Source organism: Talpa europaea (assembly GCF_964194135.1).
Source record: "Talpa europaea genome assembly, chromosome: 15".
NCBI classification, from domain to species: Eukaryota; Metazoa; Chordata; class Mammalia; order Eulipotyphla; family Talpidae; genus Talpa; species Talpa europaea.
Genome location: NC_140083.1, coordinates 10,853,717 through 10,980,603, shown reverse-complemented (window position 1 = coordinate 10,980,603; position 126,887 = coordinate 10,853,717). Strand labels below are relative to the sequence as shown.

General features: G+C 39.1%; 3 protein-coding genes across 4 annotated transcripts; 2 read left to right on the top strand and 1 right to left on the bottom strand.

The window, feature by feature from the left end:
- Window positions 1–38,033: 38,033 nt before the first annotated feature.
- On the top strand, window positions 38,034–43,266 carry NOPCHAP1 (NOP protein chaperone 1; the record flags this gene model as incomplete). The annotated part of the gene is made up of 4 exons (XM_084254913.1): window positions 38,034–38,148; window positions 39,628–39,714; window positions 41,079–41,215; window positions 43,039–43,266. 4 exons carry the CDS (start codon window positions 38,034–38,036, stop codon window positions 43,264–43,266), a joined length of 567 nt encoding a protein of 188 aa, XP_084111039.1.
- Window positions 43,267–51,181: 7,915 nt separating this feature from the next.
- ALDH1L2 (aldehyde dehydrogenase 1 family member L2) lies at window positions 51,182–81,921 on the bottom strand (the record flags this gene model as incomplete). The annotated part of the gene is made up of 23 exons (XM_084255562.1): window positions 51,182–51,237; window positions 53,311–53,510; window positions 57,980–58,085; window positions 59,832–59,997; window positions 61,362–61,460; window positions 62,341–62,440; window positions 63,563–63,656; window positions 64,099–64,186; window positions 64,517–64,622; window positions 64,701–64,771; window positions 65,672–65,822; window positions 67,283–67,410; window positions 67,982–68,101; window positions 70,047–70,194; window positions 70,976–71,067; window positions 71,619–71,744; window positions 72,768–72,902; window positions 74,506–74,595; window positions 74,811–74,912; window positions 76,551–76,716; window positions 77,471–77,705; window positions 79,077–79,221; window positions 81,874–81,921. The coding sequence occupies 23 exons, from the start codon at window positions 81,919–81,921 to the stop codon at window positions 51,182–51,184; spliced, it is 2,772 nt and encodes a 923-aa protein (XP_084111688.1).
- Window positions 81,922–86,880: 4,959 nt separating this feature from the next.
- WASHC4 (WASH complex subunit 4) lies at window positions 86,881–120,270 on the top strand (the record flags this gene model as incomplete). Of its 2 annotated transcripts, none has more annotated exons than XM_084255644.1 (33): window positions 86,881–86,941; window positions 89,511–89,650; window positions 91,065–91,118; window positions 91,213–91,278; window positions 92,036–92,081; window positions 92,520–92,587; window positions 94,527–94,609; window positions 96,181–96,223; window positions 96,556–96,659; window positions 97,152–97,272; window positions 97,676–97,799; window positions 97,901–98,028; window positions 98,857–99,017; window positions 99,893–100,019; window positions 100,762–100,887; window positions 101,505–101,612; window positions 102,045–102,191; window positions 102,308–102,387; window positions 103,528–103,633; window positions 104,207–104,323; window positions 105,391–105,559; window positions 105,819–105,973; window positions 107,754–107,828; window positions 108,060–108,164; window positions 109,820–109,954; window positions 111,614–111,722; window positions 114,283–114,349; window positions 115,233–115,319; window positions 115,507–115,654; window positions 117,767–117,863; window positions 118,736–118,932; window positions 119,229–119,328; window positions 120,203–120,270. In XM_084255644.1, the coding sequence occupies 33 exons, from the start codon at window positions 86,881–86,883 to the stop codon at window positions 120,268–120,270; spliced, it is 3,522 nt and encodes a 1,173-aa protein (XP_084111770.1). The 2 variants fall into 2 exon arrangements, with proteins under 2 accessions (XP_084111770.1, XP_084111769.1); XM_084255643.1 differs by having other exon boundaries at window positions 99,893–100,022.
- Between the last annotated feature and the right edge of the window lie 6,617 nt (window positions 120,271–126,887).

Sequence of the window (126,887 nt, the reverse complement as noted above, 5' to 3'; positions counted from 1 at the left end):
TAAGGTACTGATACTACAACTGTGTGAGTTTAACAAGCAGCTTTGTGCCATACAGCTGCTTTATACACAGAAACACACTTTTTTATGCTCTCTTGGTTAAAAGTCTTATCTTTGCGTACTTTATATGATTATACCTATGAAAAGTCTTTGACTGTCCCTGAAGCTCTAGAGTGGAGAAATTGATTAAATAAGTTTTATTTCTATGACTATAGAGAGATCTCAGGATCATATTGCTACCACCCTTCACATATAATAGACAATAAAAGGTAAGTGTGTAAAGCATTATATTGAAAGCATATTAAATAACAAGCCAAGTTAGTTTATTTACAATTTAATATAACAAACATTTTATTCAAGTATGAAGAGACAATGATTGTATTTTTTTTAACTTTTTTTTTTTTAAAGATTTACTTATTTTTATATAAGAACCGGAGTACAGGCCAGATGTGCGGAAGGATGAGAGGATTCACCAGAGACAGAGTGGGGAACAGAACAAGCAGACTGAAGAAATACACTGCTGAGAGGAGCAGCGGGCAAGAAAAGAGAGGTCTGCTTTGCCATGTGGGATTCTCGCCAGCCAGGATTGAACCCGCGCTGCAGAGACTGCAGACAGCTTCACAGTGCGGCGCTCAACCGCCTGCACCACCAGGGAGACCCAGATAGTATTACTTTAAAAAACAACCAGTAAACATCCTGAGTGCTGTTCAGGGCATTAATTTCACATATAAAATTAGGTTGGCATGATATTCATAGTTCTAAAATACAAAAAAAAAATCATAATTAATTTAGGAATATAATCCCTCTGTTAAAGAAGAAATAACTAAAATGAGAAGGGATACAAATATTCACATTCACCTAATCTACTTTGCAAGCCAACTAAAAGAAAGTTGGTTATGCACTTATCAATTAATGACCTTCTAAAATGTGCTGTGACCTGCAGTCCCAGCCCTTAAGTGGCTGGCCAAGGGCCAGACATCTCTGAAGACTTTGAACTAAGAGATACAGATACATAACAGCAGCTAATACAAAAGGGATGGGCACTGAAGCTGCAAGGTCACACACCACCTGTCCAGGTAGAGAGTATGATCACTTCGATGCAGAGGCTTTTGAACCGTCAGTCACAATGGGGCTAAAGTTTGACAGGTTCTCAGAAAAACCTAGATCTATCTTACCCTTTCAAGTGCATTCAGGATCAAGAATCTGGCCCTGATTTGACAAAGGGTAGAAGGCCCCTGCATCTAGTGGGACTGCCTGCCCACCAAACAAGACCAAGAACTGTTGCTGCTGTACTGTTGCTTTTAATGAAAACTTTTCTATTCTCCAGGTTTTGTTTTTGATGCCTGAAAATATCCATATCCTCTCCTTGGACAGGAAGATCAATAGTAATGAGCGCCAAGGGGAAAAAGAAAAAGGGTTACGCAGGGGGCAAGCAGGTGCCGGGGGCTGGCCCATTTATTTCATCATTTGATCACTTTCCCTTCTTTCCTCTTACGATTATGATTTAAAATATATAGCTTCTAAAATCCCACACCTACTGACTCAGAATGTCTACGTTTGAGACACATGAATCTCATTTTTTTTTTAAAGATTTATTTATTATTTATTTATACAAGCACTGGGTATAGTCAGAAGCGCGGGAGGTGAGAGAATTCACCAGAGCCAGAGCGGGGAATAGAACAGGCAGACCGACGAAATACACTGCTAAGGGGAGCAGCTGGCAGCAGGAGAGGTCTGCGCGCCATGTGGGACCCTCCCTGGCAGCCGGGGATCGAACCAGTGCTGCAGAGGCTGCGGGCAGCTTCACAGCCCAGCACTCAACCACTGCGCCACTGGGGAGGCCCAAATCTCATTTTTTTGAAGCTCTCCAGTAAGTACTATATAGACTTATTATGGGTTTGCACTAAAAATCGAACGAGTAGGTGAAGTGCTAGTTACCATTTTGCCACTTGCAGGCTGATCCATAGATAAAGTCCATGTTGAAAGAAAATCAAGTGAATAGAAGCAATGGCCAGAGTGAAGCAGAGGAGAAACCAACTAGGAAGAGAGAGACGCCCAGAATAGCTCCCAGAGAACCTTCAACGTAATGAGAGACTCAGCCTTACACCAGGAATTTATAAAATTACCTGCAGTCTTATTATGTGAGTCAGACTTAGTGGATTACCTCTTTCGACCTAGTCCTCTCTTCTTAAAGAGCGAGCATTTCACCACCTTAGAGGTCTTAAATCAAACAAAATACAAAACAAACTTCCAGGGATTGAGCTATAAGACAAGTCCATTCCACTGAAGGGCCCACAATGGATATAAGCAGTGTCTTCTTCCTTTTGAAGCAGAATTATCAGGGTAATCAAGATGGAAAGGCAGGGAAATGTAGATTAAAAAAGAAAGAAAAATGACAGTATCCATATCACCATTTAGTCACCTAAAATTTAGGGGGAGAAGACAGTAGAGGAATTTCCCAAGACAAGTCATCTGAGAATATTTACAGGCCGTGGTTAAGCACGCAGTCCACACAGAGTTGGCCAGCAGGACACAGAAGCAAAGGTACACCAAGCTCATAATTTCACTCCTAGTATTCTTATGTCATACAAACTATTCAGAAGGTTGGATGGATAGACAAATACTCAGCCAGGGCCAATGCACACAGAGACTGTGCAGAGCCTTTGTGTAAATTTACAGAGGGTCTCCTATAAAAGGGAAGCCTCGAGGAGGAGTCTTGGCTGGATTTCAGACCCCTCAGTCAGGCACCTGCACTCACTGCAGCATCTGCAGCAGCTTACTCAGCAGACGGGGCCTCTGGGTGAAAGAGTAAACCGTGATTAAAGAGAAAACCACATCAACGGTGGACAGGCACTTTTGTTGTCATTTGCTCAGCATTTTCCCCCAATTTTTTAGCTCACGGTGTTTCCACTTCCTGCGTGAAACTGTCCTTTATTCCATGAGCTTCTGGTAAGTCTATCAATCCCAGGACCCTACCAGGCAGACCACATAATGACATTTAGCTCAGCAAGAGCTGAGTCCTTCCATGGAATTTCATATACTTGTAGGCTCACTATTTCCTGAGGGCCTGCTAGGTGCAGAGGTGACACAAGGAACAACCTAGGTGCAGTTCCTGCTTCTAATGGATTTCACCTTGTAGTGGGGAGAAGAAACAATCTTCAGACGGGCGAATAGGTAGATGAGATCATTTATGATAAAGACTATGAAAGAACCAGTTGATTTAACAGTGAATGACTTGCAGGGGTACTTTTTTTTATGGGGAGAATTTATTTATTTTTATTTTATAATTATATATATATATATATTTTTTTTACATCATTCTTCCTTTTTGTACAATGTATGCTTTCTCCTTTCAGGTGTAGTCCCCATAAAATCCCCACCACCAATTCGCTCATGCGCTATCACTATAGTCCTTTGTGTTCTTCCCTCCTGTTTTGATCCCTCTTTCTCCCCCTCCCCTGCAGAATGTCTGATTTATAGTTGCCTGTTAATTTTTGTTTTTAATTTCTTCTTATTTTTTTTCCTGATCAGTATGGGGAGAATTTAAATGATACTTTAATTTCATGAACATTGTGTAACATTACCAAGACAGAATTAATATATTCTATCTAGCTGCCTAGAATTTCAGAAATTTCTAGCAATTAGTATTCATTCCCATATTCAAGATACCAGAGATGGAGAAAGGGTAGACAAGACAGCAGAGTTAGAAAAACAGGATTGCCTGATTTCAGAATCTAGTTGATCTAAGAAACGAAACAGTTCATAAATCTGCTGTTCCGTCCCTCACTGGAAAATCCAGCATCTTAGATAAAAATTTACATTTGGATTATATTATTATAACTGGGTCAGTAATCATCATTGTGGAAACCATAGTTGACAACCCACAAAAGAATCAAATTTTACTGATAATTGTTACTTATAGTTTTGATTCTTTTGATCTTTGTATCTACTTGTTTGACAATTTTGGTCCCCAAATTATACTTTTGGAATACATGGTCACCCTTGAAATATCAAAGACAAGTTGTCCAGCCCACTGCTACTCTATCATTGAAGTTCTGTTTGTTCTTCCAGATTGTAGCCTGTCTATTCTAACAAATCTATTTCAAGTCCCAGTGAAATAACTGACCAGCCTCAGCGCAATCCTGATGGTCCTTCATGAGGCTAACAGTGCCCATGGAGATCTTACTGACAGAAGTGAGGACCTTGCAGGGCTACTTCAGAGAGGAAGGTGTCTGGAGAGTTTTCTCACTTCCCTTTGGAATGACGTGATTCTAAAGCTGTCACTGTATCTTCCTCCACAAAAAGCTTTCTCTGTCACCATCGCTACGAGCTGGAGCAAAGGTCATCTACACCAGTAGATGAATGGAAGAGGATCTACAGAATCAGAGCTAGGAGATCCTGACAACATAAAATTAGAACTTCTATCTCATTTATTTAAAGCTCACTCCAACCCTGTTTTTCCCAAATAATGTGGGCCAATAATCCTCACTGCTTGAGCTAGTGTGAGTGGTGTTTCTGTCCTAACAGCTGTTTATTTTTAATAATGCAATTTGGAAGTGATAAGAATTATTTTGCTACAGGTACAAACCATGGACAATGTATCACTGCCATCTGAGGAAAGTGTGTTCATTTTTATTTCATCCAGTTAGTGTCTGAGCATCAGTTATTCTAGTGCCTGCTCATTGCCAAGGTCCATTATCTCCTGTAGAGAGTTCCTTAAATGTTCTTACTTTGAAGACATCACTGAGAAACTCTTCTTATTGAATAAAGGATTACAATCAAAAAAGCTTTGAGGCTGATATTAAATGCACAATGTACATATGCCACCAAATAAAAATCAGTTGCTCTATATTTTGATTCATCCATGAATGAGTAAAAACTAGTAAAAAAATTTTAAATAAGCAAGTAGAATTGAGAAAAGTTTCCCCTGGCTTTACAGCACTTATGTGAAAGAATGCCAGTGGCCATAATTAGGGATCAGTCTGTATCACAGTAAGTGATAGTAATCTAGTACCAACATAGCTAGGAAGAAACAGTGTCTTTAAAACTTTAGTAGTGTGGCTTAAGTTTAAGGGACCAGGAAAAAGACTAATTATAATAAAGTAAAAATCAAAATAAACAAGCAACTATAAACCAGAGACACACTGAGGGGGGAGAGGGAAGTAGGATCAAAACAAGGGGGGTGGGAATTGTATGGGGACTATAACCAAGATGAAAATGCACACATTGTGCAAAATGAAAAATGATGTAAAAAATATATAAAATAAAAAAATTAAACATTTAAAAAAGTAAATAAATTCTGAATTCTCTTTGTGACTTACCAAGCAGCAAATCCTTAGAAAAAAGAATTCATTCATGATCACCATTTACACAAAACAGAAGTATCAAAAAACATATACAGTGAGTAGACCAGTTACAGTCGTGGCTTGAGAACATTTCCTTCCAAATTGCTGTATTAAAAAAAAGTTATTCAGCAATACTGTTCATGTAATGTCAGTAGAAATGTCAGTCATGATGTATAAAAACTTAGAATGATCTGACTGTATCAAATTTTACTTAGTTCCAAAGACTTGAGGTGCTCGGGCAGCCCACATGGGAAAAGCTCAACTCCAGCGTCTTAGACCCGAGTTCCTTAGATCCCAGTTGATGGCTCAGCAGCACTGGCATCACCAAGGAGTTTGCTGCAAATGCAGGAACTCATATCCCACCATTAAGCCAATTTACTGAACTCGAAACCTATGCTTTTAGTAGTGTGCCCAGGGGCCTCCCTGGTGGCACAAGGGGTTGTCAGCACTACGGATGGAGCAATCCGCAGCCACTGCAGCACAAGTTGATCCCCGGCCAGGGAGCAACCCACATGGCACAGCAGACCTCTCCTGCCTCGCCCGCTGCTCCCCTCAGCAGTGTGTTTCAGTCAATCCACCTGTTCTGCTCCCAACTCTGTCTCTGGTGAATCCTCTCACCCCCCACACCTCTGGCCTGTACCCCAGTACTTGTACGCATAAATAAATAAATCTTTAAAAAAAATCTTTTCCTAAAAAAAGAAGTGGACATTTTAACACCAAAGAGGTAGAAAGCACAAAATCCCAGACAGAAAGATAGTCTTTCCATGTTCCCTATGAAAGCTTCGCCCGCCCGGGTGGATAAATCAGGGAGGGAGAAGGGGTCAATTGTACAGTGAGGGACAGAATGGACTTTTTGTGGGGAATTTAGCGTAGTTTATACACATGTTGACTAAAAATGATGAACACCTGAAACCTATAGAAGGTTATAAGGCAATGGTACTTCAGTTTAAAAAAAATCTATATATAAAAAAAGCATTGTGAGGACAGCACTGGTCCACAGACTTGTGTTAGGAAACCACCAACTTGAAGGCACTAAATACCAGACAACCCTTATGAAGGCAACTTCAGCTACAGAAATAAAAAGGATTAATGCTAAAATTGCTTATTTTTAAAAGTTAAGAAAGGGAGATTATTGGGCCTCCCTTGGTGGCGCAGGCGGTTGAGTGCAGCGCTATAGAGCTGTCCGCAGCCTCCGCAGTGCCGGTTCGATCCCAGCCAGCCGGTGAGGGTCCCACACGGCGCGACAGACCTCTCCTGTCTCGCCCACTGCTCCCCTCAGCAGTGTATTTCATCAGTCTGCCTGTTCTGTTCCGCACTCTGTCTCTGGTGAATTCTCTTACCCTCCCACACATCTGGCCTGTACCCTGGTTCTTGTATCAATAAATAAATAAATCTTTTAAAAATAAATAAAAGTACAGAAAAGCATCTCCTATTTAAAAAAAAAAAAAAAAGAAAAAGGTTATTGTATGTGTGTTCATTTCCTACCTCAATATTTCTCAGAGAAACCCGGCCCAATGGGCTGGAAGAGGCATTTTGTTTCACTGCAAAGGTTAAACAATAACATTTGGAAAATCCCCCAGAGCTGTGATTTAGCAGGCTAGATCGTGGGAGTCTAATTCTCTGTTATGTTTCCAGAACAATGAAAATATTTTGTTGTAATCAATTACTGGTAATTATATCATATTGAGTCAAAAAACTCAAAATGTGTTGATCAGGTTGGTTTTTTATAAACACACATAAAACCCCAGTACTGTCACACACACACTAACTTCTAAGTCACATGAAGATGATTATATATTTTTACTTTTGTCACTCTGCACGTATGCCTTTTGCTCCTTTCATTTTCTCTTTGAGTATATGTCTTCTGAATTTCTGTTTGTTATCAGAATGTAGATAGTTTCCCAACAGAAAGAACGTGGTCAGATAAATTGGCTTTCAGAGAGGTCAGGCCAAGCAAAACTCTCTCTTAGCTGATCTACAAATTATTTCCTTGTTTTCCAAAGAATTTTAAATTTGTTACATTCCTTTGAACAATGCCCATGAAAAACAAACGTGTTTAATTGTATAATGGCTCATAGAGCACTACATCTAGTCCATGGGCTTTTTGCAAATGCAAACAGCAGGTTGACTTCATAGTTGATCAATTTTCTTTGGCCATTTTCATTCCCAACCTGCATAAACATAAATCCTTACCAATTTTGTTCAATGATTAAGTTCTTCTAAGGGAGCAAAAATACTTTTAAATGTTTTGGTAGCCCCTTCGGTGTCTGTTGCATTATCTGAACTCATTTTTTTCCCATTGTTTCCTGAAGAATTTACCATTAAATCCCCTTTCTCAGCATATATCCCCAACAGCTTTTAAATAGCCATTGCTTTGGTTTTCTCATCTTCTCTCCGACCCCCACTTTCTGCCTTTCTGCCATGACCTCATTGCAAAACCCAGCTCCCGTGAAAACTCATTCATTAGAACCCAGAGACAACCTAGTTCCATTTGTAGGGATCACAGACCTTGACTCCTGAGTCACTGAGCATCTGAGCTAGCCCTACAGTTATCACTAACATCCTTTCTTACTGGCAACCCTTTGTTTCCATTATTCTCATCCACAGAACTCCCCGCATTGCTTATTTTCAGTTCCTAATTGTTTCACAATGACAACACCTTCTAAAAGAGTATCAAGACCAGCTAAATTATATCTTATTCTTCTCTAAACTTCTGTTATTCCAATTTTATGTCCTTTATTCAGCTTTTACACTTCCATACTTTCTACCATATTGTTCCTAACACCCACAAAGTATCATTCAGAAGGTCACAATAAAAGTATATCACCGAAAACAAATCAACCTAAATTAATGAAGGCTGAAAGAGCAGTCGAAATTAAAGGCTCAACAGACAGCTAGCAGTTTTGCTATCACTGTTTTTAAAAAAGAATTTTTTTTTAATGTGAAAGGTATCTGTTTGGCTTGGAGAGTCAGTTCTCACATGGCAGATGACATCTTCTTGTGACATCATCATTTGACCATCAAAAGTTAAAACCAAGGGCCTCCCCAGTGGCGCAGCAGTAGAGCACTGGGTTGCGAAGCTGCCCACAGCCTCTGCAGCGCCTGTTCGATCCCTGGCTACCGGGTGAGGGTCCCACATGACACGCAGACCTCTCCTGCCGCCCGCTGCTCCCCTCAGCAGTGTACTTCGGTCCTTCTGCCTGCTCTGCTCCCCACTCTGGCTCTGGTGAATTCTCTCACCCTCCCGTGCTTCTGACTGTACCCAGTGCTTGTATAAATAAATAAATAAATCTTTAAAAAAAAAAGTGATAATCAATATGGATATATAAATGAAATCTCCAGAATTCCAAATGTGCTATTGCTGCTTGGCAGTGGTCTATATAATAGTTCATGGTGTCCAGGTAAGAAGGAAAAATAAAGTATGATCTCTTCTGCTCATTTCCTGTAAACTAACGAAGAAGAAAGGAAGCATCTGTTGGTGACAATTCTAAAGAATGAAGGTGAACCCAATTAGTAACTATTTTATAGACATATATATAACTGGACCAGGCAATAGCTCAGTTATGTAATTTACATACCTTATCCTATCATTTTTATCATTGTTCAGTTCATTTAAAATTACTTGGAAAAAACAGTAATAAAAAATTAAAATTACTTGGAAACTGAAATATAAGAAATGCTACCTCATAATTACCATCTTCCCTGGCTGAAAAGTTCAACTCTAAAGTTGAAAGTATCTTTTTTTAAAGTATGAAAGCATCTTTTTTTAAACTGAAATACACAGAATTAGCTCCTAAAAAAAAATCTTGACATCTTTGGCTTAAACTGAAAACTTACTACTTCATTTGAATCCAAGTACTCATATAGGTTTCATTTAGATAATAGGTGGCAATGTCAAACTTGCTTGACAGCTTAGGAAAAATGGAAGACAAGTTGAAATGACAATTACTGCCATTTCAGCAATGTTGAATTGCTATAAAATTATGGTCCTGCTAGTTTCTGCACAAACAAAAAACCTGAGAAGTCATGGACTTTATTGAGCTGTTGATATCCAAGAGCTCGCTGGTGCCACAGAACTCTCGCTGCCCTCTAAGAGTATCCAGTGACAGAAAACACTGACATCATAAAATGTTTCAATCTTTAAGTTTCTATATAAAAGACAGCCAAGAATTTGCTCAAGCCCAGAGAAATAATCAAAGTCCACTAAGTCATCTGTGTCATAAGTTCTCAAATTTCTCAGAGAAAATCAGACTTCGAGCAAATGATTTTCAGAATCACAATCCTCAAGCCCCATCAAAAAATTAATAAATAATTTTTTACAAGAATGTTTTACTTGGAAGAAGGATAAATCAAAAACAAGCCAATGAATCAACTAAAACACAGTCCACAGTTGAGCCATTTCCACTTATTGAGAAAATGCTGACAGGATAAATATGGTGTGTGTCCAAAGAACTAAGTGTGTTCATAAACAAAGTACACTTTATTCTGGCCAATACCATGAGTGAGATTATATCTATCCCCTAGCAAACCAATCAACTGAAAAGTGAAAAAGAAAATTCAGTCCCTTTACTAGATAGTCTGACTAAATTGATAGCAACACATAAATAATTTTTATAACACACAAAGAAAACAATTTACCAGAAATATCAGTTTGTGCTACTGTTTGAAGTAACTCAATGAATAGCTGGACAACAAATAAACTGAATCAGACAACTCGTTTTGACGTTGAAAAACCGCTTTTGAACAACTAAAACGTATATTTCCCTACTTTACCTTAAATATTTCTTAGAGGTATTTTTATTCAAATAAAACTATGAATACTTAAAGGCTCTCTCCTGCAATTGATGTGTAAAATTGATTCATTTCCTGTAGCTATCACCTTCTCATCAATCCCCCCATGTAAAATCACATGAAACTTTAGAAATTATAGCTTGACAACTTGTATTTTTACTTTTCTTGAATAAAGGTTAAACCACCTTTTTTTTTACTTCCACAGTGAGGAAACTTAGTTACATCAAAATTCAAATCTATGATCAATTTATTCACTTTAATGTTATATTCCTAGTTTTATTTTCTCTGATACTGGTTTGGCAATCTTCTTTTTTAAAAATAATATTTCTTGAAGCCATTGTTTTTTATAAACTGATTCAAAACCTATCTGTAAAAATTAGTGTACATAAGAAAAAAAATATATATTTCCTTTCCAGTTTTCTCAGGCACTTATAAATTTGAAATACCTAAAATTAGAGTCTAGGTAATGAGTGCATTTCAAATGAGCAGAAATTACTATTCAAAACTCATACCAAACTATACTTCAATAGACTTACTCTTATATTTGTAAACTAAATTTAATTTTGAAAATGCAAACCCACTTCTGAAACTGACTTTAAAAATACACCTTGCTCTTTGAATAATTAAACTGAATTTTGAAAATAAAGTTACCAGAATTTTAAGGTGCATAAAAAAATAGTAATGTGTCAAAACACTGCAAAAAAATCTATTTAAGAAAAAGGAAAGGAAGAAAGCAAGCTAATGTGTTAAAGCTTAAAAGAAAAATAAAACTTTTAGGTGAAAGGAGAAAATGTTTTGCCACGTGGAAGGTTATCACTTAACCTCTGTATTTTAAGACCAAGCATATTTTATAATTTTCATGATTAGCTCATTTCAAAGATTACTCACTGCTCCCGGGCCCTCCTCTTCCCCCTGTCCTGCAGGAGAAACAGCACACTCCTCGGGACGGGACGGGCAGGCCACACTAAACCCCATTCCCTCCCATTAGGTGAAGGAAGAGCAGAGTCTCATCCTAAAGTCCTCCTCTGGCCGGTCCCTGGAGGGAAGAAGCCAGACCTTCAACCTTCAACCTTCACCCAAACTGTACGCAGAGTGCTCCCTGCAGACAGCACCATGAAGTCAGTTCTCAGACTCACTGAGAGCTGGAGATAATAAGGCAGATTAGGTAAGTTACAGGTACATGGTGTTTTGTTGCTCAACTTCTCTTGGCATCCAATTGAAATGATGACCTAAGTCTTTCAGTATCTTTACTGACTGCAATCAAGCTTCTCTCTTCTGCCCTTGGTCAGGGCTGCACACTTTTTTTATTCTAATACCAGTTTTAAAAAAAGCAGCAGCAGCCCGAGGGTTCTAAGCCCAACTACAAGTTCAAGCCACAGTGCCTCTCAAAGCCACCTCAAAACCAACTTAGTTGCCATGGACAGATCTTTGCTTATAAAAGATTTAAAAAATGTGTTGACAGTCATTCTTTCCCAGCTTATTTTCAATTGTGCTTCTAGAATGGACTTTGGTGGTAGATTACAGGTGATTTGGTGGGAGCACTAAGGGATCCTAATGTTACCTTGATTAAAAAAAATAAATTGTGCTTCTAATGTCCATTGGCAATGAGTTCTCTTCTTTTTCTCTTTTACAAAAAAGCAATGTAAATTTCAATGCAAAAAAAAAAAAGGCTACACAAAAGTTGTTCATTTTAGAAATCCCTTTCTAAAATGAGATAATCACCAATAACACTTATATATCTCAAAAAAATAGGCTCATCTTGAACATGCTAATTTGAATTCTGCTTTTTGTATTTTGTAAAAATATCATAAAATTTTCCTAATCAATATTATTCTACAAAGATTTTTTAATGACTACTTGTGGTTTCCTCTTTCTGAAACCCCAAAAGATTTAAAATTTCTCTTCTTTCCTGCTTCTTTCTCTCCACACGGCATTCCTCAATAAGAACAACACAATGAAAAGACAACAGCCTTCAATGAACACATCCTAAACACTTTCAGACAGCTAACATTCTACTACAACCATCTCTCATTACCGTAATTTCATTTATATCTTCTCCTTATTGATGATTGTAAATAAATAACTGAATCTACACCACCAAGCTCCAAGCAGGGCCAGGTTAGAGCCAAGTGGATGGTCTGCCTCTCACCAGTCTGTCTCAAGTGATTGAAAATGATAATAATTACAAACGAAATAAGAGTTACGAAAAGCATGATTTCTTCCCAGGATGAAATCATAAGTTTTCTTTAAAAGTTGTGAAACATGAAATTATTTAAAATTTTTTCTCTTTTGGTGTCCCCTTGTTAGTGCTCAACCACATGGTTAAATCGCCTACAAAGCACTGTTCCCTGGGGTTGAAAAAGTTCTCTTAAGGAGAAACAGCAGCTTCCATTCAGGCTACAAAATCTATACACACTCAAAATCCCACACATGAGTTTACAGATTTCAGTCAAGTACATTCTGAAAAGGAAAGTATTTACCACCTGTTCAGAGTTGTATTATTCATATGAAATCACTGACAAATGCTTTATGCTACATTTGAATTCATACAAAGCTTACCAAGATATTTATTATGCTGTCATTAGATGAATAAACCAATAACATGACTTCCAATGAATAATTTAATGGGGGTATTTAAGTGACTTATTCAACAAATCTTCACACTTCAATTAAGAATTTTCTACCAAAAAAATTAAATGTCAAGAAGCATCAACATACTAATGATATTGATGGTGGGTAAGAGCTTGGGATCCAGTAAACTGCTTTGGCTTCAATTCTGATTTTCAATAGCTGTGGGATCGCTACACCCCAGGAGAAAAAATATCTCCTTCATTTGGGTTATTATGAGGATGAATAACTTACTGCATATGAAGTATTCAGAATAGTGTATTGCACCTTCAGTAAAAGTTGCTATTATCACTATTCATCATTATTTATATTTATATAAAAGGCTCAAAGCCCAATTTTCCACCTCCTTCTTTCCTTACTAAGAAATCACTACACCATACAATCACAGAACTGTCATACATTGTTGCATTAAATCCCTGACATATAATTTTCAGATAAACTATGTTGTTACAGTTTTCTCTAAAAAAAAAAAACTGAAGTTTAATATTTACATTTTACACAATGAACCCACCCTTCTTTAATTAAACTACTAGCGTACTGTAAAGTATTATATATAACTAAAAGACATATGCGTATATATATTATATAGAGAGCAACACACACACACACACCCCAGATCTATATATACTGAACAAAACAGGTCTTCAGGAAACCACAGTGTTGTGAAAAGAAAATGAAAGCTGGAATAGGAAGTAGCTCTACTACTGTTATTAAATATAAACATATCATGCATTTTTTAATTTTAAAAAGATGTCTAACATTTTTACAAGTTACAAATAAAACAGACTACCTTAAACTGAATTGCAAGATTCATTCTAGACTAGAAAACTAAGTCTACTCAGCCAGAACATTAGAAAGATGGAATCCATCACAAGTTTGCCTGGAGTTATTTTGAAACTTAATATAGAAATGCTGGAATATGAGTTTCTGACTTTTGTTTTTAGAGAATTAAAATGGTATTAAAAAATTCTTTATTGTTTATTATCTTTAAAAAAAAACAGAGAAAGAGGCAGATATAATGAAGAAAACAGCAGGCCAGGCTTTGGATTTCGGAGCTCCTTCATGACCATAGATATAATAACCTGCTTTAAGTCCTAAGGTAATACACTAGATAATGATGAAAAAAAGATTTATTTCTTCATTATATGTTCCTTTGGCCCTATTACTTTGCTATATTGTTTATTCTTACTGTACCAGAAATGTGAATAGTTTATCAAAAAGCCACTCTCTGACTGAAAAATCATCTCTCTAAAAAACAAGAGCCTGGTCCATAAATCCTCCAAAATACTTTAAAACTTAAATCCCAAAGGCGAGGAGAACAATCATCCATTCTATAGAACGTCAGCACCACTTACAGCAAAAAGAATAAAGTTCGGTTATATGTACCTATCTCAAATAATATTTTTTTAAAAAAACCTAGGCATTTGATAAGTTTATATACTATAGATTAGGGAACTTAAGTCTCAGAGGGGTTAAGTAATATGCCCCAAGTCATAAAATCAGTAGGAAAAAGATGGGATTTGAATTCATGACTTTCTGACTAACTGGATGAGGAAGAGACTCAGTGCAGGATTCTCAGAGTTAAGCTCCTTCTAGGCTCCTGTAAAGTGGTCCTGTGGGCGGAGGGCTACTGAGGCAAGACCCTCCCAACCCCACTCATGCCCAATACTGGAGTTCAGTAAACTGGATGCGGGTTATTCTGGACCACAGCTAATTGCTCAAGAATGAAAACAAACAAGTCTCATCCTTAACACCCAGGTGAACTCTCTGATTTCTTCCACCCATTAACAAATGAACAAACATTTACTGAAAGCCCAGAAACGTCACTGTATCATAACCTGTCCATACAAGGTGGTACAGAAGGAAGAGAACACTTACCTACCCCCCAAATGCTCTTACTTTACATATTGCACTTATTTACATGAAGGTCATCCTTTATTATTTGCTTTTGATACAAAATTCTGCATATTCCCTACTCGGTACTGTAGGTGTTACTTGGTACTGTAAATGTAGGTGTTCACTAAATACAAAGCAAGAATGAATGAAATGATGAGGTGCTGAGCCTTAAAAATCAGGTAAGGTTTAGACAAATGGAAAGGAAAAGGTGGGTGGGAGTGCATTCTAGCAAGGGGGCTGTTGCCAGATAGAAACAGCTGGGGGACGAATAGACATGCCTGAGTAGGAGGTTCTTGTGACAAACAGCAAAATGATAAGCTGGGGAGTCTGGGGATCCTGACTAGGGGGCTTGGAACTTCATAATTTTTTTTTAAAGATTTATTTATTGGGGCATCCCTGGTGGCGCACGCGGTTGAGCGCCGCACTGTGAAGCTGTCCGCAGCCTCTGCAGCGCAGGTTCCATCCCGGCCAGCCAGTGAGAATCACATATGGTGCAGCAGACCTCTCCTGTCTCGCCCGCTGCTCCCCTCAGCAGTGTATTTCGTCAGTCTGCCTGTTCTGCTCCCTGCTCTGTCTCTAGTGAATTCTCTCACCCTCCTGCACATCTGGCCTGTACCCCGGTTCTTGTATAATCTTTATAATCTTTTTTAATAATAATAAATAATAAAATTATTTATTATTTATAAAAATTATTATAAAAAATAATATTTTTTTATAACACACTTTAAAAATTTCTTTGGGGAAAAGCAACTTTTTTGTTTGTTTTGCCTAAACGGTTGGATTGCTTTTTATTTAATTTTATATATTTTTTACATCATTTTTTCATTTTTGCACAGTGTATGCATTTTCACCTTGGTTATAATCCCATACAATTCCCCCCCCTCCTTATTTTGACCCTAATCCCTCCTCCTCTCCCCCTGCCCCCCGGTGTGTCTCTGATTTACAGTTGCTTGTTGATTTTGATTTTTACTTTATTACAATTAGTCTTTTTCCTGGTCCCTTATTTAGGTTTTCTAAATTCCTGCTATGAGTGTGACCATCCGGTATTTTTCTTTTTCTTTCTGGTTTATTTCGCTGAGCATGATCCCTTCCAGCTCCATCCATGTTGCTGCAAATGGCATGAGTTTATCTTTTTTGATTGCTGAGTAATATTCCATGGTGTATATGTACCACATCTTCTTGATCCAGTCATCTATTTTTGAGCATTAGGGTTGTTTCCAAAGCTTAGCTATTGTAAATAGTGCTGCTATAAACATAGGGGTGCAGGTGCCCTTTGGAATTAATGTTTCTGTGTCCTTTGGGTAAATACCTAGGAGTGGAATTGCTGGATCCTATGGAAGCTCCATCTTTAGCAGGTTGAGGAATCTCCACACAGCTTTCCATGGTGGTTGGACCAGTTTGCACTCCCACCGGCAGTGCAGGAGAGTTCCTTTTTCTCCACATCCTCGCCATCATTTGTTGTAGCTAGTTTTTTTAATAGGTGCCATTCTCACTGGTGTAAGATGGTATCTCATTGTAGTTTTGATTTGCATTTCCCTGATGACAAGTGATGTTGAACATTTATTTCATATGCCTGTTGGCCATTTGCATTTCCTCTTTTGAGAAGTTCCTTGTTAGCTCTTCTGCCCATTTTTTGACTGGATTATTTACTTTGTTTTTGTCGAGTCTCTTCAGCTCTTTGTAGATTTTTGTGATCAGTTCCTTATCATTATTGTGGTGTGCAAAATTTTTTTCCTAGTCAGTGGGGTGTCTAAGATTTATTTATTTATACAAGAATTGGGGTTCAGGTCAGAGGCATGGGAAGGTAAGAGAATTCACTAGAGACAGAGCAGGGAGCAGAACAGGTGGACAGACCAACAACACTATTGAGGGGAGCAACGGGCGAGGCAGGTGAGGTCTGCCTTACCATGTGGGTTTCTCCTTGGCTGGCCGGGAACCAGGGAGGCCCCTGGACTTCATTTTTTAATGAAGCCAATTGTTTTAAATATTTTTTTTTTAATGCAGAGGAATTCTTTTTTCTTTTTTTGCAGAGGAATTCTTGATTTAAATTAAGCTCTAAGTGAAATTCCAATATATAAAACAGGCAGAAGCAAAGCCTTAGAGGTTGAACCACCTGGTTTGCAGACACTTGGTCCCCACCTTACCTAAGGAGTACGCCTTGAAGGCCCTCCTCAGAGCACTGTCTAAAAGCCAGGTATATCATTTGAACTTTCACTTACTGAGCACTGTTTTTTTTTTTTTTTAATTTAAAAAGTAATAATTAAGAAACCACTGCAGTGAGAAAGCCTTTTTCATGGTTAGATATCTTGAAGTGGACTGCCATATTTTAATGCATCATTTCTCTATAGCAGGGCATTTTCTCCACTAAATTACATTGCAATGAAAAGAAACACCTTTGTGCACAATACTTCCCCATATTTAGAGTTATTTCCTTAGGATAAATTTATACACGTTAACAGTTTCGATTTAAGTTCTTCAATTCACTGCTTAAAATAAGACTCTGTAGAATACAGAAATATAAAACTCAGTGAGTATTTTTGAAAGCAAAGTTTGAGTCTAACCTGCATGTTTAAAATATATAAAATCTAATTTACAAAACTAATTAGCAAAGTTTCCACACCTCAAAAATATATTAAAGAGAAACTGGAATCAGAAAGTGAAATCTCTCTACCTTTCATGAATTTATCATAACTTCTCTTGCCTCTTATCAACACCATTTAGTGAAAGAATTTTCCTTCCCAGCTGCACTGAACAATATAATTCTGTGAAGTCATGGTACTGTGACAGGACAATCATTCTCTGACAACAAGCTGACATCACTAAATTCTCATTTCTAAGTTCTCTAGGTATATGGATATTCTATTTTTACTTCTTCTAAGACCAAAATCTATCTTATGTAGCCTCTCCGTTACGCTCATACGATTGATCCTAAATAGTCGCATTTATTCCTTGTCCCCAGACATCGTTCTAAAACTCAGAGAATGCCCAACTGTCTGAACAAAATACAAATGACCCCAGGGCAGCCTCCACCTAGGTGTTGTTTTCAAATCAGAACATTTGTTCTTTACCATATCTCTACTACTGTTGCGATATGACCGTGAGTAGTGTCTGTTAAAATAGTTAAGTCAATGAATGTGGTTCTATCCCAGTCATGATCCAACAGAGAATAAAGAATTTCTAGCAAAACCGTTTTCCCCGAAAAGCAAGTATTTCTAGAAATATCAAGGGCATTTCTACAACTATATGACAGTCTAATATTAAGGATATGAAGAATCTACCAACAAAGATTTGCTAGTTTTACTGGGCACCAAGAACTGTATGAAATGTCAGAGCTCTAGTGTGAAAAAGACAGAAGCAAGCTTGCTCTCTCGGGTCTTTCAGCCTTGGTGCAAATCCAGGGAAAGAAGGAATCTTTTTTAAACATTTTTTTAAAGATTTATTTATTTATGCATATAAGAGCTGGGGTGCAGGTCAGAGACGGGGGTGGGTGGGTGAGAGGATTCACCAGAGACAGAGTGGGGAGCAGAATAGGAAGATTGACTGAAATACACTGCTGAAGGGAGCAGCGGGCGAGGCTGGAGAGGTCTGCTGCGCCGTATGGGTCACCTTCCTGGCTGGGGATTGAACTCGTGCTGCAGTGGCTGCGGATAGCATCATAGTGCTGAGCCTCAACCCCTTGCGCCACCAGGGAGGCCCAGAAAGAAGGAATCTTTATGAAGGGGAAGTTTCTGTACCAAAATGGGTGGCAAGAGTCTTTAGAAATCACAGATTGGAACCAATTTGGAAATACCTGTAACACTGAGACAGGAAATTTGAAGTTTCTATTTGTGAAAGATCAGGTACCCCAAGGCATCTTTAGAAGCTGTGGATCTAAGAAGGCCCTGATGAAACTTTTTAATGGCTTTTCACTTCTCTAAGACAAATTCAAAGTCTTTCACAAGGCTGAGTAAATCCTGCATAATCATCCCTATCTACGCCAGACCTTGACAGTGAGCATAAGGGAATTTTTCAGTTTCCTCTGTTGTAGGGATTTTCTAACTTTATACAACATAATGTGACCAGTATATGTGACACACTCTTATTTTCTATTTTTTTCTTTTTGAAAACATGCAGGTCACAATCCACTAATTGATGTTTACAGTCTACTGTTAGGTTTGAAAAACACCACTTCAGTCTCTGTCTCCTTCTCTCTCCTCACCCCGCCACCCCCTTAGTCTGGCCACATCTCTCTTGCCTTAGGCACTCTTGCTTATCCTCACCCTCCCCTCTGCCCTGGCCATTTCCTATTCTACTTTATGATCTTAGCTCTGAAACATCACTTCTCTGACCCCCTTAGATAAGCGCCCCTTCCTCTGTGGTCCCCAGGTACTCTGTGCTTTCTAACATTCATTATGCTCTATTGTTAGCTGGACCGTCTTCTAAACCGTCAACTCCACCAGAGCAGGATTCATTTTTGTTCACTGGTGAATCCCAAGAGCCACGCCAGGGCCTATAGTATGTCAGACAAGTAGACTTGAACAATCTGTACATTTAACCACACAATGAAATGATCATCCACTTTAAAAACCCTGAGGTTTAGCTATTCCCCAGGAAAACATGTCCTCAGGTCCAATCTTATAAATGGTAATTAAAGTCTGGAGGCTAGTCTAGAAAACACTATTATTACTCACAACACACTTAACTGGCAAGAAGGTGGCTGCTTATTTCCCTCTCTGCAATGACAACAGAACTTTCACACTAAGTAGGAAGGAGAAAATAGGAGAGAAAGGACAATTTCCTTTCCCTCCACCCTCTCACTAAGTAATTCCTCCAGGAAAGTGACTTATCTAAAGGTGAAGATAGGAAGAAAGGTCAGTGTTTCAGACTTAGCTGGCAAGCCACGCCCCTGAGCTCTCACCTGTTCTGATGTGCAAGGCTGCAAGGAGAGAAAGCTTTCCTTTCTGTGGTAACTACTATCTAGGGGGTAAACTCCAGGAGTCAGGGGTTCTCCTCTGCAGGGAAGCCTCGCAGTGCTTTGTTGCTGCATCTGGGTAGGTATGTGAAGAAGGACAAAGTGCGGATATTATCTAATTCTTCAATCCAGCTTTACCAGAAATGAAAATTAAACTGGAATTTTAATCCTTATTTGGCTTCTTGAATCCGATCTCAATTTGAGCAGAATGTGAAGAGAGAATGGGGCTAATTAACACAATGAAAAGTCTTCCAGTTACTAACAATAATAATCGCAGTCTGATTTCTGGGTTCCAGAAGAGCAGGCAGGGGGAGCAAGCAGGGGCAAAAGGGAAGAGGAACGGTGAGAGAAAGTTTCTCATACTTTTCCTATTTAGAATTTTTCTTGGGTGAATTAATAAGTAGAATCTGTCCTCATACCCTACAGCCTTCCCTTCCAAATTGTTTCTCATTCTTGTTCTTCTTTCCTTATCATTCAGACCCTCACACTATCCAAGGATCTCTGTGTTGAACACCCATGCTTTCAGAAATAAAGCTTTGCCTAAACCTCCATATGTTCCATGATCCCATCTTACTTACCTCTCCCGTCCCTCCCCGAGTCGAAAAGCCCATTCATTCCTCAGCACAGCTGATGGGGGAGGCGATCCGATTAAATCTTTCCATATCAGCACAGAATAGCTGACTGACAGTTCTAGCCCTTGAATTTGAGTCCTACCTGAGATTTTACATATACTTAAAAATATGTGTGTATGTGTCTATAAATATGTATAGATGTGTCGGACCTATAGCATATCCTCATATCCTACAGACTTCCCTGCCTACATAGCCTATATATATATATATATATACACATATACACACATACATATACACACAAATATACATATACATATTTAAGCTACATATGAAGTATGTAGTCAAGAGACATGCATGTATGTAGTCATGAAGTCAAGAGACATAGAAAAGTCTAATAATGTTTCCATTATTTATATTTTTTAGTGGTGGAGGAGCAGAATTAGATAGATCTTCACACACTTTTAATTATCCACTACTTCTTGCTGGCCCCCTGCCCCCCTGCTGTGAGCTATAGGTGCCAGCTCCCTGCTGAGAGCTACAGTTACAAGTTCCCTGCTGAGTCCTATAACTGCCAGCTCCCTGCAAGGCCCTAGATTTGTCAGCTACCTTTTGGGTTTTTTAGGTGCTGGCTTCAATGGAACCTCATACATATGGAGCCCTCCTGTTCTCTAACTATGGGTAGCCTTCTGAGCCTAAAATGTGCAGCCTTCTTGCTGCGACCTATAAGTACCAACGTTCTGCTGGGTTCTGTAGGGCATGCCCTCAGGGCACTATAATCACAGACTGTCTGCTGAGCACTGTAATAGCACAGTCTCTGCTGGGCCCTAAAGTTGCTGTCACCCTGCTGAGAGCTATAGGTGTTGGCTACCTGCTGGGCTCTATAGGTGCCGCCTACCTGCCGAGAGCTACAGTTAGAAGCTCCATGCTGAGCCCCATAATTGCCAGCTCCGTGGTAGACCACAATTGTGCTATCTTCTGGGTTTTTTAGGTGCTGGCTTCAGCTGAACCCGATACTTACTGGCTCCCTCTTTGTTCTCTAATATGGACTACCTACTGAGCCTAAAATGTGCAGGCTTCTTGCTGGCCCTATAGGTTCCCACGCTCTGCTGGGTTCTATAGGTTTCGACATTCTGCTGGGCACTGTAAGTGCACGGTCTCTGCTGAGCCCTAAATGTGTAGTCTCCCTGCTAGGCACAATAGGTTGCCGGCTCCCTGCTGGGTCTATAGGTGCCAGGCCCCTGCTGTGAGCTATAGGTGCTGGCTCCCTAATGGGCCTTATAGGTGCCAGCTTCCTGCTCGGTCTATAAGTGTCAGCTCCCTGCTGGTCCCATAGGTGCTGACTCCCTGCTGTGTCTATAATAAGTTGTACTCTGTCTAAGGGATGGAGAAGACCAACTGGAAAGCATCTGTAGGTACTGATTTGTACCTTTATGGAGTAAGGTTGATAGGTTATATTTTCAATATGTTTGATAATCATTCCATTAGCTAAAACAAAATAAAAGCATATTCTCAAGTTGTGTAATTTTCAAGATTTTTGCTATGAAGGCCTGAGGCTAACACTGAGTCTATACGCACTCAGAAATTTACCATGAAATAAGGATAGCAGCATGCAGTCAGCTAGCTCTAAGTGGCTCTTAATTTCAGAACCATCAAAAATAAGAATATATTGTATATATTGTAATTAAGACTACACAAACTTAGAGAAATAACATCTCCCACTTTGCCAGAGAAGTCAAATAGATGAAATTATACTTGAGTAATTTGCTTTCACCTTTTTTTTAAATCAATTTGTTTAGCTAGCCTCCAAAATAAATAATTTGTAATTGCAGTGATAACTGGAGCTTTTCAAAACAAGCACCAAATATATGAAAATCCAATTTCTTGATTCTATTCATGAAAACACCTTTTGTGGCTTTTCTCGTGATAACCAGAAAAGGGAATGTAGGAAAAAGATAGGTAGGGTCCACAGAACAACGTAAAAGTCACATATTCAATTTTCCCCAAGTAGAAGTATTATATTGCCTGGTATCACAGTGATTGATGTTTTTAGTCAGTGCTATCCCCCAAACCTAGAATATGTTTTCTATAATCAAATAATAGAATTCAACAATAAAAAACCACCCAATTAAAATATGGGTAAAGTATATGTATGGTCATTTCTCCAAAGAAGACATACAAATAGCCAAAAAGGGGAGAAAAAAAAAACAAACCATGAAACGATAACTCAACATGATAATTAGATAAAAGCATGTCAATACCACTTCCACTTACTAGGATGGCTTTAATAGACACTTAGCCAACAGTCAATAACAAGTGTCAATGAAGATCATGAGAATGTGAAACCTACATACACCGAGGTGGAAATGTAAAATGGTGCAGTTACTTCGAAAAGTTTAATAGCTCCTCAAATATTTAAACACAAGAGAAATGAAAACAAAGGCCCACATAAAAACTTGTACATAGATGTTCACAGCCGTTCACAGATTCATAATAGCCAATGGTCCGCCCATATAAAGGAATATTAGTAAGTCATCAAAAAGAAATCAAATACTGACAACATGCTACAGCACGCCTGAATCTTGAAAACATTAAGTCATGTTAAAGAAGTTAGGCATAAAAAGCCACAAACTATATGATTCCATTACATGAAATTTCCAGAACAGGCAAACCCAGAGAGACAGAAAGACAAGCCGTTGCCTGAGGTCAGGATAAGGGGGCAATGCGAGCCAGAACCCTGCTAGAGGGCAGAGGGTTTCATTTCATGGAGTGATGAGCAAGTCCTGGCTAGTGGTGCCAGCTGCCAAACTTTGAGAAAATACTGAAAGCCACGCTTGCAAAGGCTGGATTTTAGGGTGTCTGAAATATAACAAAACTGTTCCTTTGCAGAGATGACATCTCCAGGTAAGACGTGACAGATCCATATGCAAACACGCACTTCCACACAGACAGACGTCATCCCTATCATACACTCGCCTATGGACTCCCCTGGGGTCACTCAACGCTTGAGGGTTTTAATACAGCTACCCCCCACATACAGAAAGGCAGCACACGGTGACCCCGAGCCACGGCCGAGCCCGGAAGGGCTGTCTGTGGGGTGCGCCCGAGCCCGCCTCGCCAGACCCCCACCCCAGCTCCCCGCCTCCCACCCCTGGGGCGCCCCCCGCGTCCGGGCCAGGGGGGCCAGAGGGGCCAGGGGGGCTAGGGGGGCCAAGGGGCCAGGGGGACCAGGGGGGCGCCCGGGGCCCGCGGCCGCGCCCGGAAGTCCGCCTGCCTCGCGCCCCAGGCGGGCCGGGCTCGGGCGCTGCCCGCGGGCCGGGGCGGGCACGGCGGCCCGGGCGGGCCCCGGCGCACGGCGCCCCCGGCCCGGCCGCGCCCTCCCTCGGGTCCCCGCGATGCTGCGCGCCCGGCCGCGGCCGCGTCACCTGCCAGGATCACCTGCGCGGCGCGGCGCGCGCTCATCCCCCTGGAACGCCCGGGCCGGGCGCGGAGCCGCGTTCACCTGGCGCCCGGGGGCCGCGGCTCCGTCCTGCCCCGCGCCTCGTCGCGCCGTCGCGGCCCCGCGCTGACAGCCCCGAGCGGCGCCCGCGGTCCCGCCGCTCCCGCCGCCCCGCCCCGGCCCGGCCCGCCCGGCCCGGCCCACCCCGCCCCGCGCAGGCGCACCGCGCGCGCCCGCGGGCAGCCAGAGCTGCTGATGTGGCCGCGGGGGCGGCGACCTGGAGCGCGAGCGCCGCCCCTCCCGGACCCTCGGCGGCCGCAGGCCCGCGTCGCCGGGAGAGGGGGGCTTCCCGGGGGGCCTACCCGGGGGAGAAGAGCCGCGGCCTCCCTGACAGCCCCCGCCAGCCCCGGCGACCCGCGCGCATCCCCTTCTCCCGCTGCGTCTGGGTCCGAACCCCCAAATCTATGAGTCATGATTTCTGTTCCCAGACCAGGGGCCTCCTCCTGGCTGGGTGCTTGTTGCCTTCTGCAGGCTGGGATTAGAACCAAGCCCTGTGTAACTCCGTGCCGGCTTGGCGCAGAGCGCGCCCAGGGAACTGTGTGGGAAGGGCGTGGATCGCCACAGGGAGGGGGTTCAGGGCAGCTTCTGGCACCCTCCCAGGGGGAGGGGGGTGTGGCAGGAGAATGCATGGGCGCTGTGGTGCTGTCTGGGATGCCAGGCTTTGCAAATTTGCCCACACTTGTTCTTTCTTACACCTTGGTAGAAACGAGCCGAAATCCCCAGTCTACAGCTGTTATAGGGCAGCCCCGATATTGAACGGGTTCCTGGCTGTGGGTCCTCACCCGCGCGCTTACAAGGGACTTATGAATACTCCACTGCAAGCACACACAAAAGGTTCATAAAAGGTTTATTTACAAGGGAAAAGGAAATAAGGAAAATGTACAACTCAGGAAGAAAATAGGGAAACAAAGTCTTTAATGCGTCCTACCCGATCCGCCGACCTGGAAACCCAAAGACACTCTCAGAGCTGGCCGGAGAGCCAAAATGAGGGACCCCCTCCAAAGCCCACGTGTCTGGCTTTATACCAACCTGGCTGCTTAACCCCACCCTCAGGTCCCAGCCACCTTCCCTTTGGTGGTGATGGGATTTGGAGTTCCCAGAGTCTTTGGCTTTGGCCTGGGGTGGGGGTGGAGTCCACAAAGCCTGTATGGAATTAGCTTTAGGACATCCTTTTCCCCCTAACACAACCAGTAACTCACTTATGGAACAAACGCGCACCCTTTATATATTCAGGTAATAGGCTATGTAGGGGGGCTCTTCCAGTGAAGAAAACAAAGGATTCAGTCCTCAGGCACTTACTTTGATAGAGAGACAAACTACCATTTTTAATATAATAAAGTAAAAATCAAAATCGACAAGCAACTATAAACCAGAGACACACTACAGGGCAGGAGGAGGGAGTAGGATCAAAACAAGGGGGTTGGGAATTGTATGGGGACTATAACCAAGAAAATGCATACATTGTGCAAAAATGAAAAATGACGTAAAAATATATATAAAATAAAAAAATGAAAAAAAAAGTACATGGTTGGAACACACTTTTCTTCAAAGATTCCACCAACTCCAAGTCACACCAGCGGCTTTTCAGGTGCTAAAGGACACCAAAGCAGGCCTTCCTGGTGTCAAAAGGGGGTAAGCACCGCATTATGAAGCAATCCACAGCCTCTGCAGCACAAGTCAATCCCCAGTTGGCCAGAGAGAAACCCACATGGCAGGCAGACCTCTCCTGTTGGCCGCTGCTCCCCTCAGCAGTGTGTTTCATTGGTCTGCCTGTTCTGTTCCCTGCTCTGTCTCTGGTGAATCCTCTCACCCTCTTGCGCTTCTGACTGTATCCAGTGCTTGTATAAATAAATAAATAAATAAATAAATAAATAAATCTTTTTTTAAAAAAAAAGTGTAATATGGAAAAGCAGAGTGTTTTAAGTGTATTTCCAAGTGGTTTTTGTTCTTAGTGTTTTTTTTTTTTTTAAGATTTATTTATTTATTTATACAAGCACTGGGTACAGTCAGAAGCGCGGGAGGGTGAGAGAATTCACCAGAGCCAGAGCGGGGAGCAGAGCAGGCAGAAGGACCGAAGCACACTGCTGAGGGGAGCAGCGGGCGGCAGGAGAGGTCTGCGCGCCATGTGGGACCCTCCTTTGGTGGCCGGGGAGCAGCCGGGGATCGAACCGGCACTGCAGAGGCTGCGGGCAGCTTCGCAACCCAGCGCTCAACCGCTGCGCCACCTGGGAGGCCCCTGTTCTTAGTGTTTTTAATTACATATCTCTGAAAGATAATTAGCTGCTCTTGAAAGTTTGCTAGAAGTTCGTCCAGCACAATGTTCTTCCTCTGCGTCATGTACTCTTTTAAGGTGTTTTTAACAACTATGTGTAGGAAAGATAATCCTATCCCAGTTTTGAAAATACTATCACTTTTTTTTCCCCCCTGAGAGCGCTGATGATTTCTACTGCCCTAAATTTCATTAGTTGGCACTTGGTGGCATCCTTCCTCCTCTCAATGGTCTTCATTCTCTCTATACTCAATATTGCATATTCTTAGGAGCTATTTTAAGCCTCAAGTTGGAATCCAAATTTAAATTCAATTTCAAACCTGAATATATGCCCCAAGGTGCAATGGGTAGAGAGGTGCCCCCTTTTGAGAAGTCAGGTCCTCCTGTGTGCAAAGCAACAGCGATCGTGTTACAACTTCACCTTCTCGAAACTTAAAATGTGATGCAAGTTGCGTTCAACTGAGGATATGTGTTAATCACTGTTGGAACGATCGCTGGAAAGAAGGCTGGGTGTTCTGAGAATGTGTAACAAAGGGACCTGTCTGCTGTAGAAGGTACAAAAGATCTCTTTGAGAAAGTGACATTTAATCTTAGCCTTGAAGAATAGAGATATAGGCCGGGTCACAAAGGGAAAGGGGTGGGGTGGGGCGAGCACCCTGGGAACCTGAGAAAGTGCAGTTGGAAAGCCCTTGTGTGAAAAGGGACTCCAGCTCTTAAGGTCTTGGGAAAAGCCACAGTGAGGTGGGCGGTTCTGCAGCAGAGGTGGCCAGCAGCCTTGAAGGTCACACTGAGGATGGGGACTTCACCCCAAAGTCAAAAGGAAGCTACTGAAGAGCTGTGGATGGTCCAGCTGGACATGACCAGACTGTTGTGTCTGCTGTGTGGAGATCGAATGTGACAGAAACAACAGAGGATGTGTGGAGACCAGTGTGCAGGCGGGGAAGGTGGGAGACGGAGGAAGTAGATCACGGTGAGACCTGTAAGGGCTCGTTCTTTCCTTGTGGGAAGTCAAGAAAATGACTCTGAGGTTTGAGCTTGAACATACCCCATTCCCTGAGAAGGGGGATCTGATCAAGGGGAACTGACGGGGAAGATTTAGCTAGAATTTAGCATCTTTATGAGATGTTTAAGTGAAGATGCTGTACATGGGGAAAAGAAGCCTGGAACTCAAAGAAGAGATTTGGACGAAAGAAAGAATAAATCAAAACTAAAACTTGAAAAGTGCAAGGAATATGACTTCTTTGTAAGAATTAACCTCTAAACATGAAAGAAAATGAGCAGAGCAAAGGGATCTTAATGCTTGTTATGTGCAAGACACTGTGCAGAGATTTTTTTTTTTTACCTAATCCTTATACTCTAGAGGAAATGGTATTATAATCCCATTTTTTTATTTATATAAACTAAAGGTTAGTTTATTTAAATAAACTAAAGGTTAAATTTAAGTAATTTTGCTATTACTTAAGTTTGCTATTAAATAAGACCAATTAATCAGAATCTCTGTGGGTCATCCTGGTGAACACTGAGGTTTAAGAACCACAGTGTGGACCACTTAAGTAGTTAGTGCCACAAACCATAAAACATTGGTAAAGAAGAATGATTTGGAGGACACATAGCCTGTGCGGCAAATACTTGTGGATAATGCCCCAATTTTGTTCCCCCTCAACTCCCCATTATCAGTGCCCTTCTTGGGAATCTCTAGACCACTCATTTGTTCATTCACTTGACAAGTAGTTATAGTGGTCCTACTGTGTGCCAGATAATAATATTCATCCGTTTATATTTGTTGAGCATTTTATAACTGCCATGCTTTCTCTGTTCTGTGTTCTGAGAATATAGGTGTGAACAAAATAAACTGATGCCTACCTTGAAGAATTTATGTTCAAGTGGGGAAATACAATAAATAAATAACAAGCAAATTGACATTCATGTGTGTATGTACATAAATAGATGTATATCCCATAAGGTGACACCTGCAATAAAGACCAATAAAACAAGGCATAGCAAGTTTGGGGATAGGGTGTGTGGATAGAAGGACTGTAAGGAGAAAGGGAGACTGTTTTCTAGAAGGTGACCCAGGGAAGGTTTCCTGATTTGAGGAGGAAGGAGTGGGGGGCTTGCTATGCTATCTGGGGGAAGTGCGGCAAACAAAAAGGTCCTGAGGCAGAAGTTTGTTGTATGCAGGAGACAGCAAGTTGCCCTATGTGGCTGGAATAATGCAATCTAGTGGACAGAGGAAGTATTTGCAATCAGAGAAAAGCTGGAAGCAGATCCTACATCTTGGAGGCCAATGATGGGGCCTCTAACTTGGTGTCTCTCTATGAGTGAGACAGGATTTAGGCAGATTAACCCACTCTGACTTCAGTTTCCATGGAAATGCCTGCCCCCAGCTGAGAGGGGCATAATGGATGCAGGAGGACCTGTGCCTCACTGGCTTCTAGAATCCATGAGAGGGGCATGGGGTTGCAGACCAGGGTGTGTATGGAGACAGTGCTGAGAAGCGGCTGGACTCTGAATACAATTGTTGGAGAGTAGAGCTGACACACAAGATTTGCTAAAGAATTGAATGAGGGTTGTGAGAGAGAGACAGAGAGAGAAATGTTAAGGATGCCTCCAAAGTATTTTTGGCTTAAGCAATTTGAAGAAGGGCGTTGCCATTGGCTGAGATGGGAAAGATGTTGAGAAGAAAGTCAGGAGACAGTTAGGACATGGCCCACAGACAGTTGCTATTCTAAGCCTGGTCTGGGTGAACTCCTCATTGGTTCAGTCCTCACAACAGCTCTCCAAGGTCAGCACAATGCACAGAAAAAGTCAGGACCTCTACTCTCCGCCTCACATTCCACAGCTGTCAAGTGGGTATAAGAATACTTCGGAGTGTAACGCTGCATTGTCCAGCAAACCAGACAGACGACTGAACACCACAGCGTCTGGAGCTATGGAAGGGAAAGTCTGAGTTTTACAAAGCACAGTCACCTTCCAAAGTTTGGGGGCAAAAGAGACTTGGGGGTCAGGGGAAACTTCTCAAGAGGAAGTTAATATTTAGGCTAAAATCTACAGGATCAATATGCTTATAATGCTAAGAGAAATTGTAAGAGGAGGCCTGGCAAAGGAAGAAGTGAGTAAACCAGATAAAGGGAATGCCTTACGCAAAAAAAAGCAAGGAGGAGGGCTGAGGAACTGGAAGAATTTTAGTAAGAAGTTTGTATTTCTTTTTTGGAGCACCTTGTTGGTTGGTTCCCATTGCATTCCCTTCCACAAACCTGTCTGTGGTATCTTTAGAATGTGTCTCTGAGAAAGCGGAAATCTACTGTCCTTATCAGGACTTTGTGCTTCCTCTACTGTGCCCACGTGTTCCTGCCTCTGCACCTGCACCCCAAATTTGCTGTTCTCCTGATCTAGGACACTCCAGTCCCCCATAAACCTTCCCAGGTTCATACCCACCAGGTGGTCTTAGAAGTCTCTCCTCTTTCCCCACCATAACCAGAGATATTTCACGTATTTCCCTTGAAATTACCACAGTGCAAAGGTTTCCTTATCATGCTCTGTCCCTAGCAGGTGGTCAGCAGCCTTTCTATCTGAGGCCAGCACATGTTGTAAGCCCTGAGTGGAAACTGAGTCATTCTCTGCTCAAAATGATTGACTGGATACATTTCAATTCTCCTTCTTTTACTCTTTGTGCTGCTGACACTGTTTGCACTTTGATATTCTGTTCTGGTTTAGTTGAAAATGTAGCTGTCTGTTGCATTGTTCTAGCTTCTTTAATTTGATCTTGTTGGATTTTTATTGGGAGACAAGCTTTCGGCAATACTGGGATTCCAGTATTGGCTAAGGTATTTTTCAGAGATATCTGCCTGTTGACTGTTTTTCTGCAGTGACACTGTGGTCTTGCTGACACCATATGGCTTAAGAAGCAGGCAAACCCAGTATTTACAGCCATTCCCATAAATGAATGCTTTCATATCCCTCCAAAGACTATATAAGACTATAACGCTATTCATAACAACTTGATTATAGTAATTCAAAACTGAAAATAATCCAAAAGTTCAACAATACAAAAATGGAAAACCTAATTTTGCTATGTTTATACAATAAAATACAGTTCAACAATAAAATGAAATAAATGGATCTATGAAACAAAATGGATGCATGTCATTGACTTTATGCTGAGAGAAAACGTCAGAAAAAAATAAATAAATGATCCCATGTGTATTAGTTTTCCACTGCTGCCCTAACAAATTACCACATATTTTAGTGACTTTAAACAAAAACATTCATCATCTCAGTTCTTTTATTTTTTTTTTTTTTAGTTTACATAACTCTATCATCCTCTTTATCATCATCTCAGTTCCGTAGGTGAGAAGTCCAATAGGAGTCTCACTGAAAAAAATGAAGGCATTAGCTGGGCTGCATTCACTCGGGATGCTCTATGGAGAGATTTTTTTCCCCCAGCTTTACAGGAAACCCACAGTCTTTGGCTTTTGATCCCTTCCTCTATCTTAAATAAAGCTGTGTGGCATGGCTGGCCCCTCTTCCTTTCTTCACATCTCCTTGACTCTGTTTTGCCTCCCTCTTTCACTTTTAAGGACCCTGAGTACTTGGGTCTACCCAGATAATCCAGGATAATCTCCCTATTTTAAAGTCAGTTAATTCACAAACTTCATTCCCATTTGCCCTATAATATTTTCATAGGTTGCAAGAGTCAGGACAAGGACTCCTGACCTTTGGGAGGGGGGAAAGGCTACTAACATGAAGTTCTAGGACAGACCAAATCTATCAATAGTAAAAACAATGAAGCCACTGATAACATGGCGGAATAGAGAGTTTGGGATTAACCTCTCTCAGAAAAACAATAAAGACTAATACAAGCTCTTGGCAACACTCAGACCCTTCCTGGTTGTATAGCACCAGGACCCCTCCAGGATGTTGAAGAACCGAAAAAGGGGAGGGAGATGCAAAGAAGGAGAGGTGATTACTGTTAATTGGGTGGAGGAGGGGAGATTGATTCCAGAAAGAAGACTTTCTGGAGTATCAGAAATATGTTGTAACTTGATAGACTTGTGTGTTAAATGTGTACACATATTTGTCAAAATGTATTAAAGTGTAGACTTATGATTTGTACAATTTACTGTATGTAAGTTTGACCTATAAAAAAAGGAAATTGTCAACAAATATTGACCTATTTGCTTTTCATGATGTTATGTGTGTGTACTTCTAAAACTAGTTTCTGAGTATTCTGAATAAATATACGGAGGATAATAGAAATGACTCTGGGAAGAAAAACAACTTGATTTATAGCATTTCCAATTGCTGTGGTATAAATACTCCTGTGGATGATTTCAAGCTACAACAAGCTCACAAAATTACAATTATTTCATAATCAGCCCTTGTGAGCTGGCTCAATCTGGCTCCAGCACACTGCTACAATTTTCTTATTGACATTTTAAAATAAAAATACATATAAAAATAAATACAGACATATGAGGCGATGAGGGTGTATTTTCTTTACCTTTGTAATGAAAAGGGAAAAAAACTGCAGGTTTTTTCAGTAGCAGTTAGCACACCTAGCATCCAGATTTTACTTTCTCCATATTCTCAACATAAAAAGGAGCAAGTGCTCCTTAGAGAAAAGGCTAATTCCAAGGCTGGGGCAAAGTGTAAAGTGAACCTAAAATAATTTGTTGGACTAGAAATTAAGGAAATCCTCAAAGAATGATGGGGGATACATAAAAAGGAGGGATTTGCAGATAAAAAGGGCTCCCACTGGGACGAAATTAGTATCAACATCAATTATGAGACTGATTGATTAAAATCCATTAAGTAGAATAAAAATCTGAGTCAAAACTGATAGTCATAAATGAACAAATAAATGGAAGAATATTCTTTCTCACAGTAGAATGACAACTAATACATAGAATATAAATGAAAGACTGAGTGTATCATCAATAGATACTAAAATTAAGTATGAAAGTTTAACAAGATAGCAATCAAAAAAGATAAACTCATGCAATTTGCAGCAACATGGATGGAGCTAGAAGGGATCATGCTCAGCGAAATAAGCCAGAAAGAAAAAGAAAAATGCCGGATGGTCTCACTCATAGCAGGAATTTAGAAAACCTAAATAAGGGACCAGGAAAAAGACTAATTGTAATAAAGTAAAAATCAAAATCAACAAGCAACTGTAAACCAGAGACACACTACAGAGTGGGGGGCAGCAGGCAGGGAAGGAGGGATTAGGGTCAAAATAAGGAGGGGGGTTATATGGGGACTATAACCAAGATGAAAATGCATACATTGTGCAAAAATGAAAAATGATGTAAAAAATATATAAAATTAAATTAAATTAAAAAAAGAAAGTTTAACAAGACAATATGTTTATATATCCCCCCACAAATACTTGTTAATTATAAAGAGATGGGTAATTTTTTTCAATTTTCTTTCTCTCTCTTTTTTTGAACTGAGTTAACTGCTTTACAACATTGTGCTTTAGAGGTAAAGGTTCTCCTACTTCAGGTGTTGTTCCCACACCACACTCACCATCCAAACACACTTAACCCTCCACCCACAGTTCTTTATTCTCCCTCCTCCTCTGCTAGCCTCAGTTCTATAGTCAGACTTGTAGGGTTTGTTATTGGTTTGGCTTTATCTGACTCTTTGTTTTGTTTCTCTATATTCCACATATAAGTGACACTATTCAGTATTTGTCTTTCTCCTCCTGGTTTGTTTTGCTTAGCAAAATCCTCTCCAGTGCCATCCATGTTGTCACAAATTGCTAGAGTTCATCTTTTTATAGCTGTGTAGTATTTCACTGTGTATATATACCACATGTCCTAGTTCACTCAAAAGAGGTGAACAATTTTCTAGTGCAGAAATATGGCACACCCCTTAGCCAAGTGATCAAAGGGAACATCACCAGCAAATGAGACAAGTCACCCAGCATGTGCCTCCAGACTCACTGACAAGGGCCTAATCCCCTTAGTAATTTGCTCTGTAATTATTAAAAAATATTGTGAGGTTTGGGGAAGAGAGGGAAGGGATAAAGAAAGATCCTGGAAACCTAACCGAGGAAAAGAATTATAAGGACATGAAAATAACTAAAATAGATTAAAATGAAAATTAAACTTTTGATCAGAAACCTATTTATCACATAAAATGAAATGGCCCCACACCATCTCTGTGCACATTTTTATCCTTTATTAAAATACTTTGTTTCTGACTCATTGATTTTGAGCAGGATTTAATACAGATCCTAGAGACTTTGGAGAAGAAATGATGCCTTGCACTATATACAAAATTCAGCCATTAGAAAAATATTTTTTAAATTCCTGTACTTGGGCAGAGAATTAAGGTAACTGCAGTTTACCAGGGCAATTTCAGGCTATTATAAGTAAAATCCAGCTTCATGCCCCCCCCCATCCCTACACCAAGTGACAAACTTACCTTGCTAGAAAATAAAAAGCATGTTTTTGATACAAGTGCTAGATTCTATCCATGGGATTAAAATAGACTAATTAAGAGCCTAACCAAAAAAAAAATATTTCAATATAATTACACATAATTTTCAGCATTAAATATACATGTCTCTAGAGATAAAATAGTTTTGATTTGCAAAATTGGGTAATTAAATTAAGTAGATAATTGTTCCTAAGGGCCTGGGCACCAGGTAATAGCAATTTGAAAAGTAACCAGCATAAATAATCAGTCTGATTAGTCTGCTAAAGATAAAAAATGAGTCTGAGAGAATAAAATTTATATTTTAGGAAAATCTCAAAATAATAAACCCCAGGTATTGCTGGTATCTCTAACTTCCCCCTTTTTCTGCTCTGCCTTCTGGGTGTGATGGACCTACCCACTCCCAATTACAGGGCGGACCACGATTGGCCTAAACCAAGTAGAATAATTCCATTCCCTTGAGTGGTGAACTTAACATAGTCTATTAATATAGTCCATTCTTAACCATGGCCTAGGTTCCTAATTTCACGTTTTAACTTTGGGATGACACTCTCATTTCTGTTTTCTTGAAAGTTTCATTGTAACATTCAATCAGCATCAATTCTCTCATGATGAGGGTTTGCCCATTGTAATAACTACACTACGCAGGCAAGTCAACCAAATTTCTTATATTTACATGCATTTTAAGTATCTTCAATTTTAAGACAGTTCACCTTTCCATATCACTTTCCCCTGCAAAATAATACAGAATCAAACAGATATTTATTCTACAGGATTTCCCACATTCTAGATTGGGCTGATTGCTTCTTTGAGCAGATTCTTCTATTCCACCATTCATCATATTTCTTGTAAAACACTTCTTGTAGAACTAGGGACTTGATTTAGAAAAGGTCTCTCTCTCTCTCTCTCTCTCTCTCTCTCTCTCTCGCTTGCTCGCTCTCTCTCTCTCTTCCTGGCAAGAAAATTTATTAGGTGTTGCCGTGTACTTCCTAATACATTACCTTAGGGACACAGAAAATCTGGTTGGTCACTTGTAGTGATAACAGAATGACTGGCAGTACCAGGTTTTTGCCAGGTTTAGCAGTCTCTTGGAATTGTTCCATATTCCTTTGTAAAGTTATTTTTATAGACCTAACAGTCTATTGCAGCATTATATAGACCTCAGGTGCACATGGTTACAAATCAACATCTTGATAGACTATATCAAGTTCACCGCTCAAAGTCCTATTCTATCCTTCACCATATAAAGTACTGCTTTTAGCTCCTTTACTGTCCTCCCACCTTCCCTTTTAGTAACCACTAAATTGGTTTTATAGTCTAAAGCTTTACTTTTGTTCTATTTAGTTCATTCATTTGTACCACAAATGCACCTCCCTATCGAAGGACATCTAGGCAATTTTAGTCTTTTACGCTCACAGATAGTGCCACCATGTATGTGTCATTTTGCATTTTCCTCCCAGAGCATGGCTAGGATTTTCTGGTTAGAAGGTGAATGTGTGTGTAATTTTATTAGATAATGACAATCCCTTCTACAGCAACTATCATTTTGCATTCCCACATTAGTGATGACATCAGAGTTTGGCAGCGCCTGGTTCTCTATAATTCAACAACAGGTTTGTTGTAATTCTTTATTATTGCTAGTCTGATACATGAGAATGGTTTCCCAGACTCATTTTTTTCACATTATTTAAAATACAAATGAGTTTGAGCATCTTTTTATATGTGTTAGCATCACTGCATTTCTGTTTGTGTGAATTGTCTGTTCATTTCTTCAAGGCATTTTTCTGTGGAGTTAACGGTCTTTTTCTTCTCCACTTTTTAGAAGCTTGTTGTGTTATTGGTATCAGCTCATTCCAGTGATGTAAGTTAAAAACCTTGCTTTCAGGTTTGTCATTTGCTTTTTTACATTTTGTAGGCTGATTTTTCTTATGTAAAAGCTCTGCAGTCAAATTTATGACCCTTTTTCTTACTGCTTCTAGATTTTGAATCATTGTTGAGGACTTTTTTCTATCCTAAGTTTTAACTAAAAAGAAAGTGAAGTTAGCTTTTAATACTCATTTATCAGTGCTGTCATTTCTCCCATAATTCTCTTGCTCTAAATTTTATATCTTGGTTATAATACAACGTTAAATTATTATGATGACAACCATTATAAGTTACTAGCTTCATTACATTCATCCTATTCATCTTTCTCATCTATCCCTCACGACAGCCCTACAAAGCTTTATTATTCTCATTTTACAGAGGGTGAAACAGGTCCAGAGAGCAATCTGCTAAAGTCACAGCACTGAGTGAGTGCACCTGTTCTGTCAGAAACAAGCTTAAAGAGTTGGCCCAAGGTTTCTGTTTCTGCTCTGAACCCGGCAGCACAGGGGTTCTGTGGGGAGACAGAGACTATTACAAAAATGAAGAGAAAAGGAAACAACCAACAGAGTAAAAAGGTCACCTAAGGAATGTGAGAATAATATGCATACAGATCATGTATCTGTTTAGAGGTGAATAGCCTAACTATATAAAAAACTCCTACAGGGCCTCCGTGGTGGTGCAAGGGGTTAAGCACCCAACTATGAAGCAATCTGCAGCCTCTGCAGCATGAGTTCGATCCCAGGTCAGGCAACAACCCACATGCCGTAGCAGACCTCTCTTGTCTTGCCTGCTGCTCCCCTCAGCAATGTATTTCAGTCCATCTGCCTGTTCTGTTCCCCACTTTGTCTCTAGTGAATCCTTTTACCCCCCGCACCTGGGGCCTGTACCCCAGCTCTTATATGCATAAATAAATAAATCTTTAAAAAAAATAAAAATAAAAACCTACAGCTCAATACCAACAAAGCAAATAATCCAATTAAAAAATGGGCAACTGATTTGAATAGACCTTTGTCCAAAGTAGACAGATCCATGACCAATAAACATATAAAAAAGATATCCAACATCACACACCATCAGAGAAATGCAAATCAACACTTCAGTGAGATATCAACTCCCACCCATTAGGAAAAGAGAAAAGAAAGGAGCACATCGTGGTGAGAAGGTAGAGACAATGGAGCTGATGGGGATGTAATATAGCGTAATCACTATGGAAACCAGAATGGAGGTTCCTCCAAAATTAAAAAATAGAATTACTATGTGATTCAGTAACCATACCTCTAGATATAAATCCAAAAGTATAGCAAAGAAATATTTGCAAACCCATATTTCTCGCAGTGTTATTCCTAGCTGAGAAGTGGCAGCAACCCAAATGTCCTGTGAGAGATGGCGAAGAAAATGTGGCAAATACATAAACTGGGATGGTATTCTGCTTTAGGAAACAAGGACATCCTGTCACATCCTATCCTGGATAAACTTTGAGGACATTCTGCTAAGGGAATAAGCCAGACAGAAAAAGTCTTTCTCTGCATACCTATACTTACTTGAAGTATCTCAAGTAGTCAAACGCTTAGAAACTGAAGCTGGGCAACTGCCCAGGACGGCAGGGAGAGGGAAATGGAGGCTTGTTCTATGGATATGGAATTTTAGTTTTGGGCAATGAATACAGTTCAGAGATCTATTGAATAACAATGTGAATATAGCTAATAATCCTAAACTGTACCTTAAAAATGGCCATGACATCTATTTGGGGCATTTAGGTTGTTTCCACAGCTTAGCTATTGTAAACAGTGCTGCTATAAGCATAGGGGTGCAGGTACCCTTTTGAATTAATGTTTCTGTGTTTTTTGGGTAAATACCTAGGAGTGGAATTGCTGGATCATATAGAAGCTCTATCTTTAGTAGGCTGAGGAATCTCCACACAGCTCTTCATAGTGGTTGGACCATTTTGCACTCCCACCAGTCCAAAAACAGATGACTGGATCAAGAAGATGTGGTATATATACACAATGGAATATGACTCAGCAATCAAAAAAGATAAACTCATGCCATTTGCAGCAACATGGATGGAGCTGGAAGGGATCATGCTCAGCGAAATAAGCCAGAAAGAAAAAGAAAAATACCGGATGGTCTCACTCATAGCAGGAATCTAGAAAACCTAAATAAGGGACCAGGAAAAAGACCAATTATAATAAAGTAAAAATCAACAAGCAACTATAAACCAGAGACACACTAAGGGAGGGTGGCAGGAGAAGAGGGATTAGGGTCATAATAAGGGGGTGGGAATTGTATGGGGAAAACAACCAAAATGAAAATGCATACATTACATTGTGCAAAAATGAAAAATGATGTAAGAACTGTATAAAATAATTATTTAAAAAAATGGCCATGACAGTAGATTCCATGTCAAGTGTTTTCTTTTTACCACGATTTAAAAAAAGTAAATTAAAAACAAAATAATAAAGAGCAGGGCTGCCCCACGATGCTCTCATGTTTTGGTTTCTTTAGCTGTCAAGCGCCCCCGGGCAGTTCTTTTTTCCCCTAATTACAGGACCTCAAGGGTCCAAACGCTCCGTCCCCCGAGAAGACGTGACCTTGAGTTTCCGCCAGGTGTCGCCCTCCCCCAGGCCCGCCTTCGCCCCGCCCCTATCCCCGCCCACCTCCGGTTTCCCTCCAATCGCGGTCCTAACCCCGCCCCCATCGTAGCCCCGCCCCCTGCCCTAGCCATTTCCGGCATCCGGGCCGGGTGGGCTGGCTGGGAAGCCGGGCGGGAAGCATGGAGGTGCAGGGAGAGCCCCCCGCCAGCCCCCGCTGCTCCGCGTCGCCCCGGAACTGCGCGGGAGTCCCCGTGTCCAAGGAGCTGCTGACTGCGGGCAGCGGCGGCGGCCGAGGTAAGGCGAGAAAGGCGGCAGCGTGGGGCGCACATGTGCGGCCACGGGCCCAGGCCGGGCAGCCCGAGGGGAGCCCCTTGGGCGGCCGCGAGGGGTTCGGGGATACGGGGCCGGCTCCCGGGCGTGGGTCTGTACTCCGCGGGCCAGTGTGGCCCCGCTCTGCGGAGCCCCGCAGCACGACCCCTCCCCTAAGGGCTGGGCGTTGGGGCCGCTTGTCTGCGCTGCTGGGGGAGCTGACCACTCTCGTGGCTGCACCCCGGGCTTCCCCAACTTGCACCCCAACATACCTCTCCTGCAGAGGGAGGCAGGCGCCCCGGGAACCCACACTGGATTTCAGACGCTGCAACAACTAAAAAGCATGGGTTGGAACCTCAGGGCCACTGAGTAATGCCCTGTGGGGCTTTGAGAGAGTTGCTTACAGTTTTTGACTTTTGGGAAATGGAGGTAGTAGCACCTGTCGAATTTTTGCGAGGAGAAGGGCTTGGGCATAGTCTCAGTATATGTTAGTTTGAAGAAAAGGTTCTGAGAGAATAAAGCATCCAAAGGAGTTATGATCATAAGAGTCAAAGCTCATGTAGGGCTTACTGTGCCTCACTCTCCCCCACCCCACCCCCAGTAAATTAACTAATTTGATACTCAGCAACCCTGTGAAGAAGGTTCTGTTATCCCCCTTTTCTAGATGAGGAAACAGTCCTGAGTAGTAACTTGCTGGGAATCATGTGGCTGGAAAATGGCAAAATGGGGACTTGAATCCAGTCACTCTGCCTCTAATTTACACTAATCCTGTACACTAATCCAGTTGTTCCATCTAAAGCTGTCAGCAAGGAATGTGTGTTGAGCTCTGCTTTGTGAATAGACAGGATTTGGGTGCCAGAGTGGGGAGATTTTGCAGGTGTTGGAAACAGGATGGCAAAGCCTTGTGCTTTGGAAAGATGGGTCCTGTTCCCTTCTTGAGCTCTGATAGGCTGGAGAGTTGTGTTGATTCCAAGAGCAATAAATGGTGAGGCTGGAAAGATGGAGTGGAGGGGGTAGGGGGATTTCCTCAGTTGGTTGTTATCTCTAAGTTGGGGAACTCACCAGGTAAGAGTGTTTTATAAATGAAGAGATTGCCCCAGGAGGGCAGGTAACTTGTCTGATACAATGGCAGCTGCAAACCGTTTCTGCCTTCACTAATCCATTGTACTTTCTGCTGCCCCCTCCACTCCGCCATTGTGCTTTTGCCCTTGATGGATTTCTGGTCAAAATGCAGCTTAATGTGCACTTATTACTTAGTATGGGTGACAGAGATGCAAGGACAGGCTCATGAAAGGGGAGATGGATGTATATGAAGAACTAAAATGTTGTAATGAAATGTGGGATGTCTCTTTCTCTAGAAATGTCTTGGGGAATGTGGAACAGTCAAGACTTGCGAGTACTCAGGGAAAATTTGCTGATAAGTTCCTATTTCTATTTGCGATGATAATTATGTGTATATTTCAGGTATATGGGACAGGTTGCTCATCAACTCCAAGCCAAATTCCAGAAAGACTTCTACTCTTCAAACAGTCCGCATAGAGAGGAGTCCCTGTAAGTATCCCCTCTCCTTCCCCTCTCTTTCAAGGTCTGTCTCGATGCTCCATTTTGCTTAATTAAGCAGTTATTTGATTTTCATGGTCAGCTATCAAACCACAAGGTCCAGAGAAACAAGTCTTACTTGGGATTTATATTTTGGAAATTTACACTGTAGCTTTATTTACAAGGTACTGTAGTGCACCAAGATAGGATTTCTTACATTGTTCCCTGATTTGAGAGGATGACTTTCCCAGAGAAACATTTTTGGAAATCAAAAACAGTTACTCATCTCCATGAGGATTTTTTTAGAGGTTATTGAGCCCAGGTTTAATAAACACGTATGGGAACCCAGCACCATACCATATCCCTTTAAATTGGACACAATACGTGATCTAACAAGGCCAGTTCTGTTCACTAGTTATTCTATAATATTGCTCTACTGCACACTCATGATGATGTTCCACACTCAGACATGGTTCACGTAGCATTGTTATAATACACAACATGTGTACAATTCAATCTCCGTGTTGAAGAGAAAGAATATAAAGATAAGACTAGTGAACACAGTGTAGATGATGCATGAGGTTTTCACACCTATAAACTAAGACATCTTGGGTATTCTGAGAGGGGAACTTAGTCACGGTGAGCAATACATGTATTAGAACAGCTAAAATTACCTCATGGTGGCTGGCCATTCAAATATAGGTGTTTGTGTGGAGTTAGGTGTTCTTTTAGGGGGGAGCGGGAGGGTGAGATACATACCTAGGTGTGGAATTAATTGCTAGGTCATCTGGAAAGTGTATTTTTTATAAAGAAATTGTCAACTTATTTTCCCAAGTTGGTATACCATATTGCATTCCACCAGCCAAGTACAAGAGTTTAGTCATCCATTGTGCGGTGGGCCCACCAATTCTGGGGCACCAGCAGGGGGTTGGAGAAGTCGACTCTATTCTGACACTGTCTATCTGGAGACAATGTCATGTTACACGAGTTCAGGGTTCAGTCCCCCAAGACCTCCTCCCTCTACATCAGACCCCAGCCAAAAGTCCCAGTTACCTGTGCTTCTCACCTCCCTGCTCCAGATGGAGGCTCCCTTGACCCCCTCCTCAGATTCCAGGTGCCTCTTGCAAGCCCAGGTTATTCAGTTACTCTTTGTTGCCCGTCTTCTAGGAGGTTCTGGTTCTATGAAAAAGGCAAAACAGTTATACTGATGTAAGAATTCAAGAAGATGGAAGATTTTTTAAAGGGAAGGAATTTGAAAGTTTTTAAATTATTACTATGAAATTCAGAGGGGTTTTATAGGAATTTCTGGATTTTAAAAGTTGAAGTTTGGCCAAATACTTACATAAATACCCATGAACTGCATTTTCTCTCCTTAGTGTTAGACCAAGTGCAGACTTTTCTCCCGCGGATGGCGCAGGCAAATGAGACACTAAGAAAAGAAATGGCAGCTGCGCCTCCTGGTCGTTTTGATATTGAAAATACTGATGGGTCCCCTGGAGAAGTCATACAAATGGTAACTATGCTTTGTTTTCGTGTCATGAAGTAAAATCACCAGGGTGCCTGGTCGCCTAGGAAAAAGAGCTTTACCGTTTTCTTTCCAAGTGTGATTTTCCTTCCTGGAAAGTCGGCGCATGATCCAGCACTGCACTGATACTTGCTCATTTTATGATCCAAGGTCTTAGAGGTCAGGAAGCTTACCTGGGTCCAGGTTAGGGGTTTAGTAGCACAGAGTCCTAAGAGGACTCTGTCAAATATTGCATGTGCTATCTGGAGGCATTCCTTTATTAAATGTCCTAACTAGATCTTTTTTCCCCCATCTGAGGCTCAAAACTGGTGATTATTATCTGATTCATTGATAATGCGAGAATAAATAATGCATTTATCAGAATGACTGGTTATGCAAGCCACGTGTGAAAACTGTCAATATGGATTCTTATTTCTACGCTGGAGTTTTCATCACAGTTCTCTTTCTTGCTCTTTCTCTCATCTAGCTGTCTCGATATCATCTATCCGCCTGCCTGTCTGATCTATCATCCATCTACCTTTATGTCCAAATGAATACATCCTTTCTTAGTTTTACTGAGGAATAATTGACCAAAATTGTAATATTTGAAGAGTAGAATGTGATGGGTTTTTTTTTTACCACAATGAAGCTAACAGTTACCATATTTTTTGGTGCTGAGATCACTTAAAATCTACTCTCTTAGCAAGTCTAAAGCATATAGTGTTCTTATCAATAGGCACCATGTTATCCATTAGATTCCTCAAAACTTAAAACTGACCAAATTGTCCCAATTTCACACAGCCCCTGTCTCCTGGCAACTTTCATTCTCCTCTCAGCTTGTCTGAGTCTGGCCTATTATGTCACTTAGCATGATGTGCTCCGGATTCTCCATGTCAAAGTGCCCGTTACATTTCTCATGAATTCCAGGTTCCTGAGGGGCTGGCGTGAGTCTGCTGCAGCCCCCTGCCTAGTGTCCTGCCTGCTCCCTTCAGTGCTTAGTTCTGGTTCCATCTCCTTGTTCCTCGCTCTTCCCTGCCGCTCCCTCTACAGAATGCCCTGCCCCAGGTTTCTCCGCGAGGACGCTCCACCTCTTCCCAGTCATCACACCAGGAAGCCCTCTTACCCCGTGGGCCACACCTGTTATCCACTTACCTGGCTTTATTTGTCTCTATTTGCATTACCTGCTTTATGCTTTATGTGTAATTGTTTATTCTGCAAAGAGCCAGAGGGTAAACATAGGAGGCCCTGCGGCTGCACGTCTGTCGTGACTAGTTTCTTCAGCATTGGTGTAATGGCAGCTTAGGCAACATATGCTCAAGGGACGGGTTTTATAAACTTTGTTTATGGCCACTGAAATTTGGATTTCACATACTTTTGCCATGAAAGGTTACTCTTTTTCTACCACTTAAAAATATAAAATGCATTCTTAGCTCATGAGGTAAACAAAAATAGACAGTGGGCTAGGTTTGGCCTGCCAGCCCAAAAATGCTAACCCCTACCCCCAGGTGGGAGTTCCACAAAGGTGAGCATTTTTTGAATCTCTGGTTCCTACTGTGGTGCCTGGCTCATGTTAATACTTGTTAAATCTGTTGAATGAGTGTTGAGCATATGAGGAGATATAGAATTAGGTTGTGGGAGGTTTCTTAGACTTGCAGTGAATGTAAATTATGGCGGCGAACTCTGGCAGCTAAAGAATCAAAGAGCCAGCTTGTATCAGAAACAATTCTTGTCCTTGGTGTGTCAACATTTATGCTAAATGTTGCCCCAGGTTGTTTTATGACGTTTTAGGACACTGCCCTGAAGTAAATTCCACCCCCTGGTGCTTTTTGTAGGACGTGGCCTTGTTCGAGATGAATCAGTCGGATTCAAAAGAAGAGGACAGTTCAGAAGAGGATTCACAAGACAGTTCAGAGGACAGTTCAGAATCTGAAGGTGAAGGTGACAGCGCCTCTTCAGAAGTCACCATCGAAAATATTAAGCTGCCTCATTCGGAAGGTGGAAAAGGCAAGATAGAAGTTTTGGACAGTCCTGCCAGTAAAAAAAAAGAAGTAGTGGAATAAATGACGTAAGAAGCAGGAGAGCACTACCTGCTCATCCCTGAAAAAGTGGCTCACTGGTTATTTCGCATCTCAGGTACCTGTGATGCCTTCTGCAACAGCATTTGTTTCTCAGAAGAGAAAAAGTTGGCTTTTCAGGCATTGGAAGAGGTGGCGTTTGGGGATCTTTGCAGAGTCAATGGTCTTCGATCTCAGGCTAAGGCGAGTGTTTTGCAACCTTAACTATGTGTATGATGATGAGTGCATTTGTCAGCATCTTCCCCCTTTAGTCTGCCCGAACTTCAGTAATAACAGATGTCTTTGAAAGTAGATGTGCAAATCACCTGTTCTTTTTTGTTTAAGATGATTCTATTGGATAAAATAGCCTAAGTTTTTTTTGGTTTTTTATTTTTTTAGGTTATTATGAAGTCAAATTTATTTGTCATCATCAAAATGGGTCCAATGAGGGCATTTTTTTTAAGAGAAATAAATTTTACAAAGACAAGGATTATTCACATTCAGCTGACTACAGGCATATCTTCTTTCATTAAAAAAAAAAAGCCTTTCCAGTTTGAGCTGTGGTTGAAACACTGTGGTTGACTCACCACTCCACATGTAGAATTTGCAGGTTTAATTATTCATGGGTTTTTTGGTTTTGTTTTCTTTTTATCATGAAACTTTTTTTTTTTTTTTTTGGTCCTAGCTACTAAAACAATGCTACATAGTTTTCAAACCTATCAAATGTAGAAAGCAGGAATGGCAACGGGAGAAAATCCAGGCGAGCATAGTACAAAGATGGCAACCACTGGGTTTCCCTTTCAACTAGCTCTTCCCCAATTGCGTGAAGAAATGAACAGATGTGGAAATGATCTTTCTCAGCTGGAAAGGGTACTCGACTGTATGTTGTAGCACCAAACACAAGTGTGATGAGGGATTGGTGTAAATATTTAATGATTACCTTCCACCAGATAATATAATATGCTGCATTGTGAGAAGAGTTGAATTTGTCCAGTTCACTTGTTAACGTGGTGCATGGTACACAGTAGGCACTGAATAATGTTAGTAACTGGGTTATCAGATATATGAGGGTATATAGGACATCTTAAGCCACAATGGACTACTCCAGGCAGGGGGATATGAAGGTAGAATGTCACAGAGAACACATATCCAAGTCAAAATAGACACACTAATTGGTAGAAGAGATTAGTCATTCTAGAAATACTACCTACTATGTAAAATTTTAATGTTTTTCTCCTGATATGACTATCTCATCTACTAAAACTATGCTTCCTGTACAGTTGAGGAAGTCAGTTAAATTCAGACCCTCTGGACATTCTTGTGACGTAAGGGAAAAAACCATAAAATTTAACATATGGTAAGGATGCTATTTTAAGTGTAAAATAGATCATGTATTTAATATACAATGTCAAGACTGGCTCACTATTTTAAGGCTAGATTCTAGCCTCAGTATGCTAAGATAAAGTATTAAAGATAGGAGAAAGGTACAGAAATAAAACTCTGAAAGTTCTATTGCTAAAATAAGAATATCAAAGTCTGAAATCATAAAGGAAAAGCGCAGAAAAATTCACCCTCATAAATATTAAAAATGACTGAGTGGCAAATTTAAAAGATAAGGGATGTATTAGAAAAAATATTTGCACAGTGAGAGTGATTAATATATAAAGGGCTCTTCCAAGTTAGTAAAACAAGGAAGAATGTCTCAGTAGTGAAAAAAGTCCTAGGAAATGAACAAATAATGTACAGAAGAAAAGTTCAGCCTCATCCATCTATCAAAATGCAGATAGTATACTTTATCCATCAAACATCGTATACTTTACCCATCAAACTGGCAGATGAACCAGAGCTAGTATATGCTGCGTCCTTTCTGTGTCAGCCACCGTTGTTAAGCGTTCTACGTGTGAGAGTTAATGTTCACACATACACAAGAATTCATTAAGTTGTACATTCAACATGTATGCATTGGCTGCATATTATATCTTAATTGTTTCGTTTGTAAGCAGTTTGCCCTACAGTCTATTTGGAAAATGAGTCACTATCGTGCTTTCTCTGCTTGATGCTGAGCTGTGACAATGGCTGCCATTTACAGAATGGTTTGTTCCTCCTCAGATTGATGAAATACTCTCTTCACACCTGCGGGGTACATCTTCCTGTGGCTCCAATCTTATTTCAGAGTTAAAAAAGTAAAAAAAATTAGTGGTGTTGTCTTTGAAGAAAATCCTTCATTCTGAATGAATCTCCCATCTGTTTCCATACTATTTTCATCGTGCGTCAAACATGGTATTTTAAAAGGGAAAAAAACTGCCTTGCAAAGTATTTTGTATTCTTGTATATCCACTGTGGTAGGAAAGACAAGAAAAGATGTGAGTCTTCTTTCATTTGTATTTTCCTCTGTGCCTAGGGTTAGTGCCTTTTACTAAACTGGAATGTACACTAAGTTCATGAAACCATTTTTCTCTTTAATAAAGTAATTTACCTTAAACATCTATGGTTTACAATCCTGAAGGGCAAAAGACAGGTTAAACATGGATGGTAGACTTTTCATGGAAAACCTTGGCCAGTGATTGGCTGGGAAGGGAGGAATGAGGAAAGTTGTTAGGAGACCTTTGGACAGGAAGGTACTTTCACTTTTGAAAGAGGCCTATGAAGAGATGGTTCCTTTCTTCTTTCAGAAGGAAGGACTTGAGGGTTCCTGGTGGCCTTGAGGATAAGTCTCGATGCTATCACCTCTGTGGCCTGAGTTCATCCCCGGCCAGGGAGGTGACCCACATGGCACAGCAGATCTCTCTCGCCTGCTCCTCCCATCAGCAGTGAATTTCAGTAGATCCACCTGTTTCGCTCCCCACTCTGTCTCTGGTGAATCCTCTCACCCCTTGCACCTCTGGCCTAAACCCCAGTTTAATGCAAAAAAAAAAAAGTCATATTTATAAAAAAAAGATGGAAGGACTTTAATATCTTATGACTAGAATTGATTCCTGGAACTCCACTGGAGGGCCTCAGTGGAGCCAGCTCTTGAGCATAAAGTCATTACACAAAGGATAGCAGGAAATCAACAGCATCAGTCAGTGAACCAAACATCCCTGCAGACTGAACTATTCCTGGACTTGTTTGGTGGTCTTTTTTTTTTTTTTAATGTGATATAATCTTGCCATGTAACATAAGTTTTAGGCATATAACATAACGATTCAATATTTGTACATATTATGAAAAGATCCATACGTCTGATTAACATCCACCATACACAGAAATTTGTTTTCCGTGATGAGAACTTCCAAGGTCTACTCCTTTAGCTCCTTACTGCTTTTCTTTCATTCAAGAAAATTAAGAGCTAGTCTGCCTACCCCCATTTACAGATGAGAAAGGCGGCCTGGAGATTCTACAACAAATCCCCTAAGGTCTCGCAATATGTAAGGGGTAGGGCCGTGTTTTAAGTTTAATCCAGTTTTGCCTCGGTGGGACTAGGAGGTATGGTGCCTGGATGCTGTCCTAGCCTAGCCACAACTCACTTTCCTCTGTGAAACGGGGACAAAGGTGTGTTGGTTATGAGTGAACACATAGCACATGCTTAGAACAGCAATCAGCAAATGTGAGGCCCAACTGTGCTCTAAGAAGAGTGCCCGGTGGTAGCAAAAATGTGGAGGAGACAGTAAGGTTATAGGTTGCTAGATCCTTCACTCAAAACTCCACTTCTGGGAATTTATTCTGGTAAGTATGGCTGTGCTCACACATTTCTGTAGAAGATTTATTGTGATGTTTAAAATAGCAAAAAAACTAAAAATGTCCAATAATAGAAACCAAGTTGAGTTAAAACCATGGAACATATGCAGATATATTGACCAGAAAGATGTTTACACATTGTTAGTTGACAAAAAAGTGACAAAGTTATAAACAGTATTATTGATTCTATTAAAAAAGTATAGAAAAAGTCTGAAACAATCTGAAATATATGGTTATTTGTATGGCCAGTTTCTGGTTGAGTCTTACCTTCCAATTTATGTGTTTTTACATAGTTACATATTTAATCATTCAAAAAATCCACATGAGTATTATTTGCGTAATAGTAATAGAATTCCAGCCCATCCATCATGTCTCATGTCTGACAACATTCCAGCCTTGGTTTCCTTTGGCCTTTATTTTCTCGGAGTGCAGGTATGTGGAAACCAACCTTGATTCCTCACTTTGGGTCCAGCCACCTTGACAAGACCTCTCACAGATGAGCATTCTGCTAAGTTTTTTCCTTGGATAAACTTCTTAGCCTGTGCTACTATTCACTACCTGGGACCCCACAGGCACTGGCAATGACTGTCTCCACTTGGCTAAGACCACTGTCTTCCCTGCTTGATCGCCTGTTCTACCACCGAATAGCTGTGAGGTCTGGGCAAGTTGCTTTTACTTGAAAGCAAATATATACCGAGCTCCTCCTGTGTGTTAGGCACTGATGCCATGGCACTGAACAGAGGAAGCACTTGTCTGCGAAGTTTACATTCTAATTGGGAGAGAGAGAAATCTATGCCAGGTTCTGGCCAGTGCCGTGAAAAGAACAGAGTGTAAGAGAATAAAGCATAGCAGGACAGATGAACAAATGAGGGACATAGGTGCGAGTCTAGAAACAGAAGTCAGGGAACCCGTCTCTCTTAGATATTTGAGGAGAGACCTGAAGCTGGGAGGCTGGATGTGGGGAGGAAGGAGGCAGAGGTGCGCCTCCCCAGTTTGCACTTGTTCTGATTATGGCTTCTCTTCTAATTCTGTGTTCATCGAGGTCAAACTGGCACCTCGAAGTCAGTCTTGAGATTTATACACAGAAATCAGCAAATGACGTAACTCAGTTGGTTTTACCCCCAGAGAGGAGAGAGCCGTTTGTTAAATACACACCCGCACACCACGGGGACGAGAGAGCGGTGAGTGTAAAGGCCCTGAGGTAGGCGCACTTTGGCCTGTCTGAGGAACATCAAGGAAGCCGGCATGGCTGGACAGAACGAGGCAAGTCAGCAGGAAGGAGATCATGGTGGCCGGAGCAAGATGGATAGAACCCTGTGGGCCGTGACAAGTACACGGGCTTTGTCCTAAGTGAAATGAGAGCCACACAGAGGTTCTGAGCAGAAGAGGGATGGTCCCCACCTGGCCTAGGCTTTGAACAGACCGACACAAGGAGGCATTACCAGCGTGGAGACCGGAAGAATTGAGTTAAGAGAGGGTGACGATGTGATAGTGGTGAAGGCAGTAAGAAGAGCACATTTATTCCTTCACTTCTGAGTTAAAATTATTCAATTTATTCACTTTTTCAGAAGTTGTAAAGATTAAAGATCGTATTTTCAAAGTGCTCGGCAGTGATGGCGGCAGAGCCCTCCATAACGGATAGTGTTAGTGCTGTGGACAGAATGCCAAAGCCGGGCTCGGGGCAGGGTGCTCTCATCTACTTAGGAAGGCGACTGTGTTCTTGACAAATGGGAGCATTGAGGACTCTAGGACCAGGCTGGGGGCAGAAGAGGCCAGGAAGCATGTTTAAGCGAAAAGGGGCCTGCATTAGTAAGGGCATGAGCAGAGGACTGGAAGGAACACAGAACCGCCTCAAGTGTCCACACTGCCCCAGTTTGGGGAACAATCAGCAGTTCTATTTCTTAGTAGAGTAAAATAATCAGTGAACTAAAGAAGGGAACAGCGATCATTTGGTCTGTGTGTTAATCACTTAGCAGGCTGTGACCCACTGGGTTTCCATTCACTGGTAATGTTATGAATTCCATGGGGCCTTTGATTCTGATTAGCAGCTATTAAGAACTTTAGAACTTGCTATGAATAAAAGGAGTTCTTAATCTGGGCTTTAGGAGGTCTGTGAATCTCTTGAAGATATTTGCAGAATTAGAGTGTGCACGTGGGCTTGGGGGCTAGAAATGGGAGGGGGGGAGTCCACAGCTTTTATGGATTCTCAGAGATTGGAGGCCCAAAGAAAGATTAAAAACATTAATACTGAAATTAGTATTTGAGGATAAAAGCAGCCTAGAATGGGCAGGTTTGCTTTGCTATTTTAGCTATCATTAAAATAGTTGGTAAAAAATAGTTTAAATTACATGAAATCAGACAAAGCACTGTACTTAAAAGTGATTCCTTTATAAAATGCCATTGTCATCTTATTCGAATATGAACTGCCAGTTTGGACCCAGAGAATACTCAATCCAAAATTTCAGAATGCCAAGCTCTGATGATAAATGAACTACAGTATAATTTAAAAATGCCTACGGGCAAAATTTGCTCTGTTGATCATGCCGGAACCATTCCTGCTATTTTTCCTTTGAGTGTTTTCTGCCTCAGATTTTGTGTTGTTGTTTATTGATTCCCTATATTCTTATATAATATTACCTTCTTTTAAGCTGCCAAGTTTCCACAGTAACAAGTACTCCCTAAGGGTTTCTTCAAAGGCAAAGAGCTAGGAATTTTTATGGAATTTTTTGTTTAAAAAGAGGATTAGTAGAAGTTAATTGTCTGACCAACTTCCAGAGTGTTCCATGATTCAGTAACTCACCACCTTATTTACCCACCTAATTACTTTTGTCTGACAATGGGCAATTTGTGAGTACCGCAGGGGTTGTGATAATTCCCATTTCTTGAGTATAGACTATGGTCTAAACACCTTAAGTACATTCTGTGTATAATCCATTGAATCCTCTAACCTTCTAACAAGACAGGGATTTTATCCCTACTCTATAGGTACAAAGGCTCACATATATTGGGTAACTAACTTGCCCTGGGTCCTGCCCAGTGAGTGGCAGAACCAATCAGTAGGCAAAAGAACGGAAAGCAAGATGTCCTATGGAGGGTGAGTGAGCCTCAGAGAGAAAAGCATGCTCTCCCTGAACCACTGTCATTTTGCATTCCAGGCATTTCCAGTGCTTGGGCCAGGCACTGTGTTGAGACAATGGATGAGAAAAAGCAGCACTGGAATTGATTAACTACTGAAAAGGGTTGTAGGGAAATTAATACTTGTAGTTAATTTACCTCAATTTATTGTTAAAATAGTTACTGAGAGAACAGTTCATTTCTGTTGAGTACCAGGAACAAAGCACAGTGTAAGTTGCTTTACTTATATTATTGCATTGAATCCTCATAAGAATGTGCCTGGGGAAGGCATTATTCTCCCTATCTTACAGGTAAGAAAGCAGAGGCTCAGAGGAGTTGCATAAGTTTTTCAAAGTCACACAGGAAGACGGTACAATAGGTCCCAAGACCAGCCTCAAAAGTTATTTCTTTTCTACTAAATCATACTGTAAAATTCACATTAGAAGCTATTTATTAGACTTCTAAATACTTAGGGTGAGAGAGCATGTCTTTAAATTTTGTGTACACCTAGGATATAACAGCACCTCCTACCTGGTAGGTAATCAAGAACCATTTATGGGTGGGCCACACATCACAGTGGGTTCAAAAATAGAATATCAAAGGCACAAAGATGTATCATACCTACAAATATGAAAAAAAAATGCCTCTTTCACATTCCTTAGACGGTTAACTATTGTTTAAGAGCAAAATTATAGAAAACCTTTTATACCTCATCTGTGCAGCTCAGAGGTTAAAACCTGTACAAATTATACAACAATTCCCAGTTCCCCCCAAGAGCACCTGTGCATTATAATTAAATGATAGGGATGTTTTCAAGATGAACAACCCTGACAGAGTCTTGGCAGAAAAAAAGCAGCTTGGTACTGTAGAACTATGGATGACATACATCAAAACCCCCTAACTGTTAATCATTTTAAAATCTAAACGGTGTATTAGAAATACTCAGACAGTGGCCTGACCCTCTTCATGGTGCACGTGTGTATTTTGGCTGCGGGCTGATACCTCCTTCCTGAGCACACTCGGGGATCCTCGGTGTATGGTGGGGTGAGGATGGTGCTGGCCCCGAGGGCTGTCTGGTGAAGGCGTCACTCTAATACTCCAGCGTCACAGTCTTGGTTTTGAGGTATTCATTGAGTGCTTCCTCACCTAGGAAAGACAAAAGAAGGTGAGGGACCACGTGCAGAGGTGGATGTGACGTCACCAGACTTCTGGCTACGAGGTGGGGTGGGGAGTTGAGGCTGAGGCCAGTGCTTCTTAAGCTCATGTGGATCACTTGAAGAGCTTATGGAACTGCAGATTCTGGTTCCGTTAAGCTCCCCACCGGCTGGAGGTTAGGCTGTCTAATTGCTCCCGGATGATGCTGAAGTTCCTGGCCCCAGGACCATGCTGGGAGGAGCTCGGGCTCAGCCCAGCCTCCAGGCCTTCCAAGAATCAGAGCTGGCTGCTGCCTTCATCACTCAAAACCTTTCTCTGTCTCGCTGCTGGGTGAAAAAGTGCATTTCTAGCCTTCACCCATTTAGGCTGGGCCGAAGGGACAACGTACTTGACCTTCAGATTATATTAAATGAGCTCACTTCCACAGAGAAGAGAAAAATTGGAGATTATTTGGTCCAATCTTATTTCAAAGATAAGGAATATACCCTTCTCCTGTTATACATAGTACAGTAAAATCTGAGAAGGGCGTATCCAGGCAAAAAATAAATAGGTCCACCTTTCTGTTCTATTCTCTTTTTTTTTTTTAAAGATTTATTTATTTATTTATATAAGCACTGGGTACAGTCAGAAGCGCGGGAGGGTGAGAGAATTCACCAGAGCCAGAGTGGGGAGCAGAGCAGGCAGAAGGACCGAAGTACACTGCTGAGGGGAGCAGCAGGCGGCAGGAGAGGTCTGCGCGCCATGTGGGACCCTCCTCAGGTGGCCGGGGAGCAGCCGGGGATCGAACTGGCGCTGCAGAGGCTGCGAGCAGCTTCGCAACCCAGCGCTCAACTGCTGCACCACCGGGGAGGCCCTGTTCTATTCTCTTTTGATCTAGTACAACCATTGGTCTCTACAGCGGGGGGTTCTAATCCAACTGAAGCTAAGTCTGGGATCCACTTGGCCAAAGGAGTTAAAAAAATTTTTTTTGAGAAAGAAGGAAAATTGTTAGGCAAATTCTGCTGTTTTATATAAAACAGAGACCTGAAACTGGTTGATTATGCTCTATCAAAAGACAAGCAATACCTGGCTGGCTGCCTCACTTTATAATAATTTCTCTAAGAATATCTCCTACTATGATGTGGATGAAAGCCAGATTGAAGGCGTTAAAAAAAAAAAAGACTTTACCTTCAATCCAGTGGGATTTAAAATGAGAGCTTCTTTTATTATTGCAAATACATTGCCCAAATTCATCAGGAAGAGAAAATATAAAAGTACCCCAATTTTTATTAGCAGACAATCATTCCAGTAAGTCCCAACCGTTCCATTTTTGAAACTACATGCCAGACCAACTGTGGGGACTAAAAACATGGACTCCATGCCTGACTTTGAAGTCTCTTTGCCGATGGCTGTCTGTGTGACTCTGGGCAAGTTGCCCAACCTCTCTGAACCCCAGATACCCATTAGTAAACCAAGGACAATAATAGCACCTATCTCCCGGGGCTATTGTGAGGGTTGCTTTGTTCGTATGTGTAAAGTAACTAGAATAAGGCCTGGTACATATTTAGTATTCAAAGTAAGCTATTACTTGCAACATGATAGCATCACTGCCTGCAGTGAATTACATTTTGGGCTTTCCACAAACTCAAAATCTGAGTTTCTAGACTCCCAGAAAACTCTGCCAGTTGCACTGTTGACTCTGGAAGACTGCCAAACAGCTTAGAGACAGGATTTATTCTTGGAGCTAGCTGGTTATTCTTCCTTGGTTCCACTTAGTTCCACAAACGCTAAGCCAGGTTCACGCTGAGTGTCAGGGTAAAAACCAAACCTATTTTAGCTAAAAGATTCAACGTTAACTTCTTTAAAAGAAAAAAGTGCTTTTGCACATAACTTCTGTACTTTTCGTATATCCATTATGTCCAATACAAGCGCTTAACTTTAAAAACAGACGAGTATCCCTGCAGGCCCAGCTCTAACTGCCACGTAGGAAATACTCTGCAAGACAGCACACATGGCACGAAAACCAGGGCAGGCTTTTCTGTAATGCGGCAACAGAGGAGACACGCCATAGACAGCAGCACCTACCTAAGTCTTTTCCGAAGCCAGACTGTTTAATTCCACCAAAAGGGGCTGCCACATCCGTCTTGTTGTATGTGTTAATGAAAACAGTTCCTGCTTCCAGTTTCTCACTCACATACATAGCTTTACTTATGTCTCTTGTAAAAACCCCCGAGGCCAGGCCGTACTCGGTACTATTTGCACGCTGCAACACGCCATCAAGGTCCCTACAAGATGTTTTAGAAAGACATAACACTTGATTATGTGTGAAGCAAACCACTTCCAGTTTATGTTCTAGTAGTTTCCCTTCCATGCTAGAAAGAGGAAAACATGACTGCCAACCTACCTGCTTCAATTTTTATAAATGAAATATCCCAGGCTTACGCTAAACAAACCCCCCAATCAAATATCACAACTCCAGTGTTACGTGTTTCATATACTTAAGACGCAACACCTGAAGAAATCTGATCTAAAGTCATCCTTTCAATCTTCTTCAGTGGCTTTCTTTTATGACATCCCCATGTTCTCCCTCTCCCTTAAGTACACTACTTGATTCACAGGTGGCCCTGAACAAGGAATGTTTTGGAGATTTGTTACAATTTCAGAAAACTCAGATGAATTGCATAGCTCAGAAATATTTAAAATTATGTCATGAATAGATTTAGGTAATAGTCTATTCTATCATTGACTGTCATAGCATATACACAAATCTATTATAAAAAGTTAAAATGTATCAAAACATAACACACACAAACATTAACAGACATTTCATGGTGCCATTCACAGGTAAGAGAAATGTAAACAAATGCTTAGGCAAGGTATTAAGTCCTCACTGCATAAAATTAACTGCAGAGCATAATATGCTCCTGCAATTTCCCCGCCACCTCTTGTAAGTATTGCAGGGAGCTCAAGTGTTGTATCTGCTTAAACACTGTGTGATGCTAATCACCACTGCGTGAACACTCTGCCTCTGGGGTAATTTGTGCAGCACACTAAAAAGTGATCTCTTGTGGTGCTTGTGCATTTTTCACTGCATTTAGTATAATACCGTAAATCTTGGCTACTGCCATGGGGCCCCTACAAAGATCCTCACCCATATTAGTGAGGCTGGAAATGCTCCCAAGAAACACAGAGAAGTCTCACGTGATATTACAAGAGAAAGTTGGTATATACCTCAGACAATATTGATGGAAGTACTGACAGATGGTTCAGTTTGTAAACAGTCAACACAAGCTTATTTTCTCTTCCTCATGATTTTCTTAATAACATTTTCTCTTCTCTAGCTTACTTGATTGTAGAATACAGTATATAATGCCCAAAACATACAAAATGTGTACTCATCAAATGTTGAAGCTGATTAAGGCAACAGCTAGCTATTAATAGTGAAGTCTTGGGAGAGTCAAAAGTTGTATGTGGATTTTCCACCAGATGGGGGATTGGCACCCTGTTGTTCAAGGGTTAATTGTATTGTCAGAGCACCCTCCCCCATCTTCCCTCCATGTGCTCAGATTTTGCACACACAGTCCAAGTCTCATTCAGATGCTCACCCTGAATCCTCCCAGTTCAGGGAGAGGGTGCACAGCCAGACTGCATGGGTGATGTCGGGCTGTTGGGTGAAAGATTTCATCTCTCCAAGCCTTGCTTATTCTTGAGGAAAAAAATAGAAATAATAAAAGGGCCTTTCTCATTGTCCTGAGTAGTAAATGAGCTAATAGTGCACAGAATGCAGTAAATGTCCAATAAAAGGCAGCCATAATGAGGGAACACCGGTTCCGCCAGCTCAGTATTTTGGTTTAACTCTTGTGTATTTGTAATTCACCTCCCAACTAGACTGGACGCTCTCAAGGATGTGGATCACACCTTATACTTCTCTAAACCTTGACGTTGCATCATCAAATGTGAATGAATTCAATTAATGTATTAGTTCAATTAAAGGAGAATAAAGCAGTCCCTTATATCAGTCTGGTGATTTCCCTGCCTTTTGAGTCAGGTGTGCACATGTCCAAGTAAGTAGAGACATGAACCTGCTCATCTCTCACTGGGTGCAGTTCCAAGTGCCTGTCACAGTACGAATACATCATCCTCGCCAGTGTCACTTTAATGTTTGAAAATGCATGATTTTTCTGCAACATGGCCAGTCGGCACAAGCCAAGTATTTCATCTGGTGTTCTGGCAAGCGAGAGGACCTGTTCCAAAACTGGAGGAAAATAGCTGGCCTGAATATTTTGGGAGACAGCACAGGCTTTGTATGGTACCCTCCCAAGGGACTTTCAAAGATAATCTTGACAACATACAAATTTAAACTTGCAAGATAAATTTGGAACTTAATTTGGAGGGAATGGAGCCTCTGCTAAAACGCTCCCATTTTTTAATAAATTGCACATGGTAAGGACCTAAATATTGATTATTTGGACTAAGGCAGAAAAAGGCTTTATGTCATTGCCATGGGCTATTGTATTGACATAGTTTCACAGCACACCTTACCAACATCTAGAGAATAACAAACAGCTGCCATAACAGTACCAGTAGCAATCACTTGACTTATTTAATTCTTAGAATGACCTAAAGATGCAGACATATAATAGCTAAGACATGGAAACAACGTAGGTCTCCATCAATGGATGAGTGGGTAAAGTAGACACAGTGTACATACACAATGGGATACTACTCAGTTATAAAAAGGATGAAAAAAAAAAAAGAAATGAAATCTTGCCATTGCTACCATGTGGATGACCTTGAGGTGATTATGCTAAATGTAAATTATCAGAAAGAGAAAGACAAATACTGTGTGATTTCATTTATACAGGGAATATAAAGAAACAAAATGAACAAACCCTTATTCTCTGACAATGACATAATGGTTGCCACAGGGTAAGGGGATAGGGGGAGGAAGAATTGGTAGAGACTGTCAGTGGGATAGCAGCGGAAGGTGACTAGAACTTTGGTGGTGGGACTGGTGTGGTAAATACGTTTATCAAGGTGTGAAGTTGGACTCCAGAAACTTACATAGTATTGTAAACCAGTGATTTACAATACCAAAAAAAAAAAAAAAAAAAAGATGAATAAATTCTGGAGACGTACTGTATAGCATGGTGACTATAGTTAACAATAATGAATTACACGCTTGAAATGTATTAAGAGGGTAGATCTCAAGTGTCTTCACCATACAAGCACAACTGGCAACTCTGGGAGATGATGGAGATGTTAATTAGCTTGAATGAGAAGATCTTTTCAAAATGCATATGCATATCAAAACATCGCATCTTAAATATGTGACTATTATTTGTAAGGATACCTCCATAAATTGGGAGGGGGAGAAAAAAAAGAGGCAGTTTTACAAGCAAAGAAACCAAGGCGCAGACAGATTAGGGAAGTGACTCCACCCACAGGGGAGGTCACCCAAGGCAGTGCACAGATGCCCCCGCCCATGTCACAACTCTGCCTTTGCCCCTCTGGTCAATTGCCCATCTCACTGTCTGTCTTCTTCATTAGATGGGAAACTTTATGAGGAGAGGGATTGCGACTTATCTAGACCTACATCCCTCAAATCTGCCTTCTAATTCCGGCAAGTTTAGCACAGACTCCTATGGGTGAATTCAGAATGAGGAAAAGGACACAACTATCTACCCTGGAATCAGTGTGTCAAAAGGTTACTTGTTTCAGCTTAATGTCTCCAAAAGTCTCTGACAATATGTCTATCAAAGACAAAGAAGTCCTTCTGAACTCTATATTGTGTTTTTTCCATCTTCTTACTGATTAAAGGAAAGGAATTCTGAAGAATTTTGCATAATATATAGTAACAAGAGCCTATTGTATTGAACCTACTGTAAAAGACTCTATTGTATCGAATATTCTTTTTTTTTTTTTTAAATAGAGGCATGTTTTATTTATTTATTTGTTTGTTTGTTTGTTTGTTTATACATGCACTGGGTACAGTCAGAAGTGCGGGAGGGTGAGAGAATTCACCAGAGCCAGAGCAGGGAGCAGAGCAGGCAGAAGGACCGAAGTACACTGCTGAGGGGAGCAGCGGGCAGCAGGAGAGGTCTGCGCGCCATGTGGGATCCTCCTCCGGTAGCCGGGGAGCAGCCGGGGATCGAACCGGCGCCGCAGAGGCTGCGGGCAGCTTCGCAACCCAGCGCTCAACCGCTGCGCCACCGGGGAAGCCCTGTATCGAATATTCTTACATGAGCTAAGTTACCATATGACCCTCTGAATAATGAACACTTTGGAAAGTCTCATGTACTGAAATGAACTAATACGTCATTTACAGTTGATCATGTAGTGATTGTGGACATTTCTGAGAATCTGAGTATTAAGCTTTGGGGGCCACGATCCCCTAATAAGGTAGCACCGTTTCCTTGGAAAAATCAGAGTTCATAGTCAATCCCTTCCCTAAGTATGTAAATGCGAAAACTAGTCTTATTATTCGCATTGGCTTTGTTTCAGAGAGATTTCCAATGTTGATTGTGCAAAGGCTAAAATGTAATCAGCTAAAATCCCATAATGTTGGCTATTCACTTAAGCTAAGAATCAAAAATATATTACAACTGGTTAGCATTCTCTTCCAGTGATTTAATTAAGTCAGTTATTCCTATCAGAGAGTTACATTCCCATTGCTTTTATGCTCTGTGTATAGCAGTGTCAAAAGAAAAAGAATTTAGTAAAGAACCTGTTCAATTAATAAAGAATGACATACCCATTTTGGAATTTAGAAATGATCATAATAGGACCAAATGACTCCTCTTTGGCAAGGTACATGTGGTCTTCCACGTCTGTGAATACAGTTGGTTCCATAAAAAAGCCTGTTAGAAAAATAAGAAAAAAACATCAACTATAGGGAAAATAATTTCCAACAATACTACTCTCATTTAATCACATTATAGGTTTTTTTCTTCCTTCCTGGATCAGTGAAAACAAGAAGACTTTCACTTTCCTACTCAGCATTAGCATTCCTAGGTTCTTATTTTTCTGATGTCTTTATTATAAAAATTTCAAAAATATGCAAAAGTAGAAAAAATAGTATGTGACTAGTAAAAGAAATACTTTTTTCTAGTTTGCTACATTTGATTTTTTTTTTCCTTACAGAAATTATTGAAAGCCAATTCCAGAGAGTACAACTTTCACCTCCAAGTATTTCAGAACAAATCTCTAAAAAATGAGGACACTCATACCTCAATACATTGTCACATTTAACAAAATCAATACTAGCTCCTTACTCATAGTTTATGTTTCTTTTTTTTCAACTTGAGATGTAACTGACATGACGTTAGTCTCAGGTATACACAAGATTTGATATTTATATTTCTGATGGCCTAGAAAATATCTCTTTATAGTTGATTTGTTTGATTCGAGATTCAAATAAGCTTATGCATGATATTTGATTGTTAGGTTTCTTAAGTGTCCTTTAATGTAGAACATTTGCCTTATTATTTTTTCACACCATTGACTTGTTAACTACACTGAGTCAGGAGTCCCATAGAACATTTTGTAATTTATATTTTTCATTACTGCATCGGGGTGCTATTTAATATGTTCCTCTTTCCTGTATTTGTCATAAATGAAGAGTGTGCCCTACAGGCATGACTAGATTCAGGCGAAAATTCCTGGCAAGAATACTGCAGAGGTGCTGCTGTGTGTTACACAGTCCTGTGGAGACATCTCGGATCCAGGCGCCTCACGCTCACTGGAGCTGATATGACCAGTGGCTCCAAGTGGGGACAACCTGACCTGTCCATTGTAAAACTGGGTTTTTCTGTTTATGACTGGCCAGCAATCTTGTGGGTGCTATCCTGCAGACACTCAGGTCCTCATCAGCCTTTCAACTAATAGCTTCAGCCTCCCTGATGACCACTGTCTGAATCAATTTTTTATTTTGGGGGTATAAAGTGGTCATTTTTTTGTTCTATAGTTTTTTCTACATGAATTAGTAAGGGTTCTTTGCCAAAAAAGTTTCCTTTATTATCTCTCCAGTGACCCAGAAATTCAATTCATATAGAAAACCTAGGATAAATGTTAGTTTTTCTAATTACCAATTTTAGAGTAAGGTGTTGGCATGCACTCTACCAATAACAGTGAAAAAGTAGATTTCATGGTTGTTCTTTTTCTCTCCTTTTGGTTACCATAACACTGAGCCATTCACACATTTCAGTAACAGGCACTGCTTTCGACAACAGAATCGAATCCTCCCCAGGCTATGCTGGCTAAGATTAAATCTCAGAGCACCAGGACCAACATCACCAGTGCCTGAAAAACACCATTGTCCATAACACTTGTTTACTGTAATGCTAAGGACCTGTCATATCCATTTTGTTATTGATTTTCACAGCCTTGTAAAACAGGGTGTAAACCTTTCACTCCATGTTACACAGCCCGGAAATGGACTCAGAAGAATTGTTATGTTTGAGGGGTTGCATCTGAGTAGAATCTAGAAGTTGATTGTTCTGATTATAACATAAGTACTCCTATTGATGCCACAATGAAAAGCATCAACATCCATTACAACTCAGGCAGCCAGGTGCTCTGGATCCCTCCTACGGAGGTGAACTTACCTGGCCTCTGGACTTGTCTGCCCCCATACACCAAGGTGGCCCCCTCTTTCACTCCAGCTTCACAGTACTGCAGGAGCTTTTCCAGGTGGGCCCTATGATTCTGGGGTCCATGATCAGTAGATCTGTCCAGTGGGTCACCAATTTTCATCTTTTTAATTTCTTCTACCTGTATGTCACCAGGTTCACAAAACACAATGCACTGTTAAGAACAATAACAGATAACCTTGACTGAGCTTCTACCACGCAGTCGGGTGTTGTGCAAAGCGATTAAAGGATGTGTTTTTGTTCTGTATTGATAGGAGCACTGGAGGTAAATGTTATTTCCACCTTTCAGATGAAGAAACTGAAGCCCAATAAGGTTAAATGACTTGCCCCAAGGTATACAACCGCTAAATATGGAGGAATTTTCCAAACGAGGAAGTCCAAGCTTTCACCACTGAGTTCTAAGAGAATAAATTCAAGCTTGGCCATAAAACCTCAGTAAGTTCTCAACAAAGAGTTGTTGAAAGAATGAAAGGATATGAATTGTGTGCCCAACATGTTTGTTGATGAACTGATACATTTAAGCATTAGCATTGTGGTCCTGGTATTTGAAATGTCAGTGAGTAGTAGTTGTGAAAGCACTTGACGTGTGGTACTGAAATTTGTATTTTATGCAGGCACAAAATTGAATCACAAGGATGTTCAGAAGGCAGCACTGCCCACCATCTGCCTCTCCACTTTCTTCCTTGTTTTCTACTCACATGAAGGCTTTGCTTATGGGGGAGGGGGAGGATTAACTCTGGAAGAAAAAGAAAGCTGGGACCTGATTTTGCAAATACATGCAAATGCACAGTTACTGTTACTATCATCATGACATAATGTAGTAGAGTTTGAATTTATTTTAATTACAGAATTTATCTTTAGTGTTCTATAAATGACTTTTAATCTCATTATGGAATTATGACCTATCTACCTACCTACCTACTTATTTACCTTTCTTAGTAGAGGAAATTGTATGTTGTTATAGTAACTGTGAATTAAGGATTTGTAAGAATATAATGGTTAATCTCTTATAAAAATCTAGAGGTCTATCTCCCACAAATATAGTATATCAGGTATAGTATATCTAAGAGCTGACATACTTTCAAGGAGTATTTAAATAATAACAGCTCTTAAGTATACTTTACCTGTTTTTTTATACAGACCTATATCTTTTTACTGTAAGAAATTATAAGCACATATAAAAGTAGACAAACAAGACAATGAAACTCCATGTGCTCATCACCCAGCTTCAACCATTACCAACTCAAGGCTAATGCATCCCCCACTCACTTCCTCCAGGTTATTTTGAAGCAAATTCCAGAGAATTTAATTGATAAGTATGTCAGAAAGCAATTCTAAAAGGTAAGGACTGCTTTTTTTTTTTTTTTTTTTTTTTTTTAAATAACCACAGTACTATTATTACACCCAAAAATTCTTGCACAATGCCAGAAGTACTTTTTTGGGCAGATGCAATTTCTCTAGATCCAGAGCAGATCTGAAGCTTACCACTCTTGTCACAAATTCATCGTGGATGGATTCTTCCACGAACAACCGACCAGCTGCAATACAGTTCTCGCCTTTGTTGAAAAACACCGCGCCCATGCCCTTGGACAGCAGAAGGGAAAGCATTAGCAATGCTGTTTGGGAAGTTAAGACTGTCATAAAATATCAAACACTGAGAAAGAGGTGTTTCTGGAAGACAGTGGATGACAAAGGAAAATACAATCTCTGGGTCCAACTCATGATGAGAAGTGCTTGGGGATACTGTTTTGATCTGGTATGTTTTTAGGGCTTTTTTTTATAATAAAATTTATTTTTATATTCCCCATACAATTGCAACCCCCTTATTTTGACCCCAATCCCTCCCCTCCCGCCCCCCACCCCCCATAGAGTATCTCTGGTTCATAGTTTTTTGTTGATTTTGATTTTCACTTTCTTATAGTTATTCATTTTCCTGGTCCCTTATTTAAGTTTTCTAGATTCCTGCTATGAGTGAGACCATCCGGTATTTTTCTTTTTCTTTCTGGCTTATTTTGCTGAGCATGATCAGTTTTTAGGGATTTTTTTTTCACCTTCCTTCCCTCTAGTGTACTAACACTTATAAAAATTTTTTATTTAATAATAAGGACATACCACTAAGGACAAATGGTATGTTGCAAGAAAATTTATATTTTGCTGTATGTTTAAATGTAATACTTCTACAAAACTTTGCTTTTCAAATCTCTACATCAGTTTGCATAAGTCATAAAAAGTTTAGAAAGACTCCTCTGTAGCCCCCAAGTTTTAAGAATATCTTAGTAAGGCAAATCATACAGACATTATTTTAAAAATTAAATGCTCAAGTATTCCCAAATCTAGGCATAAAGAGGATGGTTTCTGTTTATGCTACAAAATCAAATCTCATTCTAAGACTTATGATAAACAAGGAAGCTGAGATGTGTTTAAGAAGAAGGCACCTATTTGGTTGGATTTGACTTTTTCTTACCATCCGCACAGCCTTGTCAAGATCACAGTCACTGAATATTATAAGTGGGGATTTGCCACCGAGTTCCAGGGAAACTTTCTTCAAGTTGCTCACAGCACAGCTAGAGAAAGACAGATTGGAAATAATATTTAGTCTGCCTCTCTCTCTCTGTCTTACTTCTTTAACTATAAGTTGCTATGTGGCACAGAAAGCAAATGTGGGCCTCAGAACTCTTCAGAAAGTTATTCAAAGACAAAACAAGAACGATAGACTGGTCATAACTATAGAGGTTGGCTGACGAGCATGTGGCAGTTCATTATGCTATCCTGTGCGCTTTATATGCACCAGAAATTTTCCAAAATAAAAAGTTGTGTGCTTTTAAAATTCCATGATTAAATGATGTGAGAGCCCCATGAGTTCAGATTCTTCAAGTATAAGAATTTTGATTACATAAAGACCAAGCAAGAAATTTCACCTCTAACCAGATTACTGAAGCACTGGGGAAAGAATGAATTTTCAGAAGCATATTGCTTATTTCTCTCTTCACACAATACCATTATTATTTAAAATTTTTTAAAAGCCCCAAAAATGCAGAAAGAAGAAAAACATAACAAAATTCCACGCCATGGTTCAATGGCCCTTTTTTTGCCATTTTGATTTACTTATCTGTGGTCTGTATCCAACCATGGTCTTTGTCTTATTTAATATAGTTGGGGTCAACTGACTTATACAGTTTTACACCTATTTTTCTTTCCCTTCACTGTTTTAATGACATTTTTCAAAATTATTAAAACATGATGACACAGAGCTCTATTATGTTGAGACACTTAGTTGCCTCAGACAGCTTAGGTTGCAATTTTTAAGAACTAATGTTACTGCTTTTTAGGAATTATTTTATAAATTATGCATATTTGCCATTTATATTTCTGTTCAGTTTTCATTTTTGCCCCAAAGACAACTTGAGGCGCAGCCTTAGTACAGAAGATGTTTTGTGCTGGATTATCACAGTGACCACAGGGCGGAGAATTCAATATGCCTCCAGGTTTTATTACTTTGTGCTTCAACACTTGGAAAGCATTTTATTACATTCAAACATTTTAATGCCCTGCAGTGGTAGGTAGGTTTCTCTTCTAAATTTGACATGGTTTTTCTCCTCCAAAGTGCCTACTTAAGAAATCAAAAAACAAGAACAAAAACCCGGCCTACGAGGACATGCAGCAAACTGACACATTAAAGCCAATACCTCTTCATGATCTGCTTGCCAATCAGCGTGGACCCCGTGAAGCCCAGTTTGCGGACGTCAGGGTGTTCAGAGAGGCGCTGCCCCGCGACCCCACCTGCAGCATTTCGTGGCAAAACATGAATTAGAACACTCGCGTTCTTATAATGAAGTGACTGAATTCACAACTGGACTTCTAAGATCTCATTTAAATCTTAGCTTTACATTTTCTGCATTAATCACAAACTCCCAAAAATCTCCATAATATCCTCCATGCCCCTAAAAGGCTTGGTTTTTTTCTTCCAAAGTAGTTGTTGGAAAGGGAAGCGGGTTCACCTTAGGGTAGCTGCACAACTTTTACCCCCCAATCTTCTCACCCACCATTCTAGAGCCACTGGAAGGCTTCAGCACAGAGCGGTGTGTTTATCCTTACCTGTCTGGAAACCGTATTCATTTTAATATAGTTATAATTTAGAACAAGACTCCAGTGGGAAAACAGCCACTCAGCCACTCCTGTACCACGTATTAGTTCTAACCAAGGGGGTCACGTGACCTCATACCTGAGCCTGGAATGATGTTGATTACCCCCTTTGGAAAGCCTGCTTGAGCAGAAAGTTCTGCAAACTTCAAAGCAGTTAAGGGCGTGACCTGAAGAGAAGCAGACAGCAATTACCTTCTTCAGACTAAATAATTCTAATTCCCTAATTTGGGGGCATTTGGCATTTTGCAATAGATTTTACTGAGGTACATTCTACTTGCTTCCACTGCCATGAAACTTTAAATTATGAAATCTCCTTAGGAAGCATTCGGCAGCTATTACACATGAATATGTACTAATATGGAAAGATGCCCAGGACATAGGAAAAGGTATCGTAATATACAATCCCATTTTTGTTTAAAGACATACCATTTATAAATGTATGTCTTATTTTCAGGTAAATCAGAGAGGGGATTTGCACCTGGCCTCCTGCCTCTCACCTGTGCAGGCTTGAGCACTAAGGTGTTGCCCGCTGCCAGGCATGCAGCACTTTTCCACGCAAGCATCATCAGAGGATAATTCCAGGGGATGATAATGGCACAGACGCTGCAGGGTAGAAAGACGACAGCTTAGTTGTTTCAAACTAACAACTCATGCTGGCCAGAGGCTCTCTCCTTGTCTTACCCAAGGGGCTCCTTCTTAGTGAAGGTCAGGTTGCGATTTGGACGGGCCTGGTTGATTGGAATCGTAGAACCCTAAAGGATAAAAAGGTTGATCCTTATTTTACTAATCTAAATGAGTACATTTACTCTCGAAGATTCCATTTTCTGTCCACCTCTTATTTTTTTCAGCTGATGTGAAAAGGCAGTATTCTACTCGTAAGAAATATGTCCACACCAAAAAAGGCACTGCTGTGTTGATTTGGAAAGAACTGAGACACAGGAGAACATGCATAATTCAAACTTAGTCACCTCCATTCCCATTTTCTTGGCATAGCAGAGAAAGTTTACTGCCTGCACAACACTCTTGCTTTGTCTGTTGCTTTGTTCTCAGTAACAGAACTCCTATTTTAATTTACCCAGATAAGATACGATGTTTCCCAGTTTCCATGGCAGGTAGTGATGGCCAAGAGTAGTTTTCTTTTGTCACCACACACACTATTTCCTTACAGTAAAAAGGAAAGTGAAATATTCATTGTACTCATGTCTTGAATCTTTTTTCCTTATACCCAGCCTGCTTAGCCCACCTGTTATTTCTCTGGTCGCTGCAAACATTTGACTTTTCAATCCCTCCACCATGGAGGGCTTCTCCCTATATATACGGGAGACTATTAGATACCCCTAGGATACATTATAGTAAAGAACAAAACATCATCACACTTTAAATTCTGAAAATCTTGCATTCGAGCCCTAGCTCTATGGTTTGCTTACTTAAATGTGACCACAGGCAAGTCATTCATTGTCCTCTAGCCTCTGTTTCCTTACCTGTGATGAGGGATAATAAACATCCACCTCCTAGAGGTGATTGTTAAAAGGATTAGATAAGAAAATCTTCGTAAGAGGTCACTCTGATACAGTTTCTTTACAAACTAATAAATGTTGGTCCCTTTTCCTTTTGGAATGATTTAAAAGAAGACACATAACATTTGCACTAACCTGAATTTTGTCACACCAGCCAGCAAAATATCTGAATGTTTGCACAGACATTCCAATATGAGTCTTCAGGGCCAAGGTGTAGACAGCCCCGGAATCAAGCGCCTCAATAGTTGCTAGTTCTTCTTGGTTCTCTTCCAGTAGGTCTGCAAGTCTGGATGGTCAATGAAAGAAATTCATTCAGCAAATATTAATGGATCCCCTGTTATTCACAAGATACTATCCTAAAAGCTGAGAATTTAGAGGTGAACACAAATGGACCAGGTCTCTGTCCTCATGGGAGAATGAATTCCAGGAGGGCTGACAGACACTTAATAAATAGATTAATAAATAATTGCTTTCAAGAGTTACAAAGGAAAAGCAGTAGGTGCTGGCAGCATGTTTGATTTGCCTTGTAAATGTGTAAGAAGTAGGGCAGTGATTGAGCCCCAGGAATCCAAGGAGATCAGTGACAGAAACCTGTGGGGATATGCAGGGAGCTGTTAGAAAGCCCCCCACAGTCTCGTGAACCTATGAAACAGAACTTCAGTTGGCGCCGAAATAGTTCCAACACTCACTAAAGAGTACATGATAGCAAATGAGTATAATCAGCACAACAGATTTCTGTTTGGTGCCCAGTTTCTCTAGGAAGATATGTGTTAGATTGTTTAACGATTATAAAATATTAAAAACTCATTTTTTGTGCTTCCCACCACCATTTCTTTCCTCCCCTTCCTTTACTGGTTCTCTGAGCTACTCTTCTGGACCCTTCTAAAGCTGGGCTTGTACACCTCCCCTTACTGCCCAGTGCTTCTTCCAGATCCCATTCGTAAGGGATCTTTTGACCAAGGCCAGCTATTTTGGCTTCAGGTAAGTAGAAACCTGACTTTATGCATGTGTCTAGTTACTTTGGGCCTCTCAGGGGCCAGTCTTCAACACTCTTCCAGGCCTAAGTATTTTTCCTCCTTGCTCCTGTTCCTGACCTACAACCTAGACTTAAACTTTGTCTTTAAAAATAAGAGTGCAGGACAGTCTCCATTTCCTGCTCATTCTTCATGCTCCAGTCCACCCTGCTGCGGACTGGAGAGTGCCCTTTGGAGACCCATCTCCTGGTGCCCTTGTGCTCTCACTGGGCTTGAGAGCTAATGGGTGAGAAGCCCCCACCCCACCTGGGGACTGGCAAACTCAGGAGGAAGTGGTCGGGGAATCAGTTCCTCTGACTCCCTCACAGATGAGCTGGCCTCTAGCTGCTTTGTTTCTCTACCACAAACCACTATTGTGGTCTTCACAGATTCTAGCAACAGATCTTCCTCTTCCCACCCGGCATCATCCCCCTGTTGCCACTCCTACCTGGACACTGCATGATCCTTTGTTGGATTCCCCTGACCTTGCCCACATCTTTGTAAATAGTCCTTTATTAAATTTTCTTTTTCTACGGGGATACTGACTGATACAAACAATAATACAGAAACTCACATAGGTAGGATTTTATATGATACAAGTTATAGAAGACATATATAACAGGTGCATTCTAGAATGGTTTTTGTACTAAACATTTTGAAAAAATTTAAAAGATCTTATCACATTAGCTTATTTCAAAGGTAGCACGTTGGTATTTTAAAAAAAAAAACATACCTGTACATCAACCTTCCTCTTTCTCTTGCATTTATTCTTCCCCATTCACCATTTTCAAAAGCATCTTTCGCTGCAGCGACTGCTTTATCAACATCCACCAAAGAAGCATAGGATACTTTGCATATTGTCTATGTCAAGAGAAGTAAAATAGATTATAGGTTTCTCGTATAGAAGATATAGACTTATTGGAATTAATATAATATTAGCTTTGGATTGTGATATTCAAAGAATTTTATGATGTAGAAATAATACACCCAGTAATACAGTAAAGAAAATGAAATGATTTGAGCATGAAAATTGTGAGTCTGACACCTGGTCCTTTTCGTGTCCCACAACAGCATGGGAAGACGCATCCAGGGAGGCATAACTGCTACTTCCAGTGGCCTAGGGAAGTTGAGCTTCTCCCCATGAGCTTGCACATAGTTACATGGGGGAAGGCGTGCCTCTGATAGGTGTAAGTATCTGTCTAAATTCATCATGAACACTAATTCTATAAAATAGGTCACTACAGTTACTACAATAGGAGCCAGCACCAGAATTGAATAGCCAAAAGAAATTGTATTCAGTGAAAGAAATTTGTGTTAAATGCTCAGAGGCAGAGTGATAGAATAGAACAACTTAAGATGGTCACTTTCACAACTTTGCATGAGGCCAAAATCCGTGACCTGTGCTTATTAAGTCCATGGCGCCGTCACTCACAGATCCGTCTGTAGGGTTGATGGTGTCGTATGTCTTCCCATCATCAGCGTCAGTGAACTGTCCGTTTATAAAGCACTGATAGGGCATTTTAACTGTCATTTCGTTGATCTCCTTTGACACCTTAAGAGAGAATTACATTTAATAGATTCAACAGATTTCTGTGCTTATCTATATCATTAATGCAGAGGGATAAGGTATGTCAGAGGGATTCTAGTTCCTATTGTCTAGAAGATGCAGGCTTCTGTGATATCAGGGCCTCCTGCTACACCGACCGCTAAGCAGGAGTGTGATAACCAAGTGCTCCAGGCTCAGCTTTTCTTCCCAGGTGACAGAGAACGCGACCTCCAGGTAAGGGAAACACCGCCATCTAGCGGCAGCACGTGCAGAACACAGTCACTCTAAATCATTGAAATTGCTTTTGTCCGTTGGTTTCCTTTTACACTGGTATCACTCTAAGTTTCCTTTCCTTATGTTCCTCCCCATTTTCATTTCTCTTTTACATATGAATGGCCTTAATTTTATTCTCTGCCAGAGCTAGTAAGTGAATTTTAGTCCATTAACTTTGATGAAACTCCATTTTTTTTCCCAGCAATAAAATGGCAATAATGAAACCACTTCAGTTTTATGAAGAATAATTGATGTAATATAGGTGAGAAAGCACTGTTGGCATAAAATTCCATATCAATGCAAGGTATTAAAAAGGAAATTTAATGATTTCAAAGATAATTTCATATAGAGAAATCGATAATACTTAAAAAATATAGCAAGAGGGATACGCCGTATCCCATACCGAGTACTCAGATGTTATGAAATATGTCCAGGGGTCTACGTAGGGTGTAATGGGGGAAATATCATTGGAAATGACGTGTTAAGTCCCTGCACATAGTCCAGTTTTCTAAACTCACCATTCTGGAAATGAGCTAAGTGTTTTACATATAAAATCTAACTGAATTTTCTCCCAAGTCCCATGAGGTGGACGTTATCATCATGCCACTTAAGACATGAGATTTAGAGAAGTTAAGTAACCTGACAAGGGCCACACAGCTCCAAGCAGTGTTACTTGGATTCTATCACAGGTCAGTCAGCCTCCAACATTCAAGTTTTTAACCAGATGATGTTAAACTGATTCCCAAATTTACCTAATTTGTATTAAACATAAATGGATGAGAAGTTGTTCTGGAATAGCAGCTTTGGGATCTCTGAAAATCTACTCCTTCATAAAAGCCAAGAGAGCACTTGAAAATATTGTCCAAATTATTTTTCTCAGAACTCTGAAAATGAACCAAAGCCTATTTAGAATCCATTATTCAAACAGGTGAATCTCTGTAAGAACTGTGACTTTGCAGCACATTCACTTGCCTTAATCCCATCTCTCTAGTGAGAGTTCTATAGTAACTAGAACACCAACATCCTTGCAACTAGGGTTTATGTGAAAACCAGCAGCCATTAGCCATGGGGGGAGGAAGGGTTTATACATATGGCTTTTAAAAAATAGTCTTTATTATATTGCAATATAATCCAGATACCATGAAATTCTTTATTATATTGGAGAGAAATCAGATACCATGAAATTCACCCTTTAAAATGTCTAATTCTTTGGCTTTCAGTATATTCATGGAGTTGCACAACCGTTACCACTATCTGATTAAGGAACATTTTTATCACCTCAGAAGGAACCCTGTATCTGTTGGCAGACATACTCTGCTTAACTCTCCTTCACCTCTGAGCCCCCTAAAACACTGACTTGTGGATTTTCCTTAGAGAGAGACATCTCATTTGAATGAAAGCATATACTATGTAGCCTTTTGCATCTGATTTCTTTCACTTAACATCATGTGCTCGAGTCACCTATGTGGTAGCATACATCATCACTTTAATCCTTTTTCCTGGCCAAATAGTATTCCAATGCATGGAGATATCACTTTTGTTAATCTCTTCTTCAGTTGATGTACATTGGGTTTTCTATTTATAAATCTATTAACACAAATACATGAAAAGCACAGAATTCTTCTATAGCATCTATATCCTAACAATTTAGACTAGGAAACACTAGGGCAAAGCTTACATAATTCACTATGAGCTCTGCTTCCTGATCTTCTCCCCTCAGCTTCCTCACGACTTTTTGGATGAAATCTTCAAACTTGGTGGCCATATAGACATCTTCGTTCTGTAACTGAAGCCCACCACATTTCTGTCTGATCTCTTCAACCAGCCTTAAAGTAAGAACCAGGTCATGTTATTTACATTTTTAAAGGGTGAAGGGGACTGCGTGATTACATAGAAATAATAATGTGGGGGAGGGGCAAGGAAAAGTGTAATTAATATCAGATATGGACTATATATGAAATTCTTGATTACCACTCTTCCCAAAGCTTCCCAATTCCCAACCCATGTTGTTGGAAAATCAGCGAAGAAACATAAGGACAGAATTTTTGAAAGAAACAACAATTATAAGGGTTCTATTTCTAGGTACACAAGAGATAGGAAAACAATTCCTCTTTAGTCACTAAAAGCAAGGAACAGTGCCTTCCTGGTGGCGCAGGGGTTAAAGTCTCCATGCTATCAAGCTATGGCCAGTCACTGCAGCCTGAATTCAATCCCTGGCCAGGGAGCTGTCCCACATGGCGCAGCAGACCTCTCCTGTCTCACCCGCTGCTCCCCTCAGCAGTGTATCTTAGTGGACCCACCTGTTCTGCTCCCCACTCTGTCTCTGATGAATCCTCTTGACGCCCACACCTCTGGTCTACACCCCAGTTCTTGTATGCATAAATAAATAAAAGTAAATCTTTAAAAATAAATATATAAACAAAAGTAGGGAACTAGTAGATGTGTTTGACCTGGAAACAAACAAACCAAGGAAAGATCAAGTCGGGAGAAGTAGAGGAGGTGGGCATAAGTGAGTGAGACTCCACCACAAAGGATTCAGATTTGATTTTCAAACTCAAAGTCAAAATCCCTAGTGGAGGGTGTGAGTCAATGAGATAGTGGTTTCACCTGGCAACGTCCATTGAGCTTGCTCCAGATTTAAAGAAGTCTGTTGTGTTTTCAATAACAGGAACATTGCTTAAAATTCCAGCCCAGATGACCTATAGGGTAAGAGAAATTTTTATGAGGGCAGAGCCATGCAGGACACCTTGGCAGAAACTGGCTAGCTCCTCACCACACCTACTTTTTCATCTAGGATGCTGACCTGAATACACTCTCATCACGTTCCGAGCGGCTGCCATCTTACAATGCATATGAGCAGAAGCGAACTGCACTGCCAGTCTGAGCTCATGAAAAACCTCCTTCACAGAATTCTCTGTGCTCTTTTACTATTCTAGGTTGTCTAGAATGGGAATGGCCCCCAAAGTGACCTTGAAGACAGCAGAGTCTGGGTCCCTGAATGAATGTACCCCTAACCCTCATGCTGCAGTTTCATTCCAACCCCTGTGCCAACCTACAGCTACCTTGGATTATTTATGTGAATGAGAGGTGTGTTTGAAAATAAATGTGGGGCTTCATTTCCTATTGTAGCTAATACAAAATAAGAGAAAATAGAGTCCCATGTCCCCTACTTTGAGGACTGATGGTACCAGTTACAAAAAGGCTTCGGCTTCCCAAGCTAAGGGTAGTATGAAGGACATCACACGCTCACCTTGATGGTCTCTGCCACCTTCACCTCTTCGGCTGTAAGTTCTATCACTGTTGTCTCACCCGCTGAAAAGTACTGAGAGGCAGGAATCATTTTTCCATCTTCAAACTGCAGACTTCTCACTATCAGCTACAAAATAGCAACAAACAAACAGATAAGTTGAGGCTCAGGACAATTCAAAGTAAAGTTGATAAGAGGAGGAGTCTTAGATATGATATGGGTATGAAGAGCAGATTATTTGGAAAACAGAAAACTATGAATTAAAAGCACTCACCACTAAGTGCAAAAGAACTGAAATGGCCAAGTTTGGATGCATTGGCTGACCTAGTTTATTTACTAATTTTTATATTTATTTATTTTTATATATTTTACATCATTGTTCATTTTTGTACAATGTTCACTTTCTCCTCTCAGGTGCAGTGCCCTCGTTTATTTAATCTCATCAGTCTAGATGGAAATAGGTGCTAATATTGTCCTTGTTTTACTTATGAGAAAACCGAGGCTCAGTGAGGTTAAGGAATTTGTCCAATGCTACACAGCTCGGAATACCCGAGCTGGGATGGGCACCCAGGACTAGTTGGACTCTAAAGCCTATACTTGCAATAACTACCTGTCTTGCAGGCTACGGAGAGAGTCTATAACCTGCAGCATGCCATTTGCTTTCTTCACTGGGAGCCCCTGAACCTCAGAACCCACACTCCCAAGCACAGGCCTTGGATGGTGCTTGCCCGGGGAGGGGAAGCCAACATGCATCTGAAAGAGGGTCACAGCCATCTCATTGGATCCCCCAGGACTCTGGCATGGGGAGTAGAGAGAGATGCGATCACTCTGTTTTACAGATAAGGAAACTGGCTCAGAGAAGAGAAGCATACCAGGTGAGACAGGACGCGGTAGAGCAGGGACCACATCCTACCTCTTGGCTGAATTCCAAGCTCTTCCTACACTGTCACAAAGCTGCCTCTAGGTCCTTGGGGTCCATCCTAAGGGGCCTTGTCCTTGTCAAGACTCATAGAGCCCACTCGTCCCAGAAAGAAATGGGGCACAGGTACTTTGGGCCTCCTACCCCCCACTGCAGAAGCAATCCCCTTAAGAGCAGGGATTACAGAAGAAAACTGAGAAGTTTATTTACAGGTGACCCTATGGAACACTCACTGCTTTTCCATCGTTACCAAAAAGAACGAGTCCATTCTTGGTAACAAGGCCGGGCTTCTTGGCACCTTTAATCTCCAAGGGTTCTCCAGGAGGCGCGGAGCTAGTCAGTAAGGACGAGCCGTAGAAAGTGACCCTCTAAGAAAGAAGCCAGAGCCGGGTTATGAAATGAGGAGGTGAAGGCTATCTGTAGGGGTGTATGCAAGCAACATGCCATACAGAAACCCAAAGTTCAAATGATTGTTCACGATCACATTAGGACACCCCAGTGTGAGAGGCTGCATCAAACATCTGGAGAGATGTTTGAGCTACTCTGTAAACGTATGATTGAAAATTTTCAACCATGTCCCACATCTAGGCAACCTGAGCACACACATTTATCATTTGTTCATATTGATACCAGGTGAGTGAGATAAAAGCTCCCACAGACTTTGTTGGCTAAAGGTGGGTTTTCAGAGGTGATGACACAGATGCAGAGTAGAAAAAAAAAACCCACAGATCTCCCTGTATTTGTGATGGGGTTACTTCTGATAAACCCTTTGTAAGTTGGATGTAAATTAAAAATGCACTTGGGCCTGCCCTGGTGATGCAGCGGTTGAGCACTGTGCTGAGAGGCTGCCCACAGCCTCTGCAGCGCCGGTTTCGTTCCTGGCCACAGGTGAGGGTCCCACCAAAAAAAAAAAAAAAGCACTTACTGCACCTACCAAACATCACAGCTTAGTCTCACCTGCCTTTAAAGTGGTCAGGACACTGACATGAGCCTACAGCTGGGGAATCATGCAGCCTGTTTTATAATCAAGTGTTGAGTAGCTGGTGTCATTTACTGAATAAAGTGCTGGAGACCAAAATCAGTCTGGGGAGTATGGTTGTCTTCCTGGCTATCGTGGGTGACTGGGAGCTGCTGGCGTCACGAGAGAGAAATCCTTACTCAGCCTCATTGCAGGTTCTTACTGCGACTTCAAGCAAAATGATGTATCCAGAAATTAGATTGCCCAAGAAGTTTTTAGTTCAAAAAAGGTCAGGATTTTTCCCGCTCTCATCAACATATAATGAACAGATATTAAGGAAACATCAGGAAACTGCTGTGGCCAGCCTGGGAAATAGCGAAGGTCAAATACAGCCTCCACTGAAAGGTTACTACTTTTTTTCTTTTCTGATGAGAATGTGGATTTTTATTTGCAGACAAAGGAGGGGGCAGCTCTTTTTCTCTCAAGAGTGCAGGGGTGGGCCTCCCCAGTGGCGCAGCGGGTTGAGCGCAGCCCTGTGAAGCTGTCTACAGCCACTGCCGCGCAGGTTCGATTCCTGGCTGACCAGGGAGATTCCCACATGGCGTGGCAGACCTCTCCTGTCTCCCCTGCTGCTTCCCTCAGCTGTGTATTTAGGTCATCTGCCTGTTCTGCTCCCTGCTCTGTCTCTGGTGAATCCTCTCATCCTCCTGTACCTCTGGCCTGTACCCCAGCTCTTGTATAAAACAATAAATAAATCTAAAAAAAAAAAAAAAAAAGAAAAGAGTGCAGGGCTGGTCATTTGTCCAGGGGACTGTGATTTGGGATCTACTTGACCCCACAGCCACTAGGTCTGCTCACAACAATGGTCACTATTTGCTGAGAAAAGAGGAGGGCGCTTTCTTTCAGTTGGTCACATAGGCCGAGAATCACACAGCCCCCTCGTGATCAAGGAAAGGACAGTCCTTAAACACAGTACTTCTTAGAAAGGTAACGTAAAAAAGCCTAGAACATACCTGTCCATTTATCTCTGTCCAAGCTCCGGGAACTTTATCATGACCTCGGATCCAGTTATGTAAAACTTCAGCAGACTGGTCCCAGGAAATCTAGGAAAGCACAGAGCACAGACTGAACCTCCTCATGCTTCAAGTTCAAAGGTAATGGAAGCAAGTATCTCCATCAGTGGCAGAAGTGGGCAGTGCTAGGGCAGGCTGGCCTGGAGAGCTATCATTTGGAGAGAATATGGCACACTGGGTACTACTGAAAAGTAAAAAAAAAACGGCCATGAATTTCAGGTGCATTATTGCACTGACATAAATACCTCAGCATTCTCCTTTTTCTGGATACCTTCATATGTTGCCCCTTCTTTTGGCTGGGGAATACGAGGTGCTTTTCCATCAGCTATGAGTTGCACAGCTTCCACCTAAAACCAGAAGTGTTACCTGTTACGTGTGTTATAATCCAGTGGTCAACACTGACATAGCCTTTTAACCCAAATTTCTGCATAACAGAATTACTACACTTAAATCTGTACAGAGAGTCAGATTATGATACTAACTACCATTTCTTCAGGTCTTTGTATAAACAAGGCAGGGTGATAGCTCCTTTATGTAAAATATCCCTTGCAAACCTCATAACATTCCCGCAAGGTGGATGCTATTATTCCTGTTTTACAGATGAGGAAACTGAGGTTTAGAAAAGTTAGGCAAGTAGCTCAACATTGCAGAGATAGCTTGTAGGTATCAGAAGTAAGATTTGTGTCCAGGATTGTCTACTGCTTGTATCAAGCATGTACTCTTAAAAACAACTCTCTTTAAATTAATGTCAACCCCCATTTGGTTTTTCAATGGCTATTTCCAGAATACAATTATGGAAATAAGTCATCATGAGTTATTTTGGCTCATTATGATTATTCTTAAAAAGTAATATATTGTTATATTTATGTTTCTCAACTTGCTTTCTAGCTTAGAAAACCTGGAATAAAAATGAAAGTTAAAATAATTCCACAAGTTTGATTGCCTTCGTGATGTATCCTGCACTCTCTCCTGTCTTCTATTTGTTTGCACTGAGTTTAAAGTCCCTCCCCTTCACTGGGGGGATCATGGAAGCTCAAGTTCTCAGATTTCTCTCTAAATACAGTTGCTGACCATTCTCCCCAAGAGTACATGGAGGAAGCCACCCAGGAAGACAGCCAAATTCCTAGTTCATTCATTCCACCCACTTTTAGTATAATTAATTATGTGTGTGTTTTGAATGTAATTATTTTGAATGTAATTATCTTTTTTGAGTACCTACTGTGTGCCAGATGCTTTAACAGTAACATTTAATTTTCACTACAACCCTATAAATTGGGCATTATATACATTTTATCGATGAGGAAACCAAAGCTAAAGAGGCTAAGTGACTTGCTTATTGTCATTTCAACAAATAAGTGGTCAAATGAGAACTCTGGCATCTTTCTGACACCAAAGCTCTTCTCTCTTAATCATTAAATGACACAAAGTATTGCTTTCTGCTCCCCTATATTGATGACTGTGGCTTTGTATCATAGGTTGTCCATCTCTGGGTGGCTACTTCTACCAATAAAGCACTGGAAAAAAATAATGATATCGAAATCATTTTCCAACATTCTTACCCAGAGCACAATCAGAATAAATTTTACAAATGCCAGGTTTCATCCTGTTACATAGACGTATTTCAAATACATTTAAAGGAAGTCCAAATCACATAGGAAAATTTCTTCAGATTCTGTACACTTCTTTATAATTAGTCATTATAAATAAGGTTTGGAGATTCAAGTATTTGACAAAATAGATGAAGTTTTCTCCTTCATCCGCTAGATCACTGCTCCCAGAAGAACAAGTCGGTTTCACAGACTAAGAAATTTTAAGGTTCATATTCCCATCCCAAATATGTCATTATTGGTAAACATAAAATCTAATGGATTTTCAGCTTTATATTTTTAATAAAAATGCATATGGACAAATTCTCAATTAAAAAAAACTACTTCTGAAACTTTTAAAGGCTTACAATCTCTTTTTGATGATATACATATACTGACCATCGCCTTGATTCCTTCAGGGAAAAGAAATCGATTATAAAGTACATCCACTGTGTCATTGGGTTGGACATCACAGGACCTCTGAAGAAGGATGGGTCCCGTATCTAAACCATCATCAGCCCAGAAAATGGAAAACCCAGCTTTCTTATCTCCCATAATTAGAGTCCTGTGAAGAGAAGAGTTTCAAATTAAAACATCAGTTAGTTATCATAAAATGATGTACTAGCAGTGATATTAAAGTATAAGGTAGGTTGCAATGGAAAAGCACACAGTGAACAACAGTAGAGAGTTGAGTCAGAGGATGTCACACCCATAAAAGCAATACTGTATGGGACTGATATTTTATATCCTATTATCTGTTGTCTTTCTTGTTACCATATACTACTAACTTGTAGTCTATTCTGGAGGGCAATGGAGGCCATCATTACTACTCCTCAGGTGTCTGCTTTATATTCCAAGTTCAGGTAACTCTGCCTACCTGGGAAAGTCATATTCCTATATCATATTAGAGCTGTGTTAGGAGGGTAAGATAGTGGAAGGTAAAACAGAGGCTATTTGGTGTAATATGAAAAGGTAAATTGATTTTTAATTTAGGCTGTGTAATTCAGGTACAAGTTTAGATTGTTTTTGCAAATTGTAGTAGAAAGGATTGATTAATTCAACCATTTACATTTTGTGTTCTGTAAAGCTTAGTTGAAGAGAAAAAGTTGGTCTTGTAGATGCCTATTATACAAACAATAAGCTGAACATATGGACAAATACACACAAAAGCTTATCAGAGATCAGACTAATATAGACAGAACATGAAATGCTAGGTCAGCCATGTCCATGATCTAAATTATTTTTACTTTTCTGAGCTATGAATCAAGTAAGACCTCATGAAAATAGACCCATTTCTCTGTTATTAAAAAAAATCATACCAGTTGATAGCAGAGGCACCTCTGTGCCTGGGGAGGATAGACGGGTGGTAAATGATGGACCCATGTTTTGGGCTGTCAATTACATCCATGGGGATGAACTGTGTGCAGAAGGGAAGCACATTTAGTTCAGCTCCCACAGATCTGTAGGCCTCAGCCACCTCCTTTATGGTGTTGCCCTTGACTCTCCATCTTGGGAACTTGAACACAGGGGTCCCGTCTTTCTCGGCAGCTAAAGCTGAGCACAGAAGAGGATTTTCATTAAAAAAAATTAGCCATGAGTTTATATTGTTACGATTAATATAATTTACACATTATATTTTTACAGATTGGCGAAACATTTACAAATAAAACATTGTGAAGAAGAATTCGTGATCAGAATTTGACCCATTACAATTTTATCATGATCCATTTATTTTCCTAAAGTTATTTTTATCTATATATTTAAGGCACAGTATATTTGAACTCAAAAGTTTGGAGTTAGGTAACATTTTGAGTTTTTAATTCAAGCCTTTTCTTTTGTAGATCAATATGTGTACCTTTCCTAGTGACACAGTCATTGAGAGAACATTTGTTCATTGATTTTTTTTTTTTAGAATTGCAGCTAAGTACCTATCTATCACCACCCAAATGAGACATGTTCAGCCTCTGGCATAGACAAAACACGGAATCTCCCCCCAGCTCCTGTTAACTGGGGAGAAGTCTCTCTTACCACAGGGCAAACTATAGATCAGAAAACATTATTTCTGCCAAACAGACAGATCCCAAAATATAAAGGAAGAAAGTTGCTGAGCTTGTAGAGTTCCTTGTCCCAAATTCACCAGTCAGCCAAGAAAGAAGCCAAGAATACACACTCCCCATAAAACTTTTGCGATACTGGAGCATACGTGCTCTTGGACCAACATTTTTTTCATCTGGACTCTTGAAAAGGAGTATTAAAGTATAGTACTTTTTATAGCAGCAACAAGAATTAGGATAAACTCCAGAGCGGCTACTTCAGAGAAAAAAAGGAAAAATTTTATGATAATCACAAATCATTGTTTTCTAACCAAAGTGAGGCATCCCACCAGCAATTTGTAAAGATCCAAGTCAAAGCCAAGATTTCTAGTTGCTAGTTCTTTCCCCCCACCTCTACTATTTGTAGACTGTTTCTTTCCTAAGAGACCACATCACTTCTAGAGGGTGAGCCTTCCCTTCGTTCTTATCGGCACCTCTGCATCAGACCTTATTCTACACGTCCAATAATAGCACCATTGGAAAGTCACAAATGTATTTCGAGAAAAACACGCGCCTGGAAATTTCCCTGGTGGGCCTGGTGATTACAGAGGTAATTGGGAAAACTCCTGGAGCTTGGGCTTTTGTCTTGGAGCGCCCTTGGCAAGATAGGGAGTTTGTATCCACCTTGCAAACAGACTTGGCCAAAGGAGGCTTTCAACAGGAAGAGAGGGTGTGGCAGAGCCAAAGGGAGGTGTGCAGCCTGGGTTAGCAGGGCCTATGACTAAGAAGTGGAAGCACTAAAATTCTGATGGAAGCACAAATGCTGGGTGCTAGGTTGGATAACTGAAGTGCGTACAGAGTCCTTAACCCAGTTGTCCTAAGACAAACTCACCTAGTGGGTCAGCTTTTCCATCCTTGTCAGGAACTGTGAACACTCCCACAACTTGGTGGCCCTGTTTGCAGAGGTGGCTATAGACTTCTTGTCCAAAGAGGCTCTGGCCAATAAGGGCCAATTTCAGCTTGTTTTTTAAATACACCTGTGGAAGAAATTCAATGACAACCAATGGATTCATGACTATTTGTTAGCATGGGTAGAAGGCACCTGGATAATGAACATTCGATCATAAAAGGCTCAGTGATCTACAACTAAAAATTTGAGATACACCGAACTACATTATAAATAGATAGCAGTAAAAATTCACACCTAAGTCTTCTTTGTTTTCTCCTTGCTCTAATTACCTTGGTTATCCATTTGAAGTACCGGGATTGCAGGTACCCCTTTCAGTACATCGTTCTATGAATGCTGATGGCCCTGTAACTACTACCACAATCAAGATATAGAACAGTTTCATCGTCTCCCACCAAATTCTCTCAGGTCCTTCTGTAGTCACCTCTTCCCCTATCCTCCAGCCCCTGACCTTTATTCTACCCCCATAGTTGGACTCTTTCACAAATGTTAGACAAATGGAATCATAAACACGGAATCCCTTGAGTTTGTCTTCTTTTATTTTTTTTTATTTTTTTAAAGAAATCCACTTCTTTTTTTTTAATTTTTTTTTTAATAGAGGCATGCTTTATTTATTTGTTTGCTGGTTTGTTTGTTTGTTTTGTTTATACATGCACTGGGTAGAGTCAGAAGCGCGGGAGGGTGAGAGAATTCACCAGAGCCAGAGCGGGGAGCAGAGCAGGCAGAAGGACCGAAGTACACTGCTGAGGGGAGCAGCGGGCGGCAGGAGAGGTCTGCGCGCCATGTGGGACCCTCCTCTGGTGGCCGGGGAGCAGCCGGGGATCGAACCGGCGCCGCAGAGGCCGCCCGCAGTTTCGCAACCCAGCACTCAACTGCTGCGCCACCGGGGAGGCCCAAGTTTGTCTTCTTTTAATAAGTGTACATGTTTGGGTTACATGCATAGTATGTGTAGCTTTTGGGTTGTTTTTTTTCTGAGTAGGATTCCATGGTGTGGATGGATATACCACAGTCTGTTGATCCTGCCATCTACTGAAGGACAGTTTAGTTGGTTTCAGTTTTTGGCGACTGTGAAAAAAATTTCTTTGGAAACTTTCCTGAATAGGTATTTGTGTGATCATTAGGCTTTCATCTCTCTTGGGTAAATATCTAGGGTGCAACTGCTGGGCCTTTCGGTAAGTATATGGTTAACTTTATAAAAACTGCCACATAGTTTTCCAAAGTGGCTGTATCATTTTACACTGCCACCCGCCTTGTTTGATTTTTAATAATTCTTAAAGAACACAGTTCAGAGGATGGAGCCCCATTTTCTATGCAGTAAAATATGCCAAATTCTCCCTTGTCATTCACTGTGTTCCTTTTTGTCATCTTCCCAGTCATGCGCCGCTGTATTCCTGGGTACTCTCTGACTTAGCCTCCTCCTCACCCCCCAAGTTTTTGTCTGTGCCATTTGCCACCTGGGATGTTTACCTTTCATTACAGAATCTTATGTAACCCTCACTACTGTTTTCATTTCTCCAGATCCTTTTCAGCTCTCCAAAATAAGACAATTCAATGAAAGGCAGGGACAGGGGAAGCCAAGAAAACAGGTGCAAGCCCCTTGCCCGGGGGACCATCCACCCAGACTCCCATGTGCCATGCACAGAAGAAAGCGAAGGAGTCCAGAGCAATGCTTAAGACACCAAGCAAAAGTTCTGGGAAGGCAAGCCTTTTTTATATTCTTTAAAAAGAAGACTATAATGTAACTAGAATTGACTGCAAGAGGTAAAGTTAATTCTCATTATGGGGTTATCTGGGGGAGAAAGTGTTTCCATTTATGCAACTCAGTACCATTCTCTTCCTCCAAGTTCTTTGCACAGGATATACTTGCAGGCACCTATGATACGAGTTTGGCAGAGAAGACAAATTGAAAAGCAAATTCTTTCATAATAACACAACAAGCATGAGCTTCCTATAAAGGAGACGATGTGAGTGGGTTAGATTTTTCCCCCCGTCCTAAAGTGCTTGGAGTCTGCCTAGAGATGCAAAAAGTCTTTTTCTTCCAGGCCCGCGAAGTCCTGGAACCAGCCCCACATGCAACGTGTCTGCTCTCGTTTCATTTCTGGAAGAGCTGATGCAATTCCAGGGCGCGGGGCTGGGCCAGAGCTGGGATCTGGCCCTACGGTTTAATACTGTTCCAAGGTGGCTGCTTCTGCAACGCCTAGGAATCCTAGAAATCTTGCCGCCTGCAGCTTGCAGCATAATGAGCTTGCAGCCACCAGCTCTGAGTGCCAGCCATTATCTGAATGGGCCTGGCACGCCACCTGGGACCGCACACACCTCCTAGCCCGCCCGAAGAGGACCTGCCCCACTTGTCACGACCCTCCTCCACCGGTAACAAGGCTCTCCCCATTGAAATGAAAACGGGAAGAGGTCCATCTGCCTGCCCCTCCCTGCCAAGTGACTGTCCCCACCCTGTCAATCCCAGCCAGACCTCCGATGTTCACAAGCCGCATCCTCAGCCCCTTTCCAGCAGAGCAAAAACGGTTCTCTCGACAAGCCCCATTCGAGACCCCCCCTCGGCCCTCCCTGCAGTCTCCCAGGTTTAAAATTGCCGTCTGGGCTTTTAGCAAAGTCCTAAACATCGCTGCCCACCCACCCCGAGCCCTGCCACCCGGCCCTCCCGCCGCGGGGTCTGGAATCCAGGCGAGGGGGGAGCCGAGGCGCGGGCCGGGGCGGGACTCACCCGGCCGGTGGAGAAGCGCCGCAGCGCCGGGCCGCCCCGCCGCAGCATGCCGGAGGGGAGCGCGCCGGGCAGCTCGGGCGTGGGGCGGTCAGCGGCTCAGCCCGGCGCGGCCTGCAGCCTCCCCGCCCGCGCCTCGGCCCCGCCCCGCAGCTGGCAGAGCCCGGAGGCCAACCCACGCGCCTGGGCGGGGCCAGTGCCAGGCGCCGGGGCCGCGGGGCGCAGATTCTGGTGCCCAAGCGGAGGGACCGCTCGTGGCAGCCGCTTCAGGTCCAGACGAGGTCGAGTTACTACCCGTTACTCAGGGCTCTGCCTTAGCAATAGTCGACCTGATACCCAAACGGTGTCCTGGGGAGGCAAGAAGCTTGATTTGCGCCCCGAGCTGCCAAGAGAGGGGTGAAGGCCCCCCCTCTTTGCTGTGGAGAGATCCAGATCCCTATCTAGTAGTTTGACAAGAGAACTTAGCGATCGACGGTGTTTAATGCACTTGACACAGGGCCTGGCATAGACCTGGTCCTCATAGATGACACATAGCAATGACAGGTGTGTGTGTGTGTGTGTGTGTGTGTGTGTGTGTGAGAGAGAGAGAGAGAGAGAGAGAGAGAGAGAGAGAGAGAGAGGCAGAGATGAAAAGGTGGTTCTGGGTCTTGTAGGACCTGTATGCTCTTTTAAGTAATGGGAAATGCTGAACCTTTTTCTTCTGCTCATTGTTTAATATCGTGGAATCCTCAAGTGTACACAATACAGAACCAACCAATCACCAATAATCTCACAGCCCAAGGATCATTGCTCAAAATGTTGGTCTTTTCCTCACTCAAGCATAGTTAAGCAGTGATGTGATTTTGTGTTTTAGGAAAATGCTTTTGTTAGCCCTATGGAAGGTGGTGACAATTTGGGAGGTATTGCCAATCGGTTAAGTAAGTAATCCCCCATGCCAACGGAAAGAAAAAAGGGCCAGATCAGAAAGGTATTTTTAAAATAAGAAGAATTAAACCTTGTGACTTATTGGGACAGGAATTTGGAAGGGAGGGAGCAATAGAGGGCAAGGCTGTAGTGTCTAGACTGGGCTTCTAGGTGGGAAGTGAGGCCATTCACCAACTCATCTGTTATTGATGGGGTACATCCTGGGTAAGAAGTCCATCCAAAACAGTGCAAAGGCTAACATAATCAACTTAAGGAAGTGGCTGCCGGTGAAGGGTGATGGGAAGGAGGTGGGTGAGGGTTACTGTTCTTCATAACAAACCTTGTATATGTATTTCTAAACCAGGTGTTGGCAAAACCAAAGGATTAGACAGAAAATTTTCAAGTATTTGCAGGTCATAGGGTCTCTACTGCGACTACTTAACTATGCTATTACAGTGCAAAAGCAACCACAGATGATAAATGTATGTCGTCGTGTTTCAATTAAACTTTATAGACATTGGAATTTGAACTTCTTGTAATTTTCATGTGCCATGAAATATCCGTCTTGACTTTTCCAAACATTTAAAAACATAAAAATCATTTTTAGTTTATTCATTGTATAAAAATAGACTGGATTTGGAAAGGCTGTAGTTTGCTGATATCAAATGCTTTGATCATTGCACTGATGCAGACTTAAAACTGCCAAAATAAACAAAACCCCAACACACCTCTTGCAAAAAAAGACTGGAAGGGACTTCTTGGCAAGGTGTACATAAAGAGAAACGACATCAAATATGTTTCTTTGCATGGTCAAACCTTGTGTGCACTTAAAAAAATCAGGGACAAAGATGGCGGCTACCACCATTTCTATTCAACACTGTTCAGTTTAGTATAACCTAATTCTTTAATAAAATTTGAGATACTAGGCTGTGGAATTTGATTTAAACATGTATAAATTTAAAATAGTTAACCCCAGAGACTTAAGAAAAAGTTATATTGACTCAAAACAGCTCACATGTCCAGCATGTGGTTGTGGTTGATATGTTCTATGACTCTTACATGTATAATCTAAATGACTCCTCACCAATCCTATTATGTGTCTACGATTAATCTCCCCATTTTACAGATGAAGAAATTGAGTCTGAGTTTAAATTATTTGGCCAGAAATCATATGGCTATGAAGGAACAGAATTATGATTTGCACCTACACAATTTGGCTTTTCAATGATGAACACCTGAATTATGAGTCAATGCTATATCAATTAAAAAAATTTAAAACTTAAAAAGTGAGAGGAGAAATATCTCAACCTCTAAATATTGTTACAAATATGGGGAAAAGAAATATGCAAAGTTATCAAAATGTTTATCTTGGAGTAAATAGATGATCTGGAGATGTTTTTTTTTTTCTTGTTCCCATATTTTCCAAATTATCTCTAATAAACATGCACTATTTTTAAAAAAAGATTTATTTATGTATACAAGAGCTGGGTACAGGCCAGGGGGTACAGGCTGGGGTACAGATGCAGGGGGTGAAAGGACTCATCAGAGACAGAGTGGGGAACAGAACAGGCAGACTGACTAAAATACACTGCTGAGGGGAGCGGAGGCAAGACAGGAGAGGTCTGCTGCACCATGTGGGTTTCTCCCTGGTGGGCCTGCAATCCAACTCATGCTGCAGAGGCTGTGGATTGCTTCATAGTGTGGTGCTTAACCCCTTGCCCCACCAGGGAGGCCCAACATGCACTATTTTAATTAGAAAAGCCGTGCTTAATTACTACATAACACTCCCTCTTGTGAATGATCTATTAACTTTGATTAATGAGTTTGTGGATACAAATGCTCTGAATGTGGCTTTAATTTATCATTATGAGCTACTCAATAATTGATGCATATGTGACTAATATAGCAAAACTGAATGGTGACCACATAGAAAATAAAGGGGAAAAAGTTTTTAGCTATAAGGCATGATGTTACCTTTAATTTTCAACTTCATTTTTCTTTCTAAAATGTCACTAATACTGCAAGCACCACACAGGCAGGCTGTGTGTGTGTGTCTTCATAATAATCTCTGCATCTAGTCTGGTGCCTGGTATTAGTGGGTACTCAAATATTTGAACTACTACAGATCCACTGGCCTCAGGAAATGTTTTAAGGGCCATTTTGACTTAGCTGTTTTGACTTAGCTATTTTTGGTCCTTGTTGAGATTACAGAACACCTAAATCCTTGTTAAAAATTCAAAAACATAAGCAGATACAGCGAAGCTTGAAAATCCACTTTCTAATCACCAACACGTATTCTTTTCTAGCTCTCCAGTGCCCTGTTATTTCTTTCTATGCATTTCCATGCTTATATGTACTTAAATGTAGATCTTAAACACATAAATGTAGTCACAAATACACCTTAAGTACAGGAACCTCGTGTTGGTTTCTCGTGCCTCTATAAATCCATTTCATTTCTCTTAACAGTTATCTAGTATCTCATAGTATGGCTATATTAAACTTTGTAATTAATCCCTGTGGATGAGCATTTTGATCTTTTGTTTATCAGCATTCACTAAAGACCATGCACAAAAGCGTCATGAATTACTGAATACAGAAAATCCCAGAAAAGCCAGGTGTCAGGTATTTAGACCGCACTTAAACAGCGCCCCTTCCTCTCCCCTCCTTCATGCCCACATTTTAAGAGGAGGGGTTGGAGAGGCGGCCAGCAAGGTCAGAAGGTAAAATTCCTCGCTGGGCGTTGGCACAGCAACTCCTCTGCAGCAGCGGCTTTTCTCAACAACAATCAATCCACTCAGGGTGTGCAGGAGGAGAGCCGCAGGATGTCCCAAGGCGGCGGCACGGAGTGCGAGGGAAATGCAGATTTCTTGGGAGACCCGCTTGGAAAGCGACTTTCTGGCACCCACGCCTTCCAGCTAAACCCCACCCATCTACTGTACCCGTTTTAAACTAGACTGAGGGAGCATCTCCCCAGGCATTAAAAAGTATTCTGGGGCCTCCCCTGGTGGCACAGCGGTTGAGCGCTAGGTTGTGAAGCTGCCCGCAGCCTCTGCTCCGCCAGTTCGATCCCCGGCCTCTGGGTGAGGGTCTCTCATGGCGCGCAGACCTCTCCTGCCGCCCGCTGCTCCCCTCAGCAGTGTACTTCGGTCCTTCTGCAGGCTCTGCTCCCCGCTCTGGCTCTGGTGAATTCTCTCACCCTCCCGCGCTTCTGACTGTACCCAGTGCTTGAATGAATGCATGAATGAATAAATAAATAAATCTTTAAAAAAAAAAAAGTATTCTGGACACAGTGAGTCACAGGCCAAGAGGACAGCTTCTAGGGTCAGAACAGACTAGGACAAACCCAAGGAGGAATAAGGAGGTCTCCAGAGAGCAGGGCAATAAACTCCCAAGGGGATTAAACACACACACACACACACACACACACACACACGCACACACACCCCACTCACCTCCCCAAGCAGGACATTCCTGGACAAGGGCAATAAAAGAAGGACTCCAAGATCAGGGCTGTGAAGCAAGATGGAACTGTGGGCCCAGAACTAGCCAATCACACACCGAAGGGCTTTAAATAATTAGGGCAAAAAGGCAAATATTCTCCGAGGCACGACAGCAGGTGGCTTCCTGGCCCCTCCCTCGCCTGGTTCCACCCGCCCAGACGCCCCACTTGGTTTCTGTTCCTTTTCTCCGTAACAAACTTTCCCGCATCTCTGTCTCTCGAGCCCTCCGCCTCCGCCTCTCCTCGCCTGCTTGCCTGAGTCGCGAGGTCCGCTGCGGCCTCCTCCGACCCCAGCCTGCGGCGGTCTAGCGGCTGTGGTCAGCTCCGGAGCTGAACCCCAGCGGAGCGACGCGGGGGCTCCCCGGCGGCAGAAGAGCAGCGAGGTCCCCACAGGAGCCGCCGTCGCCATGGCGACCGCCTCCGGCCACAGCGCTGGACTCGCTTTCCCAGCGGCCCCCGCGGCGCCGGGCCACAGGCCCCGCCCACCCTCCCCTGCGGGGCGGGGCCGGGCCGGGGGCCGGAAGTCACGTGCGGTGACAGCGCCTCGAGGTCAGGCTGCCGCGACCGCCCCGGCTGCTTGGGCTGCGCCCGGGGGAGGCGTCGGGGTCATGGCGGTGGAGACTCTGTCCCCGGACTGGGAGTTCGACCGCGTAGACGACGGCTCGCAGAGTAAGGGAGCGGCAGGGCCGGGGCGCCCCCGGCCGGCGCAGTCTTGGGGCGCTCCTGAGGGGGGCTCCCCGCCGCGATCGCTGCGCAGCCGGCCCGCGGGGACCCTTTCTTTCTGCCCCTGGGGCGGGAGAGGATGCGCTCCCCGGCGGCCCTTTCGGGGTGGGGGGGCCCCAGCTCTGGCGGGGCGGGCTGGTCCCCGTTGGACTCGTGGGGAGCCTCTGGCGTCGGGGGGCGGCGTCCACTCGGCAGCCCCGGGGCGCGGCCGGGCGCGGCCGGGGGGGGGGGCCCAGCGGCGGGGAGCCGAGGTGCCCCCCGCCGGGCCGCCGGGGATGTCGCCAGCTCCCCCGAGCGTTGCAGCTCCAGAAGAGGCTCAAGTCCGGTTCCTGTTTCAGTTCCTGTTTTTCTTGTTTTCTCCCCAAACCTACTTTCGGGAGTTGGAATTTTTTTCCCTTCATGGTCTTCGGACTGTGGAAGACAGACAGAAAGAGCTCGTCACACGGTCAGGATAAACACGAATGTCAGTTTCTCTCTGGCCACGGCCTTGCCTTGGGTTGAGTGGTGATTCTCTGTGATGTCCTGAATTTTCCATCGCAGCTGGAAAGGCTGCAGAAATTACAGCCGGTCTGCTTCAGATTTTGAGATCTAATTCCCTAATTAAACTTACAAGTCCAGTCTCTCCCCCCACCCTCCAAAATAACCATTCCTTTCTGGGAAGCAAAATTTAATAAGAGGCCAGACTCTCCCAGGGAAACTCTACTTAAGATTCATCTAAATAGGTAATAGGTTTCTAATTTTTGGTGATAGTGATCGGTATACTTGACACAGAGATATTGGGATGTATCACTTGTGAATTATTTTTTAAAATGCAGTTTTCCCAAAAGGTGAATGTAATTTTAAAAAAAATTATGTGAATTATGTGTGATTTTACAAAGGAAGACTAATGTGTGCAGACTCAGATGTGATTGGGTTTTATTAGCCTGTCACGGCAGCATGGACTGCAGTCAGGATGGTTTGCAGGGTTTGTGCAAAACATTCCATAAGATATTAGCTCTTAGGCAGCATAAAAGAAGGTGATCTTGGGGGTAATGACAAAACCCTTTAACTTTTGTGTGGTGGCGTTTCTGTGTTTCCTGTTACAGAGAGACTGCACTTGACATGTGTGCTATGAAATACATACTATGGGAAAAGGCCCCCTACTCCAGTGTCTTAAGAAAATTATAATGCAAATATGATAATGGCCTTGAAAATAGTTCTGTTTAAAATAGAATGAACTGGTTCATGGAAACACGTTTTTTTTTTTTAACATACCAGGCACTGTGTTAGGTATTAAGCATACAAAAGATAAAACAAGGAATGCATTTATTTGGAAGAGATAAGCATGTAAATAGGTTTCTGAAATTTTACTTTTGAATGATTACTATGTAGTGATTTTGGTTTTTTGTTTGTATTAATTTCTTATTTGTATATTTTGTATTTCCTTTTACTTTGTTATTTATTTCATGTCTTTTTATATCTCTTTGTTAATGTTTACCAATTTTACAACTATTCATTATTTTATCACCAAGGAACTTTAATGTCATTCTAGGTTTTCTGTTGCCTGCTATTTTGTGAATTCACAAGCAGACTAAATGAGTAATTCAGTAGCATATTTCTCTAGCATTGCCACTAGTAACACATTTGCTCCTTAAATGCGGCTTTGGCTGGTTACATGGCGTTTCCCATGTAATTGGGAATTAGACTTGAATTTGGGATTCTGAGACTGTTATGCAGTTTTTATATTTAAGCTTTAGAGAAGAGGAGACTTCTCATTTCTTTCCTGTGCTTAGTTTTCATTAATTTTTGGATTATATCTTATATTACACTTAGACTGTTTTCCAAAATAGCCTGTATTAATGCTATAATGAGATAGGAGCTTTAATAAACTCAATCGATCTTCCTGACTCAGAGCATTAGTTGCAAAATAAGGGAGAGTGGGGAACTTTACATTAGTCAATCAGAACATATTTAAGTATTAGGCATTATAGGAATAAATCATTATGAAGAAACAGGTCTGAAACCAATGGAAAACAATACTTAGGTGTTTTTTAAGCAGCCTATTGTGTATAGAATTAAGAATTACATTTGAAATTTTGCTTCAATGACAGCATGGATTTTTGCACCTGATTCAGGTCATGTCTGTTTCTTTTTTTGCAAAAAAGTTGTTTATGACTAAGATGTAGGACCAGGGCACTTTGTTTTAGGTATTATTCAGATTGTTTAAAAGTCTTTGATTATAAGGTAAGTAGGATAATGACTTTCATAATATTTTAAAGATACAGTTTTAAGATGATCTATTTATATACTCTTATCATCTACAGTATTGCTTTTAAAAATATTTTATCTGGAGAAGATTGAAAGTGAATTATTGTTTAGCTTTGAAATCTTTTTTCAAGAAGTCCAGACATTCCAAAATAATACATTTAACAATGTTTAGTATCCACTTTGCTGTGACTTTTGTAATTTTTTGAAGTAAATGCCCTGTAATTTATTACCTGTATTTCTCACTTACTGTTTTAAAATTTAAATTTAGAAATTCACGCTGAAGTCCAACTTAAGAATTATGGGAAATTTCTTGAAGAGTATACATCTCAACTGAGAAGAATTGAGGATGCACTGGATGATTCAATTGGAGATGTTTGGGATTTCAATCTTGATCCTATAGCATTAAAGGTTTGATTTGATTTTTTAAATTTATGTATATATTTTCAGGAGATACTGTATGGTGTAAACATTTTTAAAGAATGGATTTTTTTTTATTTTGAATCTAGAGACTAAATTAAACTGGAAGAAAATTGTTAATTTTTTTCTCTTAGCAGGTGCTTTTGTTTGTTATTTTTGTGGTTTTTTTTTTATAACAACAAATTTCTTTTTTTTTTTTTTAAAGATTTATTTATTTATTTCTACAAGCACTGGGTACAGTCAGAAGTGCGGGAGGGTGAGAGAATTCACCAGAGCCAGAGTGGGGAACAGAACAGGCAGACTGACGAAATACACTGCTGAGGGGAGCAGTGGGCGCAGCAGGAGAGGTCTGTTGCACCATGTGGGACCCTCACTGGCAGCTGGGGATCGAGCTGGCGCTGCAGAGGCTGTGGGCAGCTTTGCAGCCCAGCGCTCAACTGCTGCGTCACTAGGGGAGGCCCTACTTTTGTGTTCTTAAAAAAAGACATAAACTCCAGCTCTTGGAGCTAGATTTTTTTTTCATCATCAAGAAAATGAAGAAGGTTAGGAGATGGTTTCCAGGTTTTATTTGTTTCCCCTTATTGAGTGTATTTTACATACAGTGAAATGCATAGATTTCAATATAAATACACTATTCACTGAATTTTGGTAAACATATAGATCCATGTAACTCATATCTCAGTCAAGATACAGCATATATATGTCATTTCCAGAAAGTTCCCTTCATTTTGAGATAGTTCTATCTTGCTTTATATTTGAAACCATAGCCTGTTACCGCTTAACTAATTACCAGTATCTCTTGAGCATTTATTATGTCCTGAGTCACATAGTGACCTTTTTAATAACAGCTTTATTGAATTGTAATTCACATCATAGTTCTTTGGATTTTACTGTATTCACAGACGTGTAGGAGTATTACCGCAGTCAACTTTAGAACATTTTCACCAGCGCAGAAAAAATCCCATACCCTTTAGTAGGCATTTCTCATCTGGTATGGTGCTAGTACTAAGTAGAGGCTCTAACACAGGTTTAAGTAGAATAGACTTAGGCTCAATTTTTGTATTTAACATTTTTCTTAAAGATTTATTTATTTATTTATACAAGAAACAGGATATAGGCCAGATGTGCGGGATGGGGAGAGGATTCACCAGAGACAGAGTGGGGAACAGAACAGGCAGACTGACTGAAATACACTGCTGAGGGGAGCAGCGGGTGAGACAGGAGAGGTCTGCCGTGCCATGTGGGTTGCTCCATGGCTGACAGGGATTGAACCCGCGCTGCAGAGGCTGTGGACAGCTTCACAGCACTGTGCTCAACTGCCAGCGCCACTAGGGAGGCCCCTGTTATTTAACATTTAATTTTTTTCAATTTGAAAAAAAAAATGTTTTTTCCTTTGTTTCTATAGCTTTTGCCTTATGAACAGTCTTCTCTTTTGGAACTCATAAAGACTGAAAACAAGGTATGGATTCTTAAACCTAAAAATCTGTGTTTAAAAAGCTTTAGCTATCTGCTAAAATTTACTTCTTTTCTTCTTTTTTTACTTATGAAACTAGGTCTTAAACAAAGTCATCACTGTTTATGCTGCACTTTGTTGTGAAATCAAGAAATTAAAATATGAGGTAATTGTGCTTTGGACTTAAGACTTTAAAAACATAATATGAAAGCAAATATGTGCCTCTGTCTTTACAGTGTACATAAATATTAATGTTGACTGAATTGTTCATTAAAAGTAATATTAGTCATGACAACCATTCATTGGGTACTTAGTAAGTACAAGTGCCAAGCTAACATGGTTAAGAGTTATAACAGCTCAGTGACATGCGTGAGGAATAAGATAAGGAAACATGTCTAAAGAGGGTGTCTTGCACAACATCTTATTGCATATTCTCAGTTGGCATCTGCATAGCTTTAAAGGCTGTGTTAGCTGCCATATATACTGACTTTCTAGATGAAACTGATTTAAAAAATTACTTTTGAATCTTTAATAAACATTTAGTTTTGTGTTTCCTTACTCCTGAGCCATTAAAACTGTGGTAGAAGTTGGTAAACTTCATCTTCTTTTCCTCTTTTTTGATACTATGTGGTTGCTCTCTTATCTCCCATGAACTAATTGGGAAGATGTAGAATTAGAATGGTCAGAGAATTCAAAAGTCATAGCTAAAAAAAATCAAAAAGTAATTTTATGTATCAGTAATAATAATTGGTACTCTAAAGATAATTGAATTTACCTGTATTGTAAGCAATTTTTGCATTTAAGTGAATCTGTATGTAAGTGATGGAGCACTCTGCTTAATATATATGGGTAACTGAGAGAACCTAGGAATTTAAAAACAAAGGAGCAACCCTTAAGATTATTTTATTTTATTTTTTAAACAGGCTGAAACTAAATTTTATAATGGGCTCTTATTTTTTGGAGAAGGAGGTAAGTTTTAGAATTTCACATTGTTAATGTCATGATGCATTTTTGGGATTGAAATGAATAAAAAGATAACAGATAATTGTAGGACTATATACTGTATTAGTGTGAGAAAATAAGCATTAAGATTTTTTGTTGGTTGTGTTGTTTGGTAAGCAGGTAAAACCTGAGTGATGAAGCAGCAACATACTCTCTAAAGTATTTGTGATGTTTTTATAAATTCAAAGTACTGCAGCTAGATGAGAATTTTTCTTGATTTCATTAAATAGTGAAAGATAGTTTTAATTGTATGGGTTAATGATTGTCTCATTTTGTGAAAAATTCTGGTTTTAATACTATGTAGATTGGAAGATACACTATTGAATAAAAGTCATATTTTTAGAGGATATTTATTGAATATAAATTACAAAATTGAATTATGGTTTTTCATGTTGACTTTTAAAGCTACAGATTCCAGCATGGTGGAAGGTGACTGCCAAATTCAAATGGGTAGATTTATTTCATTCTTACAGGTAACTTGGTCTTATTTTGGGGGTGGGTTTTTTTTGAAAACTTTGAGTAAGTTACATATAATTTAAAAAGAGTTCTGAAACCTTCAAATGCTGAGAGTGTATGTTGTAAGGCTAAGCACTGTATTATAGATAAGAAGATCATAATTCCTCTAAGATTTTCATAGCATTTTTGGGAAAGTAAGGTATCAAAATAGGTTTCTTTATATCATTTCATTTGTGGACTATTTGTTGTCATACCTTTTAAAATAAATTCTGAACTTTCTACCAGGTAGGAAAAGATTGGTTATCAGAAAAACTTGTTCATGGCAATGATGAAGCTATTACATGAACAGTGATGAAGTTGTTAAAAGCATCAGCAGTGATGCTTCTAACCAGTTGTTTCCAACTTACATAGGCTTTTCATCACTGAAAAGTTTTAGTTATTTTGGTTTACTTTTATAAAAAAGACCTAAATAACTTCTGTTTCTCCTCTCTCCATTATGAAAGCAACAGATGTACAATAGGATAAAAGCAAAACTTAGAAATAAGGGAAAATACCCATAATCCCATCTTCTGATTGATTGTTGGGTGTAAGATTTAAGATGTATCGTCAAATCAAACATGCTCATATATTGTTCAATTCATATCTTTTTTGTCATTGTGTATTTGACTTAATTGAGAGCATGCTGAATTATTCTCTGTGGTGGTATGTGTCAGTCAGGGTCTGGTCCAGAAATCAAATCATATAAGGTATTTTAAGAAAGGGGATTTGATATAAAGAATTAGTTACATAAGAATTGGAGAGCTAAAGAAAACACAGTGAATTAATTCAGAGGAAGCAGATGCCACTGCTCCACCTAGGGGGAAGAAGGGAAAAGGCTGGGGTTGTAAGAATCTGGGAGTTTGGAGAAGGAGCACCATGGAATTGGTGCTCACACCTCTAAGGAGGCGGCACTGCTAAGATATCCCTGAGGCGCAGTACAAGGTTGGTTCCGTGGTGCTCAGAGAAGCTGGAGGCTGGAGCACGATGCCATTGCTGGGGTTCCTGCTCTTTATGTTGGTGGAAGCAGCAAGACATAGAAAGGATGTCCTTTTCCTGCCTCTTTCTAGTCTCCCTTTCCTGCTACCTTTTAGCAGAACCTAACAAAAGATCTCTGGTGCAGGAGTCAAATGTAATTTGTTAAGGTCCCAGTGAATGTGTCAATGTTTCCCTATAGTTGCATCAAAATTTGCATTTCTTATTTTGAGGGTATTTTATTTGTTATGTACCCATTTATGATTGTTAGTCATTCCTGATAAATCTCATTATGTAGTGACCCTCTTAAGCTATAATAATTATGTATAAAATATATGATTATAGAAATATAGAAACTTTCAGAAAATACAGGAAATGGTAGATGTGAGTTGATATTTTATAACAGACATATTCTTAGGATAATTATTTCACTTGCTGTGTGCCAAATGTGTTTATAGATAAGGTTAAAGGTAATGAACATTTAAAGTTATTTCAGCATGACTTCTGGAGACCCCTCCCCCTCATCATCATTTTTTCTAAATTGGCAACTTTTGAATGTCATCATTCATTCAGATGTTCATTCATTTTTTCACTTAATAGGACAGAAATTTATTGAACAATTGAGGCATAGCCACCATACTAGGTAGTGGATATTCCAAGAAGGAAAACCATGGGAATTGTATGAGGAGCTGAAACATAAGGCTTACAGTAGAAGTATGAATGAAATGCTGTGGGGGCAAAGAGGTAGAAATGACCTTGGGATTCAGGAGGTGAGTTAAGAATTGAGTACTTGAAGCATGCTTGAAGTTTTCTGGCCACAGGTTGACTAGAGATTTTACTGGAAAACTATTTTGTTTTTGTTTAACATTGTTACCATAAAATTCAATCAGAAATGGTGACATTGAAAAAGCAACTTTGTAACATATACTCAACTTGTCATTTCAGGAACTGTCTTGTTTTGTTACCAGGTGCTATGAAGTGGTGATGAATGTAGTCCATCAGTTGGCTGCCCTCTATATCAGTAACAAGTAATGGATTTTAGAAATATTTTTGCATTTATTACAGAGATACAGGAAATGTTTCCCTAAAACTAGTTAATTGTCTGAAATAGTTTTTTGTTTGTTCACTCACTCATTCCTTCATTCATTTATGCAGTATTCTTTGAATGCCCACAATACTTCAAACACTACTTGATGTATAAATACTAAGACAGTTTCTATCATAGTGACTGATTCCATTAACTATCTGAATGAGATGTTCTTGGAATAATCTTAAAGGAATTTGGTATACAGAACAAGGCTAACATGGCAGGAGTAGATGTACTATGTACTCTTCCTTTATTCTTTCCTCTCTCCTTTATATTGGAGGTTCCCTGGCTTATTAGAATCATATGAGACTTCTCACACTAGAGCATCTTGGGGGTGGGTTGGGGCGGAAGAACTAGGGTATTCACAATGAAAAATTTTGTGAGTAATTCTAATGGTCTTCCAAATTTGGGAGCTTTGCCCTAAATCAAGAGAAGTGATTAAATTTTTGTTGTGCCCTTAACTATTCTTACTACCACAAAATGACATCTTACATTTGATTAATACTTTACACTTGAAGTATGCATTCACTGTTTAGTATAACCATGATAACTTTGTTTAGGTATATAACTAGGGATTCTCTATTATAAGATGACTGAGGAGGCCTAGACTAGGAATTTGCAAGGATGCTGTAGCAGTGTTTAAATGCTGTTCTCTTGGTCACCAGTCCATTTACTGTTCTTACTATACCACCTTGCATTTTAAATCTCATAAACCAGAAGACTGTGTTAACTGTTTTCCATTTTCATGTTTTCCCCCACAGTCAGGTATTTTTTTTTATGTTCTGTCCTTTCATTGAACCTCTATCTATGGCAGAAGGAAGCAAGAGCATAACTCCTCCACCCCTGCCATGCTGGAGAGGACTCCCCACCACCATACCCCTGCCCAAGAAAGTTGAAACTAATGAATTTTTCAAATATTCTATTGTGAAATATATATTTGTACTCTGATATACAAGTAATGTTATAAATTATTGTTGAGTACATTGAATTTCTAGGTTGTAAAATTTGAACTTTCCTAGGCTTTCGACTTTGGCATAATCCTAGTTTTGTGCATTTTTAGTAGGGATGAGCACCCATAAGTAAGCCTACTGAAGAGAGGACTAGTTCCCAAATGCCAGTGTGGGTAGAAGTACAAAATCTGACTGGGAATTGGCAATCTCTAGTCATTTAGAAAGAAATTAAAGAAAAAGCTCTGTCATATCCTACCTCCATCCTAAGCGAGGTGCTGTCAGTTTGATGGCTAAACTTACGGGCCACAAGTTGTCATAGCCCCACTCGCTGAGTTGGATCCAGGCAAGGATGGCCCAGCCTCTACGTGCAAGTCAGCCCCCTTCTTGGGAAAGTGGAATATGGTAGTAATTCTTCGAGTCCCTTAAATTTTATTACTAAAGCCTAAATGAAGAGAAATACATATTAAATTCCAAATGCTTCTACAGCTATGTGTTTTCCTTAAAATAAAAGTTAACTGTGACACAAAAGGCTTTTTTTAACCTCAGTATTATTTTATTACAGGATTGCACCCAAAATTATAGAGACAGCTGGAGTTCACTTTCAGGTAAAAGTGATTTAACTAGACATGCAAACTAAATTCATTATATTTCACTTTTGTATTATTGTATTATTTGTGTGATTGGGGATTAAAACAATTATAGCAAGATTCTTCAGAGATTTTTTTTTTTTTGCATTTGTTCTCTTCTGTGAAGGTGTTGTGAACCTATTTATGGCTAATCGTTCATTTGAAGATAACAGTTTCTTTTATTTTTTACCATAATAAACTAATTTACCCACTGCTTTAATTAATTGGGTGATTTTTCCCAAATTTAACTTTAAAAATACACATAAACCTAATCTTTGATTAAATAATAATCATTAAATGTTTTTTGACAGACTATGTATGAGCACTTGGGAGAGCTGCTAACAGTTTTGCTTACCCTGGATGAAATTATTGATAATCATATCACATTGAAAGACCACTGGACTATGTATAAAAGGTGAGTTAATAAGAATATTTAAAATATTCTCTTGCTTTATGTTATTAATGTGTAAGGAAAAAGACCTGGAAGTCTATAATTAGAAGACTATCATGGGAACTCTTTTTAATGATACAGTAACCATTCCTTAATTTTATGATTAAAGAATGATACTTGTGTAAAGCATCCTAATTCTTGAAGTGTAGTAGGGTGTTAATCTGATTACTTTAGAACTCATTTCTTTCCATGACAGATGTTTTTCCTGAGCTTGGTTTTATTTCATTGTATATACCCAAGATTTTTAAGGTCAAGGCGTTTTATTTTTTCAATTCATAAGCATAGACTTAATGTCTGGTATCTAAACAGCAGGTATCTGAATTTAAGATGATATAAAAATAGCATGATTAGAAAATTAAATATAAGGATTGTTTTTGTTTAAATTATAAAATGTGTAGAGCCATGCAAGAAATGTAAATAGTTTGTGATGCAAATTTAAGTCTTCTAATCTACAAGGTTACTGAAGTCTGTCCATCACAACCCTTCAAAATTTGGAATTCAGGAAGAAAAGCTAAAACCATTTGAAAAGTTCTTGTTGAAGCTAGAAGGGCAGTTACTTGATGGAATAATATTTCAGGTAAGAGAGCTATATCAGGCTCTGAACTAGAATAATATCGATCCAGCTCAAAATTATCGTAGGACACTTTTATAGTATGCTGTTGAATATGTTTTTAACTTACAACATTGTTAGTGTACTAAAATGTAATTATTTCAGTATCTAGTAGCAAACAAAATTAATAGTGTACTAATTGCATTTGGGGTGATGGGTTTTTTTTTAAGTTATTAAAGGATAAAACCATTCAAGGATTAATGCTACACATTTTCCATTCAAAGGGATTTAGAGATTAATGTAAAAATCTGAGCTTCAGTGTTAGTAAAATTAAAATGATGAATGTAGAAGTTTATCATGTACTTTATATTTAAATCTGCTCAGTAACTTATTGAGGTTCTAAATTTCTCCTTAAATGTTTTCTGTCTAGGCCTGTATTGAACAGCAGTTTGATTCTCTCAATGGAGGAGTATCTGTCTCAAAAAATAGCACTTTTGCTGAAGAATTTGCACATAGTATTCGCTCAATTTTTGCCAACGTGGAAGCCAAACTTGGTAATATAAAATGCATTTTGGGGTTTTGTTTATAAAATTTTCATTTTCTTGAAAGCAGAATTTTATGTTTTCCTTTTCTCTCATGTTATTGTTTTTATAAGGAGAACCTTCTGAAATTGACCAGAGAGATAAGTACATTGGAATTTGTGGACTCTTTGTACTGCACTTTCAAATTTTTCGAACTGTTGATAAAAAGTTTTATAAGTCTTTATTGGACATTTGTAAGAAGGTAAGAACTTGGACCTTTTTTTTTTTTAATTTGACTAGATAAAAAAGTTTTTGAGTAAAACTGGATATTTTATTCCTACTTGCAAAATTTTTATAATAATAATTACAAATGATTAATAATTTTAATAGTAATTCAAATATTTTGAATTAACTTATAATAATCACAAACATGGTATCATAATATTCATTTTTAAAATTCAAACATTCCAGAAATAAAATAACAGTAAATGAAAATATCCCTTAATTCCACGTCATAAATACGTGTATACATGTATACACTTATGGATGTTCCCCAGTATTTTTCCTATACATTAGCTTTCTATTGCTCTTACTACTGTTCTTGCTTTTCTTCTTGGCACTCATTCTCATTATTGAAGTAGAAATTTTCTATATCTTTGCTATTTCCCTGATATAGTACCTAATTTTAAAATAGAAAGTTTAGTTTATGTGTAGAGTCCAGTGATACATGACCAGGTAAACCCAGCTATCTTGGGTATTTATTTTTCTTTTTTTTCACTGATAAAGTTCATCAGGCTTCATATTTTTATTTACTTCTTGTATGTTTTATTGATCAGAACATTTGTGAGATTGTGTGTGTATGTGTTATTTAATATGTAGGCAGTATAAAATTATGGTCATGTTCTACACCAGATATAGGAATATCTTAACTCTGTGCCACAATAAAATAGTTTAACTCATTCTTCATGAGTTTTTATGGTTATTTTTTCTTTGAAATAAAGTATCTTCCAATGTGTATTGTGGCACTGTTAAACAGCTTATTTTTTAACCTGTATTTAATGATTTTCCTTGCCTGTGTTTATCATTTTAGGTGCCAGCCATCACTCTAACTGCTAATATTATTTGGTTTCCTGATAATTTTTTGATTCAGAAAATACCGGCAGCTGCCAAACTTCTAGACAGAAAAAGTCTTCAAGCCATTAAAATACACAGAGATACTTTCCTACAGCAAAAAGCTCAATCACTTACCAAGTAGGTTTCTAAATACCCATCGTGAAACTATTATTTTATGTTTTCAAGTCTTGTACTGATTCTAAATATGGAAACCATTTTAATTATAAGATCAAATGTACTTATTTATTATTTGAGAAAAGGTTGGGCAAATGCTACAAGATTAATTTTCTAGGAGCATTTTTGTTGTGTTTTTGTTTGTTTTAAATGTTTTAGGCCTAATCTCAATATAAGATAAGCAATTTGTACTTTCTGGAGGTTTATTTCTATGTTTATATATACACATACATCTATATGCATACATATACAATTTATCACATGCATCAATATTTTTTGACTAAATAAAATGAAATCTGCAGATGTCACTAGGTGACATTACCAACATTGTGTGTTCATGATTCAATGATGATTTTTGCAGGGGCTCATTAATTTGATGTACTTTATCTGAAGTAACATAGACACATATTTACAAGTCAAAAAATACTAAAAGGAAAAATAATTGTCTCCTGTCCACAGTACTTCAGTCCTGTTTCCGAAAAGAACACTTTTAACAGTTTCTTCCAATATTTACATCCTTATTTTTTGTTTAATACTTATTATGTAAATTTCCAAATATGCACAAACTAGAGAAACAGTAAAAAGAGCCCAGATGTTCCCATCACTTAGCCTTAATAGCTGAATTTACTCTGCGTTCTTATTTTGAGTAGGCTGCTACAATTACTTGTTGACCTCCCTGAAGATTTTAAGTTAAAGTGACATGGGATTTTGCCACTAATCCTTAAATGGTCACAGATGAAATGGCTGCTGTAAGGAAATATTTTATCTCAACCACTATGAAGAAATGAAAGTAAATATTCTTTCCTAGCCTAAGTAACCCCAATATTTTCCTTTGCTAGAGATGTACAGTCTTACTATGTCTTTGTGAGCTCATGGATGATGAAAATGGAATCTATTTTATCTAAAGAGCAGAGAATGGATAAATTTGCTGAAGACCTCACCAACAGATGTAATGTTTTTATACAGGTAGTTACATCTTCTTTCTTAGACTATTTTGGAGGTCATTTCTTTGTTAATCCGATTTATAGAAATTATACTTGGAAAACACTGAGAAAGGATATGATGTATTTTTGTTTTTTTAAAATTGAAATTGGTTTGGTTATGTTAGGATCTAAGTGACTTACTAATTGATTTTTTCTCTAATATTTGCATTTAAAATTACAATTCCCTTCAAAGCATGATTTTTAAAACTATATTCTGTAAGAGGACATGGATGCAGATGGAAACAGATAGTCTAAGTAATAAGGAATTGACTTGGAACTGAGAAATACCTCTTTCTTAGTTTTCAATTTCTAGCCCCTTAGTATCCTGAACTCTTGTCTTAAGCTCTCTCAGATACATGTCTTTATCTTCTTGCTTAGCAGGTAAGAAAAGGATGAATAGAAGCCTCCTGACATCCAGATTATTTCTCAAAAAGTCTGTTTTTTTTTCAATGGAAAGATTCTTTAGCTGTAATTATACAGTATAATTTCAGCAGTACTGAACTTCTGGCATGTAATAGGTTAAATAAATTTTCAAGGGTTTCTTTGAAACCTAACTACCATGTATAATATTGTGTGAGGCAGAGTATTTAAAAGTCTCAAGAGCTAACTTTAAAATGAACTTTAGCAACACTGGTTATTGGCGAGTTAATTATTACATGGAGAATGAAATCTTGAAGAAATGAAACTTTCTGATTATAATCCATGTTTCTCTTTTTTTTTAATAGGGCTTCTTATATGCATATAGTATTAGTACCATTATTAAAACCACAATGAATCTCTACATGTCCATGCAAAAGCCAATGACCAAAACCTCAGTGAAAGCATTATGCAGGCTTGTTGAACTTCTCAAGGTAGGTTTTAGTTTGTTTTTCTTTGCTATTATGTTGAAAAAAGACCTGGGCTTCATTAAATTAGGTTGGTCTGGTAAGGTTTGATTTCTTGATTATATGAGAATAATAGCTAGGGGACGTATACTTTCAGTGGGATAAAGGACTAGCCATTAAAAAACATTTCTGGGGCTTCCCTGGTGGTGCAGTGGTTGAACGCTAGGCTGTGAAGCTGCCCACAGCCTCTGCAGCGCTGGTTCTATCCCCAGCCGCTGGCAGGGGTCCCACGTGGCACGCAGACCTCTCCTGCCACACCCGCTGCTCCCCTCATCAGTGTACTTCACCAGTCTGCCTGCTCTGCTCCCTGCTCTGGCTCTGGTGAATTCTCTCACCCTCCCGTGCTTCTGACTGTACCCAGTGTTTATATAAATAAATAAATCTTTAAAAAAAAAAATTTCTGAGTAACTAAATGGCCAATATAGTTAAACTTTACTAAAGTAAAGCTTAGAATTAAGCTTTTGCTATTCCTTGTTTCTGCTTTTTAACTTTCCCAGTGCTTTGCTAGATCAGTGTTTGGTGTAATAGTCCATAATTTTACCTAAAAGTTTTCATTTTCACAAAGTTAATCTGATTCTTTTTAGGCAATAGAGCATATGTTCTATAGGAGAAGCATGGTTGTGGCTGATTCAGTGTCACATATAACACAGCACCTTCAACATCAGGCTCTTAATTCTATTTCTGTGGCCAAGGTATGAATGTTAATGTGTATTCAGCATAATTATCTTTTAGCTTCTTCTTCTGTTGTATGTTTTACTCCATTCCTTTAAATATAGGATTGTTGGTTATGTATCTACATGGTATTTTATGATCTTTACTTAGAGTGAAATTGTAGCATGTAATACATTAACAGACATCTACATTAGAAAAATGACATTGCTTGCAGTTTTAAAGTAAGCATTGTTTTTAGAAATGATTTCCTTATTAATATGGCAGTTTTTAAGTATGTCTAATACAGTCACTGACAGTGCTGATAATATTACAGAAGTAAAGCACATAGCATCAAAACTCAACAGTGCCTTTAAATTGAATCGCAGAAAAGAGAACTGAAAAACTTTTCTTCTAAGTCTTGTTATTGCCTCAGAGATAAAGCTAATATTTCCTGTTTTTTCATTATCTTTAAGAAAAGAGTAATTTCTGACAAAAAATATAGTGAACAGCGTCTTGATGTGCTCTCTGCTCTAGTTCTGGCTGAAAACACTCTGAATGGACCAAGCACAAAGCAGCGACGGCTTATTGTTTCTTTAGCACTAAGTGTGGGCACACAAATGGTGAGAATGTTATTAATTACGGAATAAAAGTGAGATCTGAGATTTGACAGTTCCGTTGTTACTGACCCGGAAAATCTGTTCTCATTTTGACTGCCTGTTTTCACCCTTCCTGATAGAAAACATTTAAAGATGAAGAACTCTTTCCACTTCAAGTAGTCATGAAAAAGCTGGATCTAATCAGTGAGCTTAGAGAAAGGTAAGTGAGGGTATGTGCTATGCTCAAAAGATAGGGCTAATAGAAATATCAGTTTTCCTTTTAGCATAATGAGAATTATCACCCAGACAGACCAGTAGTTCTCTGTAATGCCTTGTGTGTAACCCAAATGAGACCATGATAGGGAGCCTATTCCTTTAGCTTTGCCTCTACAGTAGGGCTGTAGTTTCCAGAAGAGCTCGTGTGAGAACCCGTGATGTAGCTCTCAGAGCATCGGGCAGACCCTGATACTATTGTGATTGTTGTGATGAGTGTCTTTTGTGACATTTTAAAATCACTGCTTTATAACAAGGCTAATCTGTTTGTGAGAAGCTTACAATGCTCTGTTGCATAGTCTTAGATAGTTATTTTGAAACATGAATTTGAATTACATTTTAGTACCCAGTCATTAAGATAAATTAGGTTTTAGAGGGCTTGTACATAGCTTCTTATGGCTTGTTTTCTTTTAACCGAGTATTAAATTTCTTGAGAGGTAAAGAGATTTTCTGAATTTTGATTCTCAGCTGAATTAGCTTACAAAACTTGTTTCCTTTTAATATTTGTATTTATAAATGGTTTGGTTCCAAAAAGCTGACATTTTTGTAGTTTTTAGTAGCATTTAATTTTCATTTTTGGAAGAAATACTGAGCCTTAAAATATGTGATTACATGATATTTAATGATAATTATGTTGCTCCATAAGCACTTGGTAAGATTTTAAACAGGTTAAGTGTAATGGGGGTTCTTTGGTCAAAATTCTTTAAAAGGTTCTGCTTTCAGTTTTGAGACAGGTAAAATAGTGCATATGATGCAAGGATTTTAAGTCTAGCCGTGTCAAATAATACTGAAGATATATATATTTTTAAATGCCTCTATTTAAAAAACAGGCTTGTTCAAGTCTGCTTAAAAACTGAAAGATGCAGATCTCTGACTGTGTCATGTTATTGGTATTCAGTATTTTATTATCTCTGTTCAGTTTGAAAAAATATTTATTTTGTGCCTTTTCTGTACTAATTTTGGGTTACGTGATCTAGAAAATGTGAAAGTAAGAGAGAACTTTTACCCTGTATATAATGTCATTCCTTTCATTATTTTTTCAGGCTACTTCAATTTTGGTACCACTAATTATTGCTTTGTGTTGCAGGATCCAAACACAATGTGACTGTCGTTTTTTATACTGGCATCGAGCTGTCTTCCCAATTTATTTAGATGATGTATATGAAAATGCTGTTGATGCAGCTAGACTACATGTAAGTAAAGAATAATACAGAGAATAAATTCATCATTTTTAAAGTCACTTTACCAACCGATCTAATTAGTTTTAAAGTAGATCATTTGATTTAAACAAACCATTTTTAAATTGACTGCTAATGCTGTTTTGTCCAGTGTTATGCTTATTCAATAGACATTTATATATTTTATAGCTACATTTTATATTAATACTCATCAATGAATTTTAATACCTTTAACTGTTCCTCTTATTCCTAATCATTCTCATTTCACTTAAATTATGTCTCAATAATCTGACATTGAGTTGTCAGCCAGTACATGTTACTCAGATCTTTCTATTTCTTTATGGAAATAAGTGTGTTTAAATGCTCAAGATAGAAAAGCATAAATGAATGTGATTTGTTGTGTGTGCATTTAAAGTGTATGCTTTAGAAAATAAACCTAACTCAGGAAAGTAAAATAGTTATGCGTAAAAAACCAGTTATGCTTCAGATTGAGGCTTTGTTTTTAAAGATAGATAATTAACCTTTGTAATATTATTTAGATCAGAATCTGCTTTTTCTGGATTCATGTACATTCTCATTTTCTTTCAGTACATGTTCAGTGCTTTACGTGACTGCGTGCCTGCTATGATGCATGCAAGGCATTTAGAATCTTACGAGATACTTCTGGATTGTTATGACAAGGAAATCATGGAAATTTTAAATGAGGTAATAACATATTTGAGATTGAAAAACTTAACATGTATTTGAAGAAAACATGTACTGCTTGGAAAAACTTTCTGGATTGAAGCAGACTTTCACTAAGTTAAAATTATATCACTATATCACAAAAATCAATATTTTTGTCACAAAGGGAACTTTGTAGTTAGAATATCACAATTGTGATAAATTGTTCTTTAATTCCTAATTTTTAGAATTTTTTTTTTACTTTAGTAAACAGTGTATTTGTCTTTAAAGTTCTGTTTATTAGAAGCATGCAACTGTAAAATTGATTTGAATATTGAGTGCTGCTAATGGTGATACACTGAAGGCAACATACTTACTGATGTTTCATTTTGCCAAAATAGAGAAAACTATACATTTAAAAGACTTGTGTAACAGAAATAATATAGTATTTCCCTTCCTGGTTTAATAAAGTATGTATTTTATGCACTGATGTCTTTAAAAATTAAATTTCCACCTAGCAATATTTTTATTTAGAGGGAAGAACTAAAAATGGAATTACATCACAATATAAACCTATACAGGTTTGATAATATCATGAAAATTTTGCAGTTTCTTATATTAAACATTCTTATTTGAATATCAGGGACATGTCTGACCAGTATTTACAATTCTGTACTAACCCAGGAAAGATGATTAATTTTCTTGTCCTTATCTCCAATTTATGGTCACAGGACGCCTTTAAAATTTCCTCTTTCCTGGTACCTTTCCTCTTTTGTTGCTGGTTCCCATACATTTTATGCTGTATAATTGCTATTTGTGTTCCTTGTAATAAAACCATTAGATGTAAGTTTTTTTATATTCTTTTCAAAGAAAGTAAAAGCTTAGAATTTATCTAGCAGCTCCCTGGTCAAAAAAAATCACTGATTTAAATGTAGAGCCAAATAATTTTGACTTTCTCAATAATAATATTTTACCATAAAGTATTTAGACTCTTAAGCCAGTTCCACTGATTATAAAACTCCAAACCTGAAAGCATAGGAATCTAGGGGAGCAATACAATTGGAATATCATTTTGAAAAATTAAGGTATCTAAATTCTTTTGTGAATAGCATTTGCTGGATAAGTTGTGCAAAGAAATAGAGAAGGATCTGCGACTGTCTGTGCATACACATTTAAAGCTGGATGACCGAAATCCTTTCAAAGTTGGCATGAAAGACCTGGCTCTCTTTTTCTCTCTGAATCCAATTCGGTTTTTCAATCGTTTCATTGACATTCGCGGTGAGTGTTCTGCTTTCCTTCTTAGAGTTATTGTCTATCTTTGCCCTAACTATTCAAGAACTAATAAACCAAAATTTTGAGGGTATCTTTTTTTGTGTTAATCCAATTTGTTCTTTAATTCCTTATTATATTTTTTATTTTCCTAACTTCTAGAAGGAAGAGATTTAATGTTCAAAGATAAGTTGATTCCTTTTAGGTTTAATTCCTGTTCTCTTTCTGCTCTTTTATGAAGCAAAACTTTTTTGGAAATTTTTTGTAGCTTATGTGACTCACTACCTGGACAAGACTTTCTACAATCTGACAACAGTTGCTCTTCATGACTGGGCTACTTACAGTGAGATGAGAAATTTAGCTACTCAGCGCTATGGATTGGTCATGACAGAGGCACATCTTCCTAGCCAGACTTTGGAACAGGTATTGTATAAGGAATTTTGAACATACTCAGATTGTAGCATGATCACAGTATTTCCTTAAGAAATCTAAATCTATTTCCTTAAGAAATCTTTTAGATACTTAGAACGTATTTATTTTTTAAGAAAATAGTTACTATCTGAAACCTCTTACTTGACAAGACTGAAAAATTAGAGGGTGTCATTTGCCTTAGAGATAATTACAAGAGATTTCCTGTTCACAGTTAGCTTTGTTAGGCATGTGAAACATACATAGATTTAGAGACAGCTTTTCAGAAACATACTGGCCTAGTGAGGTGACTTCTGAAATTGAAAAAAGTATAGTCAAGGACACAGCTAAGGATTTTAAACCTAAATATAAAATATAAACTTTGATACTTTAGGAAAAATAGTTAACTTTATGATTATAAATGTATTTGCTCTTAAAATGATGAGTGCAGGGGCCTCCCCAGTGGTGTAGCAGTTGAGTGCTAAGTTGCGAAGCTGCCTGCAGCCTCTGCAGCACCGCTTCGAACCCCGGCCACAGGGCGAGGGTCCCACATGGCGCGCAGACCTCTCCTGCTGCCCGCTGCTCCCCTCAGCAGTGTACTTCGTCAGTCTGCCTGCTCTGCTCTCCCCCCTGGCTCTGGTGAATTCTCTCACCCTCCCATGCTTCTGACTGTACCCAGTGCTTATATAAATAAATAAATACATCTTAAAAAAAAAAAAAAGATGAGTGCAAAGAAGCATTTATCTTCACTAGGTCAGTGAACTAATTTGTAATATGGCAGCATCTCTCAAGTGCAGTGCTTTGTGTTTTTAGTTAATTGCAAGTCTAAGATAATTCATATATTTACAAAAATACATTCAATTCTAAAATTTGCAGATCACAATTTTTTGTTATCATGCTGCTCAGAGGAATCATTGTATCAGTTCGTACACAATTCCATCCATTCACTTATACATTTAATATTTACCAAAAAATGCTAGGCCCTGAACTAGGGATTCAAAAATAAATAGAAATAGTCCCAGCCCATGTACTTATAGCCTAGTGGGGAAAAAAATGAGTAAACAAACTTTTATTATAAAATATGAGAAAAGTTATAAGAACTTGAAAGGGGTGTTGTGCTGCTACTGTGAGCCGTGAAAAAGCTGAAGCGGCAGCTCATGCAGCACAATTAGCTGCTTGGGTGCACCTGAAGCATGCAGGAGAGGACATTGTCCATTAAAGGTGGTATCGTGTAGTTAAAAGAAGCATCAATATTTACAATTAGATTTTCTAAAATCCCTGGGTTCTGCCTCTTCCTAGCTATTTGACCTTGGAGAACTCCCTTAGCTTCATTTTCTTCACCTGTGGAATTTAGAAGAATAATACCTCATTTTGTGAGATAACATATAAAGAGCCTTGCACAGTGCCTCAAAAATAGTATGTATTTTATGAATATCACAACATACCCTGTCTTTTAAAATCTGGTCGTTAGTTTACCTTGGGAAGACTGATGTTCTCAAGGATGTTGGGGAAATGATTGTGAGTCATGAAGCTTTGAATATTCAAACTTAACTGTCCCTGTCTTCTACACAAAAGGGATAAGACAACATAAGCCAGGTTTCCACAAGGAGATAGCCCTGATTGTACACTAGAAGGTGTTTTTAATGCTTTTAACCTTTGGGCATATGTTTATCTAGTTATTCCTTAAAATAATTTAAAACTACTGGGGCACTTAACATGTAAGTCACTATATTGACACAAGTCTTAGTAATTATCTTAAAATAAAAATAGAACTTCTGTATGGATTGTCTTATAGGGCCTGGATGTTTTGGAAATTATGAGAAACATTCATATATTTGTGTCTCGATATCTCTATAATCTCAACAATCAGGTGAGAAATGTCTTTTTTAATTTGGATGGGTGTATAGTGGGAAGCATGGGGGCAAAGAATTGATTTTCAAGAGTGAAAATTATGATAATTAGAATTATCTTATTATCCTTTGCTTTGATTGTATTCCTTTGCTTTCCGGTGAAATAAATTTAAATAACAGCCCACTTTGGGTAACAGCCCACTGTTTGCCATGTATTATGTTGTTTTTTAGCATAAGTTTTTTATTTGCAGATTTTTATTGAACGAACAAGCAATAACAAACATTTGAATACTATTAACATTAGGCATATTGCTAATTCAATTCGAACACATGGCACAGGAATCATGAATACAACGGTAAGAACCTTTCTTGGGAGTTGGGGGGGGGTAATAGACCCCTGTTTAATTTGGTTATTTGGAAAGCTGGTATATAGACTATTCTGATAAAACTATACTACTATCTGTTTATATTATACCTGAATTTCCATTTTCTGCTTGGTGTAATTAAACTTTGAAACCGAAATTGTGTTGGAAGTGATGGAAACTCTGTGATACAAAATGCACTTTAGAATATCTTACTGTCTTAGCATCTCATCTATATAACATTGGTGATTTGAGGACAGTAATGCGTGTGTTAACTTGATATTCTCTGAAAGTTGCTTTTGAAAACAAATCATTGATAGTATATTTAGCACCAGTCATTCTCTTGGGGATTATTAATTATTTACTAACTATATAAACAGCTAAAAATATTTACTAAAAATAATTTTAATTTTAGAAATGGGCATTCTACCATGAAGGAATCACGTGAACTTGTATGCTATTTTTTCCTTCTCTGTACAAAACAGAAATCTTTGAATTTATCTAGTTTTTAGCACACACTTAATTTCTTCTTGAAGGAAGAGTAGGAATGTTTAAATAGTGAAATACCATGAATCATAATTGTGGATAAAGGAATAGGGAGAAGTTAGAGCACACAGTGGGGAGCCATTGAAATATTTAGGCTGATGTGTGAAGTGATAGGAGTTCTCTTTTAGTGGTTACCAGTAGAGAAAAGAGACATAGAGCAGGAGTCATCCATGGAGAAATCATGACTCGACCTTTCAGGAGAAATAAGCTCTTTTTTGCCTCATATGTAATTCATTCACCTACAGATAGAATTATGAGTGTTTATGTGTCTCTGGCACTGTGCTAGAGTGCCAGAACTAAGGTGAGAAAAACAGACATTTGCTGCTTTTGCCAACACTACACTTGAGGGTGGTGGAGATGCAAATTAGTACGGGGCTTCCTTTAGTAGGTCAGAATTAATTTTATTCTTTTGACTTTAATCTCAGTTCAAATCTCACTTTCTCAGGGTTTTCTGAGTCTAGGTCAGAACCTTTTTGTACTCATTCTGAAAGTATCCAAACTTCTCACTCTAGACATTATTGCAGTTGAAAGTTAATAACTTAAATAACAAAATTTTTAAAATATCACTCCTGCTAGAAATTTTAAAAAATATCACTCCTGACAGACAAGGGCCATTTTTGTTGTAAGAACAGACACATTTCCTTGAACAAAATACTTATGGGATAATAATTAAATGTTTGTTATCTTCCTTCTGCAAAGTTCAAAGAGCACAATGGTTACTAGTTAAGTATCATTCTAGTCATGTAGATTAGTAATAAGTAATTTTATAGATGGAGGAATATAAACATCTGTGATATTTTACTTTAAAAGTAGGGTTTTGAATCTGGTTTTATGATTCTCACTATAGTTCTTAGTCCTATTATTTTTAGCCTTCTAATTTTTTTTTTTTCCCTCTTGTAGTAAAAATATTTAAGGGGAGCTTATGGAAAGTTCTGTAAACTTATACAATAATTGATTGATGTATTTCAGGTCTAAAATGAATTAGACTTTATAAAGATTAGACTTTATCTAATATGAATTAAGACATTTGATAATTGTTATTCAGTGGTAACTTTGGTTTGAAATAATTTTTGTACTGACTTTTTAAAATTTTAATTTTGTAGGTTAATTTTACCTACCAGTTTTTGAAAAAGAAGTTCTATATATTCAGCCAATTTATGTATGATGAACATATCAAATCCAGATTGATTAAAGATATTCGGTTTTTTAGGGAAATCAAGGATCAAAATGATCATAAGGTATTTCACATATATTTGTTTTAAGATAGTTTCTTTCTACTGTTGAGTATATGTTTATAGATGATATACTATTTCTGTAATTAAATAATATATCACAAATGATTATATAAAATCATTTAGATTTCTGTTGTGGTTTTAGTTTTATTAATTTACATTTAGTGTCTTCCTAGATCCAACCTTCAGATCTTCCTTATTTTCCTTTAAATTTCAAACTCTGCATTTCTTACGGGCAAAGGTGTAAGGGAAAATTAAATAATTTTTAATGTAGCCTGATGTAATTTTTCTTTATTTTAAAATAATACATGTTCATTTTGAACATTTCAGTAGTAGAGAGTGCATAAAACTAAATGTCCTCTCTGTTTTCTCTTTCCTCCCAATTCCATTTTCTGGAAGCAGTTGATGTTAACAATCTAATCTGATGCTTTTCAGATGTCTGTGATAAACATATTTATACATAAATGTATTGCTTCTTTTCCTACAAAAATGGAGTAATACCATACATCCTGTTTTGTTAATATGCTTACCAGGTATCAGTACATATAACTGTTCCTCATTCTTTTTAAGAGTTTATAGTAAAGATGCATATTATAATTTATTTAACTCTTACTGATAGCTGTTTAGAATGTTTTTATTTTTCACTGTTACAAAAAGTGCTATAGGTAATATCTTGACACATTTACATCTGTATTTGGAGACTTCTGAAAGACAGATTCCTTGAAGATAAATTTCTAGGGCAAAGAATATGATGTATATATTGCCAAGCACTCCAAAAATACCGCGTTAATTGACATTACCACCAATAATTTGTAAGAATGCTGATTTTTCTTCACCCTCTGACCTGAATTTATCCATAGTGAAGCAAAGAGTTGTAAGTGGTAACAATAGAGAGGCATGAGAATGTGGATGAAGGCTTAGATGGATCTTACATTTGATATGCCATATCCTAAATTTAATTACTCTTCTTAATCTTTACTTAATCCCAACTCTTTTGTATGCTAGTTGGTAGTCCTCTTCACTTTCAGAGCAGCTAATATTACTTTCTAGTAGATTAATAAAGTTACATATTTATTATTAGAGGGTTGTATTAACTATCCTTTTCTTTGGAACAGACATTACTACTATTCAAAATAAGCAGTCCTGCTATTGTTCTATAAGAATTGTTTCCATTTGTTGTTACTATAAAATGAGATATTTTCTAAATCTTTTAACTAAAACTTTGAAAAATAATTTTTTCTTCAAGATGGAAACTAGAAATTTAGTTCACTTTGTGTTTGTCATTTGGGAAAGAGTGTATTTATAAATAAGTCTCTAGTACCTATTCAACGCATAGAAATGTAGTCTCACATCTCTGAACAACTGTTTTCAGGAGGAATTGGTTCCTTTTATCTATCAGAATAGTTGGGTGTTACAATAATGGTGTTGGTGAACCTAATTTTATGGCATTATTATTTCCCTTAGCTAATATAAAGAAATTACATTGACTTTGAACAATGACAGTTTTATACTATCCATGTTTTGTCATTAGACTTGAGTGATTTTTTATTTTTTTTAAGTACAATGGAAATTTCAAATTAGAAAGGAAAATGGTATTCGCATGATAGACATTTTATGCTTTGGGGGTCTTTATTAATAAAGGTAATCTTTAAATGATCTCTCTAGTATCCTTTTGAAAGAGCAGAAAAATTCAATCGAGGTATCAGAAAACTTGGAATAACCCCAGAGGGACAGAGCTACCTTGACCAGTTCAGACAACTCATCAGCCAAATTGGTAAGTTATTGTAAAAGTGTAGGAAAATAAAAACAAATCTTGATAAAGTACAAATTCTTCCTGTATTAAATATCTCTTATGAATGAACAGTTTAATATCTGAGTACCTGAGTTCAACTTTCTTCTATTGATTTTCTTTTCTTAACAAGTTTTTAAAGTATGATTAGACTGTAGATGAGGAAATAATTGGTTGACTAAAAACTAATATATTAAACACAACCTCTTTAGTTAAATTAAAAACATTCAATAATCTCAAAGACCACATACATAAAATCAGCTGGTACTTGAGATACCTGCCCTAACGCATTGAGTTTTTTAAAGAGGTTCCCTCAAGTTGCAGCTTAATACAAAGGCAGGATGTGGAAAGAATATTGATGTGGAAAGTTAATTAATGATAGAAATTAACATTATATATAGATTTAATTAAAGATGAAGTACTGAGTGTTCTGAAATTGTGTAGCATAAAAAGTTATATATAATTTCTTAAGTAAGGATACATATGACAGCAAAATTTTTGCCCCTTTAGGGCTTAACAATGAGGAAAATGAAATATAAAGTTCATAACTTGACCTAGGTGTTACAGCTAAGAGGTGGCAGAGTCCAAGATGAACCCAAATAGTCTGGCTGCAGAACTTTGTTCTGAACTGCTGCGCTCTACTTGCTTCTCACTAGTACATTTTGACCAGCCAGCTATCAGTTCTAACAGTTTGAATGAAAACAGTAAAACTACATATTTGATCTTTATAAGATGCGCATTAAAGAAATAGCTCTCATATTGGAATAGGCCTTAAAATAGATTCTGTGATACCTACTTTGAAGGTTGTTAAAAACATCAGATGAGACACGACCATGAAATGTTAACATTTTATCTTACCTTTTCCTTTTTAACTTACTCTCTCTTACTCTCCTTCAACTTCTTACCTTATTCTAACATCTTACCTTTTCTTCTGTTCTTTCTCCCAATGAATTTCAGCTGGATTAAATTATATTGAATTCCTATTATATGTCAGGACATGTTGGCTCAGGGCTGGATCAGTGAAGAAAGCAAAGGCTATCTCATGGATCTTGCATTCTGGTCGGGGCAGACACAAACATAAAGATACTTAATTTGTCAGTGATAGTGCTGAGTGAGGTGACATAATGGGGCTGGGCAGTGTTCTTCACTGATGTTCATGGAAAGCTCTAAAGAGGTGACATTTGGGCAGGGACTTAAGAAATACGGAATAAGCCATGTGCATGTCCAGAGAAAGAACGTAGCAGAGAGAGGGGACAGAAAGTGCAAAAGTCTGGCCTTCCCGGTGGTGCAGCGGGTTGAGCGCCATGCTGTGAAGCTGTCCGCAGCCTCTGCAGTGCGGGTAGATACCCAGCCGGCCAGGGAGATTCCCACATGGCGCAGCAGACCTCTCCTGTCGCTCCTGCTGCTTCCCTCAGCAGTGCTTTCGGTCCGTCTACCTGTTCTGCTCCCCACTCTGGTGAATCCTCTCACCCTTCCGTGCCTCTGACCTGTACCCCAGCTATTGTATAAATAAAAAATAAAAAATCTTTAAAAAAAAAAAAAGAAAAGAAAGGGCAGAAGTCCCCAGTGTGCTTAGCACTTTCGGAAATTGTCAGAAGCTGGGAAGGAGTTAGCGAAAGACCTGGAGAAGGCCATGTCAGCTACATGAAGCATTTGGACTTTATTCTGAGATGAAAAGCGCTTGTGGAGTTTTCAGAAGAGGAATGTTATGTTCCAGCTGAGTTTTACAAGAATCCCCAGCTGCAGTGTAGATGAAAGATTGGGGGGCAGGGTGTAAAGGTGGGAGCAGGTAAATGAGGCAGTCACTGCATATTGTGGTGGTCTAGGCATGAGATGGTGGAAGTTTGGAATAATAGGGTGATAGCCTGGGGGTGGTAAAAAGGGGTAGGATTCTGGCAACAATTTGCAGGCAGAATCAACCATAATTTTCCACTAATTAGATACAAAGTGTGAGAGAAAGGAAAGAGTTGGAGGACTTCAGTGTATTTGGTCTAACCAACTGGAAGGATGGACTTGCTGGTTTCTGATATAGGAAAAAATATAAAAAAATAAAAAATTTTGGGTTTGATTTGGACATACTAAAAATTCTTTTTAGACATATAGGTGTAGGCATTGAATAAAAAAGCTTAGAGGAATAGTCCAGGCTGGTGATACAAACTTGGGGAAGCAGCAAATAAAGATGTCTTGATTCTATTTCCAGCTGTGTGTGTATGTGAAAGAGAGGCCGATATTTAATGTGAGAGTGGAGAAATTATTGCTATGCTAATTTTTAAAAATTTGTTTATAGTGTAGTCAAAAAAATTTAATGTACCTAGTTTATCAAAGCAAAATTAAAATTATATTTTAAATATTTAATATAGATTTGTGTTAAGTAGATATATTTGAAGTATACAAATACATAAGTTTTAATTTTATAGACCAACAACTGAAAATAGTATTTATGAGTTGGACCTTTGTAATTGTCTGCTTTATGTCTCTGTATTCCTGATTTTTAGTGTTTAGAGTTACTTACGTAACTACCTGATTTTTGTGTGTGTGTTTCAAGGCAATGCCATGGGCTACATACGGATGATAAGATCTGGGGGTCTTCACTGCAGCAGCAATGCCATCAGGTATGGACACAAACATCCTGTCTGTCCTTTATACCACTTAAAAATTTTATGTCATTTAAATCTATTTTTATAGTAAGTGATATTACAGAAAAATTTTTTTGTCTTGATTTATTTTGAATTAAGATATGAAAATAAACTATTTTCCAAGTTAAGTATTTTTCTCCTTAAATTTTAAGAACTACATGCAGACCGCTGAAAAATCTTTTTCTCTTAAAGTTATAGTTTATTACTATACTCTGTGAATGGTTCTAAAGATTACATGATTTTAAAAAGAATTAAATTTTGATTACTCATGCCTAAAATTCAGTTTTGGAATCTAAGTAATGATATAAATGTAACTGAAATGCAGTATTCTTTCCAAATGTGTAGTTGAACATGCTGCCTGATAAGGTAGCTACTAGCCACATGTAGCTATTGAAACTCTGAAATGTGGCTTGTCCAAATTGAAATATGCTAAAGTACACACTAATTTTGAGGGTTTAGTATAAAAAATGCTAAATATCTCAATAAAATTCATGTCACCAAGTTTTTCTTACTTTTAAAAATGTTTTTATGTCCAACGTTGTCCTTTATTTCATAGACCCTAGACATCACTGTCCAGAACAGCAGCCACGGTAGTGTCTAGCATCGAGTACTTGAAATACAGCTAATGGGAGTAGAGAGAGAATTTAAAATTTTATTTCATTATATTTTAATAATAGCTACCTTATTAGTGTAGGTCTATAGACTTGAGTCAGTAGTAACTTTGGAAGATAATTTAAAACTTGAAAAGTATGCAGAGTTTTAAGAATTTAGTTAGAAAGATTCAGTCTACACTACCACTTTCATGTATGTGTCAGTTGTACATTTTTAACTTGCCTTCATAATTCTTACTCTTACATAGATTTGTGCCTGATCTTGAAGATATTGTAAATTTTGAAGAACTAGTAAAAGAAGAAGGTCTTGCAGAAGAAACATTGAAAGCAGCGAGGTAATTCCGTTTTAAGTGACTAATTAAACAAAACTGAGTTCATTCTAAACTCCAAAGAAATTTACTTAGAAATGTCTTAGAATATTTTCTACTTTTGAGTGGTCTCTTCTAAACTGATGAGAGATGGATTTAAAAGTCATAACTTCATTTGAAAAAGAAATCAAGTAAGTAATTTTTTGCATTTTAGGCACTTGGATTCAGTCCTCAGTGATCACACACGAAATTCTGCAGAAGGCACAGAGTATTTCAAAATGCTTGTAGATGTTTTTGCTCCAGAATTTCGAAGGCCAAAGAATATACATCTCCGAAATTTCTATATCATTGTCCCCCCTCTGGTAAGTATTTCTAATACTGAAAATGAATTTTTTAGGTGTATTAATAAGTAGATCCAGTTTCTTTGTAACAGGAAATGCATATAGATTATATATTACTGACTTGCTGGTTGTAAATAAAACTAAATGTGCTCTCAGCGAATGTAGTCTAGAATATTTACTTATTGCTCTGCAGAATGAGACTTATTTATAGCTAAGATTGATTCTTACTTGTTAATACTGCCAGAGATTTTCTAGTGTGATTTAAAGTACTTGAGTGAATGCCATTTCATGTATACCATATCATCTTTGTTTTGAATTGTATCATGTAGGCATTTCAAGTGATGAATGTAGACTAACTGTAATAGTATACTGAGTACAGCTTTATTCAGCAGTAAAAACTAGCATCTAGACTTTGTTTTTTATTGATTCCTCTTCATAGTGTGCAGTGTGTTGTGCTCTAATTCAGTAGTTGCCAGTTAAAGACATCACTCAAGTTACCCAAAATTGCTTATCAAAACAATTGCTCCAGTAGGGGAAATGGAGTTAAGAAATTAAAGGCGTACATACTAGCAATAAGTTATTTTTTTCCTAGCAAAGTTGCTTTATTAAAAAAACATACATGGATAGCTTTAAAAATCTAAATATCACTTAAGCAGATGCAGCTTTTGATTTTATCTGACTTTAACTAAGGGTAATGACTTTTCATATTGCTGCCTGAATTGTTAACACGTATCTTCTTATATAACCATTATCTATTGAAAATAACTAATGGTCTATGGATAGCCTTTTACTTTATGAATTTTTTCTACTTAAAAAATACACCCATTGTTAATTTTGTCATAATTATGATATAGCAAAAATGACCATATTTATCTTTTATTCTTAAGATAATGTTAAACCGGAGGTGCATCTTGATAGCACTATAGTTAACTTAGAGTGAGTTTTCACCATTTTTCTTTAATTTGATGGGCAGTTTACTCTAGCCATAGTAAACAATAGGGAACCGCTTCTGAGTGTGAGGAAGAATGGCGTGTTGCAGGTCAGCTGCCAAAATTAACCTAATAGTGAGGAAAACAAGATGGATTAAGAGCACAACAAAAAATTAGGACACTGTACTTGAGATTACAATATAATTCCAGGAAAAAGATAAATATGAGATAGAAAAAAGATTTAAATAACATTTGATAAAGATTTCACAACTATGTAACTGCCAACTGAGTTTTACAGGCAATAAAAATGAAACTTGGTATTTTGTTTCCAGTGTCAGCTATTATAGTACTTATTACACTGTATCATAATTATTTTTAAATAGCTCTCTCTTTACTCCTCTATAACTGTGCAGTTGCCTATAGCCACAGTGGCTATTTCAATTTAATTATAATTTTATAAAGTAAGAGACTGGAGTCCTCAGTTGTCCTAACCACATTTCAAGTGCCCAGTGGCCATGTGGCTATTGGCTTGCTGCATTTCTGTCAGTACTGGGAGCACTGCTCTAGAGAGGGGATGTCTCGATGACATTCATTTTTTAATCTTAAGTACTTAATAATGCCTGGTATATTGTTTTTAGTAAATATTGTATAAGCAATATGATTAGATAGGGCATTTTGGAGATGAATTTTTTAGAGAAGTGCTGTTTGGGGGACTATTTTAAATAACTACTGATCGTTTTTTAGCAGAGAATGATAGGAAATAAGGAATAGATTTTAGAATAAATGGGTGCACAGAAGTAAGGCCTACCCTTAGGAGAGCCCTTGTGCTTTGAAGTGAAGCAGGCCTGCTTTTCTGACTCCAGCTTTCACAGAGTATGACTCTGGGCAACTTACTGAATCTCTCAAGCCTCAGTATCCCATGGAATAAAATGTGCCCCTGTGGGTAACATGTGCATAATATTTCATAATAAACCATGCACAAGGCACTGTGTTGTAAAGTGGTAATTGGAGAGCGGGAGGGTGCCCATATTACTGGGACACATTTTTACCTCACCCTGAGCCCATTTGAATGAGGCAATTAACTCAGATCGAAAGGACAGGAACCTAGAAGAGATCCTGGTAATTTCTGAAATGTCTGTTTTAGGAATTAAATTCTGAAGACTTTCTTAGCACAAGTCTCTAATACATTGTTATATCCTTTCAGACCCTCAACTTTGTAGAACATTCCATTAGTTGTAAGGAGAAACTGAATAAAAAAAATAAAATAGGAGCTGCTTTTACTGATGATGGCTTTGCCATGGGTAAGCTTAATGGGACCATTTTCACATTAATTTTATGTTCATCTTATAATGTATTTTTAGAAACATTTACTTGAGAATCAATATGTGTTCATTATAGATGTATTTTTTACAAGCAATGTTTACTGTTTTTGAGCTGGGTCACCTGATTTACAATATCTATTTTTCATCAGTTATTAATTACCTTTCATGTTCCCTTGGTGTGGCTAATCACTTTGTCTAGTTGGACCTAATATTTAATATCAGCTTTTTTTTTTTTAAGATGTATTTATTTATTTATACAAGCACTGGGTACAATCAGAAGCGCGGGAGAGAGAATTCACCAGAGCCAGATCGGGGAGCAGAGCAGGCAGACTGATGAAGTACGCTGCTGAGGGGAGCAGCGGGTGGCAGGAGAGGTCTGCGCACCATGTGGGACCTTCGCCTGACAGCCAGGGATTGAACCAGCGCTGCAGAGGCTGCGGGCAGCCTCGCAACCAAGCACTCAACCGCTGCGCCACCGGGGAGGCCCTGGACCTAATATTTAGACTTTGATTTTGTTCTGGCATTTTATATTGGGTCCTGTAGCTTCCTCAAACACTATCTGTTTAGCAGTGTAAGTTTCCCCCCGACCCCATAGCCATATGTTATCTCCGGGTGATCTTTATAGCCATTTTATTTCTTTTTTCTTCCTTGATTGGCTTGTCTTTAGTTCTTTATATTTTCATATGTTTTTCTCAAGATTTAAGCCATGTTGCTACACATCATTCACTTATGTTGTAAATGCAATTTGAAAGAATTCAAAACAGTTAGTTTGATATTAGGAATTATTGTTGAAGAAATAGAATACACCTTATGTACTCATAATTTAGCTTTGGTTTTGCTAATGACTGCAGGTGTGGCTTATATTCTAAAGCTTCTGGATCAGTACCAGGAATTTGACTCACTTCACTGGTTCCAGTCTGTTAGAGAGAAGTACCTGAAAGAGATAAGGGCAGTTGCAAAGCAACAGAATGTTCAGTCAACTAGTCAAGATGAAAAACTACTGCAGACCATGAATCTCACTCAGAAGCGTCTGGATGTCTATCTACAGGTAGAGAAGAGTAATAGTCAAATCTGCTTTGACTTTTTGATATCCACTACTTCTTGATACCTGAAAAAAACAAATTATTTTAATAGTGAGATGAATATTGATAAAAAGAGTGCATTTTAAAATGAATGGTATTTGGAAGCCATTTGACTCATCTTAAAAATGGATGCATTACTTAGTTCAATTTCTGTATATATGATTTCCACTAGAGCTTTTTAGAAATATTAATAATTAAGATAATGTTGATATCATACTCAAAATATTTTTCAGCTTTTATTTGTATTTTTTTATTTACTTAGGAATTTGAATTGCTCTATTTCTCACTGAGCAGTGCAAGAATTTTCTTCAGAGCTGATAAGACTGCAGCTGAAGAGAACCAAGAAAAGAAAGAGAAGGAAGGTCAGTGAGTATAAATTTGGAAAGACCACTACATCTTTTTAATAAATCATTTGTATTAATAATTTTTAAGTCTGATTTACAGCTGCCTTTTGAAATACAATATACATCTAGAAGTCAGTCTTTTTATTTATTTATTTATTTTAAGCAGATTCCTCTTTATTAGAAGCATAAAATCCAAAGATAAAGCATTTTGATCCCTAGCACCCTTTTACAAGTGTAATCGTATTAGATAAATCCTAAGATAGAAGTCAGTCTTTTTAAAAACATGAATCACCTATGAAACTGAAAAGAAATTCAGTTTATCTAGCATTTCATTCTGGTATGATTCTTTATTCAGTTTCATCTTTGAATTTAAATGAAATTCAACAAATTTAGTTTTTTTCTTTAACCCCCTCAACCTGTTTAGAAAGAACAAATCAGAGGAGGAACACTAAGTGTTGGCACAGGCAGAGCTGCTGAAGACTGACTAGACAGTGACTGAAGGAGCTGTTTAATAAATAGCCTTCTGTTCTCATTCATGGTCAGTCCTTAAAGAATCAAAGTGCAATATAACCATAGTAATTGTATCACTGAACTTGAGTCACATAGGAAAAAACCTTTGCTCTTAATGGAACTCCTGTGAACTATACTATTTAAGGAACTCTAGGTTTCTGGATGGTGAATATCAACCACACGCCATTTGCAATATTTAACCTAGTTTTGTTGAAAAAAAAAATAAGGTAAATAATATAATTTGTGACACTAGAGAAATATTTGATAGATGCATTTTCTTAATTTGAAATTCAGCAGTGTAGCTCTTCTTAATTTTCATGTTTCTTAATTCAGTTTTAAAAATAAACATAAACATACCCATTGTTTTCACTCATGCTTCCAGAAGAGACTAAGGCCAGCAACGGAGACCTGGCCGACAGCACCGTGTCTGCGGATCCCGTTGTGAAATGAGCCTGGCGGTGCACACTGCCCATTAGCAGAACGGGTCAGGACTGTTGCCAGTGAAATGGATGCTACTCAGCAGTGAAGTGTTTCCTGGGCCACTCTGGAAGTATTTAGATGCTGCAACTCTTTAAGGCAGTGCTCTAAAGTTAAGTACATTCCTCTTCTAAAGGCTCTCCTTGCAAAGGGTAAGGAGAGATTTTTAAAACTGGATTTTTTTTGCCCGGACTTTTAAGGCTAAGAGATGTGCCTAGAACAGTTATTTGAAGTGAAGTTCTGGAAAGGCAAATCCAGGTTACTAAACTGCCACCTCAGATCTCTTGTAATCTACGTGAATGTTTGTAGTTTGTATTTGCATAGGTCTTTGGTCCATATGTGGCTCAGTCATTGGAAATTCAATGTATACATTATGTACAGCCAGTAAATACATTTTAAACAAAAGAAATTGAGCCTACAGTTCATAACGCATACATATCAAAATATTCTTATAAAAAGGAACATATGAAGATGGTTTTGATACAAGAGGAGAGGCACTGCTGAGTGCCCTTCATGTACAGTATAAACTGATTCAATGTTAATTTCATGTGACTCACAGGAGCTGCTGCTGTCTTTGGTGGGACATTTTATAACTAGTTTACATTGCTTTGAGAACTTTTAACCTCCAACAACTGCTTTAAGTGTAGGATTTACTTAATACTCAAGATGAAAGAAAATTCAGATAAAGCCATAGAGTCCTGTTTGATGCTTCACTTTTGGTTGAAGGCACTGTGTAGGATATCAGAAAATGGAATGAAGTCTTATTTCTACATCCAAACTCAGGTTTCTTCTATGTTAGGTTAAATTGAAATTTTGGTGATGGTTTGAGCAGACTTTTTCTTTAAACCAAGTATAATCTAAGACATCAGATTAAACACTGTGCAGGCTTTTAAAAAATAACCACTGTGAGAATAAAGTTTAGTAAATCATTTATCAATTTAAAAAAATGAAGAAAGCTTTTGAGTAAATTTAGTTTTTGGCAAGCTATTAGCTTTATTTTTGTAAAGGTTATGTCACTTAATAGCTGAATGGTTAATAGTTAATGGCCTATGAGCGTTTAATATGATACCTTTACAACAACAACAAAAAGACTGCTTAACTTTACATGTAATACTAACATCATTTTGGGAAATACTTGATTTTTCCATTGTACATGCCTGCTAAGCATTTCTTTGGGTACGTCCTGCAGATAATTCTAAAATTGTTGTTTGATTTCCAGCTTCTGGAATTGGTGTACAGTGCCAATTTGTTGGTTACCATCAGGGTGCCTTCCCCTACCCTACTCACCAAGATAAACACTTTCACTGTTAAATGGAGAAAAAGGCAGGAAATGTTTTTGTTTATTACATAAACAAGACTTAGCAGAATTATGAGCGATGAATGGATGAAGGCACTTAATATTTGTAATTCATACTAACTGTAGAAATGGCCCTAAAGCATGCTGCATAATTAATAATTTATATTTTCTTTATTGTAAATGTTTATGTTAATGATCTTGCATCTGATTGTATCACATTTGCTACCATTTCATAGCAACTGTATTTTTCTTCTAACTTCCCTAATTCATCTCCTTTAATAAGGGATAGAAAATGTAACTAAGAGTTCTTTGTTTCTGTTCACTTGCTCCACACGTTAATTATTTTATCAAGAATTCACATGCTGACTCCATGGAGATTTATAGTTGAGAAGAAAGTGACAGAACTTTATTTTGCCTTTAGTTCAAAATATCACTACAGTCTAGTAAGTATAATACATTCATATCTTTGATATAAAATCAGAACAGATTAAGCATATATAGAGCTATTAAACTGCGGAAAAACAGGGCTTGAGTGTATTCATACCTATTAAGGATTATGTTTTTTCTTGATAACATATTCAATGTTGGTATATTCATTTTTTTCAGACATACTGTAACAAATTACTGAGCATTTGTTGAAAATTCACAGAAAACTTAATGTTCAAATTCTCAGGAATTAAAGATTAACCATAACATTGTCAGTTCTAATGAACTTTTGTAAAAGATGGCAAGTTTGTTACCTCCCCCAACTCTAAGATAATACAACATGTAAAATAAAACGTTAATAAATATAATTTCAAAATTTTATTTCCCCTCGATGTTTATGTTCAAAATTTAATGTCTTAAAAATCAGCAGTTTTGGGGCCTCCCCGGTGGCGCAGCGGTTGAGCGCTGGGTTGCGAAACTGCGCGCGGCCTCTGCGGTGCCGGTTCGATCCCCGGCTGCTCCCCGGCCACCAGAGGAGGGTCCCACATGGCGCGCAGACCTCTCCTGCCGCCCGCTGCTCCCCTCAGCAGTGTACTTCGGTCCTTCTGCCTGCTCTGCTCCCCGCTCTGGCTCTGGTGAATTCTCTCACCCTCCCGCGCTTCTGACTGTACCCAGTGCATGTATAAAAACAAAACAAACAAACAAACCAGCAAACAAATAAATAAAGCATGCCTCTATTAAAAAAAAAAAAAAAAATTAAAAAAAAAAATCAGCAGTTTTTACATTGAGCTTTTTGGGGTTCCTCTTTATAAAATATATGGACTCTGTCTTTAAAAAAATACTTGCATGCATACAGGCAAACATTTCAAGTATAAATTTGGTATTTGTTTCTCTCCATGTATCCCAAGTAAACTTTGGTTTCCTTTATACATTCTTGATCTTCCCATTGCTTGCTCTTTTCAATTAAAAAGACCCTGCATGAATGTTTCATTTTAGAGGTCCAGTGTGCTACCCACTGCCCCACAAGGTCAAACATTTCATTTTAAATCATCCTGAGAAGGCATCATTAGTTTGCAGTTTCATGTCAGAAATAACAAAGTGCAAATTGCAGTGCATGTCGTTATATTCTTGTAACTTGCAAACATGAGTTGAACTGAAACAAGAGTCTTCTAAATATTATATTGGAGACAAGAGACATGAACCTTTAATACTATCCTGGCAAATTGTTTTAAATCTGATTGCTACTCCTGTTTCCATCTGTAGTAGTAAATGTCTAAGATTGTGGGGCAAAAATGAGCTAAAACCATCACATACATCATCATGTTACTCTTTTATGCTGTGTTTGTTAAATATAAATATAATAATCTTAATTATGGTCTTTTTCTAGCTAAAGTTGCAAGTTTCAGACTGATGGTATTGCTTTCCTTATTGAAGTTTTAGTGTTAGTTTTTCTCTTTTAAACATCCTTTTAGAGGTTTCAAACAATAGGTTGTCAGAGATTTCAAATTAAAAAAGGAATCCATAATATGAGGAAATCTACTAGAGATTACATCAAGTCATAGGAGAAAGCACTCAACTCAGAAATGGTGATGGTCAAGTTGGAGTCTAGTTTACATAGAAACTATATACACAGCATGTTGAAGATCTAAGATAAGTAAATGGATAATTTTTTTCTATTTCAGTAATTGGACTTTTCTTGGCCCACCTAGTTTGCCTGATAACTCCAGTTGTTCCCATTAGTGGAGACATATTCTGGAAAGATGGTGAAATTTATCTTCCAGTCAGTATGGATATGATGTCTGGGACCATCTTTAAGGATTATAAATGTCTTCTATAGTGTAAGATCTGAGTTAATGACACATGCTTTAGTAACGCCCTCATTATTAGGGTGAGAAAAAAATTAAAATTTATACACCAAAACCACCTCTCCATGTCAAATTAATAGTAAAGTACTTAACCACTTCAGAATCTACACCGTATAAAACACTGTATACATGTTAAGAAAACAGCTATAAATATTAGCTATTATTACTCTTAAGTGGAAATATACTTGGCATGTGTCATAAATGCTATTGTTACTACCCTTTTAGGTAGAGAAGTTTGAAAATAAGCAGTCTGTATTTGACTGAGTGGGTTTCACAGGAACAATTTTTTTATTTAAAAATTTGTCAGGTATGTATTTAGATTTTTTAAAATTGTAATGTAATTGACACATAATATTACACATAATGTAACTGACACAACATAATGATCTGATTTACGATTACAGTATGCAGTGATTACCAGAATAAATTTAGTTAACATCTATTATCATGCATAATAATATTTTTTTCTTGTGGTAAGAACTTTCAAAAGCCTGGTCTCTTACTGACTTTCAGATATACAGTACGGTTAAGAGTAGTTAGTTCCCATGCTGTATCCATTACATCCCAGGACGTACTTTAACTGGAAGTTTATGCTTTCTGACCACCTTTACTCTTCCAGCCTCCCCAACCACCAACCTGCTCCCTGTATCCTGCAGTACTTTTTAAGATCATACAGTGTTGTCTTGCTGTGTCTCACTTACTTCACTTAGCATAAAGCCCCCATGTTGTTGCAAATGGAAAGCTTTCTTTTTTGTGGCTGAATATTCGTTACACACATACACACACATTTTCTTTCTTCATCCACGGATGAAGGTTGTTTCCAAATCTTGGCTTTTATAAATAATGCTGCGACATACTTGGGGGTGTACATCTTTTCAAGGTAGAGTTTTTGTTTTCTTTTGATGAATACCCAGAAGTGGAATTGCTAGATTTTTATGCTATTTCTATTTATTTCTTGAGGAATCTCTATACTATTTTCATCATGAACTATACCAATTTGCATTCCTATGAACAGTGCATAAGGAATCTTTGGTAAAACTTATTTGTTGGCTATTTGATATTAGCCATTCAAGTTGTGAGGTGGTAAGCATTTCCCTGATTATTAGTGATGTCGGTCATCTTTTTATATACCTATTGCCATCTGGTAAAATTGCTGGGTTTTGTTGTTATCAAGTTATACGAATTCTTCATATATTTTAGATATTAATCCCTAATGAGATATAATTTGCAAATATTTCCTGTCATCCAGTAGGTTGCTTTTGTTGTTTTCCTTTGCAGTGCAGTTTTTTCTTTTTTTTTTTTTTTTAAGATTTATTTATTTTTATACAAGAGCTGGGGTACAGGCCAGAGGCGCGGGAGGGTGAGAGGATTCACCGGAGACAGAGCAGGGAGCAGAACAAGCAGACAACAGAAATACACTGCTGAGGGGAGCAGCGGGCATGACAGGAGTGGTCTGCCACACCATGTGGGATTCTCGCCAGCTGGCGGGGATCGAACCCACACTGCAGAGGCTGAAGACAGCTTCACAGAGCGTTGTGAAATCCAAAAAAGCACCACCACACACCTTGGCAGGAGCTTACGTAAGCCCTGCCTGTGTTCTCTTCTAGGAATCTTAGGGTTTCAGGTCTTAAATGTTCAACTCTTAAATCCATTATGGGGTAGTTTTTGTGTATGGTGTAAGATACTGGTCCTGGTTCATTCTTTCATATGTGGCTGTCTAGTTTTCCAATTATTAAAGAGGACTTCTCCCATTGTATTTTCTTGTCTTCTTTGTTGTAAGTGGACACCTAAGGTGTTTCTTTCTGGGAGCTCTGTACTGTTCCACTGATCTGTATGTGGTTTTTGCCCACACCATAATGTTTTAATTATTATAGCTTTCGTGATATAGTTTGAAATCAGGGAGCACAATGCCTCCAACTTTGTTTTTCTTAAAATTGCTTTGGCTATTCAGAGTTTTTATGATTCTATACAAATTTTAAGATTGTTTGTCCTTCTGTGAAAAATACCATTGGAATTTTGATAGGGATGGCATTGAATCTGTAGATTGCTTTGGGTAATATGGATATTTTAATAATATTCTTCCAGTTTATGAGCATGAACTATCTTTGCATTTATTTGTGTTGTCTTCAGTTTCCTTTATCAGCATCTTATTCTTATTGTATTCTTCTTTCACTTGCTTGGTTACTTTTATTCCTAGGTATTTTACTCTTATTGATGCAATTATAATTGGGTTTGTCTTCATAATTTCTGTACAAGTACCATGTGCTAACTTACTGTGCTACTGGCACGCCTGTTTTATTTTATTTATTACAATATAGAGATGGAACTGATTTCTGTATATTGATTTTGTATCGTACAACTTTACTTTTGTTCATTGGTTCTAAGATTTTTTTGGTACAGTCTTTAGGGTTTTCTATCTAATGTCATCTGGAAATAACAGTTTTACTTCCTTTCTGCTTTGGATGCCTTTTCTTTTTCTTCCCTGCTTGCTGTGGCTGGGACTTCCGGTACTATGTTGAGTAAGTCTTGTCTTGTCTTCTTCCTGAGCTTAGAAAAAAAGCTTTCAGCTGCTGATTGTTGAGTATGCGTCAGCTCTGGGCTTGTCATCATGCTTTACTATGTTAAGGTTAAGAACTTACTCCTTTTTAAATGGCTGATAAATGCCTACACAGTGTAGGTTTGGGTTCCTTTTCAGTTTTTACTCATGGGGGTTTTTACCCTGGGGTAGTTTTACTCATAAGCTGTTTAAAAAGCAACACCTTTTAAAACTTTGCAGTGGGATCACATATTTCTACTCATGCTGAATAGAAGTGTTTTTTGATAGTATATCCTCTGCTGTGATTTCATTATGCCCCAGTTTTGGGGGAAATTAACTATGTAAGCTATTCTAGAAAATAACCACAAAAAGTAAAAGAAAGTAATGAGTTATACTTTTTTATTTGCTAGCATTTATTGCTTGGTTAATTCATTACAAAGACAATGATACTCTGTTGAACTTCATT